The 144,179-nt window shown below is 43.1% G+C and overlaps 3 protein-coding genes and 1 pseudogene across 6 annotated transcripts in view; all 4 read left to right on the top strand.

Moving 5' to 3' along the window:
* LOC115144897 (RNA polymerase II elongation factor ELL) overlaps positions 1-32,193 on the top strand; it is a 40,285-nt gene extending 8,092 nt beyond the window's left edge. The window contains exons 2-12 of the mRNA XM_029686013.2: positions 9,085-9,129; positions 14,790-14,911; positions 15,866-16,029; positions 17,176-17,426; positions 22,985-23,109; positions 26,792-26,924; positions 27,962-28,538; positions 28,928-28,994; positions 29,164-29,335; positions 29,498-29,542; positions 29,639-32,193. Coding sequence (XP_029541873.1) covers positions 9,085-9,129; positions 14,790-14,911; positions 15,866-16,029; positions 17,176-17,426; positions 22,985-23,109; positions 26,792-26,924; positions 27,962-28,538; positions 28,928-28,994; positions 29,164-29,335; positions 29,498-29,542; positions 29,639-29,755 — 1,818 coding nt within the window. The 3' untranslated portion in view covers positions 29,756-32,193. The remainder of the gene's footprint in view (positions 1-9,084; positions 9,130-14,789; positions 14,912-15,865; positions 16,030-17,175; positions 17,427-22,984; positions 23,110-26,791; positions 26,925-27,961; positions 28,539-28,927; positions 28,995-29,163; positions 29,336-29,497; positions 29,543-29,638) is intronic.
* Positions 32,194-55,127: 22,934 nt separating this feature from the next.
* Positions 55,128-97,042, top strand: LOC115144895 (histone-lysine N-methyltransferase, H3 lysine-79 specific-like). 4 transcript variants are annotated; one of them, XM_029686011.2, is made up of 30 exons: positions 55,128-55,453; positions 70,845-70,888; positions 71,004-71,078; positions 71,483-71,546; positions 71,747-71,975; positions 72,078-72,172; positions 72,267-72,329; positions 72,427-72,482; positions 72,637-72,719; positions 73,128-73,196; positions 73,302-73,408; positions 76,428-76,469; positions 76,623-76,706; positions 76,849-77,068; positions 77,191-77,304; positions 77,401-77,492; positions 79,942-80,043; positions 80,149-80,286; positions 80,458-80,583; positions 81,685-82,133; positions 82,234-82,336; positions 82,470-82,586; positions 82,685-82,727; positions 82,837-83,037; positions 83,128-83,396; positions 83,624-83,826; positions 83,926-83,999; positions 88,137-88,817; positions 89,647-90,323; positions 90,491-97,042. In XM_029686011.2, the coding sequence occupies exons 1-29, from the start codon at positions 55,373-55,375 to the stop codon at positions 90,225-90,227; spliced, it is 4,605 nt and encodes a 1,534-aa protein (XP_029541871.1). In that variant the 5' UTR covers positions 55,128-55,372; the 3' UTR covers positions 90,228-90,323; positions 90,491-97,042. The 4 variants fall into 4 exon arrangements, with proteins under 4 accessions (XP_029541871.1, XP_029541870.1, XP_029541869.1 ...); XM_029686010.2 differs by having other exon boundaries at positions 72,640-72,719; positions 82,837-83,396; XM_029686009.2 differs by having other exon boundaries at positions 82,837-83,396.
* Positions 97,043-99,465: 2,423 nt separating this feature from the next.
* On the top strand, positions 99,466-102,502 carry LOC115144980 (uncharacterized; annotated as a pseudogene).
* Positions 102,503-111,799: 9,297 nt separating this feature from the next.
* LOC115144894 (ornithine decarboxylase antizyme 1-like) lies at positions 111,800-122,710 on the top strand. Its single transcript, XM_029686008.2, is given in 6 exon segments — positions 111,800-112,001; positions 119,941-119,998; positions 120,000-120,086; positions 120,185-120,360; positions 121,928-122,013; positions 122,101-122,710. Coding segments are annotated over 6 exon segments (657 nt in total). The 5' UTR covers positions 111,800-111,882; the 3' UTR covers positions 122,232-122,710.
* The last annotated feature ends 21,469 nt before the right edge of the window (positions 122,711-144,179 follow it).

The following is a 144,179-nucleotide window of genomic DNA, read 5'->3' as shown; positions in this document are numbered from 1 at the left end:
ATGCTTCCAAAAGGGAGCATGGTTTATACTATACAGTAGAATTTAACAGATGAACAGACAGTTGATAGTTTTGCTTTGAAGTGTGTAGACTACCACTAAGTAGGCCTACTGTAATTTTACTTTTTTGAGTAGACATGCTAGACAATGTGGGCAGTGCAGCATATTTAGAAAAAATAAACGCAAAACATTAGTGAATTGAAATGATCACAATTTGCAATAGATTGTTCTTTCAAACAGTCAAATACAGCAAATGTCACTGTATAAGTTTAAAACATTCTCTCAACACCTCCAGAGATATTTAATCAAGTTATTCCTTGGTATTTCCTTAAAAAATATCCTTGTTGCTGTTTTGCAAGGAGGAATGGGAAAAAATGTCAGTCTCTCGATGTGCAAAACTGATAGAGACATACCCCAAGCGACTTACAGCTGTAATCGCAGCAAAAGGTGGCGCTACAAAGTATTTGTTAAAAAAGTTTGAAATATCCAATAAATGTCGTTCCACTTCATGATTGTGTCCCACTTGTTGTTGATTCTTCACAAAAAAAGACAGTTTTCTATCTTTATGTTTGAAGCCTGAAATGTGGCAGAAGGTCGCAAAGTTCAAGGGGGTCGAATACTTTCGGGAAGGCACTGTAATGGGAAATATGTGTATATATGGCGTGCAGCAAGTTTATATGTCTATTTTTGTAAGTGTGCAGTCTTTTCTAAAATTGCTCAAATATTTCGTGTAAAATGTACGCAGCGGTTATATTTGAGGCCCCTGGTGCCATGGATATTTATGTAATGCTGACTCCCCAGTTTGAACAGAACGAATGGGGCACTAGCTAGCGAGATCATAACCAGAGCCAAATATGACTCCAAAATGTAATGGATGGTGTGGCCCTCAGTCCCGTGGGCTAGTCACACTGGATGGTCTGGTATCACTGTGTACAGAGCTGACCTGCATTCTTGCTAGGTCTCATGTGTCTAGTCATTGCGCTGTGAATTTCCCAGTAGTCAAGCGTTGGGAGCTGCCCCAGATGATGTCCTGTCCTGCTGAGTGCTGATCCGGTGCCATCACTGTGTGTGGAAATGAGCGCTTGGTGGATCTTAGCACCATGTCCCAGGCCCTGGGCCAACGTGGGGAGCTGCTCCGTTCCACTGGCCCCCTCATAGATGAGTCCTGGAAAGTTCAGGGTTATCCTCATAACAGCGTCTGTTCTTACACTCGTGTCACAGGTTTAGTTAATGTCACATATTTGTATGGTCATTTGATTTGACATGCGCTGATATTTCAAGTTGGAGTTGGCTGGTGCTTTGTCACATGCTGAATAGTTTTCCCTCGCTCCTACCTACAACTGGAACTCCCAACTGTTGATTTTTGGTGTCATTGGGTGATTTCTCAAAGTTATTTAAAGAATATGTAGATTACATCAAGTTCCAATTTAAGATGATTGTAGAAGCTTTATAGAAATTCTCACCTTCACGTTGCAACTTTTTATTTATGGAATTTTCATCAATTCCTCTGCAGACAGCTGTTGTAAACTACCTGAGTGTGTTGATTTAGTGTTACACAGATCTTCCCAATGATTGGAACTTTGGTGCTACGCCACTGTGATATTTCTAAAACACATTTCCATGTGGAGACAGCCTCTTATGCAGTCAATCATAATTTTAGCTGTTTTAATGTTGTTTAATACATTTAGCAATTATATAACTTGATTTCTGTTGAAAAACAATACATTTTTATTTCAAATATCTGTGCCAATATGGGGAGACTCCTTTGACGTGATTTCAAGCCAACTCAATGATTGACTTTTGTGAGCATTGATGCTACATTCAATTTAAAACTTGAACCGGAGAGGTGAGGGAAGTCTCATCACTGCACTGTTGAGATTATCTACAGGCATGTTGATTTGGTACAAAATGCACAGTGAAAATTTGCCACCTGCAGTGTTTTAGGACTAGGTCTCCTAATGACCCTGTGACATTTTAGTCCTTGGATAGTCTGGTTACCGGCAGGTCCTGTGGATGGGGATTAGAACTCACTATTCTATTGCAGGACTGTAATCCAACTAGAGGCCTAATTTTAAAAGGGGAAAGCACTGGTGAAAACATTGTGCTGTGCCTTTTACTTTGGCACGGTCTGTGCATGTAATCTGCCTTATCTCTTTGCATGCAGATCAGCTGACACTTTGCCAACTAATCTGCACGTCAAGAACTTCCCAGTGTCCAAATCACCCATTAAATTGCCAACAACAGTTGAATGTTGAAGGATCACCATCCCTCAATTTAGGGCTGGGTGATTATTGCCTAAAAATCATATGTACATTTTTTTTCTTCAAATTAATGGATTTATGATATCTGTATTCTCTATGCTTTGTTGTACAATCAAAGGTAAAAATGCACTGCTTTTCAGTCAGGAATAATCTTAATTCAGGTCCTGTGAAATTATACCTAGGCTAAATATACAGTACAATGCTTTCAGAAAATATTCACAGCCCTTAACATTTTCCACATGTTATGTTACAGCCTCAATTTAAAATGGATTGAATTGAGATGTTGTCAATGGCCTCCACACAATAACCCATAATGTCACCGTGGAATTATGTTTATTTTTTTTTTTACAAATGAATAAAAATGAAAAGCTGTCTAGAGTCTAAGTATTAAACCCCTTTAAGCAAGCGTAAATAAGTTCAGAAGTAAAAATTTGTTCGTCACAGTTTGTGCAACAAGTGTTTTAACATTTTATTTTTGAATAGCTACCGCATCCCTGTTCCCCACATATACAATTACCCGTAAGGTCCATAATTCGAGCAGTGAATTGCAAACTAATTCCAGGGAGGTTTTTCAATGCCACGCAAAGAAGGGCACCTATTGGTAGATGGGTAAAATTGAGATTTGTATATCCCTTTCAGCATGGTGATATTTTTTGCACTTTGGATGGTGTATCAATACACCCAAAGACACATGCATCCTTCCTAACTCAGTTGCTGGAGAGGAAGAAAAACACTTAGGGATTTCACCGTGAGGCCAATGGTGACTTTAAAACAGTTAGTTTAATGGCTGTAATAGGAGAACTGAGGATGGCTCAACATTGTAGTTACTCTATAATACTATCCTAATTGACAGAGTGAGAAGGAAGCATGTACAGAATACAAATATTCTAAAACATGCATTCTGTTTGCAATAAGGCACTAAAGTAAAACTGCAACAAATGTGGCAAAGAAATTAACTTATTGTCCTGAATACAACGTGTCATGTTTAGGGCAAATTCAACAAGCATGTTGGTGGCTGCATCATGTTATGAGTTTGCTTGTCATCTGCAAGGACTATAGCGTTCTTTAGGATAAAATGAAATGGAATAGTGCTAAGTACAGGCAGAATTCTGTGGGAAAACCTGGTGGTCTGCTTTCCAACAGACACTGGGAGACAAATTCACCTTTCAACATGACAATATCCTTAAACACAAGGCCAAATATACACTGGAGTTGTTTAGCAAGACAACATTGAATGTTCCTGAGTGGTCTAGTTACAGTTTTGACTTAAATCGGCATGAACATTTATGGCAAGACTTGAAAATGGCTGTCTAGCATTGATCAACAATCAACTTGAAGAATTTAAAATAATAATGTGCAAATATTGTACAATCCAGGTGTGCAAAGTTCAGAGAGATTTACCCAGAAAGACTCACAGCTGTAATCGCTGCCAAAGAGTCAGATGTGAATACTTAAGTAAATAAGATTTGTGTATTTCATTTTCAATACATTTTATAAAATTTCTCAGAACATATTTTCACTTTGTAATTCTGGTGATTGCTTGTAGATGGGTGAGGAAAAACATACATTTAATACATTTTGAATTCAGGCTGTAACACAACAAAATATGGAATTAGGAAAGGGGTGTGAATTCTTTCTGAAGGGCCTGTAAGTCTTCCACAACCACAAGACCCACTAACAATTCATTATTCTATCATAATAGTTCAATCTTTTTTATTGTAATCACTGATCTGGCTTTCAAACTCAGTCTATTAATATGCATTTTTTTTAAATGACCAGAACCATGCATAATGCACATTCACTAATAATTACTAACTTCTTGTAGCAGGTATTATAAAAAATGTACACGTCTCATAAACAATCTCAAGCACAGGCCCACGTGCTAGTAAGTAGCCAGCTAATATATAATATATATATATATATATATATATATATATATATTTAATGTTTAGCCAATTTGGATCTATTTGCTAGCTAACAAGGCAGAAGTTTCATTATTATGTACACACCCTTCTGTCCATCTCCAACTTTTTTTGAACAGCATGCTAGCCTGTCCACTTTGTTCAGATGTTGAAATCAAGTGGCCTACCTTATTTCTCAGAATGGGAACGAGTTGCCAATTCCTTTTATATAATTGTGTTTTAAGCTTATTGCACATTTATAAAACAGACTAGACAGTAAAACAGTTCAAATGCTGCTTGCGGGATGTGGCTGTGCAAAGAACTGAGCATTCATTTTCCATAATTAAATGTTAATTGATAATCCTGTTTTGGTAGTGTCTGCATGCAACTTGAGCAGTTGAGACATAAAAAAAAGAGTATTGTTAGCCTTTCTATGCTCTACTACAGTAAAATAAAGTCTGTTTCTGTGTCCATACGACCAATTCTGTTGGACCAAACCTCCAACGCAAATAGCGTCTTGAAACCACTTGTCAGAGAGGAAGAAGTGATCTCTCATCTTTGTTTTAAATTATGGGGACGGGCTTGGTGGGTGTGTGTGTGTCTCGCCAAAATGTGTCCAAAATAAGCCCAATGTGTTTCTATGGGCTTATTTTAGACATAAGCTTGCTACCTGCCTTCCCGCCTTTGGGAAAACAACTCCCATTGTTAGGGCGGAGACATTATATACAGATCACTGGGGAAAATGGAAAGGTGCACAGAGGGAGCGAAGGAGACAAGACCAAAAAGACATGAGAACATGTCATAAACACTCCGTGTGTGTGTGTGTATATATATATATATATATATATATATATATATAAAAACTTGATTCTTGCGATACAGGCATTTGGAATCGCGCAGAAGCATACATTTGAATGAGTCTAAATAATTATATTTATCGCCCAGCCCTACCCCAACTCTCTGTTCTAGCTTCATCTTCGCCATGCCAAGGTACGCCCCAGAATAATCTTGGGCTTAGACTCGTTGCGGTTTCTCTTATTTGCGTGACACCAGCTGGTGGCCGTTCTCCAGTTTTGTGAACATCCATGGCCCGTTCAGGAGCCACACTCTGTCCTACGGTTAGCTCTGTGGAACATTCTTGGCTCCAGTCCCAGAGAATAGTGACATATCAGCAGCCCATTCAAATGAACAGGCTGAGTGTTGCACTATGTCAGTGGGGGGAGGGGGAGCTAAATTCGGTACTCTGTTTTACGTTGCAGTGGTGGGGTTGACGGAACGTGCAGGCTCCATTGAATGGCTGGCTGGTTCAGATTGAGCACAGGTCTGGGTAAAACTAGATCTCAGGAAATGGTCTCTCTACAGACTGGTTGCCTCCTGCAATGCACCAATATTCCAGTTTACACGTCTGTAGAAGTTCCTGCGTCAGTTGGGAATGAGAGGCGTGTCACCCGTGACTTTATTGCTGTATTCGCTTGTTACCCTAGCTAAACATGAGCACAGTTCCCGCCTTTATTTTAACCCCTGCATACCCGAACTCATGGTTTGTTGGTAGAGTTGTCTGTGAAGAAGACCCTCCCTGGATAAAAATGGTTCCCCTTTCCAAATGTCCTAGAGAATCTGACATCCTCCCCAGACCTAGTGCTCAGGTTCCTAGGTCTGGGTTTTAGACTAGCCAGTAAAGGCCAGGGTTGTACTGGGAAAAGATCTCTCTTCTGTTGGTCTGAAATTTGACATGCATGTTTCAATGACTATGGGATTTGAAATTACTTGTGAAATTCTCATGTTGCATCACGTATTCCACTCCAAATCCTCCAGTCACAATTGGTTTTGATACATTGTGCATTGTGTACTTTATGCCCAATTGCATTCATCATAAAAAGTGAGTTCAGCCAGTTAGCACCTTACTTACATAGGGCCCGTTTCAGACTTAGGAAATGTATTCCTTTTTTTACACGTTTTGATTTGAGCACAACCACACAAACTTGAGAGGAAAGAAAGGTAAACTAACATTGTAATGGAATAATGCAAAATGTAAGGAAACTACCACTAAAGTGACAGTTAATAATGTATGTTGGTATAACTGATGGTCGACCTTATTCATTGTGCGTAAAGGTGGTGGAATTATGAGGGGAATTAAGTCAAGGTCAGAATACGTTGCATCTGTAGACACCTCTGCCATACCTTAAATACTTTGATCTCCACCCAAAACAAATAGCCAGTGAAAAGCATGTGTATCTCATGCTTCAATTTAAGGTCAGAATACACGTGGAGAAAAAGGTGCATAAAGGGAATTGCCTTCGATTATGTGAACTTAACTCTGGTCGGAATCTGCCCTATACTACGGATGTGGTTGAACACACAAATGACCTTTGTGTCAAAATGTTATCCATGATTATAATACACTTTCAGACTGCAAATAAATGTATAGAACTTCAACCTGTATTTTACATTTGGTAATGGGAAAGTCCACAGACCAGGGGGCTACCCTGTTCACAACGTGCCATTTTCACATCTGCCAGTGTGAGTGGGCTCAGTGTCAGCCGTTGGATGTTCTGCAGTGCCACCATCTGCTCAATGGCAGCGTCACCCTACTCTTTCCAAAGGCTCCTCTGTGCTCCGGGCAGGCTAGCCTCTCTTCCTGGTTCACATGTGATCTCCAGAAGTGTCAATGAGGAAGGAAACCAGAGGGACTTCCTCTATTGCTTGTCAGAGTTGTCAGGCATGTTCCTCCTTGAAGCTTGGCTATGATTAGTGGAAAACATGTTGTGCTTAGTCTCCTAGACTAGCCAGCAATTGCTTATCCTGTAAGGCGCTACAGAGGGTAGTGCGTACAGCCCAGGCCAAGCTTCCTGCCATCCAGGACCTATATAGGTGGTGCCAGAGGAAAGCCCAAAAAATTGTCCCAAGACACCTGTCTCTCAAGTCATAGACTGTTCTTTCTGCTACCACACTGCAAGCGGTACTGGAGCGCCAAGTCAAGGACCAAAAGGCTCCTTAACAGCTTCTACCCCCGAGCCATAAGACTGCTGAACAATTAATCAAATGGCCACCCAGACTATTTGCTTTGCCCCCCCCCCCTCCCCCCTTAAACTGCTGCTACTCACGGTTTATTATCTATGCATAGTCAATTTTCCCCTACCTACATGTAGAAATGACCTCGACTAACCTGTACTCCTGCACATTGATTTGGTACCCTCTGTGAATAGCCTCATTGTTTTGTGTGCCTTTCTATTTTATTTTCAACTTTAGTTTATTTAGTAAATATTTTCTTAACTGCATTGTTGGTTAAGGGCTTCTAATGAAGCATTTCACGGTAAGGACTACACCTGTTTTATTCGGCGGATGTGACAAGTAACTTTTGATTTGTTCAAATAAATCATGTTCTGCTCCTGTATAGTCTCCTATCATGCAATCAATGGTTTGTTCAGTAGTGGTGTGTTTCTTGCTTTGTCTGCTTGACTTGATAGAGTAAGCTCTACGCTGATGTGCCCAGTGGTCTGCTGTACTGCAGACCATTGCTTCTTTAACAGTGTAACCCATTGTGCAATATGTTTAAAGGTTTACCTTAGGTGAAAGGGGTAACTTGTTTTGATTCAACGCCAGCGCCTGTTCTTAAACCATCTTGTTTTTCTTCCACACATTCGGACACGGTAAGGCTTGTAGATGACTACACTGATGGCGTTCCAGAACCGCAGTGCTATGGATAAAAGTTTATGTACAAGTTGTTACTTACCTAAGTTACTTTACTGAGAACAAATATTTGGTCACAACTATTTTTTTTGTGTGTTAGGCTTTTTGTGCGGTAATTCACATGGCTATACACAACTCAGTTGTGTGAATAGTCTGCCTTTAGTCTGCCTGTGTCATTATGAAATGAATATGATTGGCTGTGCTCTTGAGTACATTGATCAGGCAAGTCATATGCTCATTGCTCATCTGATTTTATGCAAGTGCTTTGCAAACATCTATGGAGTTTTGATTTATTTAATGTTTGTCCCCCATAACTTCACCATATTTATCTGAGCCTCATCTGGTGGCTGCTAACAGTGGAAAATATCAACAACAAAATTGTCAGCACCAGGAAGACCATTCTGATTGGCTGGCAGTGTACCAACTGCTTACTGGTGCACTGAATAGTCGTGAGTGATGAAAAACAAATGAGGACACCACATTTATTTTACTGCAGCACAACTGGCATGCTTCTTTTTGTGTACAGATTGTTTTGCAGGAAATGCCTGTTTATGTGAGTTTTTTTGTCTGCCTGTGTGCCTATGTAGGTGAAATCTGAAAATAGGGAAGGGAGCGCAGCTGATTGACGTGGATGGTCTGCTGCTTGCTTTGCATTTCTATCCTGTCACCCTCTAAAGACTGTTTTAATATGTTGACTGATGGCAAGGCCTTGACATTTTAGGGAGGCTAGTTAGAGCAGTACAGCAAGTCAATTTCAAGAAAAACCTCTGTAAACTGAGTGCTTGATATGAAATACAGAAGGCTTTTACCTCATCCAAACAGGACCATGTTTGAAAGGTTCCATGCAAGTAGCGGTCCACTGTGAGTAGTATGCATATGGGAGAACAACTACTTCCTCACCTGTTACTGCTGTGGGAAAGGTGACGCTGCTTGACAGATTAGTCCCATCATAAAGGACAGCTAGATTATCCAGATTACTTATCTGGTTTCTGTACGTTTAGACTAGTTAAATATTCATCATAGTAATCCGGTGGTCATTTGGATGTGGTTAGATTTCAATTGTAATGCACAGTGTTTATACTGTTTAATGTGCCTGTCTCCTGAATGGACTTTACTGAACGGTCCTCTTTTTTGCCCACCAAGCAGGATCTATGAAGTTTGACCCATTAAATCCACTTGTTCAGTAGGATCAGTTTCCAATGTGACTGTGTTTATTTTTCCTCTATCTCTCTCAGGACCTGTCTTCACAACCGCTGATCCGATTTACTGGAAACCAAGGGGTAAGTGCATTTCAGTTATAAATAACAACTCTATATTTTGCAGTAAAATTATGTGATCACTCTCTGCAAATGAGTTTGCACCACAGACTACATTTTTCTATCGGTAAAGCATTAACTCAGGGACTGTGTTCTGTGTGTGTATAACCAAGTACTGACTAGACGGCCTCTGTAGCTGCAGTGAGCTCTGTTGTCTGCGAGCGACTGGCAGGATTAGATTTCCTGTCATATTTTGGCAGCGACGTGCGTTGCTACAATTACATCTGCACTGAGCTGGACGAGAGTGGCTGTACTAGACCTAGATATTCCCATCACATGGTGGACAGAACGTCTGTCTGAGAGACAAGGAACTTGCCTGGACACACTACCCAGACAAGTCCCATCACATGCTCTTCTACTATGGACAGCATCAGCCTGTACAAATTAGCCTCTAGAAGAAAAAAAAAATTCTTCAAGGCGAGCATTGTCATTCTCAGTATGAGCAGCACTGTATACATTCCAGACATTTAACGCTGCTGGTCCAACATCTCTCCATCAAACAAGCCCTCACTAATGTGAGTCAGTTTGTTAGTGACATTTGCACTGAAGTGTTGACGGTGTAGATTAGATTTGTTTTCATTTCAGACATCAGAACATAAACTGGAGCGGTGCCACAGATGTTGCTAATGTGTCAAATTTACATTGTTTGGATAATAAGTACTGTTTAGGCCTAGATAAGCTAAAGCTAAGCAAGTTGTCTGAACAGTACCGTGTACAGAAGGTAGGTGGGTCACATGCAATCCAGTGTCTAACGTGGTTACAAAGTGAGAGGTTTCAGTGCCATTGAATTGTGCTTTAAAAGTATTGAACAGTCTTTTCTCTCATTTGAAGCAATGCACGACCATGTTTTTTTGTTTTTAATTAACCATTTGTAAATATGGTATTGGAACTGACCCTATATATAGCTTACTCCCTGTTTTCTTATTTTTGTGTTTTTGTTACATGACATTTAAGTCATTTAGCAGACGCTCTTATCCAGAGCGACTTACAAATTGGTGCATTCACCTTATGACATCCAGTGGAACAGTAGTGCATCTAAATCTTTTAAGGGGGGGGTGAGAGGGATTACTTTATCCTATCCTAGGTATTCCTTAAAGAGGTGGGGTTTCAGGTGTCTCCGGAAGGTGGTGATTGACTCCGCTGTCCTGGCGTCGTGAGGGAGTTTGTTCCACCATTGGGGGGCCAGAGCAGCGAACAGTTTTGACTGGGCTGAGCGGGAACTGTACTTCCTCAGTGGTAGGGAGGCGAGCAGGCCAGAGGTGGATGAACGCAGTGCCCTTGTTTGGGTGTAGGGCCTGATCAGAGCCTGGAGGTACTGAGGTGCCGTTCCCCTCACAGCTCCGTAGGCAAGCACCATGGTCTTGTAGCGGATGCGAGCTTCAACTGGAAGCCAGTGGAGAGAGCGGAGGAGCGGGGTGACGTGAGAGAACTTGGGAAGGTTGAACACCAGACGGGCTGCGGCGTTCTGGATGAGTTGTAGGGGTTTAATGGCACAGGCAGGGAGCCCAGCCAACAGCGAGTTGCAGTAATCCAGACGGGAGATGACGAGTGCCTGGATTAGGACCTGCGCCGCTTCCTGTGTGAGGCAGGGTCGTACTCTGCGGATGTTGTAGAGCATGAACCTACAGGAACGGGCCACCGCCTTGATGTTAGTTGAGAACGACAGGGTGTTGTCCAGGATCACGCCAAGGTTCTTAGCGCTCTGGGAGGAGGACACAATGGAGTTGTCAACCGTGATGGCGAGATCATGGAACGGGCAGTCCTTCCCCGGGAGGAAGAGCAGCTCCGTCTTGCCGAGGTTCAGCTTGAGGTGGTGATCCGTCATCCACACTGTTCTACCTTATGTTATTTTTAGTAATACATTAATATTGATTTCTGCATTGTTGGGTTTAGCGCTTGCAATAATTGGCATTTCACTGTACTTGTACACATGACATTAACTTGAAAGACCTCAGTCTAATATTTGATAAAGCTGGAGAGTGTTTAAAGTGTCTGCGTTTTTCATATGGTAGTTAAATCTTCATCAGATGCCTGTCCCCCCCAATTCATGCTTCTAGTGTGAGCGGGAGGTATCAGTAATTGCTCCCATCAACTTGAGAGATCAGATGGTTAGTAAATATGGTGTTTTTACTGGGTGTTTGAAGTGCTGAATTATGCATGTGTTTAATGGCTGAATCATGGCTGGGCCGGATAGGAACGTGTTCTATTAGTTCACCGGAATGCTAATGAGAGCGGGGGAGTGAGGGGGTTTGCTGCTAAATGATGTGTTGGCTGCTCAGTGTGACCATAGCATTTACATTCATTCATATTGGCAGAGCTTTCATTCAGTCACTTCCAGGGTCAAGGTGGCATAATAGAACCAGCTCATAGAATAGTCAGGAAAGGTAAACAGGCCAAGGATGGTAAACATCCTGTGTGGGTGGACGACAGTGTGTGTGTCAGTGTTCCTCAGGCTGTATGTCTGGCTGAATTTGGACAGGCTTGTGTCAGCGATGAATGCCCCCTGCTTTGCACGGCCTCTCCCTCAGCTGTTTCATTAATTACAGCGCTAAGGAGGAGCTGCTGTGAAGGGCCAGTCCTCTCCAGTGCCCCTGGCCTGAAAAGAGGCTTTGTTTGCAGGACTGTGCAAAATATGAGGGGAGCTGGAGGCAGAGAGAAAAGGGGGTTGGAAATAGCTGTTAAAATCCATTTGCTTTTCAGATGGAAGAGGGGGTAGGGTGGGTGACCGTGTCTGCGGTGGAGAGGGTGCGCTGGAGTGTGCTGTTCATTCAGCTTTTTGTTGAGGATGGACTACCCCTCTTTCCATGCTCCCTGTTTCTCATTTGAGTGCATGTTTTGGTAATAAAATGCATCCTTTTGGCTTGGCATTTCCTTTGAGAGAAGGCAGCTTCTGACCTGTCTGGTTGGTTATGGCTAGATGTAGTGTGGGTTTGAGGCTCGCTGGTTTTCATGTTGATAAAGTATTTTTGAGAGGGTAGTAATTCACCACCTGACTGTAACGTCTGTGTGAAGTTCCAGTGTCCATAGATAACTGCCAGTAGTCTCAAGCAGTAGCCTATTGCTGCAGCATTACTGTTGGTTGGCCCCGGCCTGCCTGCAGTGGGTTCAGGGCATCTGTTGCGTGGAGCCTCAATCAGCCCACATTCACAGCTGGGGCCCGACTCTGTAATCCTGTACTGTGTCAGACTGACTCACCCGTCCTTTGCCTTCCAGTGAGTTCCACTGCCTCTTAATCATCGCAGGTTATACATATACACTCACACTCACTACCCTTGTAAAGTGTGTGTGTGTGTGTGAGATTGACATAGTCTTACTGATGAGAGGGGTGTCTGGTGTGCACATCTGCAGTCACCTCAGTTATCAGGAAGTGGTGAATTGATGATATTCAGCAGAACGTTTGAATGAGGAAACATGATCAGGAAGTGGTGAATCGATCATATTCAGTGGAACGTTTGAATGAGGAAGCATGATCAGGAAGTGGTGAATCGATCATATTCAGTGGAACGTTTGAATGTGGACGCATGATCAGGAAGTGGTGAATCGATCATATTCATTGGAACGTTTGAATGAGGAAGCATGATCTGGAAGTGGTGAATCGATCATATTCAGTAGAACGTTTTGAATGGGGAAGCATGATCAGGAAATGGTGAATCGATCATATTCAGTAGAACGTTTGAATGGGGAAGCATGATCAGGAAATGGTGAATCGATCATATTCAGCTGAACATTTGAATGAGGAAGCATGATCATTGTCCTGTTTGTTTTCTTCTTGCGAAGTAAGTTTATTGCAATATCCAGGCTACCTCAATTGGACATTACAATAATGGGTTCAATCCCTTTCAGAGTTTCTCATAAACACACAAGGCAATGGGTTGATAACTCCACACTGTGAAAGGCTAGATCTCTTCATGTGGAGCATAAAAGAAAGGCAGGTTTGTACTGGAGCTGAGGCTGAGCGTCTCACATAACCGAGAGCCCAGTGTTTATTTATAGTTGGCCACCTGCAGGCTCCACACGTGTTAGGACCTTGGGTAAACCGAGTTGGGCTGCTAGCGAGAGAGACCGAGATAGCGGTCTTTCAGTATATCAGCCCCAGTGTGTTAGAGGAGCAGTGGGTCACAGCTCTCCAACACTGCAGGGAGCCAACAGACCAAGCCAGGGGTCATCCTGCTCAGCAAGCCTGCCAGAACTCTCAACAACACCACCCTCTCCCCTTCCATGCCTCGCTCTACCCCAGCCAACACTCTGTTCTTCTTTCAAGCCTGGAGCTCCACTCCTGTTAGACAAGTCAGACTTGCTCACATACCCAACTACCCTCTACCCCAGCAGGCGTAGGTTTAAAAAACTAAAATCCTCATGGGAGTCCAGGCCCAAATTCTAGAATTTGTTTTCCATTGTAGGAGAGAGAGGCATATGGCTTTAAAATCGGTCTTCATTTCTCCAAACTCTCACTACCAGTTTAACCTACTCACTGTTGTTTGAAGAATATTACAGGGTGTTTCACTGAAAACGGAACTCTGACAGCTCAACCATCACCTGTCTATAGTGATACTGGAATCAGGATCCGTTTCACAAGAAAACCCAATATCTGCATCACATGGGTCTCTTAAAAGCAGCCCAGTGTTTGGCTAATTATTTTTCCTCAGATGTGTGGGCCAGCTACGAACCCTGTAATTAAGAGGCCTCCGCGCTGGGCAGTAGTCTAGGTGGTAATTTCACTCATTCCCAAGTTTGCCTAGAAGCTACACCTGTAACGTGGGAGCAGTAGAGCAATTATGGCTAAGCAGGCTTGACTACTTCAGAAATAACTATGTGTAACGATTTACTGCTTGTTACATTTACTTACATTACCAGTTAAACAAGCAGAATGTCACAGATCAGTGGGGACTTGTAGACTAGCCTAGCTCAGCTATGCATTCCCATCTTTTAGCCTCAAGCCTCACCCTGTTACTCATCATCCTCCCACATCGCCACCATGCAAGCATGATAGACACCTACCTATGCTGTACATTTGTTTTTACAGTACACATACAGGTAACTGCCAAAATAAAGGAAACACTTGAGTAATTGAGGGATACTGAGTATATTGAAAGCAGGCGCTTCCACACAGATGTGGTTCCTGAGTTAATTAACATCCCATCATGCTTCATGTATAAAAATTCTCAGTAGCCCATTATTTGGCTAGAAGAGATCTCCGTGACTTTGAAAGAGGGCTCTCAAAGGGTGTGTGTGTCGGCCATCGGATCGCAACCCAATTGAACAATTCTGGAGCGGTGCCTGAAACCGCGTTTTCCACCATAAACAAAACACCAAATGATGGAATTTCTTGTGGCAGAATGGTGTTGCATCCTTCCAAAATAGTTCCAAACACTTGTAGAATCTATCCCAAGGCGCATTTAAGCTTTTTGGGATTTCGGTGGCCCAAACGCCCTACTGACACAGTTGGGTTGAGTGAGACGTTCAGCAAACAAGACTGTTAGATTTGTTCTCTAAATCTGTGACATCAGCTGCTGGATGTATTGGATGGAACAGATTATGGATGACCTTTCCTATATTGATATTTTAAATGCACTCTCGTGAAGAATGTCGGCCATTGATTTATAATTTTCTCCTCCCGTCCACAGAAAATCTCAATACCACGGTCGGAAAATCCAAATGAGCTGCGGACGTTTACTTTCTACTTGTCCAATGTTGGTAGAGACAACCCACAGGGAAGTTTCGACTGCATTCAGCAGTACATCACCAGGTGAGTGAGCACAGAGGCACTGGCCTCATCCTCTTCGACATATGAGACATTCATCACTCATATACATGCATAATAAGCATTGATGCATGCAAACACAGTTGACACTGTTTATTTCAAATTAATTCTGTTTTGGAATGGAGCTACCATGACTCCACTCTGTCAGTAGGTTTGAAAAAGTATATTTGGACAGGCTAAATTGAGTTAAGAGATGGTTAAGAGATGAACTGGATTAGGAGAGTTCTGATAAATGTTTGGAGGAGAACTTCCTGATCACAGGCTTTGGTGCAGAGTGAGTGCCATCTGCTCTCATGTGTGCTTTCTGTCCTATTTGCCTCTCAGTCTGATCAAAGACAAATGTTGAGCAAATTAATTGAATTGGGCCAGATGTCTGCGTATTGAGGTGGAAGGAGAGGAACTGAGTCCTGGCTCTGACTGTCTAGTTTTTTAACACCCGTTCTCAACTATTTCTAATGAGAGACTGGGTCGGCTGGAGTTCACCCATCGACCTGGATCCTCATGAGCCTCTAATTCCGCTATAAACCCGGGGCAGAGCCACTGAGGGCTGCCAATTCCGTTATATCCCCTGCCAAACCGTCATCAACGTGAGGAGGAATCAAAGGCAGGGAAAACCAGGAAAGAATAGGATTTGGTGTAACATTGGTTTGATAATGTGGGAATCCACAGTTGAATAGACAATCAAATGATGGTGCACTCAAGGCGTTGGGCAGCATAAAGAAAGGATAAATTGTTACATAAAAAAAAGTATTCATTTTTTTTGCAATAAAAGCACTGATTTAGTTTCTGTTTTCGTTACACGTTCTTCAAACTGTAAGCTAATGCCATTTGGATGTCGACTCAGTTTTTGTAGGGAAGCTAAGAGAATCTCCCCAAGCGTGGGAGTGAGTTGACCTGTTGGTCTTTGTTTCTGTGTAACCCTCTCCTCCGTTGTCCCAGTGAAGGGAGCATTCAGCTGGACTGCCTGGGTGGGATCCAGGACAAGATCACTGTGTGTGCCACGGACGACTCCTATCAGAAGGCCAGGCAAAGCATGGCTCAGGCAGAGGAGGAGACCCGCAGCAGGGGTGCGATCGTCATCAAGCCTGGGGGGAGATATGTGGGTAAGGCCCTAAGACATTACGCTTTACACTCAGCTGTGGTAAGGCCCTCCGTCGAACAGAACACAGGCTACTAATTTAAAAGGCCTGTAGCCCTGTCTAGGATATGTATACTGTATGCATACTGTATTAGAGGTTTTGCATTCCTGTTTTTGTTTTGTGACACTTTCCCTCATGTCGGTTCAAATCCAGGGTGAATGCTGATGGTGAGCCGTCTCATATTAGTGCGTGTTTGGGTCCCGCGACAGTGAGCCAGAGCAGTGGCAGGCTCATCAGCTAGGCTATAATTCAATATGGTGTTATTTCCGCATCAGTCAAGCAGCTCTTCGTCCTCCTAGTGATGCCCTGTCCAGCGGCAGTTTTAGCCTCCTATCCTAGCTGCCTCCAGTCTAGAGATTGTATTTCCACACTGAAAACACACGCGCACACACAGAGACATGCATGGCTGCTTCAAGTGAACATCAGACTGTGGGCTTTTTACTAGTCTCAGGAGAGCTGCATACTGAAACTGTTTCTGCTGCACTTCAGTAAAGACCATAGTAGCCCTGAACAGAAACGAAGTAGAAGTGTACCTTGAACCGAAACACCATAATCTGTTATGCATTTTTTTTTAAAGCTTCTAGGATGCGCTGTAATTGACTTGTTGGAGAGGAAGTCAGAAACAGTGTGGTTTAATTTATTTTGAGTCCCAAGCTGTGCCTTAGTCACACTCTATCTCCGTATGACCTTAATTCTGGTGAAAATGGCTGAGCTCACAGCGTAGGGATAATTGCATGCTCATGGATCCCTGTTTGGGGCCCAATGGGCTGGCCGGATGGTTAGGTGCTCAGAGCTTCACACAGTTACGTCTCTGACTCAAACGAACCAACTAACTGCCCAGTCACCACAAACACCATCACAGGTTCACAGATGTCTGATTAATGTGGCTGTTTGCCAGGAAGCAGCTTGTTCAACTAATTGTACTGTGGTAACTTTCTAGACAACGTAGGTTCTCTCATAAAGTTCACCCTGAAAGGAGTGTTTTCTTTTCTCTGTTGAAGAGAACTTCAGAACCCTAGAACTTCTCATAACAAACCCAACCTCTCATGGTTAGATGTCACAAAGGCTCAACCTTTCTTACACACAACAATGTTGCTTTTCTTTTCTCAGGTAAGAAGGTGCAGATCCGGAAACCAGCGCCTGGCCTGTCTGACATCGCTCCGTCGCGGCGGACGTCGCGGCCTGTCATAATCTCCAGCAGCACGGGGAAGAAGAGCACGGCGCAGCAGAGGCCCCTGAGGGAGCGCCTCATCCACCTGCTGGCCCTCAAGCCCTATAGGAAGCCGGAGCTCATCCTGCGCCTGCAGAAGGACGGCCTCTTGCCCTTCGACAAAGACTCTCTTGACAGCCTCCTGCAACAGGTTAGTCAAGTCAGTCACACTCATAGGCAGGGGTTTTCTAGACATTTTCTTAATGGGGGGGACCAAAAACTAGTCATGGGTTCTTGGGGTATCACAAATAGCTTTGAAAATTGATGCATTGTGTTAATTTGTATCTGCCCTAATTTATTAAAATAAATTCATTTGAAAATTAACATAGGGAAAATATTCAAGTTAGTTCAGTGTTTCTTCCCCCCAAGAAATGTTGTGAAAGCTGCATTTCTATACAGTTTTAAAGCTAGTCACCGCAATGGAAACAATAAAAAATGGGCTTAGGTTTGCTAAAAATCTGATTGATGGGCCTGAAGAAATGTAACCATTCAAATTCGTAGATAGCGCTAGGGATGCAAGGAATTACCTTTCATGAAATCAAAATGATAGTTTTAACCATGTTTTGAGGCTATACAGTATTCGTTTACATTTACATTATTTATAAACATTGTCGTAAAATGATATTTTATTTTGGGTTCTGATGGGATACGACAGTTGAACTAAGCTCCTATTCATCAAGAATCAAGAGGTGTATCTGTAATTTATTTATACTTTAAAAACATTTTTTGATGTAGCAACTAAGGATTTCAGCTTTAAAATGTGATTTCGAGAACAGCAAAAATTATTCCAGACATTATCAACTTGGCTGCTGTAGCTTCATTCAACTCAGTCGATAAGGGATGCTTAACATTTTAGGACAAACGCATGCCACACAGCAATTAGCTGCTTCACACTAGCTGAGCGCTGGGATTAAAAACAATCGTTTAGTTTCCTGTCAAGTCAAACAGCAGTTAGCTATCCATCTTCAACCTCGCACTATTCAGGTTTCAGTCAATGCAGCTGCACTCTCCATGGTCCTAAAGCCAGCCAGACAATCCAACAGCCTTGGCACCTGCCCCAAGGCATCCGCATGTTCCTAAACAATGTTCCTGCGTGCAGAGCCCTCGACTCTGCCGCACAGAAGAAATTCTAGCCCGAGCAGAGAAGCATGAGATTGAACTTCAAACACTTGTCCCTGTTAACGTAGTAAAACTATGATATTGCGATCTCTGGAGTAACATATCGTAGTGTTCTACCCAAATATCACCCAACCTTAATGCAAAACTAACAATGCAGGAGATTTTACAGAGTGTGTCGGAGTTGGGTTCTATTGCATTGACAGGCACAAGCGGTCAGGAATAGATGCACTTGTTTTGAGATTAAAACTAAGGCTCCATGTAGCCATATGTTTGTATTTTTTGCTAGTTGAGTTATTATTCCAGTTATTTCCGGTCACAATGGGGGAGTGGTTGCTTCCTACAAGAGCACAAAACGTGTACATTCCTAGACTTCTTTGAAAGGCGAGTCAAGAGCTTTTTTATGTCTTATTAAAAGGGTATTGTATTTCTAGACAGGCTTGAATAAACTAAGTAGCCAATACGCAGAGTAGCGTACATTTGTCATATACTCTATAGTGATGATGGTATGTGATTAATACATTTTATTTGATTGTGGTTTCTTGCATCAAACACAATACAACATGGCTGAAAATGTAGGCTGAAGGATAGAACAGCAACTTCCATGTTAAAATGTTGTGGGATGGATTTTCTGCATTGTTTTTTATGGTAGGCCACTCTGGTAGGCCTACATTATCAAAGACACAGTCGTCTACTTGGCCACTGTTAAAATTAGGGCTGACCCGGTTTGGTCGATAGGCTGTTGGTCGACCGAGATTTCTTTAGTCGAGCAAGTTGCAAAAAAAAAAAAATGGTGATCATTGTGTACAAGAGACCTGTCTGATTGGCACCTGTCTGAGTGGACTGATCCATTGTGGAGGCTGTGGGGATGGCACAGTCCATCACTCTAAGACATGTGCTACTGAAATAGTAAACTCAGCAAAAAAGAAATGTCCTCTCACTGTCACCTGCTATTTGTATGAACATAACAAGATTCAACAACTGAGACATAAACTGACAAAGTCCACAGACGTGACTAACAAATGGAATAATGTGTCCGTGAACAAAGGGGGGGGCGGGCGTCAAAATTAAAAGTATCGGTCAGTATCTGCCACCAGCTGCATTAAGTACTGCAGTGCATCTCCTCCTCATGGACTGCACCAGATTTGCCAGTTCTTGGTATGAGATGTTACCCCACTCTTCCACCAAGGCACCTGCAAGTTCCTGGACGTTTCTGGGGGGGAATGGCCCTAGACCTCACCCTCCGATCCAACAGGGCCCAGACGTGCTGAGGTCCCAGATGTGGGATTGAGATCTGGGCTCTTCTCTGGCCATGGCAGAACACTGACATTCCTGTCTTGCAGGAAATCACGCACAAAACGAGCAGTATGGCTGGTGGCATTGTCATGCTGGAGGGTCATGTCAGGATGAGCCTGCAGGAAGGTATGACATGAGGGAGGAGGATGTCTTAAACAGCAATCCGACCATCACCCCTGGTGAGACAAAACCGTGACTCGTTAGTGAAGAGCACTTAATGCCAGTCCTGTCTGGTCCAGCGACGGTGGGTTAGGCAACGTTGTTGCCGGTGATGTCTGGTGAGGACCTGCCTTACAACAGGCCTACAAGCCCTCAGTCTAGCCTTTCTCAGCCTATTGCGGACAGTCTGAGCACTGATGGAGGGATTGTGCGTTCCTGGTGTAACTCGGGCAGTTGTTGTTGCCATCCTGTACCTGTCCCACAGGTGTGATGTTCAGATGTACCGATCCTGTGCAGGTGTTGTTACACGTAGTCTGCCACTGTGAGGACGATCAGCTGTCTGTCCTGTCTCCCTGTAGCGCTGTCTTAGGCGTCTCGCGGTATGGACATTGCAATTTATTGCCCTGGCCACATCTGCAGTCCTCATGCCTCCTTGCAGCATGCCTAAGGCACATTCACACAGATGAGCAGGGACTCTGGGCATCTTTTGTTTGGTGTTCTTCAGAGTCAGTAGAAAGGCCTCTTAAGTGTCCTAATTTTTCATAACTGTGACCTTAATTGCCTACTGTCTGTCTGTAAGCTGTTAGTGTCTTAACGACCGTTCCATAGGTGCATGTTAATTAATTTTTTATGGGTCATTGAACAAGTATGGGAAACGGTGTTTAAACCCTTTACAATGAAGATGTGAAGTTATTTGGATTTTTACGAATTCTTTGATAGACAGGGTCCCGAAAAAGGGACGTTTCTGTTTTACTGAGTTTTATATGGTCATATGTAAGAACAATGGCGAAACAAATAACATGTTTTCTCCCACGTTGGATAGCGATTCTGAAACACGTCGGTGCGCTGTTGAATTGGCGCCTTTTCCTAGACCATGTTGCTATGTGCATAATAGCAAAGGTATCCAGCATATTGGTATTGAGAACAATGCACCGGAGGCGGCAGCGGAGTTATAGAGATGAGACAACAGCCCTAGTCTTAATTGTCTAAGAAAAGTGAGGAGAGAGGAAACCCCCAACTTAATTAGGTCTTTAATCAATAGCCTAACTGTTAAATGTGCCTGGCTTTATAAATCATCCTTATCTACTAAAATAAGACCGATCCTGCTTGTTTGTGTGTTTAATAGCCTACTGGCTCTGTGAGCACCAAGCCTCAGGCAACCACAAATGAGTCTGTTTTTAATCTTTGCTATGCTGTAATAAAGGCTTCACACTTTTTTTTCATTAGATAATATTTATAATTAAATTTGTGTTTACACTGTTCATAATAATTATAACCTTGATCTCCTTATTGTTATTGCTAATGCTAATTAATTTCATTATCATTTAATAGGCTTAGTATAGCAGCCTTAAATATATATTTACAATGACTGCATACCTCGGACCAAACCCGGACGGCGCTTGGCCAATTGTGCGCCGCCCTATGGGACTCCCAATCACGGCCGGCTGTGATGCAGTGCCTTAGACCACTGCGCCGCTTGGGAGCCCCCAGCCTTGTATAACCACCATCAAGCTGTAGGCCTAAGAGCGCATCCTGTTAATTCTTAATACCGTAACTTACTTAGGTCTATATTTCAATACTTTTATAGGCTACTGTATCAATCATTCATTTTTAGTTCGTCATAACACTGCATACAGTCATTCATGATTTGAAATGCAATCAAAGCATTTGTTTTTTAAAATAAAAAAAAGCAAAGTGACCATTGAATATTAAATAGGCCTAAACTGTTCCATTTCAGAAATTACATTCACAAATGAATGACTGTTTTTAGTATTTGCTGTAATAAACAGCCTCTCTGGTACGCTTCATTTTTATTATTTTTTTTACATTGTTCCAATCGCTCAGAAATGTTGTATTGTAATCTAACAGCACCTGTTTGACACACCTAATAGGGATGCAGCACTTGCTCCTTTTTCTTGATCAGTATTTTCCACAAGTCAATTGTTTTCCACACATCTGACTTCCCCTTTACCTCCTGAGCAACCAGTAAACATTCCCCCATTTCAGGTTTATTTGTCAAGTCCTATGCATTCATTTTGCTGTTATGTGTTCAGAGTTTGTTATAATCGATTTATTTATGTGAATATGATATGCTATAGGTCAAGCCCTGTTGGTCATCTGCATACATCACGTAAAGAGAGCAAGGGTTGAGGGAATAGGGATGGGTTTTCCTAAACAAATTAGGGATTTCTGTAACAACTTCTCAGTCAGAAATGGCTGTAATTATGATGCAGCTTCAGCAGCACGATACACACTGTTGATGTTCTGTGGTGGTCGCAAGCAGCAGGGAAGAGACAACGGTTGCTCGTGAGTGCGGGCAGACTAAATCTAGTCATTTTTGTGTCTTAATTATTTAATTGAACAGTTCGCTTAAAACATCATACAAGCTCAGTGCATATAGTTAATTTGATTAAAAAACATAGGATGTCTATTTCCTATATATCTATATATTCGATTGGTCGAAAGAACAGACGACTCTTGGTTGACCAAGATTATTTTTAGTCGGGATAACCCTAGTTTTAATTTAAAGCAGGCACAGCCTCTGTGCTCACAACGAACCCACGCTGGAAGTTGTACTGACTTTTCAAGACATCCAAGTTTGTGCTCAGCAGACCTGAAATTTGCTTGGTGCTGGAAATAGAGGGAACATTGGTCCCAAAGCCAGCCCACTAAACTGCCAGAACAAACGCACTGTATTTTCTCTCTAATCTGAGCCAGATTGACAGTGCTCTGGCCACCCTTAGTTCCCCCTCCCCCCAATTCACATGGGGTCAATCATATTTCAGGCCGGTGCCACCCATTTTATAACACCCATGCTCATAAGGTAGAGTGCCTTTCACAACAGGTTGGGTATGCTGGACCTTGGCAAACCGAGGGCCCTTCTGAGCTCTGTCCCACAACTGATAAATTAGTCACAGGACCCAAGCCTTCAAGACACTTAGAGCCAGTGCTTAGCCTGTAGTTACAGGTAAGTCCTAGCTGGCCCTGAAGCCCACTGCAAACAAGTCAGTCACTGCCAGTGGTGCAGGGTATTTAATAATGGTGCATTTCTTGAGAACAGGCTTAGGAAATGCATTCTTCCAGAATACTGCATCATGGCATTATTGTAATACACTCATTGCTGTCGCTTGTCTCTAGGTGGCTAACCTAAATGGGAGAGACAACACCTTCACATTGAAGGACTCTTTGTTTAAGGACATTCAGAAGGACTGGCCAGGCTACACTGAGGGAGACCAGCAACTTCTGAAGCGGATCCTTGTTCGGTATGTGCTAGTTGGTGCTATATTACTATACCGCATGCCATATTAAACCAATGCTTTTGTGTGTAGCTCCACATGTCAATAACTGCCAGCAGCATAAACCAGCAATAATGGGATCAACCCCACATTGGTTTCTGGAGTTTATCACCTCTGCTTTGTGTGTTGGTTTAAACAAACTTCCATAGAATCCCAGGAGCTCCAGGTATGCTCAGGGAATAGTAGATTCTAGTCTGAAACCAGGCACTGCTCTCTCTGTGTGGATCCCTGCTCTGAGTATTCCCTCTGCCCTGTTTTGTTGACAGAACTAGCTGGCTTTTTTTCTTGGTGGAACCCAGTGGAAAAAGCTGTTTTTTAAGATCTGGGGCAGTAAGGAAATGCACATCCCAGCTAAATTTAGAGCAGGCATTGCAGAGGGCTTAGCTGGGTTTACGGAGTTGACCCAAAGTTTTTTGGACTCAATATAGCAGGGAATATTTCACACACTCAATTATTAAATGTTTCTGTGGAAGTCATCCCAAAGCAATATATTTCAACCATATGTCTTTTTGGACTGGACTTTAATCTTGGCTAGCTTATGAGCTGACCACCCTCCCTCCCCTAAAGTTTGAACACCAGCTGTAGTCACGCAAGAGTAGTGAGCAAAATGATCGGAAGGCCTGTGATGCAACACTGTTCCAGCACATGCTGATCCATGTGTGAGGTGGCACTGGTCCAAGGTCCAGGCCTGGGCTTGCTCGTCTTCAGTGTGCTAGCCTTTCCCCTAGTCTGCTCTCCCCACCCCTCTAGCGCACTCTTGCTTTTTCTCTCCCTCTTTCTCCTCCCTACCACTCGCTCTCTGTCGGGGTGGGGTTTGGAGATTTCCCCAGTGTATCCCACTGCCCCCTACTGTCCACACTACCAACATACAAAAATAACCTTCTGTTTATGTACACATTACACACCCTTTCTATTTTTTTATGCAACTGTAACTTAACATCTCACCCAAGGCTGTGTCAATTATCTGTTTACGATGTCTGACTTGTGTTAAACCAGGTCAGTTTTATTTGTATCTGTCTGAGACGGAATGGCATTGAGTTGAGGAAAATAACAATGTAGAGCAAGGCCACCATAATGCTGTCAATATGTGCCAATATGTCACAGGTCCATTGGAACAGGGAATAGAGTTAACCTTGGAGTTGGTGCTATGAATTAACACAACCACCTAGTACTAGTTTCATTGCAGACTTTCCAACTCAATGGGGCTCTACTTGTGAACATGTTAGAGGAATTAAATTCCTATATGTTTAATACCCAATTAAATTAATACACTCCGCCCATTTCTTAGGATTTGTAAGAAACTTATTTGCATAAAATGGGCGGAGACCAGTCTCAAAATCAAGCACTAGCGTTTATTCTCGAGAGTACTGAACATGATACAATTTACAACAGGTTATAAACTGAAAATCACTTCATTAGGTTTCGAACTGTCCCGTCTCTCCTCCACTCCGGTACAATGGCAGTTTAGTTCTCAAGTCTTCCTACATCGTTCCCACCAATTTAGATCATTTATGACCGAGCCAAGGTCTTCCTGTGTAGATAAGCATTCTAGCCAGTCTGACGATAAGTTCATTCGTTTCTACCAAGGAACAGACAGTCATTGTTCTAATTCTTGATTATAATTACACACATTATATTCAGTACTAGGATTAAAAGAATATTCATACATCTATACAGTAACATAATAGTATTCTGATTATTCAGTCCTGATTGAAATGTATACATAATTAGTCATTATTGATTAAAAAAATCCCTTAACAGAACATTAGAAAATGTTTGTTTAAACTTTTTCTCCATCTCAATGCGCATTATTCATTTAAAACCGTCAAAGTAGTTGTTCGTGAGCACACACTATGTTATCTGTTACCCGCCGATAACCTGGCTGATTTAGCTCTGTGTTAACCTGCACAGCTGGTGGTGATTTTATATATGATTCAAATAAACACGTTGATGTAGTTGGACATAATCCAACACTTGTTCCTGAAAGCGAACGGCACGTTCTGATAAAAAAACAACTAGATCTCATGCTTGACTGACTGGTCAAATAGCTCTATGTAGTGCCTAGCTCTGCATAATTGTCGCAGATTATGGAAAGGGTTTGAATCTCACATTAATTTTTTTTTACCCCTTTTGAAATGTGGAATTACCTTTTATTGTGTTGCTGTGTTGAGAAGTGGAGCCAAAATCTTGTAAATAACTGTTACAAATACATTTAAATATCTTGATGACACACAGGCTACTGGCACTGCTACCTAAATAATAATCGCTGCTATATTACATAGACATGTAGGCTACACTTTACATGTACAATATTTTATATGCCTAATTATAATCACATGAGCTATTTTGAATCGAGGACAGCAGTGAACAGTGTTTTCCTTAACAAAAATGTTTGTTGAATGTTATGTTGTTTTTGTGCATCTCTGATCTGTTGATTACCTGGGTCATTTAATGTTTTCATGTGTATCTGTGAGTTATTGGCATTCAAGCAGGCAGAAATCCGTCCTGCATGATGTAGCACTGTGATGAAGTCTCTTTCGCTACATTGGAAGTTAATAAGAATACGACTTTAAGATCGCGAAAACGTCTATCATACATGTCAGATTTCAATACTATCTGATGTCACAACTCTTGAATGAGCCATTGATCATATTTTTTTGTTGATATTCTGACCTCAGGAAATGTGTAATTTAACAGGGTCTTGCAAATGTTTCCTATTTGTCTGCCCCTTTGGTCCAGGGGGGTGCATCGCATGGTGCCAAATCCTAGAGATATTATAGAAAGGAGATATGGATCCAATGAATGAAGGAACGTAGAACACCCCACCCAGCAGAGAACACCCCACCCCAGTCAGCACAGAGAATTGCATTGTGGATTTTTTTGTTGTCAACTTGAGCTGCAACAGGTTTCCACAAAGATTTTCCATGTTGCTACCAACCTTATTATAATGCCAAAATGAAACATTTGTTCACCAAACATTGTTTTTTTAACCACTTTTTTAAATTTTTCAGTGTTGTCGGATTTGTCCTTTTAATGTACACTGTCAATTTAGAGTCAAACTCTTTGGCAGTGTGTACCACCAGGATGCGATGATGGTACATGACGGCCAATTGAAAAGGCCATGGCTCTTTGACTCTTTTTTTTTCTTCTTTCATGTGCATTAAATGTTGTATAGACCTTGATCTTTTTCCCACAGAAGCGTGTGTGTGTGTGTAACGGATTAGCAAAAACTTGATTTTTGTCATGGGCCTATATGCGAAGACTTGCCTTTTGCATTTTGTCTAACGTTAGTAGCCTAGTCAAGAATGCATCATGCTATACTGGCATTCAACACTTCAATCTGGAGGTTTAAAATATCCTGCTGGTGGCCAATTTGACCTATTTTAAGAAATGCCATTGGTTGGTGGATATACAGTATGTAGTATTTCATCAAGTGCAACTACGCTGATTGATTTTGAGACCTGAGAAAGTTTACACTTTTCTAATATTCGCAGGTATGGCCCCAATGTGCCTCGACCTACTTCAGCAATAGATTTAACCCGAACTCAGTTTTCGCCCAAATAATGAAAGTCAAAATGTTGGCCTCTCTGCAATGTATTATTTATGTCTCACTGTGTGGTGACTCAGTTTGTGACTTGCTTTGTTTTAGGAAAATGAGTCAGGCCCAAAGTCAGACTCAGAACACGACCACGACCACCACCACAGTGGCTCCGCCACCTCCAGTTGAGGTCCCACTCCCAGTGAGCCCTCCCAAAGAGCTGTCCAGCAGCTCCCCGTTGCAGGTAAACTCTTCTTCCTCCATTTCCTTCTCTTACATTTGAGTCATTTAGCAGACGCTCTTATCCAGAGCAACTTACAGTAGTGAGGGGCGTACATTTTCATACTTTTTCCCCCATACTGGTCCCCCGTGGAAATCGAACCCACAACCCTGGCATTGCGCTCTACCAACTGAGCTACACGCGCCATGCTCCTCCACCCCTTTATTCTTTTCCACCGTCCTCACAGAGCGTCCTCTAAGGAGGAGTTACCAAAGATTTTTATAACTAAACCAAGAGAGACCACAGCTTGTCGTTTCCAATGGGAGCAAATTAGTCATAGTGGGCAGAACAAGCAAGGAGCATTTATACATCCAGGGAAATATCTGTCTCATTGTTCTCTGTGGAGTTACTATAGATTTTATTATTAGCTCCTTCCCCTCTGGGTTTTCACCTCAGACACCTCATGTCCTTTCCCTTCCGTTCCCTCCCTTAAACATTAGCAAATACACACTCCAGTCTCCCTCTCCTTCGTACACACAAACGTGCAATGGTGTTGAAAAAAGGGAGTTTTGGAACACTAGCTGTAAACAGAAACCCACAGCGGAGCAGTTGTCTATGTGGCCAGTCTGGTTTGGTGAGAGACGTTCGAGGAGTTCTGCCAAACTAAACAGGTTAAGGAGCTGTGCCGATCCACAGGGCTTTAAACTAGGCCTAGTATTATTTCAGAACCAAGGACTTCCTGTTCCACTGTGATTAGGTCAGCCACTTCTAAAGTTGTTAGTGTAGGCCGGTTCAAATGAAGTCTGTTAGTAATACAATACCATGCATTGTGTGGAAAGGGCACGGTTATCATACACTCAGTGTAGCTGAGTTCCCTTTTACTCTGACCTTCTCCTCTACTTCTCACCAGCACAGCACATTAACTTAATTTGTGTATATATTCTTTATCTTGATGTGTCATCAATAGAAACTATAGCTCATAGATTTTCTCAGAATCCTTAGAGGTGAAATGAGTCCACATTCCCAGTTTCATTTTGTGCCTCAAACTCTGTTTCTGCCAGAAACGGCCGGCTGCAGATTTCATCGATCCACTGGCCAACAAAAAGCCCAGGATATCACACCTCGCCAACAAGGCAGCGGGACCAGTAAATGGCAAGCTGAGTTCCTCTAATGGGAAGGAGGTGAGCGGGGCCGTGGTCGCGGCAGTAGGAGACAGTGTGACATCCAGCTCCCAACTCCCCCTGCTGGACATCCCCCGGCCCTTCGACCCACTCTCTGACGTCAGCAATGACTCCAGCCACAATGGCCGGGACTGTGAGAGCCAGGAGGCAGCCATGGCCGAGAGACTGAGCCAGCCACCCGTCTTCTCTGGGCCTGCAGCACTCTCCGTACCAAGCCTGGGCCACTCGTCCCCCAGACACATGGGCCTCGACAGGCCCCGAGGCAAGAGCTCCTCGCCTTCCCTGCACGGCAAGTCCAAGAAGAAGTCCAAAAAACACAAAGACAAGGAAAAGTCCAAGGAGAGAGAGAAAGAGAGGAAGGGAGTGGAGGAGCGTATTCCTGAACCAAGAAAGGCCTGTGACATCACCTCCAGCCCTGACAACCTGAAGAGCAGCAGTATTCCACACAGGAGCACAGGTGAGTTGTCATAGTATAGAGATCTATAGTCATTGTTTGTAGTAATCACATTGGTACTCAGTTAAATCAGGTGACCGATTGGCAAAATTGGGAAGCTCTACTGCTAAGCATGATTCCAGCTCATGAGTTTTAAATTGGGTAATTCATCAGACATTTTGCACAATGGAAAGACAACACATACTCATCCTTACAGTTCAAATATCTGATTTTGTCCCAATTGACATGAATTGATCAAATGTATATATGAACACTATACCTAGATTACTGCAGTCTGCGTTCTTGTGAATGGAAGCCCTGACTGATGTAAGTGATAATAAATAGTGAGTCTTCATGTATCGGCTTCAATGGAGAAGGGTTATCTTACAAAGTCACCTTGTGCTTCCTTTCAGATCTCAATGGAATGTGCAACAACACCAGTGTTCCTTCGTCATCGACTGAGATGGCAGACTATTTATCGTAAGCACTTCCTTCTTCTTACAAAACCACAATACATGAATAATGAAATGACTGTTTCCAGCAACAGATCTTGACGACATGGAAAGTGCGCAATTGAAAGGTATTTCATTGAATCACTCCTCTTTCTTAGTTCTGCATTTCCCTCCCTCCCTTCCCCCCCTCTGAATAGGAAGTATACCGTGATTGGCTCTTCCGAGCAGCGTCAGACCTACAAGAATGACTTTAATACTGAGTACAGTGAGTACCGTGGCCTCCACTCTCGGATAGAGGGCATCACTCGGCAGTTCACTGTGCTCGACACTGAGCTCAAGCAGCTCCAACAAGGCACAGACCAGTACAAGGTACACCCCCTGGAGCATTGTGACTACTGTTCTGCCTAAGCACTTCAGCTGCACTATGGTGCCGTCCTGAGTTTTTGTTTTCATGTTCGACTTCAGGATTAAAATTCGAATGAAATCACTGATTGATCCATTTTATAAATCGTTTTGTATTTTCTTTTACAGACAATCCACAATCAGATACTCCAAGAGTATCGTAAAATAAAAAAGGTAAGCTTTGCATCTGTGATTTAAAAAATAAAAAAAATCGTAAAGCTGCTCAAGGAATTTCTGCGCAAATACTGATTGCTTTTCTATCCCTCACAGACTAATCGAAACTATAGCCAAGAGAAGAATCGCTGTGAATATCTACACAACAAACTGGCACATATAAAGAAACTTATAGCAGAATATGATCATCAGCAACTTCATAACTGGCACTAGTTTGACATTTACTCTTTTCTCTCTGGAAACCAGACAGAGAAAGAAACTGGATTCTGCTTGCTCTAAAAGTACTTATTAAAGATGCCATGAAGGGAGTATTCCCCTCATTGGGGCCAAAAGCACTAGTGAGGACAAAGCAGACCACATTATATTTTCTTTTTTTAAGACTGTGGCATGTTTGGCCAGATCGGTGTGTAGCTACATTGCATCCGGAAAAGCTTTGTGGTGGTGTTTCTCATACTCTCAGCCCACCTTAGTGCACACAGATTTCTCAAAGAGTAGAAATGGAAAATCCACATTCTTTGGACATCTCCAAACAGCCTTTCCTGGTTTGTAGACTGGGGGGTGATAGTGGCACTGAAAGGGAGTCAGCAGATCTTAAGCCAAATGCAAATAGTTTCAGAGAAAAAAAGATATGGATTGTGATATCACGTTTTCTGATCAACTATTTTACTGTTTTCTTTTTTAATTTATTTTTTTCTTTTTGGACATAGGGGTAACAAGATCTGTTTATAATTTTACACTCCTCAATCAGTACTACAAGGCAGTGTCTTGTTTTTTTCTTCATCTTGAATGTCAGCCAGTATTTTATGCAAAAGCTGCCATCAAATTATCCATCTGTTGCTGTTCATAATTTGTTTCCTTTTAAAGAGATACAACTCCCCATCAATTAATAAAGACAATGCTATAAAAACTCCAGTCAGGCCTGCACAGGTGCCTCTGTTTGGCTTTTCTTACTTCTTGTTCATATGTCTTAACCAGAAGGACATCATGGAAGAGCAGCTGCATCCTCGGCTGATAGGAGCTTAATGAATATAAAGGGTTAACACAGGCTGGTCAAGTATTTTTCATAATTGGTCATGGTAAACTGTAATTATAGTTAGTGATGGTACTTGGCTATGCCGATCTGCTGTGGGGCAAGGTTGTTTTCAGCTTCCCTACGCAATTGTAAAGCCAGTTCACTGTCAGAAATGTGCAAAACCCACTCTCCTCAGGCAAAATTATATCACCTAATGCAAACAGGGAAGATGGAATAATCAGCTTCAACATAATGTCGTTTGTTTTAATCATAAATTGGAAGATATTAGTATACCCCATGCAGCAGCATTTACTATTGTAACTTTTCTCTGTTCAATGTAGTGGAATATGCCTGGTTATAATTTCCCTTTAGTCAATACAAACAATTTGCTCTTAAAATATATATATTTTTTAATTTTTCAAACCCGTGTTTGTTCATCAATATGATTGTCAAGGTGACTTTTAACCCAGGACCAGCCTCACATCTTCCAAGTGGAGTGGATGACTCAATTATCCTTCTTGTGTATCTGCCAGGCTACAGTATTACAGCTCTTCAACGTGTCCCGAAAGCCCCTGAAATGATCAGAAAAGCTGTAATGTTTTGTAAACTGTTCTTCACTAAGCTCTCAATCCCTTCAGTCAAGTTTGGTCTAGTCAACTAATGCATTTCTGATATTGACCATTTTATGTGAATATGAAAAGTCCACTTTTTTTGTTGCAAATATTAGTTACTCTTACCTGGGTTTTGTCAAAATGTGTATTTTCACTTTGTCCATCAGTGCATGCTTTCCGAATGTCTTAAAATGACCCGTATTAGTATCTTTACTTGAAACAGCTTCCCAACGACATGCAAAGCCCTGATTTAAACCTCAATATGGAAACTATTTGACTGTTCTGACCAGCATTAATACCAAAACAAGATGCTCTCCCAGGAATTGACCAAATGGCATAATCCATTTCAGAGCAAATGTTTGGTTTATTTTGAACATCCCATTTTAAACCAGTATTGCCCTATAACATGTCATCAAGCCTTTGGTTAAGATGTGAGTGGGGCTCTTATTCACTTCAAATGGGTCTACATGCCTCTGCTTAGATGTTTCCATGTAAGTTTACTGTTTCATCACACATGAAATCCAAACACTACGCAACATGGCTGATGCTGAAAGATTCATTCGACAGATTGCATCTGGAAAGAGAACATTGGGGTCTGGTGAATGTTTTGTGACCAGAATCCATTCTTTTCATCACCCAGTAATGATGGGCTCTTTAAATAAGAAGCAACTTTTCGCTGGTCTCATACTCTCATTGAGTTGTTTTATAGAGACATTCTGATATGATTACTGTATACATTTCACTTGCGGTCAATCCATTCTTTTCATCAATAAAGATGGTAAATGCATTTGCTTGGATATGAAACTAGTTGTGTTTAAGTATTAACTGCCAGAACAGTACACCATGGTATGAATTGGATGTGCCAAGTGACCTGTTGTATAAGTTTTCATATGATTACAAATGCTGCTGTTTTGGCAAAGAGATGGCTTTGGAAAAGAGTCTGGGATGTTGTCGCTTAAACCCAAAGCCTGCTTTTTGAAACCATAAGGGTCTGGGACTGATCTTTAAATAAAATTATTTAAAATCTTTATTTTGGTCATTCTGAGACAGTTTTTGCAGGTTATTGTATGGAATTTCAAACACACAAACCACATTATGCTTAATTGAGATTTGGGGACAATTTGTAAAGAATTACAAATGTCAAGTACAGAGGCCAAACAACATGATTTCACCCCCTTATCAGTCCTGGCCTGATATTTTGCTGAATACACAAAACATCACTTTCTATTGCTGTTCCCATATAGCTCTAAATTACCTCATTTCTGGTACTTGAATTGCCCAGTTTAATTTGTTTTACTGTTGAATGTACTGCGTTTCCTGCCCCATTTCTAAATATGATTTCCTCATGATAATTGGGCAGGAAATCTATATTTAGCTCTGTGGACATGAATCATTGAAACATGTTTTCTTGATAAACTCGTGTGGAATGTATGTTTTCTCTTCATTGTATATTATCACACCTGTCCTTGATCAATACGTGTTTACTTAGCATTGTCATGGCATGTAGAGATGACAGCAGTGCAGTAGTTAACAGTGAAACAGGAGCTGTGTTCGAATACTCACTAACCATATTAGTTATGACGTGAATCTAGTAGTATGCTTATTGGTCATAGTATGGCTATAGTTAGTATGCCAAAAGTTCCCGGATGTTGTACTAAATTTGCCAAAATACGGAGTATATGCATATATATATATATTAGCCACAATATACAGTGGGGGGAACAAGTATTTGATAACCTGTAAAATCGGCAATGTTTCCTACTTACAAAGCATGTAGAGGTCTGTAATTTTTATCATAGGTACACTTCAACTGTGAGAGACAAAATGAGGGAAAAAAATCCAGAAAATCACATTGTAGGATTTTAAATGAATTTATTTGCAAATTATGGTGGAAAATAAGTATTTGGTTACGTACAACCAAGCAAGATTTCTGGCTCTCACAGACCTGTAACTTCTACTTTAAGAGGCTCCTCTGTCCTCCACTCGTTACCTGTATTAATGGCACCTGTTTGAACTTGTTATCAGTATAAAAGGCACCTGTCCACAACCTCAAACAGTCACACTCCAAACTCCACTATGGCCAAGACCAAAGAGCTGTCAAAGGACACCAGAAACAAAATTGTAGACTTGCACCAGGCTGGGAAGACTGAATCTGCAATAGGTAAGCAGCTTGGTTTGAAGAAATCAACTGTGGGAGCAATTATTAGGAAATGGAAGACATACAAGACCACTGATAATCTCCCTCGATCTGGGGCTCCACGCAAGATCTCACCCCGTGGGGTCAAAATGATCACAAGAACAGTGAGCAAAAATCTCAGAACCACATGAGGGGACCTAGTGAATGACCTGCAGAGAGCTGGGACCAAAGTAACAAAGCCTACCATCAGCAAGGGCATTGAATATGAAACATGGCTGGGTCTTTCAGCATGACAATGATCCCAAACACACCGCCCGGGCAACGAAGGAGTGGCTTCGTAAGAAGCATTTCAAGGTCCTGGAGTGGCCTGACCAGTCTCCAGATCTCAACCCCATAGAAAATCTTTGGAGGGAGTTGAAAGTCCATGTTGCCCAGCAACAGCCCCAAAACATCACTGCTCTAGAGGAGATCTGCATGGAGGAATGGGCCAAAATACCAGCAACAGTGTGTGAAAACCTTGTGAAGACTTACAGAAAACGTTTGACCTGTTATTGCCAACAAAGGGTATATAACAAAGTATTGAGAAACTTTTGTTATTGAACAAATACTTATTTTCCACCATAATTTGCAAATAAATTCACTAAAAATCCTATAATGTGATTTTCTGGATTTTTTTCCCTAATTTTGTCTGTCATAGTTGAAGTGTACCTATGATGAAAATTACAGGCCTCTCATCTTTTTAAGTGGGAGAACTTGCACAATTGGTGGCTGACTAAATACTTTTTTGCCCCACTATGTGCAGATGAGGATGTGCAAAAGAGCATTATTATTATTTTTTTTTAAATATGGGGATGAAGAAGGTAGTTTGTTGGATGGGCTATTTGCAGATGGGCTGTGTACAGCTGTAGCGATCGGTAAGCTGTTCTGACAGCCGATGCTTGAAGTTAGTGAGGGAGATACAAGTCTCCAGCTTGACTGATAACCAACCTAATGTTTGTTATCATATCTCTAAAATATGCCACAAACTCATCACATACAGTATAGATGTGGAGGAAAGTTCACAGGTTTGCGAGGATAGGATTTATCAGGCCATCAATGGTCGAGAAGAGCACTATGTAATTATAAGTGATCAAGTTAGAAAAATGACCCCGTCTGGCATTTCTAATTGCCTTGTTAAGATGCCAAGATGCTCGCTCAGAATATCACAATGGACCTGCAACTTTGACTTTCTCCACTTACACTCTGCAATTATAACCCCTAGCCACACACATCCCAATTCTGTTCAATATCCAGGGACGGCAAAGGCCATAAAAACACAATCAGTGAGTACACTTATCAGAATACCATTCCATAGGTTGTATGTGCTGTGTTTTTTATGGTTCTGTTGAGCTTCACTGTATGCCACAGGATTGTTTACCGTTTCCCTGCCTGCCACACTCTTGGGTGAGACTGAAAAGGCATCGGCATGGCTGTGTGGGCAGGAGTTGGATCTGTGTGGCGATCAGGGGCAGCAATCTGACTCACTGTGTGAAAGATCTTAGAAATCCATAAGTGTTCCAGTTGGCCAGGTTTAGCTGCCTCGCCCCCGTCCAAATGTTGGCCTCAGCTCAGGGACCTGGATGAGTGTCAGCGAGTTCAGTTTGGCAGCCTACCATCTTCCTCTACTCTTGGTGGACTCCAGGTCAAACCCCTCAACATGCAACACCCCTACACACTTCAGCCTATCTACACAGCCGCTGCCATGTTTATAACCACACCAGAAGTTAAGGACTCTCTTGTCTGTGTGTTCATGGGTCTGCCAGCAAGGCACAATCCTTTAATTTGTCTCAGTCTTAAGGATAGGGATGAGATATATTCTCTACACAAGTAGCACGGATCAATACCCTAATTTGGGAACGTAGGTCATGTTTAAGTGTAACCGGACAGTTGAATGACCTTTACACATCTCCATGTTTGTTAACCATTACACAATGGGCCCATGTACACTACTGTTCAAAAGTTTGGGGTCATTTAAAAATGTCCTTGTTTTTGAAAAAAAAAGCACAAAAAAAATTGTCCATTAAAATAACATAAAATGTATCAGAAATACAGTGTAGACATTGTTATTGTTGTAAATTACTATTGGAGCTGGAAACTGCAGATTCTTTATGGAATATCTACATAGGCGTACAGAGGACCATTTTCAGCAACCATCACTCCTGTGTTCCAATGGCATGTTGTGTTAGCTAATCCAAGTTTGTCATTTTAAAAGTCTAATTGATCATTAGAAAAACCTTTTGTAATTATGTTAGCACAGCTGAAACTGTTGTGCTGATTAAAGAAGCAATACATCTGGACTTTAAAAAACTGGACTCCAGTATCTGGAGCATTAGCATTTGTGAGTTCGATTACAGGCTCAAAATGGCCAGAAAGACCTTTCTTCTGAAACTCATCAGTCTATTCTTGTTCTGAGAAATGAAAGCTATTCCATGCGAGAAATTGCCAAGAAACTAAAGATCTTGTACAACCCGGTGTACTACTCTCTTCACAGAACAGCACAAACTGTCTCTAACCAGAATAGAAAGAGGTGTGGGAGGCACCGGTGCAGAACTGAGCAAGAGGTCAAGTACATTAGAGTGTCCAGAAACAGAGACCTCACAAGTCCTCAACTGGCAGCCTCATTAAATAGTAGCCACAAAACACCAGTCTCAACGTCAACAGTGAAGAGGTGACTCCGTGATGCTAGCCTTATTTTGTGAAGTGCACCAGTCCCTCCTGCAGCAAAGCACCCACACAACATGATTCTGCCACCAGCGTGCTTCACAATTGGGATGGTGTTGTTCGGCTTGCAAGCCTCCCCCAGTTCTATTTTTGTTTCATCAGACCAGAGGACATTTCTCCAAAAAGTACAATCTTTGCCCCCATGTGCAGTTGCAAACCGTAGTCTTGCTTTTTTATGGCGGTTTTAGAGCAGTGGCTACTTCTTTGACTCAAACACCTCCAATTGACTCAAATTAGCCTATCAGAAGCTTCTAAAGCCATGACATCATTTTCTGGAATTTCCCAAGCCGTTTAAAGCCACAGTCAACTTATTGTATGTAAACTTCTGACCCACTGCAATTGTGATACAGTAAATTATAAGTTAAATAATCTGCCTGTAAACAATTGTTGGAAAAATTACTTGTGTCATGCACAAAGTAGATGTCCTAACCTTCTTGCCAAAACTATAGTTTGTTAACAAGAAATTTGTGGAGTGGTTGAAAAACGAGTTTTAATGACTCCAACCTAAGTGTATGTAAACTTCCATATTCAACTGTAACTCTTGGATGGCTCCATTGGTGATTTTCCAAGCAAGCTATGGAGTGAGCCGTACGTTCTTAACTCGGTTACATATACATTGTGAAGTGTATATGATACCAACCAATACGTAATTTGCGATGAGTGCAAAAGAGTTGTTGCTGAGAAAAGGCTTTTTAAATTATTCAGCCTTTTTATTGGTGTCATCATACCATTGACTCACTATTTCCATACAAACATGATCAACAAGTCATTAAGGCCTCCTAGATTACAAAATAAAATCATCTCAAATAATCTATGATATTTAAATTAATTCACAATGTGGACGGTCTTACAAAAGCTAAACAAAATTCATTAATTCAAATCATTTGCCTTATAAAGACATCAGGATTTCCATTTACAAGTTCTGGGACACTGTGGAGAATAAGAACACCTCCTCCCAGCTGCCCACAACACTGAGGCTAGGAAACACTGTCACCACCGATAAATCTATGTTACTCAAGAATTTCAATTTTTCTGGCCCCTACCCCAGTCAACAGCTCTGCACCACCAACAGCAACTTGCCCAAGCCTCCCCATTTCTCCTTCACCCAAATCCAGATAGCTGATGTTCTGAAAGAGCTGCAAAATCTGGACCCCTACAAATCAGCTGGGCTAGACAATCTGGACCCTCTCTTTCTTAAATGATCCGCTATCTACAATGATCCGATTGGAAAGCTGCCGCGGTCATCCCCTCTTCAAAGGGGGAGACACTCTAGACCCAAACTGCTTCAGACCTATATCTATCCTACCCTGCCTTTCTGAAGTCTTCGAAAGCTAAGTTAACAAACAGATCACCGACCATTTTGAATCCTACCGTACCTTCTCCGCTATGCAATCTGGTTTCCGAGCTGGTCATGGGTGCACCTCAGCCACGCTCAAGGTCCTAAACGATATCATAACTGCCATCGATAAGAGACAATACTTTGCAGCCGTCTTCATCAACCTGGCCAAGGCTTTCGACTCTGTCAATCACCGTATTCTTATCGGCAGAATCAACAGCCTTGGTTTCTCAAATGACTGCCTCGCCTGGTTCACCAACTACTTCTCAGATAGAGTTCAGTGTGTCAAATCGGAGGGCCTGTTGTCTGGACCTCTGGCAGTCTCTATGGGGGTGCCACAGGGTTCAATTCTCGGGTGACTCTTTTCTCTGTATACATCAATAATGTCGCTCTTGCTGCTGGTGATTCTCTGATCCACCTATACGCAGACGACACCAAATCAAATCAAATAGATTTATATAGCCCTTCGTACATCAGCTGATATTTCAAAGTGCCTTACAGAAACCCAACCTAAAACCCCAAACAGCAAGCAATGCAAGTGTAGAAGCATGGTGGCTAGGAAAAACTCCCTAGAAAGGCCAAAACCTAGGAAGAAACCTAGAGAGGAACCAGGCTATGTGGGGTGGCCAGCCCTCTTCTGGCTGTGCCAGGTGGAGATTATAACAGAACATGGCCAAGATGTTCAAATGTTCATAAATGACCAGCATGGTCAAATAATAATAATCACAGGCAGAACAGTTGAAACTGGAGCAGCAGCACGGCCAGGTGGACTGGGGACAGCAAGGAGTCATCATGTCAGGTGGTCCTGAGGCATGGTCCTAGGGCTCAGGTCCTCCGAGAGAGAGAGAAAGAAAGAGAGAATTAGAGAGAGCATACTTAAAATTCACACAGGACACCGGATCGGACAGGAGAAGTTCTCCAGATATAACAAACTGACCCTAGTTCCGACACATAAACTACTGCAGCATAAGTACTGGAGGCTGAGACAGGAGGGGTCAGGAGACACTGTGGCCCCATCCGATGACACCCCCGGACAGGGCCAAACAGGAAGGATATAACCCCACCCACTTTGCCAAAGCACAGCCCCCACACCACTAGAGGGATATCTTCAACCACCAACTTACCATCCTGAGACAAGGCCGAGTATAGCCCACAAAGATCTCCGCCACGACAACCCAAGGGGGGGCGCCAACCCAGACAGGAAGATCACATCAGTGACTCAACCCACTCAAGTGACGCACCCCTCCTAGGGACGGTATGAAAGAGCCCTAGTAAGCCAGTGACTCAGCCCCTGTAATAGGGTTAGAGGCAGAGAATCCCAGTGGAAACAGGGGAACCGGCCAGGCAGAGACAGCAAGGGCGGTTCGTTGCTCCAGAGCCTTTCCGTTCACTTTCACACTCCTGGGCCAGACTACACTCAATCATATGACCCACTGAAGAGATGAGTCTTCAGTAAAGACATAGTTTGAGACCGAGTTTGCGTCTCACACATGGGTAGGCAGACCATTCCATAAAAATGGAGCTCTATAGGAGAAAGCCCTGCCTCCAGCTGTTTGCTTAGAAATTCTAGGGACAATTAGGAGGCCTGCGTCTTATGACCGTAGCGTACGTGTAGGTATGTACTGCAGGACCAAATCAGAGAGATACAGTGCTGTGCGAAAGTATTCGGCCCCCTTGAACTTTGCGACCTTTTGCCACATTTCAGGCTTCAAACATAAAGATATAAAACTATTTTTTTGTGAAGAATCAACAAGTGGGACACAATCATGAAGTGGAATGACATTTATTGGATATTCTAAACTTTTTTAACAAATCAAAAACGGATAAATTGGGCGTGCAAAATTATTCAGCCCCCTTAAGTTAATACTTTGTAGCGCCACCTTTTGCTGTGATTACAGCTGTAAGTCGCTTGGGGTATGTCTCTATCAGTTTTGCTCATCGAGAGACTGACATTTTTTCCCATTCCTCCTTGCAAAACAGCTCGAGCTCAGTGAGGTTGGATGGAGAGCATTTGTGAACAGCAGTTTTCAGTTCTTTCCACAGATTCTCGATTGGATTCAGGTCTGGACTTTGACTTGGCCATTCTAACACCTGGATATGTTGTTTATTTTTTAACCATTCCATTGTAGATTTTGCTTTATGTTTTGGATCATTGTCTTGTTGGAAGACAAATCTCCGTCCCAGTCTCAGGTCTTTTGCATTCTTCCAGAATGGTCCTGTATTTGGCTCCATCCATCTTCCCATCAATTTTAACCATCTTCCCTGTCCCTGCTGAAGAAAAGCAGGCCCAAACCATGTTTGACAGTGGGGATGGTGTGTTCAGGGTGATGAGCTGTGTTGCTTTTACGCCAAACATAACGTTTTGCATTGTTGCCAAAAAGTTCAATTTTGGTTTCATCTGACCAGAGCACCTTCTTCCACATGTTTGGTGTGTCTCCCAGGTGGCTTGTGGCAAACTTTAGACAACACTTTTTATGGATATCTTTAAGAAATGGCTTTCTTCTTGCCACTCTTCCATAAAGGCCAGATTTGTGCAATATACGACTGATTGTTGTCCTATGGACAGAGTCTCCCACCTCAGCTGTAGATCTCTGCAGTTCATCCAGAGTGATCATGGGCCTCTTGGCTGCATCTCTGATCAGTCTTCTCCTTGTATGAGCTGAAAGTTTAGAGGGACGGCCAGGTCTTGGTAGATTTGCAGTGGTCTGATACTCCTTCCATTTCAATATTATCGCTTGCACAGTGCTCCTTGGGATGTTTAAAGCTTGGGAAATCTTGTTGTATCCAAATCCGGCTTTAAACTTCTTCACAACAGTATCTCGGACCTGCCTGGTGTGTTCCTTGATCTTCATGATGCTCTCTGCTCTTTTAACGGACCTCTGAGACTATCACAGTGCAGGTGCATTTATACGGAGACTTGATTACACACAGGTGGATTGTATTTATCATCATTAGTCATTTAGGTCAACATTGGATCATTCAGAGATCCTCACTGAACTTCTGGAGAGAGTTTGCTGCACTGAAAGTAAAGGGGCTGAATAATTTTGCACGCACAATTTTTCAGTTTTTGATTTGTTAAAAAAGTTTCAAATATCCAATAAATGTCGTTCCACTTCATGATTGTGTCCCACTTGTTGATTCTTCACAAAAAAAATACAGTTTTATATCTTTATGTTTGAAGCCTGAAATGTGGCAAAAGGTCGCAAAGTTCAAGGGGGCCGAATACTTTCGCAAGGCACTGTAGGTAGGAGCAAGCCCATGTAACCCTTTGTAGGTTAGCAGTAAAACCTTAAAATCAGCCCTTGCCTTGACAGGAAGCCAGTGTAGGGAGGCTATCACTGGAGTAATATGATCCAATTTTTTGGTTCTAGTCAGGATTCTAGCAGCCGTATTTAGCACTAACTGAAGTTTATTTAGTGCTTTATCCGGGTAGCCGGAAAGTAGAGCATTGCAGTAGTCTAACCTAGAAGCGACAAAAGCATGGATTAATTTTTCTGCATCATTTTTGGACACCATTCTGTATACTTCTGGACCTTCTTTGGACACTGTGTTAAATTAACAAACCTCCACACAAGCTTCAATGCCATACAGCACGCCTTCCGTGGTGTCCAACTGCTCTTAAATGAAAGTAAAACTAAATGCATGCTCTTCTCCCGATCGCTGCCCGCACCCGCCCACCCATCTAGAATCACTACTCTGGAGGGTTTTGGCTTAGAATATGTGGACAACTACAAATACCTAGGTGTCTGGTTAGACTGTAAACTCTCCTTCCAGACTCACATTAAGCATTTCCAATCCAAAATTAAATCTAGAATCGGCTTCCTATTTCGCAAAACAAAGCATCCTTCACTCATGCTGCCAAACATACCCTCGTAAAACTGACTATCCTACTGATCCTTGACTTCGGCAATGTCATTTACAAAATAGCCTCCAACACGCTACTCAGCAAATTGGATACAGTCTATCACAGTGCCATCCGTTTTGTCAACAAAGCCCCATATATTACTCACCAGTGCGACCTGTATGCGCTCATTGGCTGGCCCTCGCTTCGTGTTTGTCGCCAAACCCACTGGCTCAGGTCATCTATAAGTCTTTGCTAGGTAAAGCCCCGCCTTATCTCAACTCACTGGTCACCATAGCAGCACCCACCATAGTACCCGCTCCAGCAGGTATATTTCACAGGTAATCCCCAAAGCCAACTCCTCCTTTGGCCACCTTTCCTTACAGTTCTCTTCTACCAAACGATTGGAACGAATTGCAAAAATCACTAAAGCTGGAGTCTTAGATCTCCTTCTTTAACTTTAAGCTGTCAGAGCAGCTTACCGATCATTGTACCTGTACACAGCCCATCTGGAACTAGCCCACCCAACTACCTCATCCCCATATTGTTATTTATTTTTTGCTCTTTTGTACCCCAGTATCTCTACTTGCAAATTCATCTTCTGCACGTCTATCACCACAGTGTTTAATTGCTAAATTGCTCAATTGTAATTATTTTACCACTATGGCCTATTTATTGCCATACATCCCTAATCTTACTACATTTGCACACACTGTATATAGACTTTTCTATTATCCCATTTGTAACTCTGTGTTTGTGTCGCACTGCTTTGCTTTATCTTGGCCAGGTCACAGTTGTAAATGAGAACTTATTCTCAACTGGCCTACCTGGTTAAATAAAAGGTGAAATATACATATATTTTTTTTATTTAAAAAAAGTCCCTGATAGTTTTTGATGTCATATTCCATATCAAGGAGAACACAGCTTTTCATGTCCTTTGTTGTTCTAGAATGTGTCTCAGTTGAAGGAATTGCCCCCAGCTGTTGAGAGTGCGTATTCATGCTTCAGCAGATTAGAATGCAAACAGCAGACACGGCTGCAGAACAGGCAGGAGTATGAGTCATAGTTTTGTGTGTGCGGCAGTGCTGCAGGTCGGTTGAACGATGGGTGAAGCTCCCTCCACAGCCCTCATCCAGGCAGACAAAGGTCCTGCTTCCCTTGTGGAACTGCACATAGTCCCTGAGTGACGCCTCTAATTTAAAAAGGTGCAACCACAAATAGTGCAAACGAAGAAGTAATCTGTGGAGTGGACTTTCTGATGCTTGGTCAGGCAGCCTGCCCGCTTGAAGCCTTTACCACACTGGTCACAGGCAAAGGGAAGAACATCTTCATGTACCACCAGATGCTGATTGACATCACCTTGCAGCAGGTGGGGCACATCAAGCTTTGGCCGCAGGTGGGGCGGGAGTATGGTCTTTGCCCAGAGTGGAACTTCGGATGAAGCGCTTGTGATACTGGGAGCACTCGTATTGTCACGCCCTAATCCGTTTCACCTGCCCATATGATTGTCTCCATCCCTTCCAGGTGTCGCTTATTTTCCCCAGTGTATTTATCCCTGTGTGTCCTGTCTCTCTGTGCCAGTTCGTCTTGTATGTTTAGTCAAGTCAACCAGCATGTTTTTCCCTGTACTCCTTTTCTATCCTCTTTTGCTAGTCTTCCCGGTTTTGACCAATGCCTGACTCTGGACTACTTTCCCACCTGTATGATCATCCTGCCTTTCCCCCGACCTTGTATCTGCCCGCCCTTTGGTACCTATTGGACTCTGAACTAGTTTTGACCTTTTGCCTGTACACGACCACTCTCTTGCCTACCCTTTGGAATATGAAACATTGTAAGTGTTACAGATACAGTTATCCTGTGTGTGTGTGTATCCTGTGTGTGTGTTTCTTTTCTCTCCTTCTCCCCTCACAGGTGAAAATCATCACTCCCCAATCAGTCAACAATCAATCATCAATCAGAAGACACACCTCCTCCTATTTCCTACCCTATCACAGTTCCTTCCCCATGGTTTAAAAACCCCATCATTTGTTTGCTCTGGAGCAATCTCTAGCTCAATCTCTAGCTCAATCTCTCTGTAAATGCCATGTCTGTAGGTCTCTGTGTTTCACTCTCGCTTTTTGTCTTAACCTCTCTTTTGTTTAAGCACCTCCATAGCACTTTGTCATCACCTGTGAGTATTGTTTTTGGTTATGGTGTTTGTGTTTGTTGCTGGTGGGAAAAGGGGGAAACCAAGACAAGTCGCCCATGGGCATACACTACCCGTAAGTGAACTTTGTTAAATACACTAGTTAGAACTGGGCGGACCACCCACTGTATTTTTGGTTAGTTAGTTAGCTGTTGTTAAAGTAGGCTAGTCTAGCTTAGGGGTGTTTTTGAATACTTATTGTTTCTTTCCTTGGGTCCAGCTCAGCCCCTTTTCCTGCTCCCCCCCATTACCGTGTGTTTATAAATAAACCTAGAGTTTGACGGTAGATTTCTGTTGTCGTGGTTATTTCGTGCACACTTTTACTTTGTCACAATAATAATTTGCATGAGTTATGTTACGGGTCTCATTACCATCCCCCCTAGACTGTCGGGCCAAAAGGGATTCATAACAGTAAGACTCCAACCATCTGCCTCCTGTGTCTACATCTGGGTCTCGCCTTCTGCCTTGATAAGTTTGGTCTCTCTCCAACATGTATCTGCAAGTTAATTCTACAGGACATAATGCAAAAAAAAAAATCTATGGGTGTGCTCTAAATAGCCTATAAGCAGGATGGACATTTGAGATTTAGTGAAATCACATTGATACTATGAACAACAGATCATATTTGGGATACTGTGATATGAACTACATAAACTGACCTGATTGTGCAGAACATTTTTGATATCCTTGGGACATTATAGTTTCACAGTGTGTGGTGGTGAAATTACAAGATTGTTATAATACTGTTATTGCATCAAATGGTTGTTTTATGCAACACAATAGGGGGTTCTTAGAACTATATTATGTCTGTGTGAACAGAGGAGCTTTTGAGATTGAACTCTGGCAATTGATTCACTACACAATATTTTGTTTCATGTCTGCCAGGAGTTTGCCCAAATGTGCCGAATTGGTCAATTTATACATTTTCAAGTACATAACTACAGAGAACATACAAAAATGCTATCGTAATAAAAAAACGTAAGTTTACAGTCGTGGTCAAATTTTTGAGAATGACACAAATATTAATTTTCGAAGTCTGCTGCCTCAGTTTGTATGATGGCAATTTGCATATACTCCAGAATGTTATGAAGAGTGATCAGATGAATTGCAATTAATTGCAAAGTCCCTCTTTGCCATGCAAATGAACTGAATCCCCAAAAAACATTTCCACTGCATTTCAGCCCTGCCACAAAAGGACCAGCTGACATCATGTCAGTGATTCTCTCGTTAACACAGGTGTGAGTGTTGACGAGGACAAGGCTGGATATCACTCTGTCATGCTGTTTGAGTTCAAATAACAGACTGGAAGCTTCAAAAGGAGGGTGGTGCTTGGAATCATTGTTCTTCCTCTGTCAACCATGGTTACCTGGAAGGAAACACGTGCCGTCATCATTGCTTTGCTTAAAAAGGGCTTCACAGGCAAGGATATTGCTGCCAGTAAGGTTGCACCTAAATCAACCATTTATTGGATCATCAAGAACTTCAAGGAGAGCGGTTCAATTGTTGTTAAGAAGGCTTCAGGGTGCCCAAGAAAGTCCAGCAAGCGCCAGGACCATCTCCTAAAGTTGATTCAGCTGCAAGATTGGGGCACCACCAGTACAGAGCTTGCTCAGGAATGGCAGCAGACAGGTGTGAGTGCATCTGCATGCACAGTGAGGCGAAGACTTTTGGAGGATGGCAGCAAAAAAGCCACTTCTCTCCAGGAAAAACATCAGGGACAGACTGATATTCTGCAAAAGGTACAGGGATTGGACTGCTGAGGACTGGGGTAAAGTCAATCCCCTTTCCGATTGTTTGGTGCATCCAAAAATAAGCTTGTCTGGAGAAGACAAGGTGAGCGCTACCATCAGTCCTGTGTCATGCCAACAGTAAAGTATCCTGGGATGCTGGTTGCTTCTCAGCCAAGGGAGTGGGCTCACTCACAATTTTGCCTAAGAACACAGCCATGAATAAAGAATGGTACCAATACATCCTCCGAGAGCAACTTCTCCCAACCATCCAGGAAAAGTTTGGTTACAAACAATGCCTTTTCCAGCATGATGGAGCACCTTGCCATAAGGCAAAAGTGATAACTAAGTGGCTCGGGAACAAAACATCAGTATTTTGGGTCCATGGCCAGGAAACTCCCCAGACCTTAATCCCATTGAGGACTTGTGGTCAAGCCTCAAGAGGCAGGTGAACAAACAAAACCCCACAAATTCTGACAAACTCCAAGCATTGATTATGTAAGAATGGGCTGCCATCAGTCAGGAATGTGGCCCAGAAGTTAATTGACAGCATGCCAGGGCGGATTGCAGAGGTCTTGAAAAAGAAGGGTCAACACTGCAAATATAGACTATTTTCATCAACTTCATGTAATTGTCAATAAAAGCCTTTGACACTTATGAAATGCTTGTAATTATACTTCAGTATTCTATAGTAACATCTGACAAAAATATCTAAAGACACTGAAGCAGCAAACTTTGTGGAATTAATATTTGTGTCATTCTCAAAACTTTTGGCCATGACTGTACACACTCCCAGGAATGTAATTCATGATATATTATTAGCTTCCCTACAGAAAAGACACTAACCTTCACACATCTAGATGACCGGGCAGGGTGGGTGTGGAGCCAGAGACAGCAATGGGTTCAAACTGTAGAACCAGTTCCTACAATTGAATATAGAAATGTATTTTTTTAAACAAATCTATTCTCATTTAATCTGTGGGACCCTCAAGAAGACAAATCAGAGCAAGATTACTGAATGTTAGTACATTATTTACCTTCAGAGGGGAATGTATCAAACCGTGATAAAAGTATTTTGTCATCATCAAACAGCATGGTATTCTTAGCATGGTATTCTTAGCATGGTATTATTTTGCTGTAATAGCTACTGTATATTCAACACTGCTGTTAGATTAACAAGAATATAAACTTTATGCCCATGTCAGACATGTCTATGTCCCGAAGTTGGCTGTTGTTTACAATGTTTTCTAGTCACATTATCGCATATTGAGCAACAACTGCCCCGGTTTAGGGACACCAATCCCGTAGAGGTTAAATCATTTCTTCAGTTGTAATAGGAATTAGTATATTGCAAATAACTAACCTGTGGGTCATTCCATGTTATTTCACCCACCATCTCAGATGGTTCTGAAATCGTTTCTTATGTTCGAAACAGATTTTTAAAAATCAGGAATGCTGATCTTGTTTGTTTAAATTGTATTTGATCTCTGGGAAATTAGGCTAATTTCTTGCACCCAAATTGACCATTTTTTATTTATAGGACTCACATAATATTCAACAAATACAGTACCCAACTACCGATTTGGACCAAAATTCTTCCTACCCTTGAGTAAGACATGAGGAATCCAAAACATTGTTGAAAGTCAAACATGGACCCCCACACTCCACAGCAATCCCACCCCAACAACCAGTCTACAGCATCAGATCTCCATGTTTGATAAGTAGTATTGAGCTGAGGCTTGGAGTATTGTTCTTCGCCCTTTGATATATATTACCTGTGAATATGTTGATGTTTTTCCCCTTGTTCAGAGAAATTTGACATGGAATTATTTACCATAAATTAGTGTGAAAGTACCAGATTTTGCCCACTAGATGCTGCCGTTTTAGTCACAACATTTGAGTCACAATCCAGACCTGTTTTTGAATGGAATTAATCATTCACAGTTTCCAGGACACAAATAAAGCCCAAGAGAAGGACAAACTGAATTGCTTGAATTGTGAGGATGACCATACAATGTATTGTCATCATGAGCAAAATCTATTGGTTTTCTTCCCAAAGTTACAAAGAAAATGTTGTGATCCATTTAATAAACACAAAAGACCAGCAACATGGATAAAATAGTGTGGTGGCAGTAGCAGGAACAGTGGCGTCTAGTGGGCAAAACACGGTACTTTCCCACTAATTATTACGGTAAATAATGAATCAACTTCAATTCTCTAATTTCTTTGAAAGGAAAAAAAAACATCACCAGATTCACAGGGAATACACAGGGAATTACAAAGGATGAAGAAGCAATAGTCTAAGCAGCTGCTGCACACTACTTGTCAAACATAGAGAACTGATACTGTATACTGGATGTTGGGGTGGGATTGGCGTGGGGTGTGTGGGGTCCGTTGGTGGCTTATGATCAATTCATTGGATTCTCCATGTCTTATTCATTGTTAGATGTAGTTATGGTCCAAATCAGATTAAGGTACAAGAATCTTGTCAATTAAACGGGCTAATTTGGGTGCAATAAATAAGACTAGGAATGCTAATCTTAACCATTTTTAACTACAGAAACAATTTCAGAACAATCTGAGATGGTGGCTATCAATCCTCTTTCTTGTGCTTTTTGAGATGTAATGACTTCTATCTCTGTCATTGGGCGTTATCATTCTCTTCCCTATGACAAGTATACCTTGAGGATCAAAAGGCACTGGGTCAGGGAGGGTATCTCACTGTTGGCTCTCCCTCAATGAAATGCTGTGATATAACAATTTTAAGTCAAATCAATGTTGAGTTGTTAAATCCCAATGTAGACATACTGTAGATCAGGGGTACTCAACTCTAACAGTTCGAGGTCCAGATCCTGCTGCTTTTTGTTCTGATAATTAATTGCACACACCTGGTGTCTCAGGTCTAAATCAGTCCCTGATTAGAGGGGAACAATGAAAAAATGCAGTGGAACTGGCTTCGAGATCTAGAGTCAAGTTTGAGGCCTGTAGATGCTATACACTGAACTAAACTACCATGTAAATTGTAATACAGTGAGGCTCACAGTACATCTGAGCATTCAGGATCCAAGCCCTGGAAACCTGCTAACAAAACTGGTTAGTTGTGTCGGATTCGTTAGCTACATCCAAAATACACTACATGACCAAAAGTATGTGGACACCTGCTCGTCGAACATCTCATTCCAAAATCATGGGCATTAATATGGAGTTGATCCCACCTTTGCTGCTATAACAGCCTCTACTCTTCTGGGAAGGTTTCCACTAGATGTTGGAACATTGCTGCGGGGACTTGCTTCCATTCAGCCAAACGATTAGGTTTGGCTTGCAGTCGGCGTTCCAATTCATCCCGAAGGTGTTTGATAGGGTTTCTGTATGGACCTCACTTTGTGCACAGGGGCATTGTTATGCTGAAACAGGAAAAGGGCTTTCTCCAAACTGTTGCCACAAAGTTGGAAGCACAGAATCATCTAGAACGTCATTGTATGCTGTAGCGTTAAGATTTCCCTTCACTGGAACTAAGGGGCCTAGCTCGAACCATGAAAAACAGCCCCAGACCCGTATTCCTCCTCCACCAAACTTTACAGATGGCACTATGCATTGGAGCAGGTAGTATTCTCCTGGCATCCCCCAAACACAGATTTGTCTGTTGGACTGCCAGATGGGGAAGTGTAATAAATCACTCCAGAGAACGCGTTTCCAATGCTCCAGTGTTCAATGGCGGTGAGCTTTACACCACTCCAGCCGATGCTTGGAATTGCGCATGGTGATATTAGGCTTGTGTGCGGCTGCTCGGCCATGAAGACCCATTTCAAGAAGCTCCCGACAAACAGTTATTGTGCTGACGATGCTTCCAGAGGCAGTTTGGAACTCGGCATTGAGTGTCGCAACCGAGGACAGACGATTTTTACACGCTATGCATATCAGCACTCAGCGGTCCCGTTCTGTGAGCTTGTGTGGCCTACCACTTTGAGGCTGATCCGTTGTTGCATGTCACTGAGCTCTTCTGTATGGGCCATTCTACTGCCAATGTTTGTCTATGGAGATTGCATGGCTATGCACTCGATCTTATACACCTGTCAGCAACGGGTGTGGCTGAAATAGCTAAATACACTAACTTGAAGAGGTGTCCACAAACTTTTGGTGATGTAGTGTATATCTAGCCTAGCAAATGCACTAGCTAGCTACTCACCTCAGTGCAGACAAAAATGTTTCTTAAGGTTCTACACACGTTACTGTCACCTCTTCCGCAAAGTGTTATCCTTGGTTTAAGGAATGGCATACACCAACCGGACACCTGGCCAGAACTCTTGAATAACCCAATATGTCATGGTTAGTTGTTGTTTTAACTTTAACGGCATCTCTCCCAACTCTACCTGCAGTGCTGCCACCGGGGAGATCCCAACTGCTCCACAACATATTCATAGAGCTTGTGCCAGGAACATCGATCTTTTCACGGTCACCATTTTGGGGAAATTTTTATCAAGTTGTGCCTTCTGTTGTGATTGGTGAGCCGGTTCTTGTTCATTAGGGAAGACAGTGTAAAAACGTTTGCAACGGAAAAGGGAATAAAGCGTATCTATCTGGGCTAGTCCAGATAGTACCTTCCCGTTTTTACCATTTTTGTCCTTTCATGCGTACTGAACACCACCCTGGTTGAGTATTGCTAATTGGCATCCGTGTAGCAGCCCGGCGTGAGAAAGAGTTGGGGGAGACCCGGGTGGGAGTTTTACAGACTCTGTCCAAGGCCTGGGCTATTGCGGTGGAGGTGGCAAAACTCATTGACTACGGTAGTGGTTTTTCAAAGCTCTCTTTGGGGACCCCCAGTTTCACAATTTGGTTGTAGCCCTGAACTACACTAAACATAAATATAAACGAAACATGCAACCATTTCAAAGATTTTACTGAGTTACAGTTACAGAAATCAGTAAATTCAAGTAAATTAATTCGGCCATAATCTATGGATTTCACATGACTGTGAATACAGATGCATTTGGTGGTCACATATCTTTTTTTTAAAGGTAGGGGAGTAGATAAGAAAACCAGGCAGTATCTGGTGTGACCGCCATTTGGCTCATGCAGCGTGACACATCTCCTTGCATAGAGTAGATCAGGCTGATGATTGTGGCCTGTGGAATGTTGTCCCACTCCTCCTCAATGGCTGTGTGAACTTGATGGATATTCCCGGGAACTGGAACACGCTGTCTTACACGTCAAGCCAGACTCTAGAGCATCCCAAACATGTTCAATGGGTGACATGTCTGGTGAGTATGCAGGCTATGGAAGAACGGACATTTTCAGCTTCCAGGAATTGTGTACAGATCCTTGCGACATGGGGCTGTGCATTATCATGATGCCGGTGGATGAATGGCACGACAATGGGCCTCAGGATCTTGTCACGGCATCTCTGTGTATTCAAATTGTAAAAAAATGCAATTGTGTTTGTTGTCCTTAGCTTATGCCTGCCCATACCATAACCGCCACCATGGGGCACTGTTCACAACGTTGACATCTGCAAACCACTCACCCACACAATGCCATCTGCCCAGTACAGTTGAAACCGGGATTAATCCGCACACCTCCAGCGTGCCAGTGCTCATCAAAGGCAAGCCCTTGCCCACTGAAGTCGGCAACTATGCCAAACTGCAGTCAGGTCAACACCCTGGTGAGGATGACGAGCACGCAGATGAGCTTCCCTGAGACGGTTTCTGACAGTTTGTGCAGAAATTCTTCGGCTGTGCAAACCCACAGTTTCATCAGCTGTCTGGGTGGCTGGTCTCAGACATTCCCGCAGATGAAGAAGTCGGATGTGGAGGTCCTGGGCTGGCGTGGTTGCATTTGGTCTGCGGTTCTGAGGCCGGTTGGTTGTACTGCCAAATTCTCTAAAACAACGTTAGAGGCGGCTTATGGTACAAAATGTAACATTAAAATCTCTGGCGACAGCTCTGGTGGACATTCCTGCACACAGCATGCCAATTGCACGCTCCTTCAACAATTGAGACATCTATGGCATTGTGTTGGGTAACAAAACTGCACATTTTAGAGTGGCCTTTTATTGTCCCAAGCACAAGGTGTACCTGTGTAATGATCATGCTGATTAATCAGCTACTTGATATGCCATGGATTATTTTGGAAAAGGAGAAATGCTCACTAATGTGGATGTAAACAAATTTGTGCACAAGATTTTTGATAAATAACCTTTTTGAGCGTATGGAACATTTATGGGATCTTTTATTCAGCTCATGAGATATGGGACCAACACTTTACATGTTGGGTTTATATTTTTGTTCAGTGTAGCTGACCTAATCAAGGGCTTGATAATTAGTTGCTTAGTTGAATCAGGTGTGCTAGCTCTGGAATAGTTCAAATACATGACTGGAGGTCCGCTATGAGAGGTTTGAAAACCCCCTGGAAGGCACTATAGCAGTCACTCGCGCAACATCGGTTGGCTACATTGGTGGCAGCGATGGGATGCCTATAGGTATTTGTTTACCTTAGAACAATGCCTAGTGACTTCATCAAGAGTTTTTGACCTTCTGGTGTAATGTGCAGTGACAGGTTTGAGCTGCCTACACCCACCCCGAATTTGCTTCAATGGTCAGAAGTGGGGTTGCTCAATACTTTATTTGGCTTTAATACATTATTGAGTCTTCACATAGGAATTAATAGTGGCAGATGATCAATAGCTTTGTCCATTCATATACAGTCATTGAACTCAAGTTGAAGGTGTTAACTCTCGCAAGGCTGCCGGCCCAGACGGCATCCCTAGCCGCGTCCTCAGAGCATGCACAGACCAGTTGGCTGGAGTGTTTACGGACATATTCAATCTCTCCCTATCCCAGTCTGCTGTCTCCACTTGCTTCAAGTGCCATTGTTCCTGTACCCAAGAAAGCAAAGGTAACTGAACTAAATGACTCTCGCCCTGTAGCACTCACTTCTGTCATCATGAAATGCTTTGAGGGGCTAGTTAAGGATCATATCACCACTACCTTACCTGACACCGTAGATAGACCCACCTCAATTTGCTTACCGCTCCAATAGATCCGCAGATGATGCAATCGCCATCGCACTGCCCTATCCCGTCTGGACAAGAGGAATACCTATGTAAGAATGCTGTTCATTGACTATAGCTCAGCATTCAATACCATAGTACCCTTCAAGCTCACAATTACGCTCCGGGCCCTGGGTCTGAACCCCGCCCTGTGCAACTGGGCCCTGAACTTCCTGATGGGCCGCCCCCCCAGGTGGTGAAGGTAGGAAACAACACCTCCACTCAGCCCCCTCCTGTACTCAGTCCCCTCCTATACTCCCTGTTCCCCCATGACTGTGTGGCCACACATGCCACCAACTCAATCATCAAGTTTGCAGATGACACAACAGTAGTAGGCCTGATTACCAACAATGACGAGACAGCCTACAGGGAGGAGGTGAGAGCCCTGGTAATGTCGACAAAACAAAGGAGCTGCTCATGGACTTCAGGAAACAGCAGAGGGAGCATGCTCCTATCCACATTGACGGGACCGCAGTTGAGCAGGTGGAACGATTCAAGTTCCTCAGCGTACACATCACCGACGGTCCACTGCTCCATCGGAATTGGACCAACCACGCCGACAGAGTGGTGAAGAAGGTGCAACAGCGTCTCTTCAACCTCAGGAGGCTGAAGAAATTTTGCTTGGCACCTAAAACCCTCAACTTTTACAGATGCACAATTGAGATCATCCTGTTGGGCTGTATCACCGCCTGGCAAGGCAACTGCACCGCCTGCAACCGCAGGGCTCTCCAGAGTGTGATGCGGTCTGCCCAGTGCATCACCAGTGGCAAACTATCAGCCCTCCAGGGCAACATCCAGCCGAGCCACTGCCTGTTCACTCCACTATCATCCAGAAAGCAAGGTCAGTACAAGTGCATCTAAGCTGGGACCGAGAAACTGGAAAACAACTTCTATCTCAAGGCCATCAGACTGTTAAATAGCCATCACTAGGCGGCTTCCACCCGGTTACGTAACCCTGCACCTTAGAGGCTGCTGCCCTATATACATAAGACTTGAAATTACTGGCCACTTTAATAATGGAACACTAGTGACTTTAATAATGTTTACAAATTTGTGCTTTACTCATCTCATATGTATGTACTGTATTATATTCTACTGTATTTGAGTCTATGCCACTCTGACATTGCTAATCCTAATATTTCTATATTCCTTAATTCCATTCTTTTACTTTTAGGTTTGTATGTATTGTTGAGAATTGTTATATATTACTATATTGTTGGAGCTAGAAAACAAGCATTTCGCCTCACCCGCAATAACATCTGCTAAACATGCGTATGTGAGCAATTACCTTTTGATTTGAAGGCCGACTGGGTTACTCCAGGATGCAATTAGCAACTAAATTATCATTACTTTTTCTGTGTGCGATTTTAAAATAATTGGTTCGAGGAAATACATCTGGTCTATTAGAAGCAATTATTGGTAACATGATTATCTTCAAAACTTTTATTTACAAGAAGATTGACCACGAAGATCGCCATGTTTCGATTCACAATAATAGGGGATCCTGTTTTCTGCTAACAATGCTGCAGTACCATGGTTGGCCTTGAACTCCCTGGCTTCAATGACAGGGAGTTCACCCCTGCTTGAGTTCAATGGCCCAGATTTCGACTGCTCCTACACTTTTGCTTCGGTACTGCTGTTTAACACGGAGAAGTCAGATTTGAACATTGCTAAAAGATTTGAACATTGCTAACAAAATATCCATTGAATTATTCAAATCGTTGTTGCTGAGGCAGATTTATTTTTTTCTATCACTCACAGCCGAGATCAACATTTTCTATTCATACAATGTCTGCCATGTGTTTGGATGACGTGTTGACGTTGTGCGCATTTGACGTTCTTCCATATAAACCGGATGCAACCCGGATATAGTCGGTCCATGAATAGGCGTATACGAATGTGAGTAGATTACCTTGAAAACAATGTTAAGATATCTTGGGTGCATTCCTCAGTTCATTTTATACCGCGGTGGTTAAATTAGTCAATGCGAGGGGGCAGCACTGACCAAGCCTGTAACGTCACTTCCTGGAGTAGCTCAAACGGTGCATGTTATGGGTGCGTTCCTCTGCCCATTCATTGCTGACACATGCCATCTCTCATATGTTAAAGTATTATGTTGGTCGATGACGTAGCATGCAACCATTGGTTGATGTGTGCAATGTTTGAGCAGGGGACACAACCTTTGTCTCCATGAGAAACCATTTTTAGGGTAATGTAAAGCTGGGATACAGCTTTTGTCAAAGTATGTATGTGTGTGTGTGTATGTATGTATGTATGTATGTATGTATGTATGTATGTATGTATATACACACACACACACTTTGACAATAGCTATATATATATAAAACACATTTTTTTGACGTTCTTAATCCTAACCTGCTATCATAAACTGCTGCATAAGTGATCCTAAACCTGCTACGAAAAGTCAATTTTGACAAACTGTAACCCTTCGAGACAACTCATTTTAATCGACTTCATTTGGCATCAATTCGCTATTTAGTCTAAACATAGGAATGAATGGAGTCACGTGATCAATGGCTTTGTCCATTTATATTATATACAGCCATTGGCTCCTTGATAAACACACTTGACACACTTTAGGTAAATCGAGGAAAACAAACGACCTCGGTCTGCTCCATCCAAAACATTGGTTTTGTTTTATTGTTCAATGTCATCACATGCAGTGAGTAATCGAGTAAAATGGTATCTCCCGCCAGTTGTCAGTTATTGGTCCCGGGAAATTCTAATTCAAACTGTTTTATACAGAGGAGAATGGTTGGTTGTTTTCGTCATACTCATCTTTCGAAAAGTAACAATCCGGTTGTACAGCCCCGGTAACCGTTGATAGTTCCCATTCTCCGACTGCCGCTCCCCACATTAAACCCCCCCCCGCGTTTCTGTCCCTTTGGTAGTGACCGATTTTCACGCCGGGCAAGATGGCGGCTGTACTGCCGAGGTGTAGGAGCCGCTCGGCTTGAAGTCATTTTTTAACAAATTGATTAAAATCAAACAAATATTTGAACACCGGACTACAGGGAGCGTGTACCACTTACCACTCATTACATTCATCTATATCTAATTTTATATGTTGTGATAAGGATTTATTTCTGACAAAATGATAATTGTAGTAGCTCGCTAAACTAGCTAACGTTAGGAAACGCCGGAGAAAGTGTATAATGGGAGAAAAGCTAGAACTCAAGCTGAAGTCGCCAGTTGGAGCCGAAGCTGCTGGCTACTCGTGGCCATTACCAGTATACGTGAGTATTTAATTAAACCAACCAAGTTGCCAGTTATAACTTGGCCAACCAAGTGAGGTTTAGCTATTCATCTCTTAATGTACCTACCTAGCTGTTGTTAGCTAGCTATGTGTATAGCTACTAGTTTATGTGTTAGCTAAGGTTACATGCATACAGGCCAGACAGACGGTCCACCACAGGGCTAGCCAGAAACTGTTCGAAGTGGGTATCATTAACGTTATGTCCACCGATTCTCAGTGGAGTGTATAGCCAACACCTTACTAGTAAATAGATTACTAACGGATTAAAGTATACACATCGTTAGATGGAGCATGACACAAATTACACACGAGAAGCGCTGCACACTTGGCTAGCTAAGTACAGTATGTTAGCTAGTTATAGGTCCCGGTAACTCTCAGAAGTCTAGGATAAGCTCTCCACCATTTGGTTTCTGTTTGGTCAGTAAGTTAGCTAGGTACTGTAGCTAACTAGTTAAGGTTCAACCACATAAAGGGTTAGTTATAAATATATTTGGTTAAACTCGGCTAGCTAGCGTTCTTAACGGCTTTCTTTGACTCGCATTATAGTTAAGCATTTATTTAGCTATTTAGAACGCTAGCTCGCTAAATTTTTATTTTATGCATCTATCCATTATTTAATGTAACTAGCTACCATGCCATCATTTTGAAGTGAGTCAGAGAGCGATGTTTTAACACCACTGTCATTTGCAATACGTGTAATTCGACTCATGCATGCAAGGAATTTTGCCAAAACTTAAACAATATATTGTACCATGTGTTTTTCGAAATATTTTGCTGAAACGTTATTACTACAGTAGCTGGACTTCAAATGACTCTCTGCCTGGTGGTCACTGTCTTGTTGAGATCTACTGTTACTGTTATTGCACAGAAAGATTGTTGCATACTCCAGTCTGACTGAATGTAGGGTATAGCTGCCAGCTGGAATTGAACCTAAAATCCTGCGCTCTTGATGCAATACTGCACTCATGCCAATAGAGTACCAGTGCCAATGGAGTACAATCTGAAGGTATAATTTGCATTAATATAGCAGAAACATTGCACAATTCCTCACAACTCTAGTCCCTTATATGGATATATAAGTTGTTTTTCCACTAGGTCCAGTAAATCAAATAAATAGAGCTTCTGGGTAGTACCATCCCATATGACTCACATGTCTCACATGGTTTGACCAGTTATCCATCCCACGTCTAAAACCAGTTCCACAAATTCAGTGGATTAGCTGACAGACTTGAACTTGAAACCTAGTTTCAACCATAAATGTGAACATCCAATACTGTTTTGCAGTATGTAGGTTACTCAAAACATGTTTTTGTTAGTGCAGAGGAGACTGCTAACATCCAACCGAAAGAGTGTTAGACAGAAGCCTAATTGCAACTATTTTGGAATCCAGAAGGTAAAAATAGAGTAGGCTAAGTTTCGGTTGTTCTACACAAATGCCACTAAATAAACCAGTAGTGTGGGTTGACTGTGGGCAAAGGCCTACTGAATAACACTTAAGTCTTTTTGTTTTTACTTTTGCATGCATGTCATGTGTAGATTAAAAACAGTGAATCATTGCTGTGTGTTATGACCAATCTTCCGTAGATTGCTATTTATTTTATTTTTTACCTTTATTTAACCAGGCAAGTCAGTTAAGAACAAATTCTTATTTTCAATGACGGCCTGGGAACAGTGGGTTAACTGCCTGTTCAGGGGCAGAACGACAGATTTGTACCTTGTCAGCGGCCTGGGAACAGTGGGTTAACTGCCTGTTCAGGGGGTTTGAACTTGCAACCTTCCGGTTACTAGTCCAACGCTCTAACCACTAGGCTACCCTGCCGCCCCATGTTCAGTATTGCCAGTGTGACAGTATAGCTTCCGTCCCTCTCTTCGCTCCTCCCTGGGCTCGAACCAGCAACACAACAACAACAGCCACCAACAAAGCAGCGTTACCCATGCAGAGCAAGGGGAACAACTACTAGATGCCTTAGAGCGAGTGACGCTTGAAAATGTATTAGCGCGCGCTAACTAACTAGCCATTTCACTTCGGTTACACCAGCCTCATCGGGAGTTGATAGGCTTGAAGTCATAAACAGCGCAATGCTTGAGACACTTTGAAGAGCTGCTGGCAAAACTCAAAGTGCTGTTGGAATGAATGTTTACACGCCTGCTTCTGCCTACCACCACTCAGTCAGATACTTGTATGCTCAGTCAGATTATATGCAATGCAGGACACACTAGATAATATCTAGTTATAATATCAACCATGTGTAGTTAACTAGTGATTATGATTGATTATTTATTTATAAGAAGTTTAATGCTAGCTAGCAACTTACCTTGGCTTACTGCATTCGCATAACAGGCAGTCTCCTTGTGGAGTGCAACGAGAGAGAGGCAGGTCGTTATTGCGTTGGACTAGTTAACTGTAAGGTTGCAAGACTGTATCACCCGAGCGGACAAGGTGAAAATACGTCATTCTGCCCCTGAACAGGGCAGTTAACCCACTGTTCCTAGGCCGTCATTGAAAATAATAATTTGTTCTTAACTGACTTGCCTAGTTAAATAAAGGTATTTTTAAAAATCGTCAAATCGTCGCCCAAAAATACCGATTTCTGATTGTTATGAAAACTTGAAATCGGCCCCGATTAATCGGTCGACCTCTAATGTTAAGGCAGAGTTGATTGTGTTTGCAACTTGAGTGTGTGCAGCATGCTTTGAACATATTTGTTTTTAGCTGAAGTTTATACTATAGTTTGCCAGATTGTACAAAGGGGAACGAAATGGAAGCAGATGAAATCATTGTGGTTTCTCTGGTGGCTTCAAGTGTGTTTCAGCTGTTTTACTCATTTATAGAAAATTGCGGTAAGGCGGTGCTGGGGGGACTACCTGAAAGTGTATTTCTCAGAACAGCGGAGTGTTGTCTGTGGCGTGTCTAGTGTTCTGTGTCACACTGGGTAATACCCTTTAACGTCAGAGTTCAGGAACTAAGCAGTACTGCTGCTGACGCAATCCTCCACAGTTGGCCCTGGCTGACTTCACTCCCATTACACCAGAGACTGATAACCGGACTGTTGCATGACTGGCATCCTCAGAAAAAGGCAACGCAAACAAATCAATCATATTTTATGTCACATGCTTCATAAACCGTTGTAGATTAACAGGGAAAAATGGTTTCTTACAGGCCCTTCCCAACAAAGCCGAGAGAATAGTAGAAAAATAACACAATCAATAAATACACAATATGTAATGTTTTGGTGATGGAGCTGCCTCACAACAACTGCTTCTGTGTTATACTATGCAATTGTTGAATACTCGTTTCTAATTGCCTTGAAGGGCATTATTTAAGTGATAATGCCTGAGAAACTGGTGTTTGGAGGATATATTGGCATGACCGCTTCGAGGGCATTATCACTTTTATACAATGGGTTACCAACATATTCAAATAATTATTGCCATATTTTCAACTTTATTTTGATGAATTCAATTCATACAATTTCATCCTTCCACAAGATACAGGCCTGACAAATATAGGGTTGCTACCTAAGGCGGCTGGTTGTTCATTCTATCGTTTTAGTTGCCAGGGTACCAGTTTTTGTTATACATCTACGGACGTGACCAGATTGTTTGTTCTAAATGTTTCATTGCCGTGATGGCTGGCACCATTCGTATCCCTTTCTAGCTAGCCAACTTTGGCTAACACAGTCATGTCAAACAGTGCAACCAGAATAACAGCGAAGTAGCTGCAGTTGTGTTTATTGTAGCAATATGTAACCTTTTGAGCAAGCAATTAAATTCACATAGAAATGATACTTACGGACCTCTCATTGTACTTGAAAGCAAGTTTAAGATGCGGTAAATCTGTTCTATGTGCGCTAATTCTAAGCTTCCCGTTAAGCACAGAGTTGTGGGGCAGCAGGTAGCCTAGTGGTTAGAGCGTTGGACTATAACCGAAAGGTTGCAAGATCAAATCCCCGAACTGACAAGTTAAAAATCTTTCATTCTCCCCCTGAAAAAGGCAGCCCACTGTTCCTAGGCCGTCATTGAAAATAAGAATTTGTTCTTAACCGACTTGCCTAGTTAAAGGTAAAAAAAAACAAAAACAGTTTGTCTTCTACATTTGGTTTTGTACACCAGCTTCAAAAAGCTGAAACAAGATTATTTTTTGTTATGGAAAATATAGTTCACAGCGGTTTTGATGGTACAATGATTCTCTGCACTATACTTGCAAACTATATTAGTTTTAACAACCAGGAAATGGCGGAGCTATTTCGGTTTAGTGTAAAAAAAAAAAAGAAGAGAAAAAAAATTGTGGTGGGGGATACATCCATAACAATGCATGAGCTAATGATGTGCAATTTCACCTGGCATAGAACATGTGCTCACTCTCCACGTCACTCTTCAGAAGAGAGCCAACTAACACAATCACTTCAAACTGAAGCTGGAATGACAGCATACTTGCTGAATTTTGTGTTTTTCTATTGACATTTCTATGTATAATCCAACAAATATTATGCCAGTTTATTGATGATTTTGCCTGGCTGAGAAGCTGCCAGCCTGTCTGTTTCGTCCTAAGTCCCAACGCGTTTACCATAGGACAGATGGAGATCGAATTTCAATATTAAAGCAATGTTGCAGATATCGGAGAGACAGACAGCATGGTTATTACAAATCTCCGCTATTGAAAACCAACTGCTTGTCATTCCAAAATCATGGGCATTAATGTGGATTTGGTCCCCCCCTTTGCTGCTACTACAGCCTCCACTCTTCTGGAGAAGAATTTCCACTAGATGTTTGAACATTGCTGCGGGGATTTGTTTCCATTCAGCCACATGTAGTAGTGAATGTGCGCACTGATGTTGGACAATTAGTCATGGCTCGCAGTCAGCTTTCCAATTCATCCCGAAGGTGTTGAGGTCAGGGCTCTCTGCAGGCCAGTCAGGTTCTTCTGCACTGATATCAACAATTTCTGTATGGACCTTGCTTTGTGCACAGAGGAATTGTCATGCTGAAAGAAAAGGGCCTTCCCCAAACTGTTGCTACAAATGTTGGAGGCACAGAATTATCTAGAATGTCATTGTTTGCTGTAGCGTTAAGATTTGCTTTCACTGGAACGAAGGGGCCTAGCCCGAACCATGAAAAACAGCCCCAGACCATTATTCCTCCTCCGCAAAACTTTACAGTTGGCACTATGCATTTGGGCAGGTAGTGTTTTCCTAGCATCTGCCAAACCCAGATTGGTCTGTTGGACTGGAAGATGGTGATGCTTAATTCATTCCAGAGGACGATTTTTCACGCCCTTCCTGTTCTGTGAGCTTGTGTGGCCTACCACTTCGCGGTTGAGCCGTTGTTATGCCTAGACGTTTCCATTTCACAATAACATCACTTAGTTGGAGGAGGAATAATGATCTGGGGCTATTTTTTCATGGTTAAAGCAAACAATGACATTCTAGACGATTCTGCGCTTCCAACTTTGTGGCAACAGTTTGGGGAAGGTCCTCCTGTTTCCAGCAAGACAATGCCCCTGTACACAAAGTGAGGTCCATAAAGAAATGGTTTGTCAATCAGTGTGGAAGAAATTGACTGACCTGCACAGCGCCCTGACCTCAACCCCATCGAACACCTTTGGGATGAATTGGAACGCCAACTGCAAGCCAGGCCTAACTGCCCAACATCAGTGCCCGACCTCACTAATGCTCTTGTGGCTGAATGAAAGCAAGTCCCCACAGCAATGTTCCAACATCTAGCAGAAAGCCTTTCCAGAAGAGTGGAGACCGTTTATATTAGTAAAGGGGGGACCAACTCCATATTAATGCCCAGGATTTTGGAATGAGATATTCGACGAGCAGGTGTCCACATACACTACTTGACCAAAAGTATCTTTCTGCATTTTCTAAAGGCAGATCTAAAATTCTTCTAATTGTAATTTCCGCACGGCACCAGACTGACTAACTGGATTCTAGTCTTTATCTGTGTGGAGTTCTGGCTATGTTTTTAAAATAAGGGCCTCCTAGACTTCTCAATATGCACCACTGGGAGGGGCAGAAGATAAGACCAGCGTTACAAAGCACTTGATTAGCTGCAGATTCTGCCTGGCTCTTCAGTCTACACATCACAAGCCTGTGGATGTTTCTTTGTGGTGGTTTCTTTTTTTGCAGTTTGATCTATTGAACAGGACTATGACTAACTCCTGAGCTAATTCATGTATAATGGTGCAATATTTTGGTATTCATTGGGTTGTATTTTATTTGTTCATCTTTCTCAGTAATAATGCTTCAGGTCAGGGGTGTCACTCATTCCATAGATGACCTAGTGTCTGCTGGTTTTTGATTTTTCCTTTCAATGAAGACCTAGACAACCAGGTAAGGGGAGTTTCATACGAATCAGTGTCTTTTTAATTCATAAAGTCCAAGGGAGGAGCGGAAACCCACAGATACTCAGCCCTCCGGGGGAATGAGTTTGACATGTGCTTTAGGTCCAGTGCTCCTGCCCAGCCAAAAGATGCTGTACATCATACATATTCCAGTACTTCTGACCAAATTACTCCACTCCCCCCACAGAGACTGAACGTGCACTGTTCTGTTGTTCACTGCACAACATGATAGTAATATCTGCTGCCTTCCTGTCTCCCCACGCTGAAGCTGCTACCAATCACATGCTTAAACGCTCATTCTCTCACTGTCACCATCTGCGGATTTAAATTTGTAACTGCTTCCATATGAGGAACAGCTCTTGTGCTGCAGAACCCTTTGTTAAATTATTTTCTTGGCTCTAACTAAAGCCAGAATGCTTTCGTACAAGACCATATTTGAATTGATGTCATCTTGCCTATTTTGTGTTGTCAGATGTGTGTTTCTTCCAGTATTTCTACCTGTGTTAAAGTGAAACTAACAAGCCATACATCAATGAATTAAGAAGCACTCCTTGGGCCAACGTGACCTGTGGTGTTATCAGGGAAGATCAAGCATACAGGCATATTAAGGCAGTTCTGCCTAAGAGCTAGACTGTGATGGATGGGTTGATGAATCAGTTTTTCTCTGTGGTAATATCGCTGCTGCACCTGGTTAGTTATTTGTTCATTGGTCATGAGTAATGCGTAGTGGAGCAGTATTATTCCCTGTCAGTGCGTCATGGTGAGGTAACGACAGAATGAAAAGGCGGGGAAGGTAGTGAGTGGTTGAGTCAGTTCCTTCATCGTGCCCACTACAGGGGGCTAGGAGGGGAAGAGAGGATGATTGGCTGTTAGAGTGCCTCTCAAGCGTCACACACATTCTTTCTCTAACCCAGCGTTTATTTTTAGAAGCAGCGCTGGTGTTGCTGCGTGCTGTCTGTGTGTGAGCAGCAGGAACTCCCCGCTCTCTCGCTGCCTCCACACACCCACACTGTAAAGAGGCTGATTTGTATGTGCACACGCGGTCTGTCTGGGACCAGCATATTAACCCGTCACAAAATTGTAGCACAGTAAGCTCATTGGAGCCCTCTAATTTTGGCTGCATGTACAGTGCCTTCAAAATATACATAACCCTTAACTGTCTTCACATTTTGTTACAGCCGGAATTCAAAATGGATTTAATAGATTTCTCATCCAGCTTTTATTTTATTTTTTTATTAGTCAAGTCAGTTAAGAAATTTGTATTTACAATGACAGCCTACCCGGGTCAAACCCTCCCCTAACCCAGACGACGATGGGCCAATCGTGTACTGTCCTATGGGACTCTCGATTACTGCCGGAATCTGTAGTGACGCGATGCAGTGCCTTAGACCGCTGCGCCACTCAGGATCCCTACATACAATACCCCATAATGACAGTGAAAACATGTTTCTAGAAGTATTGAAATGTGTAAATGAGATTTCTTTAAGTATTCACACCCCTGAGTCAATACTTTTGTAGAAGCACCTTCGGCAATGATTACAGCTGTGAGTTTTTCTGGGTAAGTCACTAAGCGCTTTCCACACCTGGATTGTGCAACATTTGCCTTTAAAAAATGTTTTTATTCTTCATGCTCTGTCAAATTGTTTGTTGATCATTGCTAGACGAACCATTTTCAGGTCTTGCCATAGATTTTGAAGTAGATTTAAGTCAACTGTAACTCAGCCACTGAGGAACATTCACTGTCTTCTTGTTAAGCAACTCCTGTGTCGATTTGGTCTTGTGTTTTAGGTTAATTCATCTCTGTGTCTTGTGGAAAGCAGATTTTCCTCTGATTTTGCCTGTGCTTAGCACAGTTTTTAAATGTTATATCCTGAAACTTCCTAGTCCTTGCCGATGACATACATGCACGTAACATGATGCCGCCATCTTCATGCTTGAAAATATGAAGTGGTACTCAGTGATTTGTTGTGTTGGATTTCCCCTAAACATAACATTTTCAGGACATTAAGTTAATTTCTTTGCCACAATTGCTGCTGTTTTTAGAATATAAGTTTATTCTGTACAGGCTTCTCCATTTTCACTATGTCAATTTAGATTATTGTGGCGTAACTACAATGTTGTTGATCCATTCTCAGTTTCTATCACAGCCATTAAACTGTTTTAAAGTCACTATTCGCCTCATGGTGAAGTCACTAAACGGTTTCCTTCCTCTCCGGCAACTGCGTTAGGAATGAAGCCTGTATCTTCTTAGTGACTGGATGGTGTATCAATACACCCAAAGTGTAATTAATTACTTCACCATTCTGTAAGGAATATTCAATGTCTATCTGTATTTTTACCCATCTACTGATAGGTGGCCTTATTTGCAAGGCATTGGAAAACCTCCCTGGTCTTTGTGGTTGAATCTTTTTTTTAAATTCACTGCTCGACTGTGGGACCTTTACAGATAATCGTATGTGTGAGGTACAGAGATGAGGTTGTCATTCAAAAATCATGTTAAACACTATTGTACAAAAGCTGAAGAACATGCGCACATCCAGGTGCTGGAGTTGTAGGCAAACTAATGGAAAACAGAGGAAAGCGCTGCTCATTCTCCCAGGTGCTTTTATTTATAACATTTCGACCCTTAGGTCTTCATGGGGCATCCATATCCCAGACGGGTGGAAGGTCCTATACAGTGCCTTAAAGTATTCAGATCCCTTGAATTTTTCCACATTTTGTTATGTTACTGCCTTACTCTAAAATGGATTGAATACATAAAACATCCTCGTCAATCTACACCCAATACCCCAGAATGACAAAGCCAAAAAAGGTTTTTAGAAATGTTTGCAAATGTATTTAAAATGAACTGATACCTTATTTGCGCAAGTATTCAGACCCTTTGAGACTCTAAATTGAGCTCAAGTGGTCATCCTTGATGTTCCTACAACTTGATTTGGAGTCCACCTGTGGTAAATTCAATTGATTGGACATGATTTGGAAAGGCACACCTGTCTATATAATGTCCTATAGCTGACAATGCATGTCAGTGCAAAAGCCAAGCCATGAGGTTGAAAGAGCTTAGACAGGATTGTGTCGCGCCATTTCTGCAGCATTTGAAGGTCCCCAAGAACACAATGGCCTCCGTCATTCTTAAATGGAAGAAGTTTGGAACCACCAAGACTCTTCCTAGAGCTGGCTGCCCGGCCAAACTGGGCATTCGGGGAAGGAGCCAGAAGCTAGAGCCAGAAGCTAGAGCCAGAAGCTAGCCAGTTTACTGGCTAACGTTAGTATTCAGCTAACCACGGTTTGTGGTCATCAGCTATCCTTAAGCTCAAATCTATCGCCAGTTTTGTACAACTCGACTCAGACCAGAACATACCGGACCTATTTTTCTCTCCATATCCCCGGATTTCAACTGCAAATTCCGGAGCTAGCCAGCTGAAGAGTTCCATCAGCCACTCCTGGGCTGCAATCGCCTATCCGGACCCCCGTTTTACTGCCAATGCGGAGCCCCACCGGGCCTTCACGACTGGACTACCGACATCTGCTCGAGGGAGTTATCCAACTGGCCCCTCCGTCACGGCGTGACCTGAACGCCCATCTACGGCCCGCTAATCGTTAGCGGTCTTATCGGCTGCTATCTGAAAAGGTCTGTCGGACAATTTTTCCTGGGTCACTATCTATTTTGTCAATTGGATTGATCCCCTCTACCACACGAAACCCCACTAATCTACCAACGGAAATGCATGAGGTGGCTAAAAACAGACGTACATCCTATGCTAGCTTGCTACCTATGGCCCGGCTAGCTGTCTGAATCGCCGTGACCCCAACCAACCTCACTACTCACTGGATCCTTATGATCACTCGACTAAGCATGCCTCTCCTTGTCCATTGCTGTTCTGGTTTAGTGTTTATTGGCTTATTTCACTGTAGAGCCTCTAGCCCTGCTCACTAGACCTTATCCAACCTTTTCAGTTCCACCACCCACACATGCGACGTCATTACCTGGTTTCAATGATGTTTCTAGAGACTCTCTCTCATCACACAATACCTAGGTTTACCTCCACTGTATTCACATCCTACCATACCTTTGTCTGTACATTATACCTTGAAGCTATTTTATCGCCCCCAGAAACCTCCTTTTATTCTCTGTTCTAGACGACCAATTCTCATAGCTTTTAGCCGTACCCTTATCCTACTCCTCTGGTGATGTAGAGGTGAATCCAGGCCCTGCAGTGCCTAGCTCCACTCCTATTCCCCAGGCGCTCTCTTTTGATGACTTCTGTAACCGTAATAGCCTTGGTTTCATGCATGTTAATCACCGTGTCATCTCAGATTTTGAAATTATGCTTTACAGCCAAAGCAAGACACGCGTTTGTAAGTTTATTGATAGCATAGCATTATGTCCAGCTAGCAGCAGGAAGCTTGGTCACAAATCAGAAAAGCAATCAAATTAACTGTTTACCTTTGATGTTCGGATGTTTTCACTGACGAGACTTCGTTAGACAGCAAATGTTCCTTTTGTTCCATAAAGATTATTTTTATACCCAAAAATCCTCCGTTTGCTTGTCATGTTCAGAAATCTACTGGAAATAGCTGTCACGACAACGCCGGGGAAAAAATATCCAAATTATGTGAATAATATCGACAAACATAGAAAACGTTTTTTATAATCAATCCTCAGTGTTTTTCAAATATCTATTAGATAATATATCAACCGGGACAATTGGCTTTTCAGTAGGAGCGAGAGGAAAAATGACTACCTCTGTCTTTTACGCAAGAATCACTCTGAGAGCCCTCAGCTGGCCACTTACGCAATGTAGTCGTTTACGCTCATTCTTCAACATAAAGGTGTGAAACTACGTCACAATTCTGTAGACACCTTAGGAAATACGTAGAAAAAGGAATCTGGTTGATATCCCTTTCAGTGACCAATAGGGGTGCATAGGAACACAACTGTTTCGAAACATGAGTCACTTCCTGATTGGATTTTTCTTAGGCTTTCGCCTGCAATATCAGTTCTGTTACACTCTCAGACAATATTTTTACAGTTTTGGAAACTTTAGAGTTTTCTATCCTAAGCTGTCAATTATATGCATATTCTAGCATCTGGTCCTGATAAATAGGCGGTTTACTTTGGGAACGTTATTTTTCCCAAAATAAAAATAGTGCCCTCTAGTTAACAACCCTCCAGGTGAGCTTCAATGCCATACAACTCTCCTTCCGTTGCCTCAATTGCTCTTGAATACAAGTAAAACTAAATGCTCTTCAACCGATCGCTGCCTGCACCTGTCCGCCTGTCCAACATCACTACTCTGGATGGCTCTGACTTAGAATATGTGGACAACTACAAATACCTAGGTGTCTGGTTAGACTGTAAACTCGCCTTCCAAACTCACATCAAACATCTCCAATCCAAAGTTAAATCTAGAGTTGGCTTCCTATTTCGCAACAAAGCATCTGTCACTCATGCTGCCAAACATACCCTTGTAAAACTGACCATCCTACCGATCCTCGACTTCGGCGATGTCATTTACAAAATTGCCTCACACCCTACTCAATAAACTGGATGCAGTTTATCACAGTGCTATCCGTTTTGTCACCAAATCCCCATATACTACCCACCACTAGGATCTGTACGCTCTCGTTGGCTGGCCCTCGCTTCGTGCTCGTCGCCAAACCCACTGGCTCCAGGCCATCTACAAGACCCTGCTAGGTAAAGTCCCCCCTTATCTCAGCTCGCTGGTCACCATAGCAGCACCTACCTGTAGCAACCGCTCCAGCAAGTATATCTCTCTGGTCACCCCCAAAACCAATTCTTTCTTTGGCTGCCTCTCCTTCCAGTTCTCTTGCTGCCAATGACTGGAACGAACTACAAAAATCTCTGAAACTGGAAACACTTATCTCCCTCACTAGCTTTAAGCACCAGCTGTCAGAGCAGCTCACAGATTATTGCACCTGTACATAGCCCATCTATAATTTAGCCCAAACAACTCCCTATTTCCCTACTGTATTTATTTATTTTGCTCCTTTGCACCCCATTATTTCGATCTCTACTTTGCACATTCTTCCACTGCAAATCTACCATTCCAGTGTTGTACTTGCTATATTGTATTTACTTTGCCACCATGGCCTTTTTTTTTTGCCTTTACCTCCCTTATCTCACCTCATTTGCTCACATTGTATATAGACTTATTTTTCTACTGTATTATTGACTGTATGTTTGTTTTACTCCATGTGTAACTCTGTGTTGTTGTTTGTGTCGAACTGCTTTGTTTTATCTTGGCCAGGTCACAATTGTAAATGAGAACTTGTTCTCAACTTGCTTACCTGGTTAAATAAAGGTGAAATAAATAAAAAAGTGCCTTGATCAGGGAGGTGACCAAGAACCTGATGGTCACTCTGACAGAGCTCCAGAGTTTTTTCTGTAGAGATGGGAGAACCTTCCAAAAGGACAACCATCTCTGCAGCACTCCACCAAATCAGGCCTTTATGGTAGACTATCCAGATGGAAACCGCTCCTCAGTAAAAGGCACATGACAGCCCTCTTGAAGTTTGACAAAAGCCACCTAACGACTCAAACCATGAGAAACAAGCTTCTCTGGTCTAATGAAACCAAGATTGAACTTTTTGGCCTGAATGCCAAGCGTCACGTCTGGAGGAAACCTGGCACCATCTTTACAGTGTAGCGTGGTGGCAGCATCATTCTGTGGGGATGTTTTTCAGCAACTGGGAGACGAGTCCGGATCGAGAGAAAGCTGAACGGAGCAAAGTGTATAGCCAGCCTTGATGGAAACCTGCTCCAGAGCGCCCAGGATCTCTGACTGGGGGAGACGGTTCCCCTTCCAACAGGACAATGACCCTAAGCACACAGCCAAGACAACGCAGGAGTGGCTTCGGGACAAGTCTCTGAATGTTCTTGAGTGACCCAGCTAGAGCCTCAACTTGAACCTGTTCTAACGTCTCTGGAGAGACCTGAAAACAGCTGTGCATCAACATTCCCCATCCCACCTGACATGGCTTGAGAGGATCTGCAGACAAGAATATGAGAAACTCCCCAAATATAGGTGTTCCAAGCTTGTAGTGTCTTATCCTAGAAGAATCTATGCTGTAATCGCTGCTAAAGATGCTTCAAAGTACTTAGTAAAGGGTCTTAATACTAATTTAAATCTGATATTTCAGTTGTATTTTTAATAAATTAGCAACATTTCTAAACCTGTTTTTTGGTGTGTGTACAGAGATGACAATTTTAGAATAAGGCTGTAACAATGTGGAGAAAGTCGAGGCGTCTGAATACTTTCGGAAGGAACTGTATATAGGGGCAGTACCCAGTGACATCACTTCCTGAAATGGGTGGTGAATGTAACATGGGTTCACAATCTTTACATTCAATGTATCAAAATATATTATCATAAACCCTTGACTTTTTCCACGTTTTGTTACGTTACAGCCTTTTTCTAAAAATGTTTTAATTTGTATTTATTTCCCTCGAATCTACAGACAACCCATAACCCATAACGATAAAACAGGTTTTTAGATATGTTTTTTGCAAATGTATAAATTAAACTACCTTATTTATGTTAGTATGCTATGAGACTTGAAATTGAGCTCTGGTGCATTGGGGTGGCAGGTAGCCTTGTGGTTAGAGTGCTGGGCCAGTAGACAAAAGGTTGCTTCCTCGACTCCCCAAGCTGACAGGGTAAATCTGTCAGACTGCCTTGTTCCTAGGCCGTCATTGTAAGTAAGAATTTGTTCTTAACTGACTTGCCTAGTTAAATAAAAAAATTGTTTCCATTGATTGTCCTTGATGTTTCAACTTCTTGATTTGGAGTCCACCTGTGGTAAATTCAATTGAGTGGACAAGATTTGGAAAGGTACACCTGTCTATATAAGGTCCCACAGTTGACCCTTCATGTCAGAGCAAAAAACCAAGCAACAACATAATTCAACCTTGACTTTGTGGGGCGTAAGGCCAGTGGCGTCAAATCTCTAATTCTGGCTTTAAGACAAAATGTTGACTAAGTCAAGGGGTGTGAATATTTTCTGAAGGCACTGTATTCATTGGTTATTTTATTACTAGGCTATTCATAGCAACGTTTGCTCCTTTTGTGAAATGCTTTGCTTCCTTTGTGGCTAAATATATTTTATTTCATGGCATGCTCTCTGGTCCTGTAATCTCAGACCTGATGTTATTGTAAGCGTTTTCATGGCGAAATTTGTGGAGGTATTGGGCAGGAAAAGCAGAGCCCTGTAACTCTAGCCTGCTGTTGTGCCAGACCAGCTGAGTGCAGCTAGGCCTGACTTTCTACCTCCTTCCCTTCTTCCTTCCCGCCGAGGCCCTCCCAGGAGGTCCCGCGTTGGAGCAAAAAGTAGGTCACTGGGTCATCTTAGGCAGCTGGCAACCAGTCTGACTGGAATCCTGCAGTTCCTCCCATGCTGCAATGGCAGTAGGTACAGCAGTGGCCTGACAACTCATCTCATTTAAGTTACTGAGCTTTAAATGCACTCATTCTCCCAGACCACAGCCATTTTAGAGAATGTCAGCTTGATAAGTGATGCACTCGGTGGTCTCTTGAATTGTTATGCTGGCAGTCGTAGTGAATGAGTCACACTAACTACTGTGGTTTGCACTGTGTGGATTATTAAGTCATTGAGTGCTGCTGGCCTTATATGAGCCAGTTGGCTGAACTCGTGTTGGTAGCTGTTAGCATATCTGTGTACATTCTTTGTCTCCTCTATTTGGATTCTGACTGACTAGGGCTGTTATGGTGACTGTATTACCGCCACCCCGGCGGTCACAGGTCATGAAGGCAGTCAACAAATATGATCTTAGCAACCGTTCAAGCAAGAATCATATAATTGTTAAGCGTATGAGAACCAAAAAAAAGTGTGTTTGGAAGTAATACAAATTTAAATCTAGGCTATGTTGAATGGCAGCAGTAAGAAAGCCATCTGCAGCCAATAGTCATGTATCATGTACTGGAAAAGGATCTATTCAAACCCACTATCTTTTCTCCCCTTTTGTTTACTTTATCTTCAGGATAAACACCATGATGCTGCTCATGAAATCATTGAGACCATTCGGTAAGTAACTACCACCTTTCTATCTCAAAACCATAGTGCAGTGAGTGACTGTACTTCTTGACTGAGTTAGACTAGGTCTTTGTAAACTAACCCCTGTATTGATCGTTGTTCTCAGTTGGGTGTGTGAGGAGATCCCAGACCTTAAGTTGGCTATGGAGAACTATGTCCTCATCGACTACGACACGAAGAGGTGAGCTGAGCATCAGACTATGAAGAACAAGGACTGTGATGCTGATCTTAAGCACAGTCTACCAGAGCACCTGTAGTCACAGTCCAATACCATAGTAACATCCAGAGTATGAGTAGAATGGACTAGCACTTTTTTTTACATTTAAATGTTCTTCCCAGGGGGGGGGTGCAGATACTAATGACAGGGATGCTCATTTAGGAATATTTTGGTTTTGGTGTGGTAGCAGCCTGAGAGATGAGTCTCGTAGAGTGGAGGCAAACTGATATGCAATTAGCCTTCTTGTATCCATGGTCCTGGCCAAACTAACATCAGCACAAAAATACAAGTCATGGGCTACTAGCTTCCTTGTCCATGTCTTGTCATAAGATGTTGATAGACGTTATTTATTTTTCTGTGTGTTACAGCTTCGAGAGTATGCAAAGACTTTGTGACAAATACAACAGAGCCATCGACAGCATCCACCAGCTGGTGAGTTGGAATGTCTCTACAGTTTAGTCCAAAGCTTATTTCTGAACACATTATGTTAAAACGCTGAAATGTTACATTTAATTATCTTTCTTGTCGCCGTTTGTTACCGTAGGGAAAACCTAGCTCACTTGTGCACAGCGACATGTTTATAACCTAGCTATGTAATATAGTCATACTGAACTCCCTGTCCTGTGTGTCAGTGGAAAGGCACCACCCCGCCCCTGAAGCTGAACAAGCGGCCGTCCAACGGGCTCCTCAGGCATATCCTGCAGCAGGTGTACAACCACTCTGTCACGGACCCAGAGAAGCTCAACAACTATGAGCCATTCTCCCCCGAGGTGTACGGTGAGACATCCTTTGACCTGGTGGCCCAGATCATCAACGAGATGGAAATGATGGAGGACGACACCTTTGTAGACCTCGGCAGCGGTCAGTGTTTACCTCAATGTTTAGTTCCTAATGAGATAATCAGTCTTAATGTGACTCGCAGCCAGGTGTATTATTTGCCATCTTAATCATCTGTAATTGCAGGAGTGGGACAAGTGGTGCTGCAGGTTGCTGCAGCAACAAACTGTAAACACTACTTTGGTGTGGAGAAGGCAGACATTCCAGCCACTTATGCAGAGGTAAGTTCCTAACATCCCACACCGAGCTTGATGGTTTTTTCTCATCTATTCCAGGTGGTTGTCATAAAAGTAATTTGTGTGCTTTTTCTTTCAGTCCATGGACAAAGAATTTAAGAGGTGGATGAAGTGGTATGGGAAGAAACACGGGGACTACTCTGTAAGATTATGAGTTGATCTGACAGAAGTGTCATTCAGAAATACACAAATGGTTTTGGATTGCAGACATGCAACTTATTTTCCTGTTTATTTTCAAGCTGGAGAGGGGGGATTTCCTGTCTGAAGTGTGGAAGGAGAGGATAGCCAACACAAGGTACAGTACCTCTATATAATCTGGAGGCTTCCACTCCCACTGAGATGTCACTGTGTATTTACACACGTCTGAACACAAGGGAAACGTCTGCACAGCTTCAACTCTAAATCGTTTTCTCCTCTTCTCCCTTCTCTCCTCTTCCCCGTTTGTCTAGTAGTGTAATTTTTGTGAACAACTTTGCTTTTGGTCCAGAGGTTGATCACCAGCTGAAGGAGCGCTTTGCTAACATGAAGGAAGGTATGTAGTAAATGGCCCTTTTGTTACCCTGTGTCAAGCCCACCCTGCCATTTTGGTACAGCAAATGAAGAACCTTGGATAATTTCAATAGGTTATGGATTCAGCTGCTTTCATTAGAGATAACAAGAGAGAGGGTAACATGCAGGTAGCTAATGTCAGCTGTGTCAATACCACACACTTGACCTCTGAACCCTCAGTCATTTGACCTCTCCTCCACATGACCCTTGTGTTTTAAAAGCTAGACATGAAAGCATGGTCTATGCTGCCATTGATTATTTATTGCAGCCACATACACAGATCAATCTGGGACTCATTATAGATCTGTGTTTGTATTGTTTAGTTTTAAGCATTCTCAAATAGCCTTTTGTGAAGTGCCTTCATGGGAAGATCATGTTTTTTCTCTTTTAGGTGGGAAAATTGTATCCTCAAAACCTTTTGCACCTCTAAATTTTAGAATCAACAGTCGTAACTTGAGTGGTAGGTTTTCATCATGTTCATATCATTCTTATGGATCTCAAAGATTCTAGTGTGTTTTCATGAACTAAATGGATTGCCTTTCTGCTCTTTGTTTCTCCTTTTCAGACATTGGCACAATAATGAGAGTCGTGGAGTTGTCTCCGTTGAGAGGTTCAGTGTCCTGGACTGGAAAACCAGTTTCCTACTACCTTCATACGATAGACCGCACCATAGTGAGTCAAGCTTTCCCCTCTTTTACGCTCATCCCCTCCGTCCCAATACATTCACAATGTTGCAATGGCAGTTGCTCTACAGTGCCACCATTTTACTCATATGCGCCTAAATATTTTGCTGTACAACCTAGAATTTTTATTTGGGAGCACCCGTGCGCCTAGAAGAAGAAGAAAAAAAGGATTCTAGCTTTATTACCTCCAATATTTTTTCATTGTGCTCCTACATTTCTATGTGCGCCTACATGTTCCAACTTAGGTGCACATGTGCTCCTTGTAAAAAAAAAAAGAAGGGGAAAAACGGGGGGAAAAGTCTGTTTATAGTAGGGCAACTTTGAATTGAATGAGAGCTCTCAATCAGTTCATGTGTATATAAAATACCAATGCGTACGGTAGCAGTACTCAGAACATGTTTAGTCGGACATATCCCTGCAGGAAACAACTGCATCTGCTGGTATAGCCCTGCAGTGGACAGAGGAGAGGTGATACTGAGACAGGTGATGGCGCAAACAACATTACTACTAGCCTACATGTTGTACCATGAGTGTTTTCAACTTGTTTAGAAACATTAAAAACAGGACTTGCTTGCTTACTTTTGCACTCAGTTAGCCTGACTGCAAGCAGGAAATCTTCACTTTTCTGCCTGTTGGTCGTGGTGGCATATTGTGCCAATAGAACCTAGAACAGGACACTCCAACCCTGTTCCCGGAGAGCTATGGTCCTGGAGGGTTTCTTGCCAATCCTAATGTAGTGCACCTGATTCTAATAATTATACTGAACAAAAATATAAACACAACATGTACAGTTTCGGTTTTATGAGCTGAGATAAAATGTCTGTTTTTTTCCATATGCACAAAAAGCTTAATTATAAAATTGTCCATGAATTTGTTTACATCCCTGTTGGTGAACATTTCCCCTTTGCCAAGATGATCCATCCACCTGACAGGTGTGGCATATCAATTAGCTGACACAGGTGTAGCTCGTGCTGGGGGACAATAAAAGGCCACTCAAAACTGTGCAGTTGTCACAACACAATGCCACAGATGTCTCAAGTTTTGAGGGAGCGTGCAATTGACATGCTGACTGCAGGAATGTCCACCAGAGCTGTTGCCGGAGAATTTAATGTTCATGTCTCTGCCATAAGCCGCTTCCAATGTCGTTTTAGATAATTTGGCAGTAGGTCCAACTGGCCTCACAACCACAGACCACGTTTAACCACGTCATCCCAGGACCTCCACATCTGGCTTCTTCACCTGCAGGATCGTCTTACATGCTGACTAGAACGGGGCGTGCAAATGTTGATTTCTGTCCATCCAGACCATACGTGATCAGGACACGCAGGTTGAAATATCAAAATTAACTCTGAGACAACTAATTTGGGGACAGGTTGAAACGCAACAAACATTCATTATAATTTGTCCTGAGATATAAACATTGGGTTATTTGAGCTGAAATGCACAAGATCCTCTACTCCGACAATGAATCCACAGATTAAAAGGTAAACCTAGTTATTTTCTAGTAATCTTTCCAGTCTTCTGTGGACTTTATATGGCAATTGGCAACCAACTTTAAGGTGCATTACCACCACCAACTGGGCTGAAGTGTGGACCTCACTTCATCTTTCAATCATCCATGTGGGTATATGTTCCTAAAAACCAATGAGGAGATGGGAGAGGTATGACTTGCAAGCACATCAATCTTAAAAAATATATCAAGTTCAGTGAGCAGTTCAGATTAAATGATTGAATAACGTGTAAATTTTAATTTGCAACTTGCACGTAACAAGAGCGGTGTGGTCTGCATGTTAGACCAGCCACATGGACAGCTGATGAAACAGTGTTTTTGTCTGTAATAAAGCCCTTTTGTGGGGAAAACTTCTGGTTGGCTGGGCCTAATGCTGTCCAGTGGCTGCGCCCCTGCCCATTCATGTGAAATCCATAAATTAGAGCTTAATGAATTTATTTAAATTGACTGATTTGCTTTATATGAACTGTAACTCAGTAAAATCATTTCATGTTACATTTTTATTTTTGTTCAGTTGCTGGTTGATAAGATGAATCCGGTTAGTAAGACAACCTACAGGATGGTAAGCTCTCCAGGAATGGATGGAGAATCCTGACCTAGAAATGTGTCCTTCTGTTTAGTTATGTTTGGTCTTGATACTGGTCTATACTGGTTTGTACCATCTCAGTGCAAGTGAAATAACTGGGTCTTTCTTTAATCCTTAAATCGATTGACGCATCCGTCAGTTTTAAGATGGAGATATCTGTTTTTTTGCATGGGCTGCGTCTCAATCCACCATCTGCCTATGTCGGCCTTCCGCATCTGTGGTGGAAGGTGGCCGAGCTACAGCGGTGTTTGTCAGACCATGAGACATCCTGAAAATCGGTCTTCTCACAAACGTCTCTAGCGTCCGAACGGTTTGGCCTACAAACTAATATGACCACTCTATGGAAAGATGACTCTTTTGCTCTACAACCCCCACAAGTGTCACGGGACTCGTCTGAAGGTAACCCATACAAACAAATAGAAGTATGGCGGTAGTTTTGTGAACAAAAATAAGGGGTTTAATGTGTCCAGAAAACAAATATTTCCTGAGCTTTCTTATGTCCTAGAAATAGGACAGACAATTCAAAAACGTATTCCTTATGATTTATTTAGTCTTTTTTACATTTATGAAGGAGTTATTCATTGCATTTCTGTGGGCAGTAGTAGTAGCCAATTTATTTTTAATATTTAATTAATTGGAATCGTTAACGAAATTATAACTAGGGGTCCTAAAATTCTAAATCAAATAGCTAAATGATCCAACGGCTGAGCCTTCGGGGTTAATGTATCCATTCACTGGAGGCAGTGGAAACGGTGAGGTCATCGCTGCATTGTTTCTGTAGCTCCTCACTAACTCATCCACGTGTTGGAGGGCTTATGGACAGTGTCAAACAAGGGCACTGCGCTTAGATAGCAGAGGTCACTCTCCCCTATGTCCTTGTGCAATACTTGATACCTTCTTTTTCCTTTTCAGCTTGAAAACTATTTTCATAGTCTCAAAAATCCTAAACTCAGGGTAAGCTAAACATTTTTTGTTCCTTTTGCACTATTTTATATTGTCATTACTCTGTGGGCAATCTTGGTCACCTCCAGCTTTACTGTTGCTCCTAGTTCGTGCCCTGCTGAACGATTCACATGGTAAACAACAGATGTTCCTATGTGTTTTTAGGAGGAGCAAGAAGCAGCTAGGCGTCGTCAAGAAAAGAATAGTAAAAGCAACAGCACCACGCCAACCAAGGCAAAGGAGCACAAGGCAAGTGACTTAGCTGACTTTATAGTTTTTTCACGTCTCTATGCTAAGTTCTTGCGCTTTACCCTATGATATGAGATCACTTTAGCAGCTCTAGGTCCGAATTTTCTCTCTCATGCTGGTCCCTTCCCTGTATATGTCTTAGGATTCCTGTGAGGAGGTTGAGCGACCAGGCCTATTGGCAGTCGTGAAGGCCCCACCCAAACCGCGGCGCGCCAAACTCCTCAAGGGCCGCAAGCTGAGTGCTCGGAAGCGCGGGCGTCCCAAGAAGGCTGCTGTAGCCGCAGCTGAGCGAAAGAGCAAGAGCAGCCAGAGTGCCCTGGATCTGCTCCATGCCAAGACCCTCTCAGCAGCACCCCCTCAGGGTGAGCCACCTGGTGACAGTTTTACTCAGGGCTGTGTCCCTAGACCCTTGTGCATTTGTGTTATTCAGCCTTTTACTCATTGTGGTCCATGTCTGTTTAGCTGACTTTCTGTGTTTCTACAGATGCATACAGGTCACCTCAAAGTCCCTTCTACCAGCTACCTCCCAAAGTTCAGCATTATGCGTCTGGCCAACTTCTGCTGGGCCCCAGTCCTCCTGGCCTACAACAGCTTCTTGGTGAGCACCGCTACCCTGACCCCACCCTTAGTTATCACATCCATCAGTCAGTCAGAGTCAGCAGTCCTGATAAGCCATTGCTCTCTCCTCACACAGACAACATTAAAGTCCAGTACCTCCAGTTCATGGCCTACATGAAGACACCTCAGTACCGCAACAACCTGCAGCAAGTCCTGGAGCAGGAGAAGGTAAATGGAATGTCCAAATCACTCACTCCATCTTGTGAACTCTGACAATCACTAATGGTATTGCCACCTTTTTAAAAAGTAATAATTATTCACTCCCTCAGACTCACACCGCAACTCTCACCCCTCTCTTTATCAGTCATGTTGGATGAGACTATCCTTCTGGGAATGTTGCATCTGATCAGGGCAAGGGCAATGTTGCTTTTAATCAGGGCAAGGTGACTGGAAACATGACCGAATACAAACAGTGTAACTATTCCCTCCGCAAGGCAATCAAACAAGCTAAGCGTCAGTATAGAGACAAAGTAGAATCTCAATTCAACGGCTCAGACACAAGAGGTATGTGGCAGGGTCTACAGTCAATCACGGATTACAAAAAGAAAACCAGCACGGTCACGGACCAGGATGTCTTGCTCCCAGGCAGACTAAATAACTTTTTTGCCCGCTTTGAGGACAATACAGTGCCACTGACACTGCCCGCAACTAAAACATGCGGACTCTCCTTCACTGCAGCCGACGTGAGGAAAACATTTAAACGTGTCAACCCTCGCAAGGCTGCAGGCCCAGAGGGCATCCCCAGCCGCGCCCTCAGAGCATGTGCAGACCAGCTGGCTGGTGTGTTTACGGACATATTCAATCAATCCCTATACCAGTCTGCTGTTCCCACATGCTTCAAGAGGGCCACCATTGTTCCTGTTCCCAAGAAAGCTAAGGTAACTGAGCTAAACGACTACCGCCCCGTAGCACTCACTTCCGTCATCATGAAGTGCTTTGAGAGACTAGTCAAGGACCATATCACCTCCACTCTACCTGACACCCTAGACCCACTCCAATTTGCTTACCGCCCAAATAGGTCCACAGACGATGCAATCTCAACCACACTGCCCTAACCCATCTGGACAAGAGGAATACCTATGTGAGAATGCTGTTCATCGACTACAGCTCGGCATTTAACACCATAGTGCCCTCCAAGCTCGTCATCAAGCTCGAGACCCTGGGTCTCGACCCCGCCCTGTGCAACTGGGTACTGGACTTCCGGACGGGCCGCCCCCAGGTGGTGAGGGTAGGCAACAACATCTCCACCCCGCTGATCCTCAACACTGGGGCCCCACAAGGGTGCGTTCTGAGCCCTCTCCTGTACTCCCTGTTCACCCACGACTGCGTGGCCACGCACGCCTCCAACTCAATCATCAAGTTTGCGGACGACACAACAGTGGTAGGCTTGATTACCAACAACGACGAGACGGCCTACAGGGAGGAGGTGAGGGCCCTCGGAGTGTGGTGTCAGGAAAATAACCTCACACTCAACGTCAACAAAACTAAGGAGATGATTGTGGACTTCAGGAAACAGCAGAGGGAACACCCCCCCCCTATCCACATCGATGGAACAGTAGTGGAGAGGGTAGTAAGTTTTAAGTTCCTCGGCGTACACATCACAGACAAACTGAATTGGTCCACCCACACAGACAGCATCGTGAAGAAGGCGCAGCAGCGCCTCTTCAACCTCAGGAGGCTGAAGAAATTTGGCTTGTCACCAAAAGCACTCACAAACTTCTACAGATGCACAATCGAGAGCATCCTGTTGGGCTGTATCACCGGCTGGTACGGCAACTGCTCCGCCCACAACCGTAAGGCTCTCCAGAGGGTAGTGAGGTCTGCACAACGCATCACCGGGGGCAAACTACCTTCCCTCCAGGACACCTACACCACCCGATGTCACAGGAAGGCCATAAAGATCATCAAGGACAGCAACCACCCGAGCCACTGCCTGTTCACCCCGCTATCATCCAGAAGGCGAGGTCAGTACAGGTGCATCAAAGCTGGGATCGAGAGACTGAAAAACAGCTTCTATCTCAAGGCCATCAGACTGTTAAACAGCCACCACTAACATTGAGTGGCTGCTGCCAACACACTGACTCCAGCCACTTTAATAATGGGAATTGATGGGAAATGATGTAAAATATATCACTAGCCACTTTAAACAATGCTACCTAATATAATGTTTACATACCCTACATTATTCATCTCATATGTATATGTATATACTGTACTCTATATCATCTACTGCATCTTTATGTAATACATGTATCACTAGCCACTTTAACTATGCCACTTTGTTTACATACTCATCTCATATGTATATACTGCACTCAATACCATCTACTGTATCTTGCCTATGCCGCTCTGTACCATCACTCATTCATATATCTTTATGTACATATTCTTTATCCCCTTACACTTGTGTCTATAAGGTAGTAGTTTTGGAATTGTTAGCTAGATTACTTGTTGGTTATTACTGCATTGTCGGAACTAGAAGCACAAGCATTTCGCTACACTCGCACTAACATCAGCTAACCATGTGTATGTGACAAATACAATTTGATTTGATTTAGCCTCGACTTGTAAAGCTTCCTCGCTTGTGTTCCTCCTTCCGTCTCCCTCTCTCCTCCAGCTCAAACACAGAGGGCTTTCTGGGCAGGCGGAGCATCTGCAGACTGCGTGTCAGACCCACAAAGAGAAAATCAAAGGGCTCTTCCACCACAAACTGGATGAGGTAGGCAGACAGTGGTGACTGTCTAATAAAACGAGCTGATATTGAGACTCAAATAGTGGTTGAGTACTCGATCCCTGAAAGTCGTACCATGTCTGTTCCACTCAGCTGGGAGTGAAGGCCCTCACCATGGAGGACCTATTGGAGGCCCAGAAGGAGATCTCGGCCCACAACCGTCAACTGAAGGAGCAGACCAAGCAGCTGGAGAGAGACATGGCCGAGCTGAGGGATCACAGCCTGCTCCTGGTGAGACCTCTACTTTTTTTTTGTCATTTAGCAGACGCTCTTATCCAGAGCGACTTATACTGTATTCCTGGCTGACTTCTCTCTGGCCGCTTTCACATTGGATTTCATCTGCATGCTTGACACTGTTGAACCAGAGGCATGTAACTACCTGGAAGTGTCTGTTTGTCTCAGTTGAAGTCTCGATGTGAGGAGCTGAAGCTGGATTGGAGCTCTCTGTGTCTTGAGAGCCTGCTAAAGGAGAAGCAGGCCCTGCGTAGACAGATCTCAGAGAAACAGCGCCACTGCCTCGAGCTGCAGGTACACCTCTCACCTGTTCCCAGGGCTCTAAAGTGCAGGCATTTTGGTCGCTTATGCTCCTTAAAATTTTACTGTGCGTCCTGGAATTTTTTATTTGTGAGCACGAGTGCGTCTAGGGAAAAAAATCTCCCAGATAATTGTGGTGATTAGGCTTTTCTGTACTGTTGCGAAGTGTTTTAAAGAAGAAGAAAGTGTTGTGATTGCGCCATTACTAGGCTACATAGAAAACAGATTGTTGCTAGTCAGTTCAAAATATTAATTTGCTTAAGTGTATCATAAGACATGAACAGAATGCATCAGTGATTCGTGTTTTCTGCAACTTTCTGAAGAGGCAACGCACAGGAATGCCCGTCTGTGTGCGGTTTGAGTATGTCTACCACTGTGTTGCGACGTTAATGGTAGATTTAAAGGCTTTCTTGTCTGTTTCTCAAAAACCTCAATTAAAAGTTAAGTACAATGTAGCTTATGCCTACCCTGCAGCAAGACATCATGATTATTTGCATCCATTTGTTTTGCAAACCCTACAGACGTGAGCTACAAACACTGCTAACCAAACAATATTCTGTTGCTATAGAGGGGCATGGTGCACACTTAAATTAAAGGTTAACAACACTCAACAAGTGGTCTACTGAAGTGGTTTAAGCATTGTTGTGGACATGGAACTTCCTATTTAGTTTATATGAAAGTTTTTTTTTTTTTAGAGCACAACCTGACAACTTACATAACCAAATATTCAACAAATTACTTGGTAATTTCAATTAGTTATTTGTATCAACATTTTTGCTTTTTATAATAAGCAGATGTATTTCCAGGGTTACCTTTTAGTTTGTAGGGCACAACATGTGCTTCAGAAGTAGCTCACATTCATATAGGCCAGCTATAGGCTATATCTATTTAAAGAATTGTATTTTCTGGTGCTCCAACCTTTTTTTTATAGCCCTGCCTGAATCCCCTCTTTCCTCCCCTGCCTGTTTCTACTGACATACTCAGAAATAATTGAAAGGATCCGTCTACTGTTATTGTGAAGCAGTGGCATGTTCTCATAAAGCTTTGTTCCTCTTCTTACCTTATGCAATGACTCCCCCTGTTGTTGGTTCTCAGATCAGCATCGTGGAACTGGAGAAGAGTCAGAGGCAACAGGAGCTGCTCCAGCTCAAGTCCTACAGTCCCTGTGAGGGCTCCCTCTACCACAAGGGCCTCCCCGGCCTGGAGGCCCTCCCCCGTCCTCCCCTGGACCACCACACCCCCAAACTCAGCCTGGCTGCGGCCAGCCTCAATAGTCTCAGCCCCGAGCTGTCCATCAACAGCATCGCCCCGCCCTGCTTCCACAGGGGTGGTGTGGGGACCAAGGGAGGGCTTCTCTCCCGCTACCTGCCTATCTCGCCCGACCACGAGATTGTACCCCCCACCCCAGATGCCCGACACAGGCAGCTGGGTCACCCCCTCCCCGACTACACCCGCTACTCCCCAGCTAAGATCGCCCTGCGCAGACACCTGAACCAGGACTCTAGTATGGCACACTTCAGAGGCCTGGGCTTCACTGGTCTCAGGTTAGTCAGGTTTAATATCTACAACCACTGTAGGGACTCTGCTAATAGGTTTGTTACATGTTTGTTGAGTACTGTATTTCTGACACTTCTGCTCCTGCAGGGATATGGTTGCTGTCACCTCTCCATTAGGAGCTAAACTGAGCTGCCTCTCTCCCAACTCATCAGACAGTCTGCAGAACAACACACCCAGGAGTGCTGAGAGGGTAACTCTGTCCACTCTGTTCCCACACTGTCTGACTCCATCCTGACACACAGCCTACCATGCTGACTCAAACACTATTTACTCTCCCTGTATTTTCCTCCCTAAGTTGTCCTCTGTCTGTGTGTGATATCCAGGGTGACACCATCACCAGCCTGCCCATCAGTATCCCCCTCAGCACGGTGCACCCCAGCAAGCTCCCTGTTAGCATCCCCCTGGCCAGTGTGGTGCTGCCCAGCCGAGCTGAGAGACTGGTGAGTACATGTAGAACTAGGGTTTGATTTTGGACTGGGTAATAAAGGTCACGTGTGCTGTATTAAAACACGGTTGACTCAAACTTTTGTTTTTGTAGAGGAGCACACCGAGTCCTGTGTTCCAGACGGGCCAGACCAACGGTAAGCAGCCCCAAATACACTAGTACCTTAACCACATCCATTGAAACCTGCATGTGTTGACAGACCTCTCCTGAAGGACCAGCGTCTAACGCGCTCTGTTCTTCCTCAGGGTACTCCTCTAGCTCAGGGCTGATGAACGGAGGCTCTCATTCTGAGGACCAGGACAGTGCTGCCCCCTCCCCTCCCCCTCACGGTGCCCCTCCAACGGGACCAACACAAGGCCACAGCCCCCCTCTCAGCACCGGGGGGGTCCTACACTACGCTGACGGCCCCCCCAGAATCCTCCCTGAGGACTGGGCCGAGCGGCACGGTGAGTCTGACTCTGAGCCCCAGGACAGCGAGTCCAGACGCCGCATGTTCTTCTCTTCCTCCTCCTCTTCCTCATCTTCATCCTCTTCAGGGGGCCCAGTGACTCGCCTACACCTTGGCTCGGGCAGGCAGGGCAAACATCACCACGGCAACCACAACACCAATAACCACCACCACTCGCCGGGCTCCCAGCACACACACACCCACGGCCATGGATCACAAGAGGGGCGCAAGCGTGGGAGGAGAAAGCGCAGCTCCACGGGGGCTCAACCTGCCAGCGGCTCCCCAAAGAGGAGGTCCTTTCCTGGGCTCAGCTCCACCAGCCAACCCTCAGGATCCCCACTCAACATCAACTCCATGGTGAGTGAAGCCACATTCAAGTTGCTTCCCTGTCCTTCAGTATGTGGTCCATGGCTAAGTTGATTGCAGCGTGGTACTTGCTATAGGAGTTGTTTGATTCCTAAATATCTACTCTATACATATTTCAACAAGAGTTGTATGTTTGATTCCTAAATATCTACTCTATACATATTTCAACAAGAGTTGTATGTTTGATTCCCTAATGGTTTCTGTGTTTGTCGTGTCAGGTGAACAACATTAACCAGCCTCTGGAGATTGCTGCAATTTCTTCCCCGGAGCAGTCTGGTTGTAGCCCCTGTGGGCCAGACATGGACCAGCCTCCTGTACTGAAGAGAGAACGCCCTCTGGAGATCAACGGCTCAGGACACTACTCCTCTGCACCCAGCTCTGACGACGACTCTGGCTACCCTGCTGACAGCTCCAGCTCAAGGTATAGTAAATGGTGAAGCAGAAAAGCCACGTTGCTGCTTCTCTACACGAGTACATTTGAAGTTTTTATATTTTCTTTTAATTTGTCTTTTTTTTTTAGAATTGAAAGGAAGATTGCCACTATATCCTTGGAGAGCAGAGATGGAGCAGGCAGACCAGGGAACAGCGAGCGGGGTAAGGAACGTCCAAATGTGACCGCTGAAGCCTGCATAATAAACATGATATTATAGAGCTGACCGATATGGACAGAGTCATATCGTGATAAATATTAGTATTTTGCTCGATAACAATAAATTCTATGATAAAAATGTTTACTTTACAGGGCTCTTTTTCAGTCCCAATTAAGACAACTGAGATCGTAGCCTATGGTTTAAAAAGTAAGGTATTTCATCTCACATATCCAGGGAATGCATGATTAAATAGGGTCCAAAATTATCTGCATTATAATTTTGGGGTGCTCTTCAAAGAATTTGCTGACATCTTTGTGCATATTGGCCTTTAGGCTTTATTATTCACCACCTGAGGAAGTGGGAACTCAAAAGGTTTGACTCAAAATACAAGCTAGATTGCTAACTCAAAATATTATATTGTTGCTATATAGCCATGTAGGCTAATAGATTAATCTATCAGTAAATGTATGCTGTTTCATTAGCTGAAGTAAAATATCCCAGAAATGTTCCATACACACAAAGCTTATTTCTCAACTTTTGTGCACAAATTTGTTTATATCCCAGTTAGTGAGCATTTCTCCTTTGCCAAGATAATCCATCCACTTGACAGGTGGCATATGAAGAAACTGATTCAACAGCATGATCATTACACATGTGCACCTTGTGCTGGGCTCAATAAAAGGCTGCTAAAATGGGCAGTTTTGGCACAACACAATGGCACAGATGTCTCAAGATGTGAGGGAGAGTGCAATTGGCATGCTGACTGCTGGAATGTCCACGAGCTGTTGCCAGAGAATTCAAATATTATCTACCATAAACCGCCTCCAATGTCATTTTATAGAATTTGGCAGTAACTTCAACCAGCCTCAGACTACATGTAACCACACACCAGCCCAGGACTTCCACATCCGCTTTCTTCACCTGTAGGATAGTCTGAGACCAGCCACCCGGACAGCTGATAAAACTGGGTTTGCGCAACCAAGAATTTCTGCACAAACTGTCAGAAACCGTCTCTGGGAAGCTCATCCGCGTGCTCGTCGTCCTCACCGGGGTCTTGACCTGACTGCAGTTTGGCGTTGTAACTGACTTCAGTGGGCAAATGCTCACCTTCGATGGTCACTGGCACGCTGAAGAAATATTTTGATTTTCTTTTTTACCTTTTATTTAACTAGGCAAGCCAGTTAAGAACAAATTCTTATTTTCAATGACGGCCTAGGAACAGTGGGTTTAACTGCCTGTTCAGGGGCAGAACAACAGACCTGGTCAGCTTGGGGATTTGAACTTGCAACCTTCCGGTTACTAGTCCAACGCTCTAACCACTAGGCTACCCTGCAGCCCCAGGCTAGCTACCCTGGTTCTCTTAGCTGCTGCCAAGGTAGCAGCTACTCTTCCTGGGGTCTGGCTAAATTAAGGTAGTTATACCATTTTTAAAACATTACAATACATTCATAACAGATTCCACAACACACTAAGTGATTCCCGGTTTCAACTGTACTGGGCAGATGGCAGCAGTGTGTATGTGGGTGAGCAGTTTGTGGATGTCAACATTGTGAACAGTGCCCCTTGGTGGTGGGGTTATGGTATGGGCAGGCATAAACTACGGACAACGAACACACTTGCATTTTGCCGATAACAATTCGAATGCATAGAGATACGGTGACGAGATCCTGAGGCCCATTGTTGTGCCATTCATCCGCCGCCATCACCTCATGATCCAGCATGGGACTGAAAATGTCCCAGTTCTTCCATGGCCTCCATACTCACCAGACATGTAACCCATTGAGCATGTTGGAGATACTCTGGATTGATGTCCCGCCAATAACCAGCAACCTCCCACAGCCATTGAGGAGTGGGACAACATTCCACAGGCCACAATCAACAGCCTGATCAGCTCTATGGGAAGATGTGTCCAGCTGCATCATGCAAATGATGATCACACCAGACACTGACTGGTTTTCTGATCCACACCTCTATCTATCTATCTATCTATCTATCTATCTATCTATCTATCTATCTATCTATCTATCTATCTATGTATGTATGAACACTTAAACAACACAATGTAACTCCAAGTCAATCTGTGAAATCAAACTGTCCACTAAGGAAGCAACACCGATTGACAAATTTCACATGCTGTTGTGCAAATGGAATAGACAACAGGTGGAAATTATAGGAAATTAGCAAGACACCCTCAATAAAGGAGTGGTTCTGCAGGTGGTGACCACAGACCACTTCTCAGTTCCTATGCTTCCTGGCTGATGTTTTGGTCACTTTTGAATGCTGGCGGTGCTTTCACTCTAGTGGTAGCATGAGACTGAGTCTACAACCCACACAAGTGGCTCAGGTTGTGCAGCTCATCCAGGATGATACATCAATGCGAGCTGTGGCAAGACGGCTTGCTGTGTCTGTCAGCGTAGTGTCCAGAGCATGGAGGCGCTACCAGGAGACAGGCCAGTACATCAGGAGACGTGGAGGAGGCTGTAGGAGGGCAACAACCCAGCAGGAGGACCGCTACCTCCGCATTTGTGCAAGGAGGAGCAGGAGGAGCACTGCCAGAGCCCTGCAAAATGACTTCCAGCAGGCCACAAATGTGCATGTGTCTGCTCAAACGGTCAGAAACAGACTCCATGAGGGTGGTATGAGGGCCCGACATCCACAGGTGGGGGTTGTGCTTACAGCCCAACACCGTGCAGGACGTTTGGCATTTGCCAGAGAACACCAAGATTGGCAAATTCGCCACTGGCGCCCTGTGCTCTTCACAGATGAAAGCAGGTTCACACTGAGCACATATGACAGACGTGACAGAGTCTGGAGACGCCGTGGAGAACGTTCTGCTGCCTGCAACATCCTCCAGCATGACCGGTTTGGCTGTGGGGTGGCATTTCTTAGGGGGTCCGCACAGCCCTCCATGTGCTCGCCAGAGGTAACCTGACTGCCATTAGGTACCGAGATGAGATCCTCAGACCCCTTGTGAGACCATATGCTGGTGCGGTTTGCCCTGGGTTCCTCCTAATGCAAAACAATGCTAGACCTCATGTGGCTGGAGTGTGTCAGCAGTTCCTGCAAGAGGAAGGCATTGATGCTATGGACTTGCCCGCCCGTTCCCCAGACCTGAATCCAATTGAGCACATCTGGGACATCATGTCTCGCTCCATCCACCAACAGTTGCACCACAGACTGTCCAGGAGTTGGCGGATGCTTTAGTCCAGGTCTGGGAGGAGATCCCTCAGGAGACCATCCGCCACCTCATCAGGAGCATGCCCAGGCGTTGTAGGGAGGTCATACAGGCACGTGGAGGCCACACACACTACTGAACCTCCTTTTGACTTGTTTTAAGGACATTACATCAAAGTTGGATCAGCCTGTAGTGTGGTTTTCCACTTTAATTTTGAGTGTGACTCCAAATCCAGACCTCCATGGGTTGATAAATTTGATTTCCATTGATCATTTTTGTGTGATTTTGTTGTCAGCACATTCAACTATGTAAAGAAAAAAGTATTTAATAAGAATATTTTATTCATTCAGATCTAGGATGTTATTTTAGTGTTCCCTTTATTTTTCTGAGCAGTGTATGTAACTATATATATTTGTTCGTCACAGATACCTACATTTTTATTTATATATATCTGTATTCCCAGTCATGTGAAATCTGTAGTTTGGGACCTGATTTAATTTATTTCCATTGACAGATTTTCTTGTGACCTTTAACTCAGTAAAATCTTTGAAAACAAAACCTAACATTTTCAGTGTAGAACAAAAGTAGTTGGTTAAACTGTATTCCCCCACAATTGCATTTTTAGCAACAGTCATCCTTGTGCTTCTCAAAAGGCATCTCTTTGTGCTGTCAGTGAGTGGTTTGCTCACACAGCAGGCGATAGTGAAACGGGGACAGGCAGATACTGTCATAGCAGGAATCAACAATGCATAGGCTATTACTGTTGACCAAATAATGGTTTTAGAACAATCTACAGGAACGTTGTGTAGAAAAAATTACTGGCGTACATAAACTGCTTCGGAAAGAGGAAGGCTGTGTCGGTAACTTCAGTTTATCGTTCCAGCGCTGTCACTTGTCCAATGTCTACTGTACTTTGTCTTTTTGCTTTTCCCCCCACTTTACTTTTTCTCTCTATTGGGTCAACAGGAAGGAAATCGGGAGGCAGCAGCGGGAACAGCACCGGCAGTGAAGTCTCCTCTTCATCCTCATCTTCCAACAGCAAGTGGAAGTCTACCTTCTCCCCCATCTCAGACACCAAGCAGCCCCCAGGCGAGCTGAGGCAGGGGGGCTCCCCCTTCGGTATGGGGAGAGAGCCACTGGGCCTAGGCACCGACTCAGACTCTGATCACAAACCGCAGCAGAGGAGGGGGGGGGAAGGGGGTGGGGGCGAGTCCTCAGCATCTCCGTACATTCCCCCTAGCCCCTTCCTCAGCCAGGAGGCTGGTGGCCGGCCAGGGGCAGGCCCCCAGGGAGGAAGCAGCTCTGAGAGGCAGGCTATGCCCAAACAGAAGCCCAGGGGGGAGTGGGAGCTGAAGACATCCAGCAGCCTAGGAAACAGCCAAAACCTCTTCATCTCTGCGGCTGCCAGCGGTGGTATCCTGAGTGGGAAGGTGGGGGGAAGCCCAGTAGCTGTGTCATCAGCCTCAGGGGCTTCTGTGGGACAGTACCTGGGGGCCCAGTTCCCCCTCGGGGGGGCCTCTGTCCTTCAGTCCCTGTTTGGGGCCCAGACGCCCAGCACCTCGGTGAGCGGGGCCTCTCGCCTGGTCAACGGACACTCTTCCCTGGGGAGCTTCTCCAGCGCTGGGCTGGCAGGCGGAGCAGCTGGAGGTGAGGCCCACTGACATATTCTAATCGGTTACCTTTCCTTCAGCAGCACTGTTAACTATGGGTTTGGATAGAGGATTTAGCATTTATTAGGATTCCCATTAGCTGTTGCTGAAGCAGGAGCTACTCTTTCTGTGAGATCAGTCCTTAGATAGGGTTGCTGTGTTAGACAGCTCCAGAGGGAATCAATGGAGAGGCCCGAAGTTGGACACAGGTAAGTGTGGGAGCCCTGTGCTGCTGCCTGTCTCAATGCCCTTGCTGCTTTGCTTTGCCATGGACTGGCTGTACAGAAGCTGAGTTAGACACCCTTGGGAAATGCCTAATACTTCAATGAGAGTACAGATCCTTAAGATGACAAAATTGGTTCATGAAGTCATGGCCACGGACATGGGAAATGTCCTTTTAATATAATAAAGACATATTGCATCTGTGATTATCTGTGTTGGTAAGATATAGATATCTCAAGCATTGAAAATTGAATCAAAGAAACCTAATCAACATGGCCATTTTCTATGGGTGTTTGTGTCACTTGCTTGTCTTCTGTGTAATTTATAGACATTTCACTATGATTTGCCACATTGCTGTTTTATTAGAACACCACAATACATTTAAAGCAGAGGAATGGCCATTGAGCTATGTTGTAATACTTGAATGAGTTGATGTGTCAAAGTGAAATGTCTGTCTGCTTTCTGTGTGCTTGTCTGTATGACTTGCTTGGCGCTATGCAAATCCTGGCTCAGCCCCTCTGTCTCTCTGTCCTCCCCCCATCTCTCTGTCCTCCCCCATCTCTCTGTCCTCCCCCCATCTCTCTCTCTTGCTGTTTAATCCGCAGGTATTTTTCACCACGTGGTGCCCTCAGTGTCGTCCCATCAGTTTGGGGCTGTGCTGCCAGCCACAGGAGGCCTCAGCTCTCTGCTCAGTCTCTCCTCCTCCCAGCAGCATCAGCACATTGCCCCTCACTCATGCTCCTCCTTCCTGGCCTCTGTGTCCTCCACCATCCCCCTGCCCCTCTCACAGGCCCAGCACAGCCGCACCCAGACAGTACTGCACACTCCTCTGCCCCCCATGCGCTCTCTTCCACCTCCCCCGCCTCTACTTAATGTCTCCTACTCTTCCTCTGTCCCCTTTTCCTCTGAGCCCACTCCCTCGTCTCGCTCTGAGTCCTTCCTCTCCTCACGACTAGTTGCCTCTTCCCTCCAGCATCAGAGGGCACAGTCCTCCTCAATCTCTCTCTCTGGCTCCTCTGCTGCTGCTTCTGCCCACCTTCCTCCTTCCTCTCGTAACTTCACAGCACACCACCCCCCTCCAACCCCGGCCAGTATATCAGGAGGTGGGGGCATCATGTGGAGGACTCTGGGCTTGCCTGCTTCCTACATGTCGTCCTCTCAGCACACCGGTTCCCGGCCTAGGTAGGGTGGGGGTGGGGGGGGGAGTAGGTCAGTCAGAGTGATAAGGAGGAGAGATCTGGTTGTCCCTGTTCTCCCCAAGCTGCTATTCAGTCCCAACAAGGTAAGTTAGACTCCTCCTCTAGGTTTGTGAATAGATTATTAGCTCTATGATAAATCCGTTCTTCATGAGCCGTCTCATGTCTGCCATGTCCTATCCTGTTATGTGTCCTTGGTCACGGCAGAATTTTGTCTTGTTTTCTGAACCTGGCTCTTTCCTCTCCCTGGCAGGTAACTGAAGAATATCTACCTCAACCCAACGTAACCTATGCAAATGGCCAGGTGTGGACCACGGTACTCTCACTGGTGCTCCTAAGCCTGTTAAATTGCCACACACTCTGACATTGACACACACAGCATGGCATCCTGAGCGGAGTTGATCGGTCACAGGGGTTTTTGTGTCGTGGGTTGAGGCTGACCGTAATCCGTGAGTTGTGTACCTCCCATCCTGAATGAATTGGTATGCTGCCTGCTCTGAACATTAACGTTATAGAGACACAGGACATGCACTGTTTCCATGGCAGTAAGTTGTACAGGTACATCACTGTCACCATGTAACCTGGTGCTACTAAGTATGAAATATAGATAACTATATTGAGCTTTAAGACTCAACTCAGACATTTGATGACAGAAGAAAGCACAGTTAGCAGTGTAGTTGTCCATGTTATATTACTAAAGACAGACTGTATATGGCGGGAGACTCCTGTTGTACCTTCATCCCAGTATCATCATTGTTCTGTCATTATCTGACCACCAGGGTGTTTTCTTTGTCCCCCCCCACACACACACACAAATAATTTGTTTACACAGGACGACCAATTCTGATATTTTTTCCAGTAATTGGTTGTTTGACCGATCAGCTCTGAAAAATATCTGTGATTGGTCAAATAACCAATTAGTGCAAAAAATATATATATAATTGTCTGCCTGTGTAAACGCATCTATATAGTGGGGCAAAAAAGTATTTAGTCAGCCACCAATTGCAGGTTCTCTCACTTAAAAATATGAAAGAGGCCTGTAATTTTCATCATAGGTACACTTACACTATGACAGACATAATGAGGAAAAAAATTCAGAAAATCACATTGTAGGATTTTTAATGAATTTATTTGCAAATTATGGTAGAAAATAAGCATTTGGTCACCTACAAACAAGATTTCTGGCTCTCACAGACCTGTAACTTTTTCTTTAAGAGGCTCCTCTGTCCTCTACTCGTTAACTGTATTAATGGCACCTGTTTGAACTTGTTATCAGTATAAAAGTCACCTGTCCACAACCTCAAACAGTCACACTCCAAACTCCACTATGGCCAAGACCAAAGAGCGGACAAAGGACACCAGAAACAAAATTGTAGACCTGCACCAGGCTGGGAAGACTGAATCTACAATTTGGGGTTATTGCAGCTTGGTTTGAAGAAATCAATTGTGGGAGCGATTATTAGGAAATGGAAGACATACAAGACCACTGATAATCTCCCTCGATCTGGGGCTCCACGCAAGATCTCACTCCGTGGGGTCAAAATGATCACAAGAACGGTGAGCAAAAATCCCAGAACCACACGGGGAGACCTAGTGAATGACCTGCAGAGAGCTGGGGCCAAAGTAACAAAGCCTACCATCAGTAACACACTACGACGCCAGGGACTCAAATCCTGCAGTGCCAGACGTGTCCCCCTGTTTAAGCCAGTACATGTCCAGGCCTGTCTGAAGTTTGCTAGAGAGCATTTGGATGATCCAGAAGAAGATTGGGAGAATGGTCATATGGTTAGATGAAACCAAAATATAACTTTTTGGTAAAAACTTGTTGTGTTTGGAGGACAAAGAATGCTGAGTTGCATCCAAAGAACAACATACCTACTGTGAAGCATGGGGGTGGAAACATCATGCTTTGAGGCTGTTTTTCTGACGACTGATCCGTGTAAAGGAAAGAATGAATGGGGCCATGTATTGTGAGATTTTGAGTGAAAACCTCCTTCCATCAGCAAGGGCATTGAAGATGAAACGTGGCTGGGTCTTTCAGCATGACAATGATCCCAAACACACCGCCCGGGCAACAAAGGAGTGGCTTCATAAGAAGCATTTCAAGGTCCTGGAGTGGCCCAGCCACGAAGCATTTCAAAAAATATATTTATTTTTAATTTGACCCCTTTTTCTCCCCCAATTTCGTGGTATCCAATTGTTTAGTAGCTACTATCTTGTCTCATCGCTACAACTCCCGTACGGGCTCGGGAGAGACCGGTTGAAAGTCATGCGTCCTCCGATACACAACCCAACCAAGCCGCACTGCTTCTTAACACAGCGCCATCCAACCCGGAAGCCAACCGCACCAATGTGTCGGAGGAAACGCCGTGCACCTGGCAACCTTGGTTAGCGCGCACTGCGCCCGGCCCGCCACTGGAGTCGCTGATGTTCGATGAGACAAGGATTTCCCTACCAGCCAAACCCTCCCTAAACCGGGCGACGCTAGGCCAATTGTGTGTCGCCCCACGGACCTCCCAGTTACGACCGAGCCTGGGCGCGAACCCAGAGTCTCTGGTGGCACAGCTGGCGCTGCAGTACAGTAACAACTGCGCCACCCGGGAGGCAGTAAGAAGCATTTCAAGGTCCTGGAGTGGCCTAGCCAGTCTCCAGATCTCAACCCCATAGAAAATCTTTGGAGGGAGTTGAAAGTCCGTGTTGCCCAGCAACAGCCTCAAAACATCACTGCTCTAGAGGAGATCTGCATGGAGGAATGGGCCAAAATACCAGCAACAGTGTGTGAAAACCTTGTGAAGACTTACAGAAAACGTTTGACCTCTGTCATTGCCAACAGAGGGTATATAACAAAGTATTGAGAAACTTTTGTCATTGACCAAATACTTATTTTCCACCATCATTAGCAAATAAATTCATTAAAAATCCTACAATGAGATTTTCTTGATTTTTCTTTTTTCCCTCATTTTGTCTGTCATAGTTGAAGTGTACCTATGATGAAAATGACAGGCCTCATATTTTTAAGTGGGAGAACTTGCACAATTGGTGGCTGACTAAATACTTTTTTGCCCCACTGTGTGTGTGTGTAATATATATATATTAATTACACACAGTCTAGACCAGTTTAACCCGACTCTGTACAGGACTAGGGACCATGCAGCTGTGACTGCATCTCTGTCGCTCTGCTAGCTAACCTTTAACCCTGATAATTTCTTCAGTGAATTAAATATGATTTGACCACATTAGCTTTTGGATACAGTATGAAATGAGAAGCTGTTGGTTCAAACACACTGGATAACATATTTGTGTTCCCTCACTGTGGCAACATCCCTGGTGCAGGGACAGCACAAAAAAAAAGTTATTGGTGTGATCATTTATGTTAATAACGACAGTTTCTGGAAATGTAATAGTAAGCCTCTTAGGGTCTTCTCATTCATTTGAATGCTGTGTCAAAATGTATAGAAGTGAACAGCAGAAAGACTTGAGGATGTAATGGGGAAACAGGATTCAATTACTGAGACGGTCAGTTGATAATCACTACTTATAGAGCCAGCTAGGGAGTAGGGACCTGCAACGTAATGTGCATTCTTCACAAGTAGGAATTTCAACTACTCTAACTTAAGCTTCTTGGTTTTGTTTTTATAGCCCTGCTGAAAACACTGATAGGATGAAAAATGCAGGTGTAATTTTGGGACTTTTAATACGGTCCGTGTTGTATTCAGGCAAGTCTCTGGAACCCTCTCAAGGAGTTCACAGGGGATGGGTAAAACATTTTTTTACGCGTCACCTTTTGTCCACTGAAGGCTGTAGTGGTACTTTCTGCAGCCTGTCCAACCTGCACACACTGGTATACGAACATCCTCACCCACACACTGGTATACGAACATCCTCACCCACACACTGGTATACGAACATCCTCACCCACACACTGGTAAACGAACATCCTCACCCACACACTGGTAAACGAACATCCTCACCCACACACTGGTAAACGAACATCCTCACCCACACACTGGTATACGAACATCCTCACCCACACACTGGTATACGAACATCCTCACCCACACACTGGTATACGAACATCCTCACCCACACACTGGTATACGAACATCCTCACCCACACACTGGTATACGAACATCCTCACCCACACACTGGTAAATGCATGAATAACAACAAACTACTGGGCAATTTTCACTTGATTTATTTCATTTTTGTAAACAACATTGTACTGTGAATGGGAGACATTCTGACTGTTTTTAATTGTGTATAATTTTGATTATTTATGCTGTCATGTTTTTTGTTTATTTTGTTCTCCTGAAATGTGTAACAGTGTAGAATGCATTAGGTATAAGTGTGTACTTAACGTAGTCTGAAAACATTGGTGCTACAATCTGTATAACTCTGGACTGTGCCTCATTTTATTTATACAATATTAAGAACATCAATAACTGTCGATACTTGGTGCTTCTTGTACACAGGGACATTTTAAATGCCATTTTCTGGCATTCTTTCTCGTATTTAAAGTGTAGTTATCAGATTTTTGAATTGTTGTACTAGTGTACAACTGCAGACGATTTGGCTCAGAGTTAAGGCAATAGGTAACGCCCTCATTAGATGTTTTCACACAGTATTTTTGGCATACTGCGAAACACCCTTTTGCTTTCAGAAACTTGCCACTTGTTCAGGACTATTTGTAAATGTTTTTCTTGTATTCTTATTTTTAACTTAAGTTTTAAGGGTGTGTTGCTGAATATGAAACGCCTAGATTGCTTTGGGGTATTATTCAATTATTTTGGGGGGGGGGCTGACATGTGGCCAACTTCTACAACCTGTCAAACAGGTTGGGCCAGGACCCAAGGGAGACAGAGGTGCAGAGTTGTTAAGCCAGTGCTTTAATAGTGAGAAACACCATGACTATTCAGTGTCAATGAGGGCTCCTCTGAGATGTACTGTACCAGTTAAAAGTTTGGACACTTTTTTTTGGTTACTACATTCCATATGTTGTTTCATAGTTTGATCTATTCACTATTCTACAATGTAGAAAATGTTAAAAATAAAAACCCATGAATGAGTAGGTGTCTAAACTTTTGACTGATACTGTATATATTTATCTAGAGAAACTCGACTCGACGCTTGTGCTATGTGCTTAACACATGCAGACAGAGATTTTGTGCTGAAAATAGACTGTCTGGATTGTATCAGATTTACTTTATGCTTTTTAAAGAAAAACGTATACTGGTGCTCTTTCAACCACACAAACTGATTTCAGAAAATGTTCTGGGTACATCCAAAAACCAAATGTCATCTCATTTCTACTGCCTGGGATATGTCTTAAAACCGCCTCCTTCCCATAGCGTGAGCATATTACATCTGTTTGTAATTACATGTTAATTGTTCCAATATAACTGGTAGTAGAATAACTAGTAGGTATTATGTGAGTTTGTAACAATCAGGCTTCCTTTAGATCTGATTGCCAAATGAGTCTTTATTAATTGAGGACGTGAAGCAGCAGGACATTAATTTCTCTTCATTGTTATGTTTGTTTCACCTATACCCTCAAAGAAAAATGACTCATCAAAGCATTAGTCACAATGTGGTCCGGTAAACGAGTGCTTTGTAACCAGGAATGTTTATCAACCCTTCTGTTCAAGTGAAGTGAGGACAATGATTTGTTTGTGTCAGACATGAGCAAAAAAGCCAATTCCATTGTTAACAGCGCTGACAGGTCTTTTTTGTAATGATTGTTTTCATTTTGTTTCTTGGTGTTTGATTTCATCACAGTTTATCAATTACGCTTTTATGACAAGATTCAGATCAAGTTTTAATACTCTTAAACAGACAGTGCGGTGCTCTCCTACACTTAAAATGAGGGAAAATGCAGCTATTGATTAATACACTTCTCCTGTTGTGCTAGAGGGGGAAGGTTTAAACTTCAACACAGGCTCTCGTTTACTTTTTAATCTGTATATATATATCTATATACACTTCCTAGTTGGCTGGAGTGGCAATGTGTGTGGGAGTGAGAATAGTATTGGGTAGTGAATATTGTTCAGGTTTTAACAAACTTTTACAACATGCCCCATTTCTAATATGTCCACTGAAGAACTACGCCTATGATCTCTCTGGCAAATGTGGATGATATATATTGAAGTCATATAGTGCTCTATACATTTTCTCAATTCATAACTTTACAGTTAAGACTTTTCCACATACCAAGACTGAATCCTGCCAAGTCTCTCTCAGGAACTTATCAGATATCTTGAAATGCTATAACACTTTGAATACTGTATGTCCCACTTATCTTAAAACTGGGACTTATGTTTCTCCCTTTCTCAGGACCAGGGACCACATTTATATTTTGATGTAACTTAAATTGATATTGGTGCTATGAGTTGACAAACTGCCTTAGATGCATGTTTGTCGTCTCAATTTCTCACTGTCACACACATCCAGCCACGCCAGCAAAAGACTGCAGGTTTGTTCGACTAGTCTGAAGATGTCGTGGAAAAGCCTCATCTCTTCCTACTCTCTCACACGTCTCAATCCCTCTCCTCTTTCTCAAAATGAAATGTCCTTTGACCATCAGTGTTGTGATCCTTACATAGGAGAACGCTGTGTGGTTGAAGGAATTAATTTAACTAACTCAGTAAAGCCAGGGCAGGTTTGAGGTGCAATAGGCAAACCTACTTTCCAAAACACCCCTGGGTTGTCATGGAAACTCTTGGTGTTGGTGCTTTTATCTTAAATATGATTAATGACAAATTGAAATTTGTTTAGCTTTTTATGATTAATAAAATGTTTTCTTATGAAGTGTTTCATTTGCGTCTCTTGCTTATTGGTGATATTATGCATATTAAAAAGGTGCTCTTTATGCTTTTTATTCAAGATTTTTAGGCTTTAAAGTGAAGGAGCCCGACAATGACGCTATGTAGGTGTGGAATAAGTTCATAATTTTTCTACTACTATTAGAGTAGTATGTTCTGTACAAAGCTAGGCTTATCGGTTTACCCAAAAATGGACAAGTGTTTTGAGAAATTACTCTTCAGTTCTGTCTGTCTAGTGGGGAATGCACATTTCAGAAAGAAATGTCCACAATTGGGGAAATAATGGACTTGTTACAATTTCCTGTAGGCCTAGTAAATAAAAGCAACAATTGATGTCATGTTCTGGGATTACTCTGAAGTACACATGGTTAAATAGTGTTTTGCATTATTACATCTGTTTTCAAGCTGTTAAATTATCATTCTTGTAATTTTGTTTGTGGATTTGTGAATCCCTGCAGGAATTTGTAAATTAACCTTGGTTTTATCACTTGGCATGGTTGACCACTAAGCAGGACAGCCACAACTCAATGACCTTGGCCGTCTGCAAAAGAAGGCTGCAGCTGTGGAATTTGTCCAGGAGGCCCTTCTCAACCCCAGAGGTCTCAACAGCAGCATCTCATGGTCTGGCCATCAGATCCTTTAATCGGTCAGACGTAAAGGGCGCTCCTATTTAGCACACACACTTGTAATCTATCTAGCATGTAGCACATCCATACTCCATCCCACTGTCCTTAGAATAACTGCTGAGAGGACTTTTGAATGCAAATGTGTCTAATCTGTCATCCAATTCGTCACCTTTAAAAAGCAGCCACTTGTGAGGCAATTCAATGAACATTCCAATATCTGTTTGTGCATTGGAAGAAAAAACATTATGTAGAAAAGGCAGGAGATTGAAACGATAGGATAGTGTTTAGAGTCGGCCAGTTGTCCATGAAAGGCCTTTAGAAATGTGATTACATTAATGTTTTTCTGTCTCCAAGCGTCCTTTGTTTCGGTGTTTGTCAGTCCCCAGTCTATCCTCACCCACAGGGAGGCCAGGTGTCCATCTGCGACACACACAACGCTCCGTAGTCTTGTGCTTCCTTTCCATAGCTTTCTCAGCCCACCATAGTATTCACAGCTTTGGGTGGCAGGTAGCCTATCGGTTAGTGTTGGGCCAGGAACCGAAAGATTGCTTTTTCGAAGACCTGAGCCAACAAGGGGAAAAATCTGTCAGTATGCCCTTGAGCAAGGCACTTAACCCTAATTTTCCCCAGGGTGGCTGTACTAGTATGGCTGACCATGTAAAACAACCCATTTCACTGCACTTATCCAGGTGTCTGACAGAACATTTATTTTAGCATACTGTTCCTCTACATGTTGAGGAAACAATGTTTTCCCCCATCTTTCAATGGACACATCACATGGTATTGAGGCAGTGTACTACACAAAACCATTCTCCCTTGCTGACCTGAACCAAACCAAGTGTTAGATCCAGACATGACGGGCTGCCATGAGGCTGTGGTGCGCATTCTGCCTGATACTGATGCTGTCCAGTGTGGGGACACTCCATATTTTGGAAGTACACCAGCTCATGTAGAGGTAGTTGAGGATATGCTTTCAGCAATTTGTGAAGTTTAGGTCCAGGAAAGCGATCTGAGACAGGATTTGACTTGGGGTTGGAGTTTGGAGCACCAGCTGTGTGAGCAATCTAGCTGAAGACGCCATCAAAGAGAAACATGGGTTACATGTTTGGCACCCAACCAGTTATGGATCTGATTCTGAATGAAATGGGAAACTCTGCCTCCCTTCCAAGATCAAGTTCATACTGCTCCTTGCCTTTAGAAAACCTAGAACAGCAGCCTTAAGCGCCATCACTTTCACCAGTCAATCTACAGCCTTACAAACAGGTTAGAACTCATTACCTACTCATTTACAACATTACTGAACTTCTTGTCTTTCACATTTTAGAAGTCTCTTGTCTTACCATAGACCATTTCAAGACTGGTGTAATGCTGTTGGTATCGGACTCCCACTTTTCCCCATTTCAGACTATGTATTTTAAGGGAACACAGTTCCTCATCCTAACAGGAAAGCTATCAGAGGGCAAAAGTCACCTGAAATGGCGAATCAATGTTGACCCAAAAACACCAGATACAGGTAAGAAGAACACTTCATCTTGTTCGGCTTATCGTTTTCCAAGTTACATGCTGATGGAAGGAAAGCATATTATAAAGCTTATTTACCCTTCTCAGGGCAAAAGTTGTCTGAACTACAAGGTATAATTGGTGAAGGAGCAAGAAGTGATGTCAGTGTCATTCCCCTGGTGCTTTCTCAATGGCTAAAGGAATTAATGAAAGGGCAGTTGGCTTTGGCTTTTAAAAAAAATGCATTTTTCTTTTTTATTATTATTTTTCTTAAATTTGTGTAATTGTCCTTCTCCCAGTGACAAGCCAAAGTCCTTCCCCTGCTTCCTCCAGGACCTATGCTTTTCTGTATGAGCTGCAGGAGTTCCTCAGTGCTGTCCAGCCACCACAGATGCAGTCACAACTACGGGCTGCTCTGGTCCCGCTGTGTACCTTGCATTCTCTCCCCACCCTGTCCCTTGGGGTGTCGTCCAGTGAGACCGTCCTGGCCGGGCTGCTCAACTCCTCAGCTCTCACACTGTTCTCCTTTCCCACACTGGGCTCTATATTCCAGGGGCTCCACAGGGAGCTGGCCCTGCGGCCTGCCCTGCTGGAGGTGCTCAGGCAGAGGCCTGGAGGAGGCTGTGGTCCAGATGAGGAAGGAGGTGGGCAAGGATGGACAGGCTGTAGAGGCCTCGAGAACTATGTTCTTCCCAAAGAAGGGGAGGAACCACCAGCAAGTGAGCAGGCCTCAATGTAAATGCATGATACATGTCTGTGCATTGATTGCATTGCCAAGTTATTTTATTTTTTATTCACTCACATAGGGGTGGAGAGGGAGCAGCAGGCCAGGAGGGCCCAGGGAAGGGACACCTGTTTCGGCTGCACAGCCTCACCCTGTCCATGGAGAAATTCCGATTGGCTCATCTTCAATTACCAGGGAGTCTGCCGCTTTCCCCTGACCAACGGTAACAACCAGGCCCTCCTTCTGAACAGCCAGGTCCAGAGGGGCCCTGGAGCACTCACCTTTTTGTGCCTTTTGACAATGAGGACCTCAAGGTGGTGGAGTTGGGTCAAGATGGAACCAAGATCTCCATCAAACCCAACATGGTGGCCACTGTTTCCTCCATGTGGTCCAATGACAGGAATAATGGCAAGGGCCAGGCCAACTGAATGGGTGGACCATTACTCATAAGTCAATGATTTTGTTTATTGTATATACAGTGGGGAGAACAAGTGTTTGTTTCACTGCCGATTTTGAACGTTTTCCTACTTACAAAGCATGTAGAAGTCTGTAATTTAACATAGGTACACTTCAACTGTGAGAGACGGAATCTAAAACAAAAATCCAGAAAATCACTGTATGATTTTTAACTAATTAATTTGCATTTTATTGCATGACATAAGTATTTGATCACCTACCAACCAGTAAGAATTCTGGCTCTCACAGACCTGTTAGTTTTTCTTTAAGAATCCCTCCTGTTCTCTACTCATTACCTGTTTTAACTGCACCCTTTTCAACTCGTTACCTGTATAAAAGACACCTGTCCACACACTCAATCAAACAGACTCCAACCTCTCCACAATGACCAAGACCAGGGAGCTGTGTAAGGACATCAGGGATAAAATTGTAGACCTGCACAAGGCTGGGATGGGCTACAGGACAATAGGCAAGCAGCTTGGTGAGAAGGCAACAACTGTTGGCGCAATTATTAGAAAATGGAAGAAGTTCAAGATGACGGTCAATCACCCTCGTTCTGGGGCTCCATGCAAGATCTCACCTCGTGGGGCATCAATGATCATGAGGAAGGTGAGGGATCAGCCCAGAACTACACGGCAGGACCTGGTCAATGACCTGAAGAGAGCTGGGACCACAGTCTCAAAGAACCATTAGTAACACTACTCCGTCATGGATTAAAAATCCTGCAGCGCACGCAAAGTCCCCCTGCTCAAGCCAGCGCATGTCCAGGCCAGTCTGAAGTTTGCCAATGACCATCTGGATGATCCAGAGGAGGAATAGGAGAAGGTCATGTGGTCTGATGAGACAAAAATAGAGCTCTTTGGTCTAAACTCCACTCGCTGTGTTTGGAGGAAGAAGGATGAGTACAACCCCAAGACACCATCCCAACCGTGAAGCATGGAGGTGGAAACGTCATTCTTTGGGGATGCTTTTCTGCAAAGGGGACAGGACGACTGCACCGTATTGAGGGGAGGATGGATGGGGCCATGTATCGCGAGATCTTGGCCAACAACCTCCTTCCCTCAGTAAGAGCATTGAAGATGGGTCGTGGCTGGGTCTTCCAGCATGACAACGACCCGAAACACACAGCCAGGGCAACTAAGGAGTGGCTCCGTAAGAAGCATCTCAAGGTCCTGGAGTGGCCTAGCCATTCTCCAGAACTGAACCCAATAGAAAGTATTTTGAGGGAGCTGAAAGTCCGTATTGCCCAGCGACAGCCCCGAAACCTGAAGGATCTGGAGAAGGTCTGTATGGAGGAGTGGGCCAAAATCCCTGCTGCAGTGTGTGCAAACCTGGTCAAGAACTACAGGAAACGTATGATCACTGTAATTGCAAACAAAGGTTTCTGTACCAAATATTAAGTTCTGCTTTTCTGATGTATCAAATACTTATGTCATGCAATAAAATGCTAATTAATTACATATAAATCATAATGATTTTCTGGATTTTTGTTTTAGATTCCGTCTCACAGTTGAAGTGTAACTATTATGAAAATTACAGATTTCTACATGCTTTGTAAGTAGGAAAACCTGTCAAATCGGCAGTGTATCAAATACTTGTTCTCCCCACTGTACATCATCACCACATCTAATTTTCCATTTGTGCTCAATCATGTTCTATCAAATATTAGCTGATTTTACATTTTAATACAATTTTTCTTACTCATCAATGTCAATTGCAAACTCAATGGCACAGTGCACATATTGGATCTTTCAAATACCATTTGATAATTGTCAATTTGCATCCAATGAAAGGGCATATTAAAGGCTAAAATAATATTTAATTGAATATGAGCTGGGAACCAGCAAATGTTATTCATTTGTATTGATTTTTGTGTACCCTTTAAATATGAAAAACATTTATGCAGACATTTATGCATGATCATATAAGACTGTGTATAAGTCTAATTTAAAATCATTGTGAAGTATGTGTGACTTTTTGACTGCATTGTTGGGAAAGAGCCCGTAAGTAAGCATTTTGCTGTAAAGTCTACCCCTGTTATATTTGGTGCATGTGACAAGTAAAATTGTATTTGTTTGGTAATTGTTCTATAAATTGGTTATTTCTACAGTAGCAAACTACTATATATATATATATATATATATATATATATATATATTATATATACTTTGATAGAATAAGCACCGGGCAAACTGACATTAGTCAGGCATCTCTTTGTCAGGCATCTCTATTTCTGATCCTCAAGACTCCCCCTCTTCTCTCTGGTTTTCCTTTTGTTCCATGGTCTTATCCCCAACTCGGCAAGCTGTCCCACAGAGAGGCTGGAGGGCAGGAAGAGGGAAACACCAGGTACACAACAAGGTTCCAAAGCAGGGCACTTAGAACTAACACACTGAATAACAAATGAGAAGGACACAGAAAATACACTGAGTATACAAAACATTAGGAACACCTAATGCTCTTTCCATGACAGACTGACCAGGTGAATCCATGGCAAAGCGATGGACCCTTATTGATGTCATGTTGCAATTCAATATTAGGAACGTGTTCCTAATGTTTGGTATACTCCGTGTAAGCTTTAAGTCCCTGTACCTGAGCTGTGCCTCCAAGTAACATCTGAGTAAGATCATTCTCTAGAAATACTTCCAGTGCATCTAAACCACGAGAGAGAATGCATGAGCTAGTCTGTGTGCATTGATTATATTTTTAATATCATGCGTTTCAACACTCACCATGTACTTCATTCACCCCTGAGCTCACAAGCACAATGATGATGGCCAACACTATGCAACGGTTTAGAGTAATGCCTTTCCATGGGTTCTCAACCTCCTTCAAACTTTGGATGGACAAAATACCTTCATATGACACTAGAAGTAGACAGAGTGGTTGGTCAACATGGGACAAAATATACTATTTTCTGAATGTAGAAATGGAAATGTAATGAATAAGGATTTTATTACTGCTAAGACACTCAGATGATGTTGTTCTGGATCTGTTGTGTCCTGTAAATTCAGGTAAATATTGGGGTTTTGTTAATGCAAGATATTTGAAAGGTAAACTTATTAAACATCCCAGTGACGGTATAGACTAAATCTTTTATTTTCAGAGTGTTAACTCAACTGAACATTTGCGCTAAAATCACATAGGCAATGAGGACTGAGCACAAACAAGGATTGGGGTTACGGTGCCTTCAGAAAGTATTCTTACGCCTTGACATACTCCACATTTTGTTGTTACAGCCTGAATTCAAAATGGATTCAATTGTTTTTCCTCACCCATCTACACACAATACCCCATAATGAATAAGTAAAAACATGTTTTTAGAAATGTGTGGAAATGAAATACAGATATCTCATTTACTTAAGTATTCACACCCCTAAGTCAATACAGGGGTAATTGGCAGCAGTTACAGCTGAGTGTCTTTCTGGGTAAGTCTCTTACAGCTTTGCACAATATTTGTACATTATCTTTTTTATTCTTCAAGCTCTGTCAAGTTGGTTGTTGATCATGGCTGGACAGCCATTTACTAATCTTGCCATAGATTTTCAAGCTGATTTAAATCAAAACTGTAATTAGGCCACTCCGGAACATTCAATGTCATCTTGGTACTGTAAGCAACTCCAGTGTATATTTGGCCTTTTGTTTTAGGTTATTGTCCTGCTGAAAGGTGAATTTGTCTCCCATTGTCTGTTGGAAAGCAGACGGAGCCTGTTTTTTTCCCTAAGATTTTACCTGTGTTTAGCTTTATTCTGTTTCTTTTTATCCCCAAAAAAACTCCCTAGTCCTTGCCAATGACAAGCATACCCAAAACATGATGCTGCCACCACCATGCTTGAAAATATGAAGAGGGGTACTCATAAGATAACAATTTGTATTCAGGACAAAAAGTTAATTTCTTCGTCACTTTTTTGCAGTTTTAGTTTAGTGCCTTATTGCAAACAAGATGCATGTTTGGAATATTTGTATTCTTTATAGGCTTCCTTTTCACTCTGTCAATTAGGTTAGTATTGTAGAGTGACTACAATGTTGAGCCATCCTCAGTTTTCTCCTATCACAGCCATTAAACTCTAACTGGTTTAAAGTCCCCATTGGCCTCATGGTGAAATCCTTGAGCAAGTTTCCTTCCTCTCCGGCAACTGAGTTAGAAAGGACATCTGTTTCTTTGTACAGTAGCAGTGGAGGATGCTGAGGGGAGGACTGCTCATAATGACTGGAACGGAGCAAATGGATTGGTTCCATTCCACTAATCCCCTGCTTCAGCCATTACCATGAGCCCGTCCTCCCCAATTAAGGTGACACCAACCTCCTGTGCTTTGTATTGACTGGGTGTATTGATACACCATCCAAAGTGTAACTAATAACTTCACTATGCTCAAAGGGATATTCAATGTTTGCTTTTTGCTTCTTTTTTTTTTTTTTTACCTATCTACCAATAGGTAACCTTTGCAAAGCACAGGAAAACCTCCCTGGTCATTTTGGTGTTGGAAATTCATTGCTCGACTGAGGGACCTTACTATTATCTGTATGTGTGAGGTACAGAGATCATGTTAAACAGTATTATTGCACACAGTGTCAGTCCATGCAACTTATGTGACTTAAGCACATTTCTACTTCTGAACTTATTTAGGCTTACCATTACAAAGGGGTTGAATACTCTTACTAATTTCAGCTTTCCATAATTCCACTTTGACATTACGGGGTATTATGTGTATACCAGTGACACAAATTTTCAATTGAATACATTTTATATTAAGGCTGTAACACAACTAAATGTGGAAAAAGTCTAAGGGTGTGAATACTTTCTGAAAGCACCATGTTTATGCTGATGTCAAGGACACGATCAGTCGCAATAAAGCATGAGGCATAGACCAATAAAACATTTCTTAAAATAGACATCAGTCAAATAACAGTCCTTGTCAAATTATTCTCAAACTACATTCTAATGCAAACCTATAAGAACTCAACAGATAACAGAATGAGTCTTACCTGTGACTTTTTCTCCTATGGAGGGAGAAGTTTGTGGAAATTGATTGCAATTCACTGGTAAGTGTCTTATAGCCTGCCCTGCTTTAGATGCCTTCGTCCCTGACAGGCAGGCACAGCTGAGAGCTTTTGAAAAAAAATACAAATATAGCACTGGAGAGATTTTAAAGTGCATTCGGAAAGTATTCAGACCCCTTCACTTTTTCCACATTTTGTTATTCTAAAATGGACTATTTTTATTTGGGGGGGGGGGGGGTGTTGAATCAATCTACACACAATATCCCTTAATGTCAAAGCAAGAACAGGTTTTTAGAAAGATTTTCAAATGTATTACACATAAAACTGATTACATTTACATAGGTATTCAGACCCTTTACTCAGTACATTGTTGAAGCACCTTTGGCAGTGATTACAGCCTCGAGTCTTCTTCGGTATGATGTTTCAAGCTTGGCAGTGGTGGGACAAAGTAACCGATTGTCATACTTGAGTGAAAGTAAAGACACCTTAATAGGTTAGTCAAGTAAAAGTTAGTCACCCAGTAAAATACTACAGTAAAAGTCTCTAAGAGTATTTGATTTTAAATATTAAGTATCAAAAGTAAATGCAATTGCTTGTATCAAAAGGTATAAATCATGTTACGTTCCTTTTATATTAAGCAAACCAGACGGCACAAGTTCCTTGTTTTTTAAATTTACGGACAGCCAGGGGCACACTCCAACACTCAGACATCATTTACAAACAAAGCATTTGTGTTTAGTGAGTCTGCCAGATTAGAGGCAGTAGGGATGACAAGGGATGTTGTATTGATGTGTGTCAATCGGACCATTTTCCTGTCCTGCTAAGCAATCAAAATGTAACAAGTTCTTTTGTGTGTCAGGGAAAATGTATGGAGTAAAAAGTAAATTTTCTTTAGGAATGTATTGGAGTAAAAGTTGTTAAAAGTATAGATACCCAAAAAAAACTACTTAAGTAGTATTTTAAATTATGTTAACTCTATTTGTACACCTCTTTTTGGAGTTTCTCCCATTCATCTCTGCAGATCCTCAAGCTCTGTCAGTTTGGATTGGGAGCATTGCTGCAAAGCTAGTTTCTGGTCTCTCCAGAGACATTTTATCAGGTTCAAGCCTGGGCTCTGGCTGAGCATCTCAAGGACATTCAGAGCCTTGTCTGGAAGCCACTCCTGCATTGACTTGGCTGTGTGCTTATGGTCGTTGTCCTGTTGGAAGGTGAATCTTCGCCCCCCTAGTCTGAGGTCCTGAGCGCTCTGGAGAAAGTTTTCATCAAGGATCTCTCTCTACTTTGGGGTGTTCATCTTTCTCTCGATCCTGACTAGTCTCCCAGACTCTGACGCTGAAAAACATCCCCACAGCATGATGCTGCTACCACCATGCTTCACTGTAGGGATGGTGCCAGGTTTCCTCCAGATGTGACGCTTGGAATTCAGAGCATAGAGTTCAGTCTTGGTTTCATCAGACCAGGGAATCTTGTTTCTCATGTTGTGAAACTCTTAGAGGGCTGCCATGTGGCTTCTGTCTGGCCTCTACCATAAAGGCCTGATTTGGTGGAGTGCTGCAGAGATGGTTGCCCTTCTGGATGGTACCCTTCCCCAGATCTGTGTCTCGACACAATCCTGTCTCGGAGCTCTACGGACAATTCCTCCGACCTCATGGCTTGGTTTTTGCTCTGACATGCACTGTCAACTGTGTGCCTTTCCAAATCATATCCAATCAATTGAATTTAGCACAGGTGGACTCCAAGTTCTAGAAACATCTCAAGGATGATCAATGGAAACATGATGCACCTGAGCTCATAGCAAAGTATCTGAATACTTATGTAAATAAGGTATTTCAGTTTATTTTTAAATTTTTAAAACATTTGCAAAAATGTCTATAAACCTGTTTTAGCATTTTCATTATGGGGTATTGTGTGTAGACTGAGTATCTTTTTATTTTTTTTAAACCAAATGTGTAAAAGGTCTGAATACATTCCGAATGCAATGTATACTGTTGATTGCTGCTACAGACTAACTATACAACAAAGTGTTCTGTATGGTGGGGAAATTACAAGATTGTTATTATGCTGTTATTGCATCAAATTGTTTTATGCAACAGAATAGTGGGTTCTTAGAACACTTTCATCTGTGTGTGTTCTACTGAGGATGTGCCTCTGCGAGATTTAACACTGACAGAATATTTACGATGCTTTGGGTGATAAACCTAACAAGACCGCATTCCATAGCATGAGTTGGTGTTTCTATTCTATAAGGTACACATGGAGCTATGGCTCGGGGCCAGACCCTGGTCTCAACACAATGAGGACAGTATTTACTAGCAGATACTGTTTTCTGTGAATTATTAGTAACCTTGTGACCCATTCCATACTTCTGTTGGTCATGAACATCCAGGAGGATGGGCTTTGCTATAAAATGCTCGTTGATGAGTGTTTTCATTGAGAGGGACATGATTTTAGAAACTATAGGAGGAAATGGTTTGTCACGCCCTGATCTGTTTCACCTGTCTTTGTGATTGTCTCCACCCACCTCTAGGTGTCACCTGTTTTACCTATTAGTCCCCGGTATATTTATCCCTGTGTTTCCTGTCTCTCAGTGCTCGTTCATCTTGTTTTGCCAAGTCAACCAGTGGTTTTTCCTAGTCCTCCTGGTTTTGACCCTTGCCTGTCCTGATCCTGAATCCGCCTGCCTGACCACTCAGCCTATTCTGACCTCGAGCCTGCCTATCCCCTTGTACTGTTTGTCCTCTGACCTGATCACTGAACCTGTGCCTGTTCTGACCTCGAGCCTGCCTCTTTCGGACAATCGGAGCCTTACAAGCGTGCCACGAAAAGGACCAACACTCTTTCCAAGAAGGCCTGATTCCGACAAATACACAAAGAACCTAGGCATTTACACGTAAATACATTCATGATTTCTTACTCCAATCGGGCGGCGGTTTGTGTGCAAAGTATATGATCACTGTGAGAGTAGTTTCTAAATGTACCAAAGTATTATGTCTCTGTCTCTCTGCCCCCTGCCCACCTCTATCGCTTTTGTACAAGCAGCCATGTTGTTGTCAGTCTGCTAGGGACCTGTTTCTAATGTATTAAGTGTGTATGTCTACCCTGTGTTACCATTTAATTAGCTAGTAAATAAATAATTAAACCAATTTGTGTCGTACTGAATCATAAGTAAGGCTCAGGTTTTGCAGATGCATGAGGTTACGACTCTTCAGAATGATGATTTGATACGAGATTATAAATTGACTGTTTATGGATGTGATAGATGGAGACCTTTTTTCGTTTTTAATTCGGGAGATGGTAACTCTTTAACCTCTACAGGGTGGGTGTCCCTAAACCGGGACGGTTGTTACTAATGTGACTAGAATGACGTTGTATACAACAGCCAACTTTCCGGGACATAGACATGTCTTTTATGGCCAGAAAGCATCAATTATTGTTAATCTAACTGCAGTGTCCAATTAACAGTAGCTAATACAGTGAAATACCATGCTATTGTTTGAGTAGAGTGCACAACAACAACTTATCACGGCAACTGGTTTGATACATTCATTTCTGAAGGTAAATTATGTACTTACATTCAGTAATCTTGGTCTGATTTGTCATCCTGAGGGTCTCAGAGATAAAAATGTAGCATAGTTTAATTTGATACAATCAATGTTTATGTTCAAATGTAGGAACTGGGATCTACAGTTTGACCCCACTGCTGTATTTGGCTCCACACCCACCTCTCTCAGCGATCACTGCCTCATTGCCTGCATCCATAATGGGTCAGCGGTCAAACAACCTCCACTCATCACTGTCAAAAGCTCCCTGAAACACTTCAGCGAGCAGGCCTTTCTAATCGACCTGGCCGGGGTATCCTGGAAGGATATTGATCTCATCCCGTCAGTAGAGGATGCCTGGTTATTTTCTTTAAATGCCTTCCTCACCATATTAAATAAGCATGCCCCATTCAAGAAATTTAGAACCAGGAAAAGATATAGCCCTTGGTTCTAATCAGACCTGACTGCCCTTAACCAACACACAAACATCCTATGGCGTTCTGCATTAGCATCGAACAGCCCCCGTTATATGCAACTTTTCAGGGACGCTAGAAACCAATATACACAGGCAGTTAGAAAAGCCAAGGCTAGCTTTTTCAAGCAGAAATTTGCTTCCTGCAACACAAACTCAAAATGTTCTAGGACACTGTAAAGTCCATGGAGAAAAAGAACACCTCCTCCCAGCTGCCCACTGCACTGAGGATAGGAAACACTGTCACCACCGATAAATCCACAATAAATGAGAATTTCAATAAGCAATTTTCTACGGCTGGCCATGCTTTCCACCTGGCTACCCCTACCCCGGTCAACAGCACTGCACCCCCCACAGCAACTCGCCCATTTCTCCTTCTCCCAAATCCACTCAGCTGATGTTCTGAAAGAGCTGCAAAATCTGGACCCCTACAAATCAGCCGGGCTAGACAATCTGGACCCTTTCTAAAATTATCTGCCAAATTGTTGCAACCCCTATTACTAGCCTGTTCAACCTCTCTTTCGTGTCGTCTGAGATTCCCAAAGATTGGAAAGCAGCTGCGGTCATCCCCCTCTTTAAAGGGGGGGGCACTCTTGACCCAAACTACTACAGACCTATATCCATCCTACCCTGCCTTTCTAAGGTCTTCGAAAGCCAAGTCAACAAACAGATTACCAACCATTTCGAATCCCACCATACCTTCTCCGCTATGCAATCTGGTTTCAGAGCTGGTCATGGGTGCACCTCAGCCACACTCAAGGTCCTAAACGATATCTTAACCGCCATCGATAAAAAACAATTCTGTGCAGTCGTATTCATTGACCTGGTCAAGGCTTTCGACTCGACAGCCTTGGTTTCTCAAATGATTGCCTCGCCTGGTTCACCAACTGCTTCTCTGATAGAGTTCAGTGTGTCAAATTGGAGGGCCTGTTATCCGGGCCTTTGGCAGTCTATGGGGGGTGCCACAGGGTTAAATTCTTGGACCGACTCTCTTCTCTGTATACATCAATGATGTCGCTCTAACTGCTGGTGAATCTCTGATCCACCTCTACGCAGACGACACCATTCTGTATACTTCTGGCCTTTCTTTGGACACTGTTAACAACCCTCCAGACGAGCTTCAATGCCATACAACTCTCCTTCCGTGGCCTCCAATTGCTCTTAAATAAAAGTAAGACTAAATGCATGCTCTTCATATGATCGCTACCTGCCTGCCCGTCCAACATCACTACTCTGGACGGTTCTGACTTAGAATATGTGGACAACTACACATACCTAGGTGTCTGGTTAGACTGTAAACTCGCCTTCCAGACTCACATCAAACATCTCCAATCCAAAGTTAAATCTAGAATTGGCTTCCTATTTCGCAACAAAGCATCCTTCAATCATGCTGCCAAACATACCCTTGTAAAACTGACCATCCTACCGCTCCTCCTCAGTTACAAAATTGCCTCCAATACCCTACTCAATAATCTGGATGCAGTCTATCCCAGTGCCATCCGTTTTGTCACCAAAGCCCCATATACTACCCACCACTGCGACCTGTACGCTCTCGTTGGCTGGCCCTCGCTTCATACTCTTCGCCAAACCCACTGGCTCCAGGTCATCTACAAGACACTGCTAGGTAAAGTCCCCCCTTATCTCAGCTCGCTGGTCACCATAGCAGCACCTACCTGTAGCAACCGCTCCAGCAAGTATATCTCTCTGGTCACCCCCAAAACCAATTCTTTCTTTGGCTGCCTCTCCTTCCAGTTCTCTGCTGCCAATGACTGGAACGAACTACAAAAATCTCTGAAACTGGAAACACTTATCTCCCTCACTAGCTTTAAGCACCAGCTGTCAGAGCAGCTCACAGATTACTGCACCTGTGCATAGCCCATCTATAATTTAGCCCAAACAACTACCTCTCCCCCTACTGTATTTATTTATTTAGCTCTTTTGCACCCCATTATTTATATCTCTACTTTGCACATTCTTCCACTGCAAATCTACCACTCCAGTGTTTTACTTGCTATATTGTATTTACTTTGCCACCATGGTGTTTCCGTTTAAATGACACCAATAATGCTCATATCCTTGCTTCAGGTCCTGAGATACCCAAATCTAACTGCCTGTATGTCATTTTAGGATAACACTTTTTTTTTTAACGGTACGATCCTTAAAGAACCGCTCTTGTGGTCCCCCAAATCCTAATGAGTTAATTGTTACATGATTCAGGTAATCGGGTAATAATTAAACATAGTTGATTTGATAAATAACAGTCATCAGATTAATGAAAGTACAGTCACGACAATAGAGATCCTATTAAATTATTGTCATTCCCAATTCTATGGTTTAATTCCAAAGTTTAATTCATCAAACGTCGTGGTTTTAGGACACTCCCTTTCCTTTGTGACTGCTGACTCGAGCAGCCCTCCCCTTATGCTGTGGCAGCCTGAGCCTACGAGAAAAAATATTTGGTGAGGATAGAAGCAAAAGGGATCTGCAGTCTTGGACGCTGTTGGCCTTATGGTTAAATCCAACCTTCAGACGATATTAAATAGCCACTGTTTTGTCAGAGAAAAAGAGAAAACCACATCCACAATGCCAGTTAACGAACTGCCCGGTAATAACCCCGAGAGTGAAAGGTAAGTTGAGATAGTGTTGTAATTGTCAGAAGGACTATGATTACTCATTGGGTCAGTAGCAGAGGCCTAGCTAACTGTAACCTTACTCCGATAGCAACTTGTTTACAGTTGATATTATGTAAGTCAGTGGAACAATATTGTGCCGAACTGCCTTTTTATCTCAAAGTTGACTATATTTAGCTCTAATTGAAGTCTGTATAATGTTATTAAAGTTGGTTGCTGTTTATATCGAACAAATTGTCATTTAGCATTATGCTGACGACGTTGGCTAACGGGTTAACGTTAGGTAGCTAGTTAGCATTAGCTGGTAACCTAACTAGCCAGCTCGTTCTTTGACTAACTACTTTGGTTTTGTCAATGCACGGTTTAACGCTAATTGCTCTATTTGCGATGCATTAATAAACCAACTAACGTTAGCCACGGCAACATGTTTTCACAATAATGTTGGGATAATTAGATTAACACCTTATTTCGTCGAATGTTCTGGAAGACGTTTGTCGACGTTAGTAGCTAGAAACGTAGTGACAGTGCGTTTTAAGCAAGAGTCACACAGCCAGTTAGTTAGCGACTACTAGCCATTGCGGCAAATATGTAGCTTGCAACCCTTCAACACTTGTAGCTTCTCACCTGCAGGTATCAATACCATATGTCCACTCGCATATGTTTGGCCAATAAAAACCTGTGACGACTTGACTGGGTCGACAATATACTTTCGACCTAGGTTAGCTAGGTAACATGAGTGACAACTAGTTAACTTGCCTATTGGCTCACTTCCCTGTCAGTACTTGTGCCTAAAAACCAAAGTACAGGATGTGCAGTCTAAAAGTTGGTTATTTAGCTAAAAACAACCCAGCTAAGGAACAGCAGTGTACACTAACCCTATCAGAATTTACATCCCTTCTCATCTGTGGGAATTAAAACTTGTATAGACCAATAAAACCTAGACAACACTAAAGACCTTGCCCTAACACAAGTCGGCTCACCATGGAGTATTTTCCATTTGATTATTCTCAATAGTTGCAAATCGTCATGATTAGCCTCGGCAGTCTGAGTCTCACTAAGTACAACTACTGTTGACTTGTGTAGTATAGTTTTCTATCAGAATAGACACAGCACTATTTGCACGTTTTGGTCAAGTCTGTGCCCAATGGGTATGAAATGCTGTTATGGTTTGTTGTATGGGTGGGGCATTGAGCATAATGCTAAATGTCTGTTGCTAGAGGAAGAGGGCTCTTGAAACTTAGTCCCCAGCACCACCATTTAAGTGCTTTGAGTACAGGTTGCAAGGTGTCCATAACTGCCCCAAAATCATTCCCCTTTGGCCAAATATCTATTCTATCTTCTGCCAGGCAGTATTTTTCCACATCAGATTCATTCAACTGGTAAAGGCTGTTACGCAAGAGGTGGACTCATCTCCCACCTGACTAAGCCAGCTGTCAAGTTAAGGCGCTTCATGAATGGTTTGTGTCTGGGTATTTTGAGGAATTTTGTGAATGGTGTAGAATAGCAGTGCAGTTGAATCTGTGGTAACAATTTACAGGTGGATTGTGAACGGCCAGGGATTTTCCATAATGATGCTAGTTGGATTTTATTTGCAATTATCTGGTCAGGTTGTTTCCAAAGGAACCTCGTTCACTAGAACCACAAGTGATTCCAGTCAATATACCGTAGTGATGAGCCTATGACGTCGCTCATACTTAATATCACTGTTACTCTGATTTTGAGCTCCCAAGGTTGACAATGGTTCTTACTTTGCTTTCACATGTCTGCTCCACATATAACACTGGAGTGGCGTTTGCATATGAGAGTCTGAACAGTAACACCACCGCTAATGGGTTATGGGTTTTGTTCCTGCTTGGAGAATAGACCTACTCTCAGTTCTGCTAGCGCAACCCCAATAGAAAAGCTTATTATGGACAAGATCACACTGTTGTGGTTTAGGCAAAATGGCTGATCAGTGCAGTTGGTAATCTGGCACATGTCTCAGTGATGTAAGAGGTTGGCCTTTTTGTCGCAAGTGCAGACTTGAATTAGGTTATGAACTTCACCTTTTTTTGCCACCCTAATTTTTAGCCCGGGTAGCTGAAATTGTTCTCAGTATTTTTCCATTAACGTTGTTTCCCGAAATGATGCAGACAGTGGCACTCGTCTCTTCCCCCATAGGCTACTCCCACTGTGACAGTTCACTCTGCTTAATCAGTGATATGTCAACAGGGAATCAGTCACCATGGCAGCCATCTCTGACAACCAAGCTGAGTGAAGGCAGTCATTTTGTTTATTGAATCATCACCAGGGACTGAAACTAACATTTTGGTCCACTAGGCACTGCACACATTTTTTTTTTTACCTGCTGTAATTTTTTGCTATATTTACCCCGAAAACCACATACGGATGAGCATGCTTTGAAATGTTTATAAAACAATGCATCTATTAATAGTAAGAAGTGATGTGGTACAGTGCCTTCTGAAAGTATTCACACCCCTAGACTTTTTCCAAACGTTGTTCCAGACTGAATTTTGAGCTGATTAAATAGTTGTCACTGGCCTACACACAATACCCCATAATGTCAAAGTGGAATTATCTTTTTAGAAATGTTTACTGAAGAAAAATTATAAATGCAACATGTAAAGTGTTAGTCCCATGTTTCATGAGCTGAAATAAAATATCCCAGAAATGTTCCATAAGAACAAAAAGCTTATTTCTCTCAATTTGTGCACAAATTTGTTTATATCCGTTAGTGAGCATTTCTCTTTTTCAAAGATAATCTTCTATACACCTGACAGGTGTGGCATATCAAGAAGCTGATTAAACATCATTATCATTACACAGGTGCACCTTGTGCTGGAGACAAAGGGCCACTCTAAAATATGCGGTTTTGTCACACAACACAATGCCACAGCTGTCAATTTGAGGGAGCGTGCAATTACCATGCAGTGCAGGAATGTCCACCAGAGCTGTTGCCAGATAATTGAATGTTAATTTCTCTACCGTAAGCCTTCTCCAATTTGAGAGAATTTGGCAGTACGTCCAATCAGCCTCACAACCGCAGACCACGTGCAACCAGGCCAGCCCAGGACCGCCACATCTGGCTTCTTCACCTACAGGATCTTCTAGGACCAGACACATGGACAGCTGATGAAACTGTGGGTTTGCACAACTGAAGAATTTCTGCACAAACTGTCAGAAACCGTCTCAGGGAAGCTCATCTGCATGCTTGTCGTCCTCACCAGGGTGTTGACTTCACTGCAGTTCTGCGTCATTAACCGACTTTAGAGGGAAAATGCTCATCTTCGATGGCCATTGGTACGCTGGAGAAGTGTGCTCTTCACCGGTGGATCCTGGTTTCAACTGTACCGGGCAGATGGTCATGTGGGCTAGTGGTTTGCTGATGTCAAGAGTGTGCCATGGTGGGGTTTTGGAATGGGCTGGCATAACCACGGACATGAATACAATTGCATTTTATTGCTGGTAATTTGAATGGAGAGAGACCATGATGAGATCCTGAGCCCCATTGTCTTGCCATTCATCTACCATCACCTCATGTTTCAGTATAATGCACAGCCCCCATGTCGCAAGGATCTGTAAACAATTCCTGGAAGCTGAAAATGTCCCAGTTATTCCATAGCCTTTATACTCACCAGACGTGTCACCCATTGAGCATGTTTGGGATGCTTTGGATCGACGTGTACGACAGCTTGTTCCATTACCCGCCAATATTCAGCAACTTCACACAGTCATTGAAGAGGAGTGGGACAACATTCCACAATCAAACAGCCTGTTCAACTCTGTGAAGGAGATGTCACGCTGCATGAGGCAAATGGTAGTCACACAAGATACTGACTGGTTTTCTGAGCCACACCCTTATCTTTTTTAAGGTGTCTGTGACCAACAGATGCATATCTGTGTTCCCAGTCATGTGAAAGCCATAGATTAGAGCCAAATTAATTTACTTGAATTGACTGATTTTCTTTATATGAACTTAGTGAAATCTTTGAAATTGTTGCGTTTTTTATATTTTCAGTATAAAATTAAAATCTGAAATGTCTTGAGTGAATAAGTATAAGTAACTCCTTTTATGTTAAGCCTAAATAAATTCAGGAGTAGTGTTTAACCCCCCAGAGTTGATTGACACACCAGTTAATTTAGTTTTTGACCCTCTGCCATTTTATTAATGTGTTATTCAATGTGTTTCTATGGGCTTTAGTAGTAAATGCGAATATCAATATTCTATCAATTAAAAAAATGTATATATTTATCTGATACCTAAAGCGGTCCTAAAATCAAATACCTAAATGAACCATTGTATGACCATTTTTAAAACAATTCCATATGTCAGCTTAGCACCCCTTTCCCCCAAAGACATTAAATATCCCTTTGAGCATGGTGAAGTTATTAATTACACCCAGTCACTACTAAGATACTGGTGTACTTCCTAACTCAATTTCTGGAGAGAAAGGAAACCGTTCAGGTATTTCACCATGAGGCCAATAGTGACTTTAGAACACTGAGTTTAATTGCTGTGATAGAACACATAACATCCAGTTAACATCTGGTTTGCAATAAGGCACTAAACTGCATCAAATTTGGTAAACAAATTAACTTTGTCCTGAATTTTGGCTGCATCATGTTATGGGTATGCTTGTCATCGGCAAAGACTAGGGAGTTTTTTGGGGATAAAAATAAACTGAATAGAGCACATGGAAAATCCTAGAGGAAAACCAGGTTGTCTCCTTTCCAACACACTGGGAGACATTCATCTTTCAGCAGGACAATAACCTAAAATACAAGGCCAAATATACGCCAGAGTTGCTTACTATGATGACAATTGAATGTTCCTGAGTGGCCTCGTTACAGGTTTGACTTAAGTCATATTGAAAATCTATGGCAATGGCTGTCTAACAATGATCAACAACCAATTTGACAGAGCTTGAAGAATTTACAAAGAATGTACAACAATGCTGTTTTCACTTTCCTTAATATAAATTCAAAGGGGGATACCTAGTCAGTTGTACAACTGAAAGCATTCAACTGAAATGTGTCTTACACGTTTAACCCAACTAAACTCTGCGTTTATTTTTCAGCAGACTTAACATGTAAATATTTGTATGAACATAATATTCAACTGAGACCTAAACTGAACAAGTTCCACAGACATGTGACTAACAGAAATGGAATAATGTGTCCCTGAACAAAGGGGGGTCAAAATCGAAAGTAACGGTCAGTATCTGGTGTGGCCACCAGCTGCATTAACTTCTCTGGGATATGTGGGACGCTAGCGTGCCACCTAACCAACAGCCAGTGAAATTGCAGGGCGCCAAATTCAAAACAACAAATCTCATAATTAAAATTCCTCAAACATACAAGTATTATACAACATTTTAAAGAAACTTCTCGTTAATCCAGCCACAGTGTCTGATTTCAAAAAGGCTTTATGGCGAAAGCACACCTTGCGATTATGTTAGGTCAGCTCCAAGTCACAGAAAAACATACAGCCATTTTCCGAAGGAGAGGTGTCACAACTCAGAAATAGCGTTATATAGCATATATAGCATATACATAGCATATTCTAGCTTTTGGGCCTGAGTAGCAGGCAGTTTACTCTGGGCACCTTATTCATCCAAGCTACTCGATACTGCCCCCGTTCCCAAAGCAGTTAAGTACTGCAGTTAATCTCCTCCTCATGGACTGCACCAGATTCTCATGGACTGCCAGTTCTTAATGAGATGTTACCCCACTCTTCCTTCCACCAAGGCACCTACAAGAACCCAGACATTTCTGTCCCACAGGTATGATGTTTCGATGTACCTATCCTGTGCAGATGTGGTCTGCCACTGCGAGGACGATCAGCTGTCCGTCCTGTCTCCCTGTAGCACTGTCTTAGGCGTCTCACAGTACGGACATGGCAATTTATTGCCCTGGCCACATCTGCAGTCCTCATGCCTCCTTGCAGTATGCCTAAGGCACGTTCACGCAGATGTGCAGGGACCCTGGGCATCTTTCTTTTGGTGTTTTTCAGAGTCAGAAGAAAGGCCTCTTTAGTGTCCTAAGTTTTCATAACTGTGACCTTAATTGTCTACAGTCTAAGCTGTTAGTGTCTTAACGACCGTTCCACAGGTGCATGCATGTTCATTAATTGTTTATGGTTCATTGAACAAGCATGGGGAAACGGTGTTTAAACCCTTTACAATGAAAATCTGTGAAGTTATTTTGATTTTTACGAATTATCTTTGAAAGACCAGGTCCTGAAAGGGACATTTCTTTTTTTGCTGGCTTTAGAAAGGTGTGGGGGCTGCCTTAATCAACATCCACGTCATCGGTGCCTGGGAACAGTGGGTTAACTGCCTTGCTCGGGGCAGAACAACAGATTTTTACCTTGTCATCTCAGGGATTTGATCCAGCAACCGTTTGGTTACTGACCCAGCGCTCCACTAGCGTTATATAATTACACTACACAATTAGTTTGTGTTTCTTACATCTGCAAACGGCTAGTTTCTTAGTGAGTTGAGCCTAAGTTGTTAGCTGCTAATGCTAATCAATAGTTAGCTGGCTGACTAGCTAGCTAATAAATGTACTGAGTCAGCGCAAACGTAACTAGCTATACAGCCTGATAATACCAGTGATGGTGTAGACCTAAATCAGCATGTGCAACTATCTTCTAAATAAAAGAGGAATACGCAAAGCATGAGTATGTTAGCAACATGAAGCAGCTAAGAGGATATTCAATGTAGCCAAAGATTATAGATTCCCATTGTCAACTCTTTGGTTCTTACCCTGTCACAATAACTCCTCCCTGGTATTTTCATTCGTTGTCATGACAAACACTGTATTCAAAGTGCCCGCTATTATATTCTAACTATAGAATTAGAATAATCATTCTATTTCCATGATTCCAACACTTTCCCAAGTGATTTGCTCCAAATCGCAATTGCAACATTTGGTTAAGAATTAGGCCTAGGCCTCCCGGGTGGCGCAGTGGTTAAGGGCGCTGTACTGCAGCGCCAGCTGTGCTCTGTCGTAACCGGCCGCGACCGGGAGGTCCGTGGGGCGACGCACAATTGGCCTAGCGTCGTCCGGGTTAGGGAGGGCTTGGTCGGTAGGGATGTCCTTGTCTCATCGCGCACCAGCGACTCCGGGGGCGGGCCGGGCGCAGTGCGCGCTAACCAAGGTTGCAAGGTGCACGGTGTACCCTCCTACACATTGGTGCGGGTTGGATGCGCGCTGTGTTAAGAAGCAGTACGGCTGGTTGGGTATCGGAGGACGCATGACTTTCAACCTTCGTCTCTCCCGAGCCCGTATGGGAGTTGTAGCGATGAGACAAGATAGTAGCTACTACAACAATTGGATACCACGAAATTGGGGAGAAAAAAGGGGTAAAAAAAAATGTAAAAGAAGGGGAAAAAAATAATTTGTTTGCCCAAATCATGCAGCCCTACATGGGAGTGTGGAAATGATTTCAAATGAGCACAAGAAATTGATAAATGCGAAACTATTTATGGTTTTATACGGTTCAATTCAATCAAAATGGAGAAAGACCCATTGAAATCACTTAGAATGTATGTGTTGCCACCCTAGGGTCAACCACCACTTATAAAGTAAATTTAGAACTTTCATTATTAAAATACCGCCATATTGTCCAATTTCTTTTAAACACAGTGATATAGACTTGGGTGTGAATACGATATTTATTTATTTTATTGTCAATAAATTTGGAAACATTTATAAAAACATGTTTTCACTCTGTCATTATGGGGTATTGTGTAGATAGGTGAGGAAAAATGTGTTTAATCCATTTTGAATTCAGGCTGTCACACAGCAAAGTACGGAATAAGTCAAGGGCTATGAATATATTCCGAAGGTGAAATATATTGCTCAATGTAAAAGTTGTATGACTCCTTTAGTAATAATGGCTCTGTTCTTCTGTGTTCTCCAACACCTCCAGTCAGAGGCGGTGTTCCCGCTGTTGCAGTAACCCCTGTCCGGGGCCTCTGTGGTGTTCCTGATGCCCCTCGCCCACCCCTGAAGATCCCAGGTGGGCGAGGAAATGACCAGCGGGATCGCAGTCTTTCAGCTAAGCTATTCTACTCTGTGAGTCCACTCTCCTTCACATCCTCTGGCATTAGGATACATACCTGTGTCAAACCTCTCTTCGTACCCACTAATTTCTAAAAAAATAAATCTTGCAGGATGCTCGGTTGCTGGTTCTTGAGGAGCCTCCACCCATCAACGGCAGAGTGCGTTTCCTGCTCTTTGAGCCCCGTCGCTCAGTGGGCAAGCACTGTGTCTGGAGGGGGGCGCTGAAAGGGAGGAACATCTACATCGAGATCCCCCCTGGAGCTCTGCCTGAGGGCAGCAAAGACAGGTCAGTCATCCAATGCAAATGCAACCTCTTTTGTCGACCGGTTTCCTACATTCTCCTTTTCAGCTCATTTATCACCTGATTTTACTTAAAGGAAAATCCACCCAAAACAACTCATTCCTTTAGTTAATTAACACTAATATGTGAGAACAATATTTTGTGAACAAAGGTTTCATTTTGGCGGTATAATAAGGTTGGTAGCAACGTGGTAAATTATTGTGGGAATCTGTTGCCGCTCAAGTCGACAACAAAATCCACAATGCAATGCTTTCTTTAGGGGCTGGCTAGGTTGCTAGCTAGAAAATGTAGCTACACACAATAATCGTAAAGATAATATCAGCATGTAAAGTAGCTAGTTAGTGCCGTTTGATTAGGCAATTTAGGAGTCAACAATCTCACCATGTTCAATCTGCAAATCGATGTGTCTCAGTAGAGTCCAACATTCACAACTACAGATATACTTTTGAGGAGATAGGGAAACGTTGCCCATGCTACGTCAATGTGCCGTGTGGTGCATTCTGGGCAATTCTGGGACAAAGAGCGCTCTCCTTCAAGAAGTGAATGGGAGTCTTGGCCACCATCTAAAAATTCCCAACATTGGCACAAATTTTTGTCAACAAGAAGTACAACATTACAAATCTTTTCAGAGATGTAAGATAACTAGCTTTGGAATCGAGACATAAGGTACTTTCGCGGGAAATAGGCACGTTTCTTGACATATACCCTCACTTTGAGAAGGGATTGTGTGATGATTTAGCTTACCAACTTTGTGACCCAGCATGACAACGTGAACGCGATTGGTAACCGCAACAATGCAATGCACCCTTGACTAAAGAGGCAGACGTATAGGAAAATTAGCTAGACCCTCTATTAAATTACAGTTTTCTCGAGGTAGGAATATCGCAAAAAAATATGACCAATGGCTCATTCAAGAAGGCATCCTCTCGAGTTACGACATCGGCCAATATTGAAATCTGTCGTATGATAGACGTTTTCGCAATCTAAAAGTCGTTTCCTATTAACTTTCATTGTAATGAGAGCGACTTTATTGCAGTACTACATCATACCGTCCGGATTTCTGTCTGCTTGAACGCCAATAACTCAGATACACATGAAATGACCCTGGGAATCTATAGAACATCTATGAGATGCACAAAAACAATATAACGTTCAAAACAGGTGACCCTTTAATAAAAGGCACATCTCTATAGGTGGTCCAGGTATCCTCATGAAATAGTTGGCATTTACTATTTTCTGTATTGTTCCTCAAGCAAGCGGAGGCCAATCCCCATTAGTCCACCTTGAATGCCCTACTCTTTCTGCAGTTGTCTAAAACCTTATTTTGTTCTAAATGTCTTTTTTTTACCCTTTATGTGTTTTTTACTGTATTTAGTTATACTTGCTTTACAGGTTTCCTATTGCTTTACAATAGGAAACCTTTTTGAAATATATATATTTTTTATCGCTGGATGATGTCTTTAAACCTGTTTTACATGGTTGTTTCTTGCTAGATGGACTCTGTTTCTATTGCACTGCCTTAATAGCTCAGTGATTTACTTCCCTTCTCCAGTTTCGCTCTCCTGCTGGAGTTTGCGGAAGAGAAGCTGCAAGTTGACCATGTCTTCATCTGCTTCCATAAGAACCGAGACGACAGAGGTAAGTTCCTGTGTGTGTGTCCAGTCAACCCTTCTTTTTATACTTTTTTTTTTGAGTCTTCTCACACTACCTTCTCTCTCGCTCCAGCATCTCTGCTGCGTACCTTCAGCTTCCTGGGCTTTGAGATTGTGAGACCAGGTCATCCCCTCGTCCCTACCCGTCCTGACGCTTTCTTCATGGCTTACAGCATCGAACGAGACTCCTCTGACGACGAATAACTGATCACACACAAGTTTGCTTTTATGTACCCTTCCCCATCCCACTCTATCACTTAGGGAAAATGCATATTATCAAAACTCAGTGAGGTTTAGGTTTCCTGTGAGATTGTTTTTGTTTATTACCTTTGATGTGCTGTATTACAATGACATTTGCACTAGTGTGTAATGTTAAACCAGGAATGGACACATCTGGAAAATGTTTTCTCACCACTGTAATAATTTCCATGTGTAGTGCGCATTTCCCCCTCCCCCATCCACCACAATGATAATCTCTAGGATGTAATATATATGGTAATTTCCATGCTGCATACTCATGTAACTAGTTTTTTTCCCCTGGCTACTTCAAGTTGATTTTCATGTTTAGTTTAAAAAAAAAAAAAAGAAGTGTGCATGAATTATTTTGTTTTAGTTTTGATTCACTTGACTGAAATCTGCATGTAACAAGTGTGCGAATAAAAGTGCTCACCTTAACAAGTGGATTTTGATTTCTAGTTATGTTGTATGGATTGGATACAGCGCAGTGAAATATGTAAAGAATTGTACAAGAAGTAACATTTGGCCTATGTAGACCAGAGGGTTATACCAGTTTTAAAAGCATCATCTTTTAAAATCAGTCTGTCGGTGTTGAATTTCACCTAGTGCACCGTAAGTTGATGTTTTAAAATCATTACTGTGTGCTAATGGGGCTCCTTGGATCCATGAAAGGTTAAGTGCATATACACTGAGTATAGAAAACATTAGCAACACCTTTAAAAAAAAAAAATCTTTAACCTTTAAGTAGGCAAGTCAGTTACAATGACGGCCTACACTTTCCATGACATAGACTGACAAGGTGAATCCATGTGAAAGCTTTGACCCCTTATCGATGTCAATTGTTAAATTCACTTCAATCAGTGTAGATGAAGGGGTGGGGACGGGTTAAAGAAGGATTTGTGTTTCAAGGACTGCAACTTTGCAGTGTTTCAAATTCAACATTTTCCTGTGTGTGTCAAGAATGATCCACCACCCAAAGGACATCCAGCCAACTTGACAACTATGGGAAGTATTGGAGTCGGCATGGGCCAGCATCCCTGTGGAACGCTTTCGACACATTGAGTCACAGAGTCCATGCCCTGACAAATTGAGGCTGTTCTGAGGTCAAAGGGTGGTGCAACTCAATATTAGGAAGGTGTACATTTTGAAATGGCTTTAATTTGGGCTTTTTGATATGGAGTTGATATGTAGTTATTATCCTTGGAAAACCCTTTAATGGAGAAATAAGCTAACCTTTTAATGGAGAAATAAGCTAACCTTTTAATGGAGAAATAAGCTAACCTTTTATGCATTCCAGATACATGAAGGTTTAAAATCATCCACATTTTACATTTGAGGATCAGTGAAGCAGTGAACTTTAACGTATTTGAAATATGAGTATTGCTGTGAATAATGACAACTTCTGGTCCACTGGTCTAGTCTTAGTCGTGCTGTGGTCCTCATCACAGTCCTGGAGTCAATGAAGGAGAGTTACTGCAGACACAGTAAGCGTTCCCAATCCAGACTGAGCTGGTCCTGAATCAGCCCTGTCTCTGCCAGCTTCAGCAACAGAAGGGCCTGCTTGACACTGCAGAGTGAAAGGTCCAGTGGGATTTAGCTTGAAGAGCTTAGTACGTGGACCCCAGAGCAGAGCCTGCAGGTTCCAAACTATGTTTGCTATCTGTAGCCCATTACACCTATCCTGAAGCCAAGAGATGAGCTGGAGAAGCCATGGTAGATATGGGGAGTTCTAGGTGGCATCATCTGAACTCTGTCTGCTGAGAGGTAGCATTGTCAGGGAGGTACAGGCAGTACTCTAGCAATGCTCAGAACTGAGACTGTATGGATGGAGCAGCATGAGAAGTAAGGTTATGGATCAACACCACATTAGAGGCTCCCCAATCACTCCATAGGGTCTGAATCACTCCCTTTATCTTTGCTTTATCATACTCTAAGAACTCTTCACTTCTTCCACTTTCTCCTTCTTTATATGCCACAGTGCCCACTTTCTCCTTCTTTATATGCCACAGTGCCCACTTTCTCCTTCGTTATATGCCACAGTGCCCACTTTCTCCTTTATATGCCACAGTGCCCACTTTCTCCTTCTTTATATGGCACTGTGCCCACTTTCTTCTTCTTTATATGGCACTGTGCCCACTTTCTCCTGCTTTATATGCCACAGTGCCTGGCATTGATTGCATGTTTTTATTTTTATAATTTGCCTTTCCTGCTGTTTCCTCTCTCTCTGTTTTCACCCCTTGACCATACCAGTAAGAAGCGCTGTGACCTCACACAGGTGGCTGCGTTGCTGCACAGGTGTTGCAACCCCAAGGCCAACTGTAGCAGCAGACTACTCACTTTTTATTTTATTTATTTTATTTCACCTTTATTTAACCAGGTAGGCAAGTTGAGAACAAGTTCTCATTTACAATTGCGACCTGGCCAAGATAAAGCAAAGCAGTTCGACACATACAACGACACAGAGTTACACATGGAGTAAAACAAACATACAGTCAATAATACAGTATAAACAAGTCTATATACGATGTGAGCAAATGAGGTGAGATAAGGGAGGTAAAGGCAACAACAACAAAAAGGCCATGGTGGCAAAGTAAATACAATTTGCAGTGGAAGAATGTGCAAAGTAGAAATAAAAATAACTTGCCTCTCATAGGCTAGTAGTTCAAAGCTCTGCAGGACCCTTCCCTCTTGTATAAAGTCTTCCAAAGTAGCTTCTGGTTGGTTTATCTCTCCAGGGTTGGGGAGTCCGTTACAAGTAAGGGATTACAAAAAACGGTAACTGTAATTGGTTACGTTACCAGCAAAAATATTGTCATCAGATTACAGATACTTGTGAAAAACTAGATGATTACTTCGAGGATTACTTTTAAATTCAAAAATCATTTTTGAAAAAAATATGACACTTCTCTGTTTTCTCAATGACATTCATATCAAAATTTTAAAAAGGCGCATATTTAATTTTGTTCCACCTGAGCGAGTCTGACAAATCAGAAGCCACTACAGTATGATGACACCAAATGTGTTTGATGGATCGCGGGAAAAGAGCAGGAATAGACTTTTGTAGGCTACAGTCCAAACTATGTCTTCCAATAGTGCGAATGCTGTTGGCATCCAAAGATTATTCAACTTGAATTAACACTTGGAGGTAAGGATGACAGCAGTGGTGTAGTCTACGGCGATACGGATATCACTTATTATTGATGTGAATCACACTGCTGCGCTCTCATTTAGCTATTTGCGCCTTACGGATTGTGGTTGTTGTGGATTGCTGTTCACAAATCAAAATGTGTATTTGATCCCAATAATAGTTGAATTCAAGAAGTTTAAACTATCAATCATTGTTTTTGAAACCAGTGGACAGCCATTGAAAAATGCGCTCTTGCATAGTGCGGATCCCAGCCTATGGAATAAAAGTGTGGCTTTTATTGCTCAATCTAATTCATGCTGATAAAAAATGTATCCATAGGTCTAATGGACACATGCTCAAACTAGCACACTTTTGGTAAACTTAAATGGCCAATCTGTGGTTGCTACATCCATTTTTGGATTTATAAATTATATATATTTATGTACAGACTAGCAAAGTTAAATGTAGTAAAAAGCGATGAGTTAGAAGAGTCTACACAACCAAGCCATAATGTAAAATTTAACATTCATATAGGGCCAGCTATGTAAACTTTAACATTGATTTATCCTGCAATAGTTGTCCTTCAATTGGTAATATACATTGCTGTCTTCTTCTAATGCCTTTTAAGGGGAAAGTAATCTAAAAGTAACTGAATGTAATCAGCAGAGGTGGGACCAAGTCATTGTTTTACAAGTCCAAAGTAAGTCTTAAATCTTAGCACTCAAGTCCTAAGTCAAGACAGGCAAGTATCAAGTCAAGTCTCAAGTCCTAAACTTTGAATTTTGAGTCCTAAACAAGTCATAATGTGCTCTTCACCAAATGTAATACTATTTCATATTTTTAACAAGAGTAATACTTAGTATATTACATTTAGTCAAATCATGAATGCTTTACTTTCTAATAAACGTTATGTTTTCATGGAAATACATGGGTAGCCATGAGAAAGACCCCCCCAATAGTGATCGACTATCAAGGATTGCTATAGGGCACAATCGGGCGATGTAGGCTTGTACACAATTGCCCAACCTCAACACACACACACTCTCTCTGTGTGTGGTTACTGTAGGCTAACGTATGTCAATGGTTTTAGGAACAGCAGTAACATCAGGCAGGATTTAGGCTACCAACTGCCTAGCCAGTTGTAGCTCAATCTTGGGTGCAATGATCATGTTCCCTCACTGACTGACTGTGTGGAGGCTCATTGATTTAATGTTACGTTAGCCTACATGCTACACTAGCAAAGTTATAAATTATATAGCTATCGGCTATATTAGCCACAACTTACCATTCTTTGTGCAGCTTCAAATGTCGAACAGAGTTGGAAGTTGTTGCGTCTGTCAATTTCTTCCCGCATGTTTTGCAAGTTGCAATCTGTTTTTTGTTGATACAGCTTCGTCTTTATATCCGAAAATAATCATTTTGTGTATCATCTTTCCAAGGGCTCCATCTGGATTCACTCGCCAACGTTCCTCTGCACTGCCACGCACAACTTTTTCCCAACTGGCACAATTTGTTTGGCTGCTGTCCGATTCAAACTGTAATCCGTTAAATGTAGAGTTGATGTGCTGCACACTTTTTTTAATAGCATCATTTTTTATATTTGGGCTTGGGGGGAGGGTATCAAGACAGTTCGAGTCAAAAGGCCCAAGGCCAAGTTAAGTCACGAGTCATTGGTGTTAAAGTCAAAGTCGAGTTGCAAGTCATCATATTTGTGACTCGAGTCCACACCTCTGGTACTAATCAGATTATGTTACTGAGTTTGGGTAATCCAAAAGTTATGTAACAATTTTGGACCGGTAACTAAGGGGAATACCTAGTCAGTTGTCCAACTGAATGTATTCTACATTTACCCCAAACCCTTTGAATTAGAGAGGTGCAGGGGACTGTCTTAATCAACATCCACAGGGGAACAGTGGGTTAACTGCCTTTCTCAGGGGCAGAATGACAGATTTTTACCCTGTCAGCTCAGGGAATTGATCCAGCAACCATTTGGTTACTGGCCCAATGCTCTAACCACTAGGCTAGAAACTGTAACAGATTACATTTAGAAAGTAACCTACCCAACCCTGAGTCTCTCTCAAAAGTCACTGTGTATCCCGTGTGCAATAGTAAAACAACTGTAGGCCGGGCCACCGCTGTCCTCAGATTTTTGTCTGCCTCAATTTGGTGATTCTGTCACAATGATCAGACTGAGGATTCTGAAGTGATTTTGGTTTTGGTTCCAGGTTCTTTCTCCAGTGCTGGTCATGATGGGAAAGATACAATGGCCTACTGGACGTTGACATGGGGCGACACTAGGCGAGGTAGGATCAGACGAGGGGGAAACTTTACTGTTTACCTGGGAATGAACCCAACGAGAAAATATTAACATCCGAAAGCCTTTCCTTTTGTAAAGAAGTCGCATCAAAGTTGGTTGGCTTCTCTATTGTACAGTCTTACAAAACAGCCCTTTCTAACTCATGGATGTTTGCTGTTGTCTTTGAATTCTGTTGGGTTGCTGAACACCTGTTGGCAGTTCAGAGGAAGTGTGTGTCACTGGGGTTTGAACGTGTGAGTTAGGGGTTACCAAACTTGCCATAAGGGTGCAGATCATGACTTGTGGCTTGAGGTAGATCATAGAAATACCACTTTTTTGTAATTATCTCCTATTTTTGATTGTGGCTGTTTGCATTTGGTGGAGCTGTGTTTGCATTTTGCTTGATTTTTGCACTGTGCACATGACTCAAGTATGAATACTGGGTAGGCTATATATTATGAGTATAACCTATATATTATGAGTATATCATCTTCCCAGGAAACGTTGGGGTATTCAGGCTGTAGTACAGTGAACCTGCTATCTGCATGGGCTGGTAGTTTTCACAGAAGAGGACATTTTTGAGCTGAAATGCACCAACTTCTTCACTGGATTCTCTCATCAGGAGAACCCCAGCCTCCAGGTGCTGTGCCATATTTCTCAGGAACAGTAGGTGGCAATGTTGAATGCCTTGAGAAATATCCCCCTGATTGTAGAACTGCTGAAGAAATAGTGAAGCTGTTTGTCAGGTGTATCGAAGTTCAGTTGAGATATGGGCTGCAAGTGGAGAGGGCTCTTCTGGACTGTTCTTTCTTCATCTCTCTCTACATGGGCCTGAGTGTCTGTGATGGGGGCAGGCTTGTAGAGAGTGTTGTCATAGTTTTGGTAATGGCAGGGTAGCAGGCAATGGGGAGATAGGACACAGATAGACCCCTGGTAGGGATAGGGTGCCAGCCAGCCTCTTCTTGGGCGCTGGTGGTGGGGTGGTGCTCTTTAAGAAAAATCTCTCTTGATGACAGTAAGAGGGTTCTGAGAGTTTTATTTATTTATTTTTATTTCACCTTTATTTAACCAGGTAGGCTAGTTGAGAACAAGTTCTCATTTGCAACTGCGACCTGGCCAAGATAAAGCATAGCAGTGTGAACAGACAACAACACAGAGTTACACATGGAGTAAACAATAAACAAGTCAATAACATAGTAGAAAAAAATTATCTATATAAATTGTGTGCAAAATGCATGAGGAGGTAGGCAATAAATAGGCCATAGCAGTGAATAATTACAATTTAGCAGATTAACACGAGTGATAAATGATCAGATGAACATGTGCAGGTAGGGATACTGGTGTGCAAAAGAGCAGAAAAGTAAATAAAATAAAAAACAATATGGGGATGAGGTAGGTAAATTGGGTGGGCTATATACCGATGGACTATGTACAGCTGCAGCGATCGGTTAGCTGCTCTGATAGCAGATGTTTAAAGTTGGAGAGGGAGATAAAAGTCTCCAACTTCAGAGATTTTTGCAATTCGTTCCAGTCGCAGGCAGCAGAGAACTTGAAGGAAAGGCGGCCAAATGAGGTTTTGGCTTTAGGGATGATCAAGAGCAACATCATTGATATATACAGAGTAAAGAGTAGGCCCGAGAATTGAACCCTGTGGTACCCCCATAGAGACTGCCAGAGGACCGGACAACATGCCCTCCGATTTGACACACTGAACTCTGTCTGCAAAGTAGTTGGTGAACCAGGCAAGGCAGTCATTAGAAAAACCGAGGCTACTGAGTCTGCCGATAAGAATATGGTGATTGACAGAGTCGAAAGCCTTGGCCAGGTCGATGAGGACTGCTGCACAGTACTGTCTTTTATCGATGGCGGTTATGATATCGTTTAGCACCTTGAGCGTGGCTGAGGTGCACCCGTGACCTGGTCGGAAACCGGATTGCACAGCGGAGAAGGTACGGTGGGATTCGTGATGGTCAGTGATCTGTTTGTTGACTTGGCTTTCGAAGACCTTAGATAGGCAGGGCAGGATGGATATAGGTCTGTAACAGTTTGGGTCCAGGTTGTCTCCCCCTTTGAAGAGGGGGATGACTGCGGCAGCTTTCCAATCCTTGGGGATCTCAGGTGATACGAAGGAGCGGTTGAACAGGCTGGTAATAGAGTTAGTGGTAAGTACAGAACATGTCATCGTCAGAACAGAAACTTTCCAGAGAAATCATTGCCTAGTTTCACACTTTGACTATATGATTATTGAGAACTTCTTCAGAATAAGGAAGAGAAAATACAGAAGAAGACTTATACTTAAGCAATAAGGCCTAGGAGATGTGGTATATGGGCATTGTAGTGCCTGAATACAACCATTAGCCGTGGGATATTGGATATTGATTCACTCTCTCTCTCTCTCTACAAGTAGTGTCTGTGTAATGGCATAGCAGTACTTATGCAGTAACCTCAACTACAAAATAAGGATGAACATCAAAAAGAAACTCCCAACTTCACACACTCTTTTTTTCTCTCACTCCCCTTTTTAGTTAGATCCATCACACACTTGGTCTCTGCCTCCATTGTACTTTGCCTTCTTCTTTTTCAATGTGCTTGCCCCCAATTACTTTGGGATGCATCTGTTTTGACAAGCACGTGTGAATTCATGTTGTACACTGTACTCCCGTAAAGATTATTACTGTCTTTGTTTTATAAACAATTTAGCTTAACAAAGTGTCTGATCTGTGTTGTTTTGTCAACTCTACAACTGTCTTATTTGATTTACCCTGATGTTCATTGTGCATAATGCTTATGATTGAGTGAATCCCTGCTTAGGTCTATGGTAGAGGATCATACACACAGTCAGCCATTTCCATTTGTCATTGTGGTCACTCTAATTGATGTTCCTAGTAATGATGCAACATTTTGTGGGTGCTATAGATCTATTCATATTTCAGTACAGTCCATCTAGGGTTGCAGAGTGTATTTGGCTTATCTCGGAGAACATAATTGAAGGTATCTGGCTTGACTAACATTCACTCTACTTGGACATTCAGTCCTTGGGAAGATGGAAGGTTGGACCTGTTATTGTTGAAGTGCAGAGAGGGATTATAATTAAAACAGGTATAACAATAGCACACTGAAGGCCTATTGGTCAGCATGAATAGGTTTAAACAAGCTTGTACATGCAACTTTCTTAATTTGCAGTGGGCATTATTCCGAGAATGAATATCTGGCTCCATTATTTCTGTCATGCCCTGATCTGTTTCACCTGTCCTTGTGCTTGTCCCCCCCCGTTCAAACCTACCAGTGGTTTCCCTTGCTCCTGTCTTTGCTATAGTCCCTGTTTTCTTGTTTCCTGGGTTTTGACCCTGCCTGCCTGCCTGCTGTCCTGTACCTTTGCCTCTACTGTGGATTACCGACCTTTGCCTGACCTGAGCCTGCCTGCCGTCCTGTACCTTTGCCTCTACTGTGGATTACCGACCTCTGCCTGACCTGATCCTGAGCCTGCCTGCTGTCCTGTACCTTTGCCTCTACTGTGGATTACCGACCTCTGCCTGACCTGATCCTGAGCCTGCCTGCCGTCCTGTACCTTTGCCTCTACTGTGGATTACCGACCTTGCCTGGCCTGAGCCTGCCTGCCGTCCTGTACCTTTGCCTCTACTGTGGATTACCGACCTCTGCCTGACCTGACCCTGAGCCTGCCTGCTGTCCTGTACCTTTGCCTCTACTGTGGATTACCGACCTCTGCCTGACCTGATCCTGAGCCTGCCTGCTGTCCTGTACCTTTGCCTCTACTGTGGATTACCGACCTCTGCCTGACCTGATCCTGAGCCTGCCTGCCGTCCTGTACCTTTGCCTCTACTGTGGATTACCGACCTTTGCCTGGCCTGAGCCTGCCTGCCGTCCTGTACCTTTGCCTCTACTGTGGATTACCGACCTCTGCCTGACCTGACCCTGAGCCTGCCTGCTGTCCTGTACCTTTGCCTCTACTGTGGATTACCGACCTCTGCCTGACCTGATCCTGAGCCTGCCTGCTGTCCTGTACCTTGCCTCTACTGTGGATTACCGACCTCTGCCTGACCTGATCCTGAGCCTGCCTGCTGTCCTGTACCTTTGCCTCTACTGTGGATTACCGACCTCTGCCTGACCTGATCCTGAGCCTGCCTGCTGTCCTGTACCTTTGCCTCTACTGTGGATTACCGACCTCTGCCTGACCTGATCCTGAGCCTGCCTGCTGTCCTGTACCTTTGCCTCTACTGTGGATTACCGACCTCTGCCTGACCTGATCCTGAGCCTGCCTGCTGTCCTGTACCTTTGCCTCTACTGTGGATTAACGACCTCTGCCTGACCTGATCCTGAGCCTGCCTGCCGTCCTGTACCTTTGCCTCTATTGTGTATTACCGACCTCTGCCTGACCTGAGCCTGCCTGCTGTCCTGTACCTTTGCCTCTACTGTGGATTACCGACCTCTGCCTGACCTGATCCTGAGCCTGCCTGCTGTCCTGTACCTTTGCCTCTACTGTGGATTACCAACCTCTGCCTGACCTGAGCCTGCCTGCTGTCCAGTACCTTTGCCTCTACTGTGGATTACCGACCTCTGCCTGACCTGATCCTGAGCCTGCCTGCTGTCCTGTACCTTTGCCTCTACTGTGAATTAACGACCTCTGCCTGACCTGATCCTGAGCCTGCCTGCTGTCCCGCTGCTTTACACCCTCTCTGGATTATTGACCACTGCCTGCCTTGACCTGTCGTTTGCCAGCCCCTGTTTACAGAATAAACTTTAGTTTCTTCAACACTGTCTGCACCTGGATCATACCTGAAACATGATAATCCTATTGAAATATATTAGGCCTAGTGCTCTTCAGACAAGGGGGTTTGTGTGATTTGGTTTTAGAATTATAGGGTTTCATCTTTCGTCTTTATCCCACAGTGAGGCACTCTCCCTCTTAATGATAATCTAGATCTGAGAGAGAGATATAATGAGTATCAGTAGAAGGTTAGACATCATTAGGCGCGAGTGTCCTTTCCCTTAAGAGCTACTCATATGATGAGAGCCACAGAGAACAGGGTCTATCTCACAGCAGACGTTGCGTCAGCACACTTTGAACAATATGCACTTCAGCTTTACAGACTGTTGGTCGTATGGCCGTACAACGTCTCATCTGCAACAGATTGAGTTGCTGAAATACATGATCCTTTATGATATGTAGCTTTAAATGGGCATCTGAAGAGTAATAAACCATTGAAAATATATAGCCATTCTATGTGTTGTTATTGATGGTGCATGGATGTCTGTTTGAAAAGACCGGCTGAAATTTATGCCTGTTTTGGTGGGATGGAGTTTTTGCTTGCCTGGTGTCATCACCAGGCGGTTTAGACCAATAAGAAAGAGAGCTCCAATCTTCTCTGCCAATAACAGCTAGTTTTCAGTTTTCCCCTCCCCACTCAGACCACTTACAGACAGTCCTAACAAGATTATTGCTTGAGAAATTGTTACTTTTTGACCATTTCAATTGAAAACAATCACAATAAGGTTTTTGCACCACTGCCAACTTCATTGTTACCCAGAAATGATTTGATATAGAGATGAATACGGCTGCACTGGCCCTTTAAAACACACAGACATAAGGCTAGCCATAGTGGGGCTCTATATACTGTAGGTCTGAATGGGGGCTGACACTGCTGCTGACACTGATGCTGACTAAAGGTGACTAGGGATTGGAATCCATTAGTATTAACATTGGTCAGTGCAACATGAATGCACATCCACAACCATGATGATATAATCCAAGAGATAGCCTACACCATCTCAGTTGGATTTATTTTGAGGGGCAATATTATTATTATTCATTGTAAATCCAACAAGTGCGTCTTGGAAATTGGAAATCTTTGAAAAATGTATCTAGCGTGTAGCCATAGCTAATACACTAGCCAGTCATCTGGATTTCATGATATATTGACCTGTCTTTAGAGGAGACTGTTTATGAAAGGCTTCTTCATGGCATTTAAACAAAATGATGAATTCATGATCAGCTTTCATATGAATGCAATGTTTTATTGTTGGATTTGACAGAACACCAATACAATGCATCACATGAATTATCATGTGAGGAACTGAAAATGTGCAAATACGGTCTATACTGTTTATATTACAAATGGGTCCTTAGCAAAACATGCTGAAGTAGAGAATGCATAATCAACATAAATCTGTAAGCTGTAGAAATGTCTTGATGGTTATTTCCTGTAATGTAAAGGGTATCCTACTATCCTTATTTTCTGATAGAACAATCACTCAATGTCCTGAGTCGTGAAGTGTTTGCGTAGAACTCCCCACAGCCGACATTGAGGTTTGACTCCTGTGGCATGTTTCTGTGAGGCGGTGGAGGATGAGGATGATACCTGGGAGATGGTTTGCTGTATCTTCTCCTTTGGTGCTGCTTCAGTCTGTGAGATACTATATTCTCTGGAGAGGTGTTGGACAGTAGACGACCGTCTGGAGGCATTGTGTTTGATGTGAATGGCCTGTGTCCTGTGGTGGACACTGTCCTCGTCCTTGTGTAGCCGCCGGAGCCCAGCTTGGAAAAGCAGAGCCTCCTCGTTGGCCATCTGAGGGCTCTGACTCAGGGTGACAAAGCCGTAAGGGGTGGTGACCTTGGCAAGGTGAGGCAGAGACAGGGCAGCTCTGGTCGTTGGGTCGGGACACTGCTCAGGTTCCAGGTAGGGGCGGGGGTACGAGCTCTCCTTGTAGAGGGGAGACCGCTTTTGGATGAAGGGGTCTGAGATGGTCCGGTGGGCTTTTCGCTCAGTTGGAGACACAACGTTTGAGGATGACGCTGATAAAGATAGCGAAGAGGCTGAAAGAGATAAACAGCCGGTGTCCACTTCAGGGCTTCCAAAACCTTCGTCTGCCTCCTCTCCATCATCCTCTTGGGAATGGTGAAGACTGGGAATGGTAAACTGTGGAATACTGCTAGGTGTCAGAATATTGCTGAAGATGTTGTCCTTACTTGAGTGGCAGTCTGATCCAAAGGAACTCCCTAGAGAGCGCGTGCTGGAGGTGGCCCACAAAAGCGCACGCATCCCTGCGCAACTGGGTTTTGCACTACTGCCTATAGTTCCAATGCTGATGGTGCGTGTCACTGTCATATTCTTGTTCATTGTGATTGTTGTGTGTGTGTCTCTCCCGTTCACCAGTGCGCACCTTGGGAAGGCTTGGCTAGATTGGTCTGGAGAGAAACCAGCGGGGCTTTATACCAGTGTCTTCCCCCTCACCCCCTCATGATCTCCCACTTTGGAGTACCGTGTGTGCGTACATGTGACGGTGTTTGTCTAGTAGCGGAAGCTCTAACCAAGTGTGGTTATTTCTCTTCAGAGGGATGGACCTAATTAACTCAATTAAATAAATATACTAAATATTTGTGTGTATTGTAGTGTATTGTTAGATATTACTGCACTGTTGGAGCTAGGAACACAAGCATTTCACTACACCCACAATAACATATGCTGAATATGTGTACAGTATTTTTAATAAGAAGAAAACAAAGCAAGAATTTCCCCTGTAAAGAAGTAGCTGTTGACATTATTGCTAATGTTGTGCTTTTTTGTTCAGTTTATTATATTTATTCTGTAGCCTACTCAGTTTCAATAATATATGATATATTATGGTCCTAAAATCAGTGGTGGAAAAAGTACTCAATTGTTATAAACTCAGCAAGAAAAGAAACATGCCTTTTTCAGGACCCTCTCTTTAAAATATAATTGGTAAAAATCGAAATAACTCCACAGATCTTCATTGTAAAGGGTTTAAACACTGTTTCCCATGCTTGTTCAATAAACCATAAACAATTAATGAACATGCAACTGTGGAACGGTCGTTAACGGTAGGCAATTAAGACGGTAGGCAATTAAGGTCACAGTTATGAAAACTAAGGACACTAAAGAGGCCTTTCTACTGACTCTGAAGAACACCAAAAGAAAGATGCCCAGAGTCCCTACTCATCTGCGTGAATGTGCCTTAGGCATGCTGCAAGGAGGCATGGGGACTGCAGATGTGGCCAGGGCAATAAATGTCCATACTGTGAGACAACTAAGACAGCGCTACAGGACGGACAGCTGATCATCCTCACAGTGGCAGACCATGTGTAACAACACCTGCACAGGATCGGTACATCTGAACATCACAGGATGGTAACAACAACTGCCCGAGTTACACCAGGAACACACAATCCCTCCATCAGTGCTCAGACTGTCCGCAATAGGCTGAGAGAGGCTGGACTCAGGGCTTTCAGGCCTGTTGTAAAGCAGGTCCTCACCAGCCAATGGGCACAAACCCACCGTCGCTGGACCAGACAGGACTGGCAAAAAATGCTCTTCACTGACGAGTCGTGGTTTTGTCTCATCAGGGGTGATGGTCGGATTTGCGTTTATCGTCGGAGGAATGAGCGTTACACCGAGGCCTGTACTCTGGAGCGAGATCGATTTGGAGGTGGAGGGTCTGTCATGGTCTGGGGTGGTGTGTCACAGCATCATCGGACTGAGCTTGTATTTATTGCAGGCAATCTCAACGCTGTGCGTTACAGGGAAGACATCCTCCTCCCTCATGTGGTACCCTTCCTGCAGGCTCATCCTGACATGACCCGCCCGGATCTCAATCCCATTGAGCACGTCTGGGACCTGCTGGATCGGAGGGTGAGGGCTAGAGCCATTCCCCCCAGAAATGTCCGGGAACTTGCAGGTGCCTTGGTGGAAGATTGGGGTAACATCTCACAGCAAGACCTGGCAAATCTGGTGCAGTCCATGAGGAGGACATGCATGGCAGTACTTAATGCAGCTGATGGCCACACCAGATACTGACTGTTACTTTTCTCAGTTGTTGAATATTGTTATGTTCATACAAATATTTACACATGTTAAGTTTGCTGAAAATAAACGCAGTTGACAGTGAGAGGACGTTTCTTTTTTTGAGTAAAGGTAAAGATACCTTAATAGAAAATGAATTAAAAGTAAAAGTGAAAGTGACCCTGTAAAATACTACTTGAGTAAAAGTCTAAAAGTATTTTGTTTTTAATATTCTTGAGTATCAAAAGTAAATGCAATTGCCAAATTATAATTAAGTTTCAAAAGTAAAGATACATGTCTAAATAATTTCACATTCCTTATATTATGCAAACCAGAGGCCACGATTGTTTAAAAAAAGGATAGCCAGGTGCACACTCCAACACAGACATAATTTACAAACTAAGCATTTGTGTTTAGGGAGTCCGCCAGATCAGAGGTAGTAGGGATAACCAGGGATGTTCTCTTGAGAAGAGTGTGAATTGGACCATTTTCCTCTCCTGCTAAGCATTCGAAATGTAACAAGTAATTTTGGGTGTTAGGGAAAATGTATGGAGTAAAAATGACATCATTTAATTTAGGAATGTAGTGGAGTAAAAGTAGTCAAACATATAAATTGAAAAGTAAAGCAGGGGCTCAACTTTGGTTTTAGAAGTGGGGGGGTGTACAGTTGAAGTCAGAAGTTTACATACACTTTAGCCAAATACATTTAAACTCAGTTTTTCACAATGACATTTAATCCTAGTACAAATTCCCTGTCTTAGGTCAGTTAGGATCACCACTTTATTTTAAGAATGTGAAATGTAAGAATAATAGTAGAGACAATGATTTATTTCAGATTTGATTATTTCATCACATTCCTAGTGGGTCAGAAGTTTACATGCACTCAATTAGTATTTGGTAGCATTGCCTTTAAATGGTTTAACTTGGGTGAAACGTTTCGGGTAGCCTTCCACAAGCTTCCCACAACAAATCAAATCAAATTTATATTTTCAAATCAAATTTATTTATATAGCCCTTCGTACATCAGCTGATATCTCCAAGTGCTGTACAGAAACCCAGCCTAAAACCCCAAACAGCAAGCAATGCAGGTGTAGAAGCACGGTGGCTAGGAAAAACTCCCTAGAAAGGCCAAAACCTAGGAAGAAACCTAGAGAGGAACCAGGCTATGTGGGGAGGCCATTCCTCTTCTGGCTGTGCCGGGTGGAGATTATAACAGAACATGGCCAAGATGTTCAAATGTTCATAAATGACCAGCATGGTCGAATAATAATAAGGCAGAACAGTTGAAACTGGAGCAGCAGCACGGTCAGGTGGACTGGGGACAGCAAGGAGTCATCATGTCAGGTAGTCCTGGGGCATGGTCCTAGGGCTCAGGTCCTCTGAGAGAGAGAAAGAAAGAGAGAAGGAGAGAATTAGAGAACGCACACTTAGATTCACACAGGACACCGAATAGGACAGGAGAAGTACTCCAGATATAACAAACTGAGCCTAGCCCCCCGACACATAAACTACTGCAGCATATATACTGGAGGCTGAGACAGGAGGGGTCAGGAGACACTGTGGCCCCATCCGAGGACACCCCCGGACAGGGCCAACAGGAAGGATATAACCCCACCCACTTTGCCAAGCACAGCTCCCACACCACTAGAGGGATATCTTCAACCACCAACTGAGACAAGGCTGAGTATAGCCCACAAAGACCTCCGCCATGGCACAACCCAAGGGGGGCGCCAACCCAGACAGGATGACCACATCAGTGAATCAACCCACTCAGGTGACGCACCCCTTCCAGGGACGGCATGAGAGAGCCCCAGTAAGCCAGTGACTCAGCCCCTGTAATAGGGTTAGAGGCAGAGAATCCCAGTGGAAAGAGGGGAACCGGCCAGGCAGAGACAGCAAGGGCGGTTCGTTGCTCCAGAGCCTTTCCGTTCACCTTCCCACTCCTGGGCCAGACTACACTCAATCATATGACCCACTGAAGAGATGAGTCTTCAGTAAAGACTTAAAGGTTGAGACCGAGTTTGCGTCTCTGACATGGGTAGGCAGACAGTTCCATAAAAATGGAGCTCTATAGGAGAAAGCCCTGCCTCCAGCTGTTTGCTTAGAAATTCTAGGGACAATTAGGAGGCCTGCGTCTTGTGACCATAGTGTACGTGTAGGTATGTACGGCAGGACCAAATCAGAGAGATAGGTAGGAGCAAGCCCATGTAATGCTTTATAGGTTAGCAGTAAAACCTTGAAATCAGCCCTTGCTTTGACAGGAAGCCAGTGTAGAGAGGCTAGCACTGGAGTAATATGATCAAATTTTTTGGTTCTAGTCAGGATTCTAGCAGCCGTATTTAGCACTAACTGAAGTTTATTTAGTGCTTTATCCGGGTAGCCGGAAAGTAGAGCATTGCAGTAGTCTAACCTAGAAGTGACAAAAGAATGGATTAATTTTTCTGCATCATTTTTGGACAGAACGTTTCTGATTTTTGCAATGTTACGTAGATGGAAAAAAGCTGTCCTTGAAATGGTCTTGATATGTTCTTCAAAAGAGAGATCAGGGCCCAGAGGTCCTTCACAGTTTTATTTGAGACGACTGTACAACCATTAAGATTAATTGTCAAATTCAACAGAAGATCTCTTTGTTTCTTGGGACCTAGAACAAGCATCTCTGTTTTGTCCGAGTTTAAAAGTAGAAAGTTTGCAGCCATCCACTTCCTTATGTCTGAAACACATGCTTCTAGCAAGGGCAATTTTGGGGCTTCATCATGTGTCATTGAAATGTACAGCTGTGTGTCATCCGCATAGCAGTGAAAGTTAACATTATGTTTTCGAATAACATCCCCAAGAGGTAAAATATATAGTGAAAACAATAGTGGTCCTAAAACGGAACCTTGAGGAACACCGAAATTTACAGTTGATTTATCAGAGGACAAACCATTCACAGAGACAAACTGATATCTTTCCGACAGATAAGACCTAAACCAGGCCAGAACTTGTCCGTGTAGACCAATTTGGGTTTCCAATCTCTCCAAAAGAATGTGGTGATCGATGGTATCAAAAGCAGCACTAAAGTCTAGGAGCACGAGGACAGATGCAGAGCCTCGGTCCGATGCCATTAAAATGTAATTTACCACCTTCACAAGTGCCGTCTCAGTGCTATGATGGGGTATAAAACCAGACTGAAGCATTTCGTATACATTGTTTGTCTTCAGGAAGGCAGTGAGTTGCTGCGCAACAGCCTTTTCTAAAATTTTTGAGAGGAATGGAAGATTCGATATAGGTCGATAGTTTTTTTATATTTTCTGGGTCAAGGTTTGGCTTTTTCAAGAGAGGCTTTATTACTGCCGCTTTTAGTGAGTTTGGTACACATCCGGTGGATAGAGAGCCGTTTATTATGTTCAACATAGGATGGAACAACCACAGGAAGCAGCTCTTTCAGTAGTTTAGTTGGAATAGGGTCCAGTATGCAGCTTGAAGGTTTAGAGGTCATGATTATTTTCATCATTGTGTCAAGAGATATAGTACTAAAACACTTGAGTGTCTCTCTTGATCCTAGGTCCTGGCAGAGTTGTGCAGACTCAGGACAACTGAGCTTTGAAGGAATACGCAGATTTAAAGAGGAGTCCGTAATTTGCTTTCTAATAATCATAATCTTTTCCTCAAAGAAGTTCATGAATTTATCACTGCTAAAGTGAAAGTCATCCTCTCTTGGGGAATGCTGCTTTTTAGTTAGCTTTGCGACAGTATCAAAAAGGAATTTCGGATTGTTCTTATTTTCCTCAATTAAGTTAGAAAAATAGTATGATCGAGCAGCAGTAAGGGCTCTTCGGTACTGCACGGTACTGTCTTTCCAAGCTAGTCGGAAGACTTCCAGTTTGGTGTGGCGCCATTTCCGTTCCAATTTTCTGGAAGCTTGCTTCAGAGCTCGGGTATTTTCTGTGTACCAGGGAGCTAGTTTCTTATGAGAAATGTTTTTAGTTTTTAGGGGTGCAACTGCATCTAGGGTATTGCGCAAAGTTAAATTGAGTTCCTCAGTTAGGTGGTTAACTGATTTTTGTCCTCTGGCGTCCTTGGGTAGACAGAGGGAATCTGGAAGGACATCAAGGAATCTTTGTGTTGTCTGTGAATTTATAGCACGACTTTTGATGTTCCTTGGTTGGGGTCTGAGCAGATTATTTGTTGCAATTGCAAACGTAATAAAATGGTGGTCCGATAGTCCAGGATTATGAGGAAAAACATTAAGATCCACAACATTTATTCCATGGGACAAAACTAGGTCCAGCGTATGACTGTGACAGTGAGTGGGTCCAGAGACATGTTGGACAAAACCCACTGAGTCGATGATGGCTCCGAAAGTCTTTTGGAGTGGGTCTGTGGACTTTTCCATGTGAATATTAAAGTCACCAAAGATTAGAATATTATCTGCTATGACTACAAGGTCCGATAGGAATTCAGGGAACTCAGTGAGGAACGCTGTATATGGCCCAGGAGGCCTGTAAACAGTAGCTATAAAAAGTGATTGAGTAGGCTGCATAGATTTCATGACTAGAAGCTCAAAAGACGAAAACGTCATTATTTTTTTTGTAAATTGAAATTTGCTATCGTAAATGTTAGCAACACCTCTGCCTTTGCGGGATGCACGGGGGATATGGTCACTAGTGTAGCCAGGAGGTGAGGCCTCATTTAACACAGTAAATTAATCAGGCTTAAGCCATGTTTCAGTCAGGCCAATCACATCAAGATTATGATCAGTGATTAGTTCATTGACTATAATTGCCTTTGAAGTAAGGGATCTAACATTAAGTAACCCTATTTTGAGATGTGAGGTATCATGATCTCTTTCAATAATGACAGGAATGGAGGTGGTCTTTATCCTATTGAGATTGCTAAGGCGAACACCGCCATGTTTAGTTTTGCCCAACCTAGGTCGAGGCACAGACACGGTCTCAATGGTGATAGCTGAGCTGACTACACTGACTGTGCTAGTGGCAGACTCCACTATGCTGGCAGGCTGGCTAACAGCCTGCTGCCTGGCCTGCACCCTAATTCATTGTGGAGCTATAGGAGTTAGAGCCCTGTCTATGTTGGTAGATAAGATGAGAGCACCCCTCCAGCTAGGATGGAGTCCGTCACTCCTCAGCAGGTCAGGCTTGGTCCTGTTTGTGGGTGAGTCCCAGAAAGAGGGCCAATTATCTACAAATTCTAACTTTTGGGAGAGGCAGAAAACAGTTTTCAACCAGCGATTGAGTTGTGAGACTGCTGTAGAGTTCATCACTCCCCCTAACTGGGAGGGGGCCAGAGACAATTACTCGATGCCGACACATCTTTCTAGCTGATTTACACGCAGAAGCTATGTTGCGCTTGGTGATTTCTGACTGTTTCATCCTAACATCGTTGGTGCCGACGTGGATAACAATATCTCTATACTCTCTACACTCGCCAGTTTTAGCTTTAGCCAGCACCATCTTCAGATTAGCCTTAACGTCGGTAGCCCTGCCCCCTGGTAAGCAGTGTATGATCGCTGGATGATTCGTTTTAAGTCTAATACTGCGGGTAATGGAGTCGCCAATGACTAGAGTTTTCAATTTGTCAGAGCTAATGGTGGGAAGCTTCGGCGTCTCAGACCCCATAACGGGAGGAGTAGAGACCAGAGAAGACTCGGCCTCTGACTCAGACTCCCTGCTTAATGGGGAAAACCGGTTGAAAGTTTCTGTCGGCTTAATGAGCGACACCGGTTGAGCATTCCCTTCCAGAAACCGTGAGAAAGTTGTCCGGCTGCGGGGACTGTGCCAGGGGATTTATACTACTATCTGTACTTACTGGTGGCACAGACGCTGTTTCATCCTTTCCTACACTGAAATTACCCTTGCCTAACGATTGCGTCTGAAGCTGGGCTTGTAGCACAGCTATCCTCGCCGTAAGGCGAGTACAGCGACTGCAATTAGAAGGCATCATGTTAATGTTACTACTTAGCTTCGGCTGTTGGAGGTCCTGACGAATCGTGTCCAGATAAAGCGTCCGGAGTGAAAAAGTTGGGGAAAAATAATAATATATATAAACGGTAATTAAAAAGTAAAAACCGTAAAGTTGTCAGGTAGCAAAATAGGTTGGCAACAAAACGCACAGCAACTCGAAAACAAGTCTGCAAGTTGGGTGAATTTTGTCCCATTCCTCCTGACAGAGCTGGTGTAACTGGGTCAGGTTGGTTGGCCCCTTGCTCGCACATGCTTTTTCAGTTCTGCCCACAAATTTTCTATAGGATCAAGGTCAGGGCTTTGTGATGGCCACTCCAATACCTTGACTTTGTTGTCCTTATGCCGTTTTGCCACAACTTTGGAAGTATGCTTGGGGTCATTGTCCGTTTGGAAGACCCATTTGCGACCAAGCTTTAACTTCCTGACTGATGTCTTGAAATGTTGTTTCAATATATCCACATTATTTGACTTCCTCATGATGCCAACTATTTTGTGATGTGCACCAGTCCCTCCCGTGAAGCACGGTTGGGATGTTGTTCTTCGGCTTGCAAGCCCCCCCCCCTTTTCCTCCAAACATAATGATGGTCATTATGGCCAAACAGTTCTATTTTTGTTTCATCAGACCAGAGGACATTTCTCCAAAAAGTACGATCTTTGTCCCCATGTGCAGTTGCAAACCGCTTTTTTATGGCGGTTTTGGAGCAGTGGCTTCTTAGTTTCTGAGCGGCCTTTCCAGTTATGTCGATATAGGACTCGTTTTTACTGTGGATATAGATACTTTAGTACCTGTTTCATCCAGCATCTTCACAAGGTCCTTTGCTGTTATTCTGGGATTGACTTGCACTTTTCACACCAAAGTATGTTCATCTCTAGGAGACAGAACGCATCTTCTTCCTACCTTCCTTCCTTCCTTCCTTAATTCCTTCCTTCCTTCCCCAACACTAATCCAGGGTTCTAATGATTAATAACATTTAAAGTTCAGAAATCCAAGCCAATCAATAGTTTGTCAAAATTGGCTGGCTGTGCTTGCCTTCCATGAGCAGCTGTCCTCACTTTGCGTCTGTCTTGGATATGTGAGGCCCTTTTTTTAACCTATTTTTTTCTCCTTACCTACCATGTCTGCAGATGACTACTCTCTGTAGGTTTTGGTGGCTGAAGACTTTCACTGCTAGTGAGGATGACCACACTAGTTCAGTCCGCCAGTGTCTATCAGGCCACAAGCGTCGGGCCAAGTGCATACTGTTGGCTATCCTGCCCCGACCTCTGCAGAGCGCCCAGGGCTATCCCATCTGCACCAGCATCTGCTGGTCCTTATCCACAGGCATGTATATTTAAGGTTCCCATACAGTGTTTTGTCTGGAATGGTAGTGGGGAAGTAGCTATGTTAATGTTTGCTGTTTATTCCAGAGTTAGTCTCCCCCACTAAGCCCTGTGGGTAGGGCAACAAGAGAAGGCAGGATGACATTGATGAAGAGAAGCAGCAGACCTGGGTTGAGGCCCTCACTCAGGAGCTAGTGGAGGATGAGGACCCTTTTGTTGATCCTGACTATGAGGCGGGTTCACTTGCTATGGGTTGCTTGACTGGGCCCAACCCTTCTCTTCTCACATTGGTAGTGTAAATGCATGCAATAAACCAATTTCTTCACACACTTGTATTCCATGGTTCTTGGATGGATTTTACACTTGTGTACCACTCCCAGCCAAACCTAGCAA

This window comes from Oncorhynchus nerka, linkage group LG17 (genome assembly GCF_034236695.1).
Source record: "Oncorhynchus nerka isolate Pitt River linkage group LG17, Oner_Uvic_2.0, whole genome shotgun sequence".
Taxonomy (NCBI): domain Eukaryota; kingdom Metazoa; phylum Chordata; class Actinopteri; order Salmoniformes; family Salmonidae; genus Oncorhynchus; species Oncorhynchus nerka.
The sequence above is the reverse complement of the archived record's forward strand: the minus strand, read 5'-3'. Positions and strand labels throughout refer to the sequence as shown.

Coding starts and splice junctions, on each gene's coding strand:
- LOC115144895 (XM_029686009.2), top strand. CDS start 55,373: ATGGGAGAAAAGCTAGAACTCAAGCTGAAGTCGCCAGTTGGAGCCGAA. Junction 77,069..77,190: donor CTCAGCAGCACCCCCTCAGG/GTGAGCCACCTG, acceptor GTGTTTCTACAG/ATGCATACAGGTCACCTCAA. Junction 80,287..80,457: donor GGGATCACAGCCTGCTCCTG/GTGAGACCTCTA, acceptor TGTTTGTCTCAG/TTGAAGTCTCGATGTGAGGA.